General features: G+C 45.7%; 4 protein-coding genes across 4 annotated transcripts in view; all 4 read left to right on the top strand.

The window, feature by feature from the left end:
- The first annotated feature begins 1,075 nt into the window (after positions 1-1,075).
- Positions 1,076-9,994, top strand: LOC136612653 (peptidyl-prolyl cis-trans isomerase-like). The gene is made up of 5 exons (XM_066593150.1): positions 1,076-1,234; positions 3,895-3,925; positions 8,322-8,410; positions 8,741-8,913; positions 9,660-9,994. The coding sequence occupies exons 1-5, from the start codon at positions 1,166-1,168 to the stop codon at positions 9,790-9,792; spliced, it is 495 nt and encodes a 164-aa protein (XP_066449247.1). The 5' UTR covers positions 1,076-1,165; the 3' UTR covers positions 9,793-9,994.
- A 26,189-nt stretch (positions 9,995-36,183) lies between these two features.
- LOC136610819 (peptidyl-prolyl cis-trans isomerase-like) lies at positions 36,184-72,497 on the top strand. The gene is made up of 5 exons (XM_066590015.1): positions 36,184-36,307; positions 57,987-58,017; positions 61,713-61,801; positions 65,292-65,464; positions 71,699-72,497. The coding sequence occupies exons 1-5, from the start codon at positions 36,239-36,241 to the stop codon at positions 71,847-71,849; spliced, it is 513 nt and encodes a 170-aa protein (XP_066446112.1). The 5' UTR covers positions 36,184-36,238; the 3' UTR covers positions 71,850-72,497.
- Positions 72,498-104,234: 31,737 nt separating this feature from the next.
- Positions 104,235-111,087, top strand: PGAM2 (phosphoglycerate mutase 2). The gene is made up of 3 exons (XM_066593149.1): positions 104,235-104,805; positions 108,005-108,185; positions 110,856-111,087. Exons 1-3 carry the CDS (start codon positions 104,395-104,397, stop codon positions 111,023-111,025), a joined length of 762 nt encoding a protein of 253 aa, XP_066449246.1. The 5' UTR covers positions 104,235-104,394; the 3' UTR covers positions 111,026-111,087.
- Positions 111,088-131,655: 20,568 nt separating this feature from the next.
- The window catches only part of LOC136610817 (melanin-concentrating hormone receptor 1-like), a 14,783-nt gene continuing 2,259 nt past the window's right edge, over positions 131,656-144,179 (top strand). Inside the window, exons 1-2 of the mRNA XM_066590014.1 lie at positions 131,656-132,014; positions 140,149-140,700. Of these exons, the coding sequence (XP_066446111.1) occupies positions 131,656-132,014; positions 140,149-140,700 (911 nt within the window). The remainder of the gene's footprint in view (positions 132,015-140,148; positions 140,701-144,179) is intronic.

Raw genomic sequence — 144,179 nt, 5'->3', positions numbered from 1 at the left:
TGCAGATGGCAAAGACCGTGCATACAGTGCACATTACGGTCGGCCCTTTTTACACCAGCCGGAAAAGATAGTTCTGGAACGATCTTCTGGCTGGAACACGGGCCAGTCCCATAGACTCCTGTGGGAGCTGCCGAATAAGGCACATTACACTTCGATGTCAGGCCCCCTACACGTGGCACAGCCGGATCTCTGCCCGCGCGTACCTGTCACTTTTCTCCTGTGCTGCGGACGGTCCGCACGGCTCGCCGCCACACATGCGCAATGCAGATTTCTTTTTTGCAACTCCTGCTTTTCCTGCATCATCGCCTGGTGATGACGTGAAATCCGCAACCTTTCCCCAATGTTATTGCACAAGGGCCGCGGATCGGACAACTTCAATGGAAGCCGTCCACACAGATTCCGTGAAAGAAATGGAGCGCGCTGCGATTCTTCCTCAGCTTGTGGAAACCGCAAGTGTGCAGAAAGAATAGATTTCCCCTAGCATGCTATGGGCGCTATCTATAGCGGATGCCCGTCGCGGATTCCGCAGCAAATATCCAGCCGTGGGCAGAGCCCTAAATGTGGGCGCAATTTTCCCTTTTTTTTTTACCATTGAACAATACGTGTTTTTTTACGAGCCGCGCAGCGAAGCCCTTATACTGCGAAACGCATCGCACTCAACACACGGGCTATGGCATCGCCCGTGTGAACGCATCCTTATAGAAGGGGGGTGTAAACCCTTGCCATGCGCTTCACCTGCCCTACAGATGTCTCCTCACAGCTCCAGCCCTCCTTGCTGACACATCCTGGCATCCCAGCCCATAACACCATTATTCCTCCTGCCTCGCCCAGTCAGCCCCACGTCCAATCCATCCCCGCCCTGCGTCACAGCCGCGGCCACCCCGACTACCGCGCCTATCCAGACCACGCCCCTTTTTTTTACCTCACAAGCTTCCCGCCTACTAACACACTGCTCTCTTCTCATTGGTTGGTAGATCTTTGATTTCGCGCTGCTAGATGCTCTGACCAATGGCAGGTAGGCGTTCCGGGAAGAGGGGGCGGAGCTAGCGCTACATATAATAGCCTCAGCGCCACCCTCAGTAGCTTCTTTTCGGTTGTTCTCTCGCACCGAAAGGCGTTGTACCTGCACCAGTCTCACAAGCGAGCCGCTTCTCTAGCCTGCATCATGTGTCAGCCAAAGGTTTACTTTGACATCAATGTGGACAACAACCCTCTTGGTCGCCTTGTTATGGAGGTAATAAAGCTTTTGTTGTTTTATTATATATGTTTATCTTCGCTGTTCATGCTAAGGGCGGGTCACGTGATGCGCCACTTTCGTTGGCGGTGTACATGCCTGTGCATGTATCTGGCCGCACGAGTGCCGAGCTGGTCCTCCACCGCACCCTATCGTAGTCATGGCGGCTCTGGCTCTTCCCGTTCACTAGCGGCTGTGATGCCGGTAGAAGGCTGCAGGGAGAGGGGCTGCGCGCGGCTTAAGCCTAGGTCGCCCCGCCCTCTCCAGGTAACAGTGGGCGTGGTCTGGGAAAGGAATCCATTTTGGGCTGCGTGTGTGTAAAATGTCGTCTGCCCCCGCTGTAGCGCAGTAGGCGCGGGAAGGAGGGTGGCGCCATTTTCCTTGTCTTGTCAGACGGCTGCAGTGAAGATGCGCCATGTTCTGTGCCTCTCTGCAGGAGCTGGCAGGCTCCTCCATCACTGTTTCCTGCCCTGGCAGCCTTATACCTGCAGCCATCTTACATTCAGGGCGGCTTTAGTAGATTTTTCTCAGTTTCTGTGGAAAACCTGAGGAGAAATTACTTCATACCGTATATTATTTCACACATAACCACAAATAAGGGTGTCTTTAAGGTCTGGGCTGCTGTGTGGTGACCGCAGCCGGCCGTGAGGTGATGCCGGCATCACTGGTGACCTTGAGCGCACGCTGCTCTGGAGCACAAGTGATGGATGGCATGCGGCAGGGTGCTGCGGTGTACAGGAGGTGTTGGACTGGGGGATCCTAAGGAGCGGTCACTGCCCGGCCTCTTATAAGGAGATGTATCCCCTTAATGCAGTGTGCTGTAAATGGCTGCCGGGCGATGTCTATGGGCAGACATAACGCTGCGTTCACCTTACACTGCGGGGGTCATTCTCACCGGCGCCAATAGATTGTTGGTGCCATTGGGTTCGTTTGCAGCTGCTTATTCTCAGCATTCCCCATTGCCTGAAGAGCGCCCGCAGCGTGTGCCACCTCACCGCTAGTGTGCCTCCGCCCGCTGACATCCCTGGGGCACGGGGAGCTAGCGTGTTCAGATACGCCCAGTGGGGACCCAGCCGTACGGCGTAATTCTTGCAGTGGGATCCTGCCAGATCTCCGTGGCGAATCTTGAAGCTGCCTGTATTCCGCTGCAGCCGTCTCTACCCATAGATGGCCGCAGCGGAGACGGCACTATGATTGACCTGCGGCCGCTGATCCCGGGGTCGGCCAGCCATGTGGACCAGGTTTCTCAGAAATCTCGTCCTCACAGGGCGGTGAATCCATCGCAATGAAGTCGTGCAGGTTCATTGGCCGCAGCATGTCCACTTTTTTCTGTTTGTCCACGCTGTCCTCTATGGGAGCGCCGGCCACAACGGAAAAGCATGCGGCTGGGTGCTGCTCCATAACCCACGGCCGTGGGCTTTGAAGCAGCACTTTCCCAGTGGAAAGCTCACGTTTTTGCTGCGGCCAAACTGAGATTTCCGCCCGGAATACGCTGTGTGGGAACCAGCTTGTGTCTTCACTAACCTTTCCCTCATGATGGTTTTCCAGGACGTGAAAGAATCTGAATACTCGCCTATCATGGCGGTTCTCTGTCCGGCGCTGCAGGCAACCCAGATGAAGGGGCTGGCTGTGGTGTAACTACATGACGGCGGGCTCAGCGGCTGTGGAGGTGCCACCGCTGAGGGCCCTCTTGCACTGAGCCATTAGCCTCCATAACTTTTGCATTGTTTTTTGACCGCTAATTGCTCAGTGTTATCAGCCGGCGTCGTATAGTTCCTACTCACAAACCTAAATCGTTACACTTGTTGGCCGGACGAGGAGCCGCTGTCATAGGAGAGTGTTCAGCTGTCTTATTTTTAACCTGGGAAGCCCCCTTCTTGGTGCTCTTTACAACAGACCCTGAAGGGGATTCCATTTCAGCACTGATGCCCTCCGCGGTGGTAATTAGTAGTTGATCGTCAGGAGTCCTAGGCTTGGGATCTCTGCCAATCGCCCGATGTCTGCCCCGCAGGAAGTGCTGTACAAGTATGGCTCCCCTGATGTCTGTGACTGAGCCTTCTATAGCGCTCCAATGCAGACCGCAGCCATCTGTCCTGCTGGCATCCTGAGCCGCAGGCTACACATTATGGCTGCTTCCTGTTAGAATGGCTATCCCTGAGGCTGTTAGTAACATGTATGTAAGGCTGGGAAGTCACATGTTAAGCTGCCGCTGCATGCACTGAAGGGGATGCGCCTGCATTACTGACATCCCCAACTGCGGAGCCACACTGTTACATTGTATGTGGGATCTGGATCATGTTACACTGTATGTTGTATCCTGGGTGTGAACAGCCACATGTAATCCTCTGCGTACACTCGGCATGTACGTGATGCTAGATACTTCCTCTATTGTGTTCTGGAAGCTTCTTCCCCTTTCTAGCGGCTACCATGTAACATCTATATCCCGTACTGCGGCCTTCCTGTAATCTGTCATGGGTCTGTCTAAGCTGGTAGACCCGGGCATCTTAAATGACAGTGACCTACAGCCTGAGGCACTTGCCACATGCCAGCCTAAATAAACAGAGCGTGTCCTGATTCCTGCGGCTTAGCTGGGTCTTACTCGCCGGCTGTCCGCCCTCCTGGAACGTGTTGTAATGAAGTCTTCTCTGCTTTCTTTACAGCTGAGAGATGATGTCGTCCCAAAGACAGCAGGTAAGAGTCCTAGAACGTCTTATTGGGGCCAGGAAGCTGCTGTACACAGGACCCTTAACGGGGTTCTGACCTGGTGATCGGTGGGGGTCCGGTGGTTGCTGAGGGGTCCCGCTGCGCTTTATTGGGACGGCCAAAATGGTTTAGGCCCTCAAACTGTTTTTAAGGAACTTACAGAAACATAATGGAGTGACTGCACCTCCCTTTGCTTCTGACTGCACTGCTGATCTTGTGATCGGTGGGGGTCCCTGTGGTCAGACCCCATTAGTCTTTGGATGGGGGCTAACTATGTTAAACTTTTAAGCTGTCCTTTCCCAAGACTAGGTCAATAGCAGGAGATGTCTGCAGCCAACGTGTGGCCTTTTGCCCCCTCTACTGTAAAGGGTGAAATTGGCACCAGAACCCAACTTGCTGCAGTCCTGGAAGTCATCTGTTCCCGGCGGATGACGTCTGAACGGGGTTTTGGGACTACATTATAACTTCTTGTCCTAAGGATAGGTCATCAGTAGTGGGTGGTAGAACCTCCAGTCAGGTGGCTAGGTGACAATGACACTTGGGTGGGCTCCACTAGTATGGAATGGGCAGCAACTCTTTGAACATATTGGAATGTAAAGTATCATTTTCATCAGATGCCAACAACCGTAAGTCAATTACTTTGGCCAACAGTCTTAGCTCCACTCATACTTGGATGAGCATATAATGGTGGTAGAAAAAAAGCCAGATGCACATTTGTCAGACAGTACCTAATAGGCTCTGAATTTACAAGACGTCTTATAAAATGGCCACAGACTGCAACAATCTGCTGTTCAGGTCCATAACTCCAAGTATAGGAGTGACTTGTGCAAGGAATATGCAGTCTATTGCCTCTGCCGGCTCCCCGGGGCAGATACAACAGCAGTGTCTCCTCCGGATCTCCTGCATGTAGTATTACATGAGGCCTGCAGGCACTGGGGAGCATACTGACTGTAGTCTGACTGCATTCAGCATCATGGCCACTTGGATATCTGTGTATGCCCCTGTTATATCACACCACAGCCCAATGCTTTATCCTGGCCTCATAAGGCAGCCTGGGACAAGTAACTGCAGGCCCAGAATAACCTCAGTGCACTCCCAACACTTACAGGGCACTTCATCAGTCATCCGTGTGTTGGACTAGTATAAATATACTTCTGTACAGTTCCTGCAGTGCTCCTTTAGGGGGCGTGAGCTTCTTGGAAGAGCTCCTATAACAGTGGCAGGCTTATGGCCTTGGATGACTGGGGTAGGGGTGCTGTTGGCTCCTGTGGTGTTGGTATCATTGACTGACTATCATTTTTTCACTTTCTGAGTGGTGGGACAAGTGCTATTGATGGCATATCTTGGCATTCAGCATTCACTGATATTGTAGTGATCAGACAATGAGGCTGCACACAAATGGATATTTGCTGCAGAATCATCATGTGTGCAGGGGGCCTAATACTGAACTGGAGTTTACAAAAAATGGCAAATTAAGGCAAATGTCTTTAACTTGGATTCTCTCTGGCTCTGTTACAACTTTGTCCTGGGATTGGGGGGGGGGAGGGGGGTCTGTGCTCTCCTGTGCCGGGTCAGGTTTTGAGCTGTCCAAGATGGCCGCAGTCTGCAACTAATCCCTACAGTGCGTTGGTGATCGGCCGCCAATTATACCTACTGATTGGCCAGCAGTGATCGTGATATCTGTGCTGGCCATTCAGCGGTACACGGTGTTAGGTAATTAAGATGTATAGGACTAGTAAAGAAGCAGAGCATCAGGACCCACTGGAGCTCATGGATATTGTATTCCACACCCCAATGGTCAGCATGTCTGTCAAGCATGAGTTCTGATGTGGCAGTAACTTTGCATTATGACAACACAGCGCTGCCCAACAATGACGCCCCACAATCATGATCACTTACATGATACCAGGCCAGTAAGAGCATTTTATTGCCAAGTTTGCCCCAGCATACACCCCTGAGAAACATCTGTGTAGAAGAGTCCCACATACACTTCAAAAGGAGGCTTATATTGCCCATACCTGCCCAGTAGAGGGCGCAGTATGGCATTAACATGTACAAGCTGTGTGAGAATACATTGGGGCTTATGAAGGGAAGGACACCAGAATGCCGCCGTCCTGGGAGGAAGCATTGTATGGGAATTGTTGCCCCCACTACTGGACCAGTTACCACCTGTACCCCAATAATTACACCAGTGTTGCCCCTATTCCAGAACCTGCAGCATGTGGCACTGTTAGAAACAGTAAAGCCACTGCTTGGGCAGATTGTCAGAAGGGGGAGCGCAGGAAACTATGCAGGGACCCAGTATAAGCACAAGAGGGATATCCTTATAGCACAATACATGGTCATAGCTGTACCTGTAGCCTGGTTTGGGGTCTCTATAATGGGTATATGAGAGTGGATGACTTGTCTGATCAAGTCGTCAAGCCATAGTGCCATGTAGAAAACACGGCTGTGGTATAAACTGGCTGCACATCATACCACTATAACATGTAGGCATTACACAGGGCTATCTGTGCCAACCAGAGGGGCACCTCTCTTGAATTCCAGGAGGATGTGATCAAGGCCCTAATATTTGGAGACCGGGAAGGGGGGCCCAGTACATCTGGAAGCGAGGCCATACATAGTGGGACTAGGAAAGTATCCTGGTAAATTCCCTCCGCTTCTAAGAAGGGGAAAGACCCAAAAAGTGCAGACTGTTACAAACTTAAAGATAACGAAGGGCACAATTATCACTGAGGCGCACCCCACCACAACTGCGTGTGCAGAACAGACTCCTTCAAAATATGCCAAACATCCCTGGCACTTTAACCAGGGATCTAAAGGGCTAACAAACTTCCTAAATATTATAAAAACAAAGTGTACAGTTCTTAAAATGGGGTGACTTCATGTAGGCCTCTTAAAGCCACATTCTTTAAAAAAAAAAACAACTTAACTTGCTAGTTATCATTCTGATGTCTCTGCAGGGGTAGAAGCTACCAGCAGGGAGACATGAGGCGCCCCCCCCCCCCCCCCCCCTTCCATGGCCAGAAAGTAACCCTCGTCCACTTGTGATCCTGCTACAATCCCTTTAAAAGATGCCCTGTTCCAGCAGTGGCTGCATGTCCAGCTGTCAGATGACAAACTGCTGTCATACACAACCAGGAGCTGTCAGTTTGATGTAAGCATCAGCAGCTGAAACCCTGGCAGTGAACTGCACATGTGCTGACGGTCCTGCCAGGGACACGCATGGTACACTGCCAGGTTCAGCTGCTTACACAACCCACCAGCCTGTGACAAAAGCAAAGCTCGTGTTGTTGTAGCTGGATGCCTGACCATCGTGGGGATCGGTAGAATTGGGGTACTCTTTAATTATAGATTCTAGTTAAAAAAACAAAACTTAATTGCTATATCCAACTGTAGGGTCTTTGATACTCCCTTAATGTCTATATAGGAAAACTGCAGCTCTTGTAGTAATACAAGTTGTACAGAAGTGATCATGTCGGGACTCGGGTGCCACCTCTGCACACTATCTAGACTGCAGGCCCACCCTCCACCTCATGGGGGCACTCGAAAAGGGTTTTTGGTGTAAAGATTACAAAGTCTGTACCACAGGCTGACAATGCTGCCTGCCTGGGTGAGGTATGGTGGGCATCTCAGCTAGAGACAGATGGGTATTGAGCCTCTGACGAACCAGGAGATGATGGCACTGCTGGAGTGGAACTTGGATTTAGGATTGACTTTTTAATATAATTTGTTTTAGGATTTATTAAGCACCAGTGTGGCATTGCTGAATCGCCTGCCTGTCTTCCCACACGTCTTACATGTCTGCTTCTCTGCTACTGACTTGGAGTCTGTCAGTGAAATGCCATATCCATGTTCTAATCCAGCCGCACTCGGGTCTCCTGGTTTGGCTGCCGTATCACTTTCCATTCATGTACTCGGCTGCTTTATAACTGCAGGCATAAACTCTCACACGGCCCTTTATCCTCTGCTGGGATGCAGGAATTCCTCTATCATACATGCAATCCAGGATTTACCAGATTAACAGGAATTCTATCCAATCCCTGCTGTTGCAGCAGGGCCCTGGCTGTCGGTCACTGCCGGCTCCTGCTGCAGTTGTCACAGGCTCAGCTTCTGAACACATCTACATGCTGAAAATATACAGCACTTAAAGTGTAGATGTACATCATGGGGTAGGAAGGGTCCATGACTAAGGTGGAATTACCCCTACAGTGTGATCATTAATGGCCCTAAAAGGCCTGCCAGGTACACTGTAAATGGGCTTCCCATTAATGCTATCCCAAGGTGCCACTGAAGGTCACTCCATCCCTCAGACGTTGGCTAGCTTCGTGATGCCTGATCAGATTCATGGTTTCATCTGTAATCTGCATTTCTCTTCCTTCAGAAAACTTCAAACAGTTGTGCACTGGGGAAAAAGGATTTGGCTACAAGGGATCCTGCTTCCATAGGATCATTCCAAACTTTATGTGCCAGGTATGTAATGTATCTCCACTGTACTCGGGTTTAGTGTTCCTAACATCTAGTCTTGCTATCCAGGGATGATAGTTTATTAAACCTCCAGTCTTCAAACTACTTAAACCATGTCATAGTCAAGTGACGAATGTCTTGTGTTAACATGTTTTTCCAATAAAAAAGATTTGCGATTATCACATAGAGCTGTAAAGGATTCTTATTGGCCGTGCCCAGACTGCTCCTTTTTGTCCCATTATAGTCAGACAAGGTGGCACAGTCCTTAGTATCCGGTGAGGGTGATGCACTGCTGTGTGAAGCCACTTAAGTTATTTTCAACTTTCACATCTGTAGGGAGGAGACTTCACTAACCACAATGGAACTGGTGGAAAGTCCATCTATGGAGCCAAGTTTGCCGATGAGAACTTCACTCTGAAGCACACTGGACCTGGTATCCTGTCCATGGCAAATGCTGGACCAAACACAAATGGTTCCCAGTTCTTTATCTGCACTGCTAAAACTGAGTGGTAAGCTATTGCATAACTTATTTTCTTGTGAATATACTTCAGATGTTACTGGAAGTATGTATCTGTTCTAGATGCTCACTAGTTCTTGCCTCACATGGGATCTTGAAGACATTGCTTTAGACACTCCACAGCACTAAATTCACACACCTTGGTCCAGAAGTGTCATTTCCCCCCCCCCCCCCCATTTGAAGAGGTGGAACTGCACCCACTTACTGTAGCGCAATAACTGACATGCTGCAGATCCAAAATCTCTTATGTAGGTCAACTTCTGCAGTGGACTTTCTTCAAGTGTGTGGAGAAGAGACTGAGTATTTCATCCATTCCTGTTGCTACTGTAAATGCCATAAGCCTTTCCATACTGAGGGTCTGCAGCAAATCTGCCCATTATGAAGATGCTTTAAAAGTGGCAATGCACTGTAGGTAGCCTGGGTCATGTCTGCTAATGAGTTACCAGTGACTCGTACTGACCATATCTAGTCAATGGCACCAGGCAATGGGTGGTCTTTATGGCAACACTTAATTTCAAAGCCAGCTGGACCATACATAGAAGTACTAGCAACTATCAGATGAGGATACAAGCCAACATTCCAGGTGACAAGTCTTGGTCAGTCAAAAAGATCATTGACATATTAACCAAACATTAATGTATTGCCTTGTTAACACTAAACATCTGTGTAAAAATGAGCAAGGCAAGTGTCCAGCAGCAGCATCCCACACCACTGAACTGTAACATGTTTCTTATTCAGGCTCGATGGAAAGCATGTTGTGTTCGGCAAAGTCATCGAAGGCTTGGATATTGTAAAGAAAATGGAGGCATGTGGCCAGAACAGTGGGAAGACCACCAAGAAAGTCACCATTGCGGACTGTGGACTGCTTTAAGGAATTCCTCTTCACTTGTCTTAACATTACAAGCATTCCTTACACCCTTTACCTTCAGATTCATTCGGTTATAAAAACGAGGCTTTGTGGACTGCCGGGGTGTATTACACACTGTAACATTCAATTTTTTTTTTGTTCATTTTTTCCATAAGTTCTGTGGTCTGCAGGACACAATCAGATTAAATAAAAAAACAAATCATGAGTGCAATGTGTGAGACTCCTAATGGTGCTCCGTGACTTCTTTCCTCAGCCATATCCTAGCTGGTGAGAGCTTACAAAATGCACCCCTGAAAACTAAGGGCACAAGACAGTTCTGTTCCCCTTTCTTTACTACTCCCCCTCCCAAAAAAAGAATAGATTAGCACATGCCCAGACAGTTCCTCCTCCACTTATGTTGACTTGAGTCACCTCACTACTATCACGAGGTGTTGCCTGCAGCCCAATGGCTAGCACTGGCACATCCATACATGCCATAGCAAAAGTTTGCTGTCTTCAGCACAGGCTGAAGAGCGTGGAGCAGATGCCAGGACAAAGGCTGTTACCTGAGCTGCAGCTGGGGTATTTGCTGTGAGGCCCCTCCAGCAGTGACTGCTCTGCAGGGTTCTGACTATAAACCTCCCACAATGGCCTGACATCCTGTAGTGTGACCTGACCTGTTTGCAGCCCAGCAACAGCTCGATTGGCACCGGTCTCTTCAGTTGGACAGGAGCTGATTACTTAGATTCTGGTCACTCAAAGTGAGCTGTACTATGCTTTTAGGCAATAGTATCTAAATGTCTTCATCCTGCATGCTCTTACTGCCTTCATTACAGACTTGGGACAGTTGTGACTGGGGCATGATGAGAGGTGCAGTCTTTGTACTCACCAGAGGCCATACTAAATGTAAACTGCAGGGGTGCAGGTCTGAAAGTACTGGAGTTCAGGCTGCCAAGTTTTAGATAAATGCTTAGAATAATGGCAACAAGGGGAAATCTTCAGTTTGCCAGAAGGGGCAGTATTTCAATGTGGACCCTCCACAAAGACACTACTGTATCCACAGTTGCAGCAAAGTGGAGATTTCCAAAATATCTAATCATGAGCTGCAGAGACTGACATGGGGTGCAGAACTCAATTCTGTAGCTTGTCAACTTTCTGATGCAGAATTCACTTCCTTAATGGGATAAGTGCTGCACAAATGGGTGATGGAGCCTTGCTGATCACTGAAATGGCGTTCAGCGCTCACCTGAGTTCTATCGTCCTTCGGCTGCCATTGTTGCCTGTAGGCTCCAACATTTGAAAACCATAGACCTGTATGTGTCAGTCTTCAGAAGATGACAAGCACGAGGCACAGTACTTGGATGAGTGTGGAAACAGCTTTTGTTCAGTGATCAGTAGAGGGCTTCACACGCTGACTTCACTGACAACAAACTTTGGGGGGTGATTTTTATATATATATATATATTTGAAGCCATAACTTTTTTAAAATTCAACATAGCCATATTGTGTTCTTGTGTGCGATCCATTTCTAACAAAAGTCACTGACCTTCACATGAAGAAAAAAAGTGCAAGAGACAATGCAAGTGTGTGTAAGAGCTCTTAGGACTTTTTTGCATGGCAAACTAGTTTTTATTGGTACCATTTTGGGTACCTGTATTGTAAAACTTTATTTGTCTTTTGGACGGCAGGGAGAAAAAACAAATTCCACTTTCCTTGGCTGGATAGAGGGGCTGCACTGTAAAATATGGATATTTGCAGATGATACAAAATTATACTAGAGAATTAATGCCAAGGAAGACAATGTATGACTGAAAGGACCTGGATCTAAGTTTGGGGCTTGGGTAGAAAAATGGCAAATAAGGTTCAATATTGATGTAAGGTTATGCACATGAGAATGGGAAACGGATGTCACCAATATACACTAAATGGGGTACTGCTAGGGAAAAGTGAGATGGAAAAAGACCTGGGGGTACTAGTGCACTGTAGATTTAACTGGAGCAATCAATGCCAGTCAGCTGCTGCAAAAGCTAATAGTCTTGGGGTTCATTAAAAGGGCATAGGGGCGAGAACATTATCCTTCCATTATATAAGGCACTTGTCAGGCCTCACATGGAATACTGCGTACAGCTCTGGACACCGGTGCTCATGAAGGATGTTACAGTGCTTAAGGGGGTTCAAAGAAGGGCAACTAAACTAATAAACAGAATGAGAGGACTGGAATACCCAAAAAGGCTATCAAAAATGGGATTTACCCCGAAAAAGGCGGCTAAGGGGCAATCAAATAACTATGAATAAATACATGAGGGGACAATACAAGGATCTCTCCCATGATCTGTTCATAACCAGGACTGCGACGGTAGCAAGAGGGCATCCTCTACGTCTAGAAGAAAGCAGGTTTTATCACCAACACAGAAGGGGGTTCTTTACTGTAAGAGCAGTGAGACTGTGGAACTCTCTGACTGAGGACGTGGTGATGGCAAAATCCATAGAGGAGTTTAAGAGGACTTGACATCTTTCTAGAGCAGAAGGATATTGCAGGATATAGACATTAGGTGGCCAGCAGGGTTGTTGATCCGGGTGTTATGTCACAGAACAGGAAATATAAAAATCACTGAAAATGGCCATATACTTACTGACTCGGGATGGCAACCGTGCACCACCTCAGCATACAGGTAGCAAACTGCCAAATAAGAGGGCTGATTACACCTGTGAGGGACACCAATGAAACAGCCACTCACACAACCTCCTATATAGAGGGAGGTGTCTGCTTGGTGTATACTCCCACACAGAGTAGATGTAGGAGTTAGGTAGAACTCAAATGTTGATTCAGGGATTATTGTGACCGTCATTATGGAGCCTGGAAGGAATTTTTTCCTCCAATGAGCTAAACTGGCATCTGCCGCCTTTGGAGGTTTTTTTTTTTTTTTGGCCTTCCTCTGGATCAACAAGAGGGGGAGGGAGAAAGAGGCTGAACTAGATGGACATTGTCTTAATTCAGCCTAACATACTATGTTCCTCAGTTCGCATTTCCTGTCCATAAGACGGATTGGAGGAGGTAGCTGCTGGCTCTGCTCTCAAGGATTCCTCCAGATCTCTAAAGGTGGTGGACTGCAAGGCCTCGCTCCCAAACTCTATAGCATGAGGGGTTACCTGTCTCCAGTGTAAGTCCCAACCGGAAGCCACTGGGTAAGCCTGGAATCCTCCCCCTGTCTCCTGCAGCAGATGCTGGGCTCCCCCGTCTCTGGAGGGAAGTCCCTTTCTCTACCTAATGGGATTCTTCTGCAGTTGTGGGAGAACCTTCAGTGTGGTGGGGTATTCCCTGAGTTGTTGCCCCTGCCCCTTGTGCTTTCATCATCAGATGGGGTTCAGGTACTTCTCTGGGCAGTGCCTAGTATTATCACTGATGGGACCTAGAAGAAGAAATGAGCAATTTCTGAGAGGATCTCCAGACAGTCCAACAAGTAGAATGTCCCTGCATAAGGCTAATTTCACACATGCAGCGCGATATTGGTCCCTGAAACTTGACCTGATGTCACGCTCGTGGATGCTCGATGTGCCTGCGGATACGAGGCTTTTTCTGTCAAAAAAAGTGAAATGGATTTTTTGATCCTATTAAAAACAATGGGTAAGACGGTTTGGGGGAACACCCAAAGATAGGACATGCCGCAATTTTTTTCCCGCACAGCAATACAATGCGGGCAAATACTGCTCATGTATCCCAACCAATTCAGAAGAATGGGGTTCATATTCGTGCAATATTTGTGCGTCTCGCATCGCACAAATCTCACACAATTTACTCGCCCATGTGAAAGCCTAAGGGCTCATGTCCACGGGCAAAATAAGAATTAAAATCCGCAGCGGATTTTAACTCTTCTTCTGCTCGCGGATCCGCACCCCATAGGGATGCATTGACCACCCGCGGGGTAGATAAATACCCGCGGATCGTCAATAAAAGAGATTTTTAAAAAAATGGAGCATGAAAAAATCCGGACCATGCTCCATTTTCATGCGGGTCTCCCGCGGGGACGGCTCCCGCAGGCTTCTATTGAAGCCTATGGAAGCCGTCCGGATCCGCGGGAGACCAAAAATAGGAATTTAAAAGAATTACTCACCCGGAGCGGGCGCTGAAGGTCTTCTCTTCCTCACGGCCGGATATTTCTTGCTTCGGCTCGGCCGTGAGGAACAGCTGACCTTCTCCGCCCGCTACGGATAGGTAAATGCTTTTAAATTGCTATTTTCAGCGCTCATGTCCGCGGGGCAGGAGGGACCCGCTGCAGATGCTACATGTAGAATCTGCAGCGGATCTGATTTTCCCCGTGGACATGAGGCCTAAGTGATTGAATTCCGCCTTTGCCCTAACCTTTCATGGAGATGGCTCTATGTGCACTCCATAACCAAACCGAGGATCTCTAGGGTCTTTGCTTGGGGTCTATGGCCTCTGGATCTGCTTACAGCCTTTGCTGGCTTTTCTTATAGCAAAATAACTTTTATAGCTGTTTTGGCTCTAGCCTATAGACTGATAGCCTTTTCATGGCTTTGACTATAGCATAATAGCTTAACCTATAACCTTATGGCTTTGTCTATAGCTTGATAGTCTTTATGGTTTTACCTATGGCCTTTGATGGCTCTTCCTTTAGCCTGCTGGCCTTTATGGCACTGTCCATAGCCTGTATGGCTTTGCCTATAGCCTTATGGGTTTACCTGTGACCTAATAGCCTTTATGGCTTTGCTTATAGCCATACGGCTCTGCGTGTAGACCGATAGTTTTTATCGCCTTACCTATAACCATATGGCCTGCCCATAGACTTTGTGGCTCTAACCTATAACCTTAAGGCTTTGCCTAATAGCAATTACAGCCTTGTCTTTAACTTTTATGGGTCTACCTATAGCCTGTAGGCCTTTATGGCCCTAACCTATAGCCTTATGGCTTTGCCTATAGCCTGCTGGCCTTTATGGCACTGTCCATAGCCTGTATGGCTTTGCCTATAGCCTTATGGGTTTACCTGTGACCTAATAGCCTTTATGGCTTTGCTTATAGCCATATGCCTCTGCCTGTAGCCCGATAGTTTTTATCGCCTTATCTATAACCATATGGCCTGCCCATAGACTTTGTGGCTCTAACCTATAACCTTAAGGCTTTGCCTAATAGCAATTACAGCCTTGTCTTTAACTTTTATGGGTCCACCTATAGCCTGTAGGCCTTTATGGCCCTAACCTATAGCCTTATGGCTTTGCCTATAGCCTGATGGCCTTTATGGCCCTAACCTATAGCCTTATGGCTTTGCCTATAGCCTGATGGCCTTTATGGCTGTGCTTATAACCTTACAGCTCTGCCTGTAGCTTTTATGGCTTTGCCTATAGCCTTATGGCTCTGACTGTAGCCTGATAGCCTTTTTTTTATTAAAATGTATTTTATTAACCAAGTTGCAAAAAAAGTGCAATATAATATATTGCAGAAAAAGTGATTGCACATAATTTCGTCTTGGTGTATGATAAAATGTAATTAAAAAGTCGTTTTAAGTAACATAGTTACAATAAACAGTTAAACAATTATACTTGGCTACCATGCAAGGAAGGAAAAAGGGGAAGAAAATGGTAAAGAAAGTGAGGGGAAAGGAGAAAAAGGAAAAAGATGGGGGGGGGGGGGGGGGTAGGGTAAAAAAAAACACAGAAGTAAGAAAATAAGAGGGAAGAGGTGAGAAGAGACTTCATTCGAATTTGTCAGTTTGTAGTGTGGAATCCGAGTTGAGCCATGGCCCCCATATTTTTGGAAATCTATCAGGACAATCTCTACGTTGGTATATTATTTTTTAATAGGAAGTTACAATATTAATCAACCTCATTGAGCTTCAAACGGAAGGCGCCTCCATAGCCATCCACCTCACAGCAATTGCCTTTTCGGCCAGGAACAGAACCTCTTTAAGGAATAATTGTATATAGCATGGCCGTAGTTCTTCTAATAAGCTAGGTATCACAACCTTGGGATGTAAATCAAAAGGGAGAGGTAGTAGCAGAGATAAAAAGGTAAAGACATCGCAGCAGAAGTCTAATATATGAACACTCCCAAATTATTGCCAAAATCTGGGCGTTCGGCTGGTTACATCAACGGCAAGCTGACAGGGATCCTGCCCATTTTATGTAGTCGGACAGGGGAAAGATATGATTGGTGTATAATAGATAACTGAAATAACTTATTAGTAGCTGGGGGTACAGTTAAATGTGAATCCATTACATCTAGCCAATCTTCTGATGACAACATAGGAATGTGAAATTTCCATTATCATATATAGATAACTAGGTATGGCCAATTTTGGCTGATAATAGGTTCATGTAACGTACTGATATTAATACCCTAGGTAGCGAACCTATGGCATGTGTGCCAGAGGGGGCACGCAGAGCGCTCAGTGTTGGCACGCGTGCCGATGGCTTTTCACCTAAATAGTGATTACCTGCCGGGTTGCTGCAGTTCCCTGGCTGGTAATCACACAGTGGCGCTGACCTGGGGGCACACTCTGACGTCTGTGTGTGCACCGGGAAACCTCCTCCCCTGACCTCTCCTACTCAGTTCCACAGGAGAAGAGAGGAAGCGTTCAGGGCTCACACACTTCCAATAGTATGTGCTCCCCGCAGCAGCACTGAGAAGAGGAGGAGGTAAGTGTATGGGTTTGAGAGGGTGGGGAGTGCAGTTACTACTGGGGCTACTGTTGGGTTGGGTTGGATTGATATTGCTACTAAGTGGGTTGATATTACTACTGGGGTCACTGTGGGGTTAATAATATTACTGGGGCTACTGTAGGATTAATATTACTACTGGGGCTACTATGGGGTTAATATTACTACTGGGGCTACTGTGAGGTTAATATTATTACTGGGGCCACTATAGGGGACACTATTACTACTGAGATCTCTGTAGGGGACATTATTACTACTGAGACCACTGTATGGGACATTATTACTACTGAGACCACTGTAGGGTCACTATTGCTACTGAGGTCAATACAGGGGACATTTTTACTACTGGGGTTCCTGTGGCGATCACTATTACTACTGGGGCCACAGTGGGGGTCACTACTACTAGTGAGACCACTGTATTGGGCACTATTAGTACTAGGGGCCAATATGGGGGACACTATTACTAGTGAAGCCACTCTGCATGTGGCAGCATACCTCAAGCTCACTTAGTGTATGTTTACAAGAGGCGGAAATGCTGCAGAATGTCCGCAGTGGAAATCTCCATGGTAAATTGTGCAGCATTTCTGCATCCAAAAAAACAGTCAAAATCTGCGCCATTGGTGCGGATTTTGACTAGAAACCAGCCGCATATCCGCAGCTGATTTCATACTATGTGGCCCTCACCTCACAGAGAGAGCGCTGCGGAGTATGACATCAGCTGTGGGTAAGCAACTGATTTCCAGTCAAAATCAATGGTGCTCCAGCTAGGAAAAAAACCCACAGCTCTTTCCTCCCTGTCTATTTTGAAGCAGCCCTGTCCTTTTTATAATGACGGGGGTAAAATCATACGTTGTGATAAGCTCCTCCCCCTGATGTGTTGGCACACAACTAAATAAAGTGGGGGTGGGGGGGTGGGAAGGAGAGGAAAGACAAGGGAAGGAAGGGAGAGGGGAGATAGGAGGGGATAGGAAATAGGATATACGACCTTGCTCACATGTCACACTAAATTCGTTAAGGCTCCAGTAGACCAGATTCAAGCCACGATTTGAAGGGATCCGAAGCTCTCATGGCTATCCAGGGACTCAATAGCTCATAGTCGCCAATCCGTTACTGGTCATCCCCAGACCCTTCTTCTTCGTACGTCATGAGCGTATCCAATTTCTCTGTCCATAGGATCCTTGATGGAGGGAAGTTAGAACGCCACAAACCAGGTACAGACATCCTTGCCACCAATATAACGAGGCGCAGTAAACCTGCCTTAATATTGGCAATTGACCCTGGCAGCATTAGGACGAGGGCCATCTCAGCTGTTATGGACACCGCTGACCTGGTCATAGCATTATACAACAATTCAAGATTTCTGACAGCGGGACAGTCCCACCAGATTTTGAAATTCTGCTCCTGTAGTCTCCCAAATTTAGTGCTCTTATGACATAAAATGAAGGTCATCTGTCACTCCGTTCTGGAGCAATTCCTGCCCAACTCCTGCTCCCACCCACCCGAGTAACTAGGAAGTGAGTCTCCCGTCTCACCAGGGAGCAACTTTTTGTATGTTCCCGAGATCCCATGCTTGACGGGGGACGACATCATACATAGGCCCTCAAATGGTGATTAGTAATTTTAGTTGAGATGTCAGGAAATCAAGCACTTAAGGCAGGGCGAATTTGAAAGTATCTAAATAGTTGGAGTTGAGGTGTCTAAGTTTTTGCATAATTTAATAAAAGACATAAGTATATTTTTTTCATATATATCACTTAATGTGTCTATTCCAAGCACGGCCCAGTACCTATAGCCTTGCATTAGCTGTAGGGAGGATAAAGTGGGGTAATTCCACAATGGGAGATTTGATATTGTATCTGTAAAGTGCTGAATAGCGTTAGTTCTTCAAATAGACAAAGCTAGTCTATGCAACAGTAATAAAGTGGAAGATTTAGTCAATTCTGGGCACTACAAAAAGCTAAGTAAGGGTGCATTCCCATGAACGTATATCGGCTCGGTTTTCCTGCCGAGCCGATATACGTCGTCCTCATGTGCAGTGGGGGGAGGATGGAAGATCCAGGAGCAGGAACTGAGCTCCTGCCCCCTCTCTGCCTCCTCTCCGCCCCTCTGCACTATTTGCAATGAAATAAGGGGGGGGGGGGTAAGTTCCAAGAATTAGCCCCGCCCCCGTCCCGCCTCTTCCCATTGCAAATAGTGCAGAGGGGCGGGAGCTCAGTTCCTGCTCCTGGCTCTTCCATTCCCCCCCCCCCCCTGCAGATGAGGATGGCGTATATCGGCTCCGCGTGAAAACCGAGCCGATATACGTTCATGTGAATGCAGCCTAAGACTTTTGCCTGCAACCAGTCCAGCTAAATAATGACCTGCTATAGGTAATTTCTCACCGATTGACCAATGTTGCATATTGCGTAGCTCAACTGCTAGATATTAAAGCTGGAAGTCCAAAAATGCCAATCCAGCCCGGTCCTTAGATCTTTGCAGACTAGATCATTCCAATTTAGACTGTGATAAGCCCAAAATAAATGTAGTAATAAAAGAATTTAATGATTGAAAGAAATTTAGTAGGACCTTTACTGGCATATGTTGTTGGGTATATAACCATTTAGGTTGTATTATCATTTTAATCAAATGTATACGGACTGCTACTGAGAGAGGTAATGTAGATCATAATTTAAGTTTCATTCTTCCAGAAGAGTGAAGAGTCACTTTCAGGAGAGAAGAGCTACATTGAAACTCATTAAGGAAGATGATGATTACCTTGACATAGCAGAAGTCAATCTCTTTAAAATGTTGAAGGAAATGAAATTTTCAGTGTATCTGCAAGAGCAGAGGAATGGAAGCATGTGACTCAAAGAAGCAGGAGGATCAGGAGTTGGTACCAGATTCTCATGCAGGTACATCAAGAAATGACTTTGCCCACAAAGAACAGTATAGTAAGCATTTAGAATACTCTTGGATGGAGAAAAAGAAATGGTGTTGTGAAAAGGAAAGTGGTGGTTGTAGGGGGTTTCCTATGAAGAGATACAGAAGCAGCTGTCCGCAGACCTGACATAACCTCATGAGCAGTGGCGTAACTATAGAGGATGCGGTTGCACCCAGGCCCAGTAAATGGTACAATTGTATCTTTTCTCCACTGCAAAAATGGGTGGAGACCTGTCATTGTGCTGTGGGAGGTGTAGGGTACACCCCCAGCTGCTGATTGGCTGTCCTCCATTCTCAGCTATATGTGTGTCTGTCCTGCTGGCCCCCGTGCCATGCGCCTGCAGAGGACACTGACAGTGGCCGGCAGACGGAAGCACAGCTGGAAGGGGCTTGCTTCACTGCCGGCATCCCTGCAATGGTCCACTACCAACTGTGGGACAGCGGCCAGCAGCCAGGACCAAAGTGTAGTGGAGGATAGTGAGGGAGTGGCGGTGCGCGCGTGTGGCACTGCAGGGAGAGGAGAAGGTAGAGCGCTGCAGACACTCACAGTTGACTACACACGGCCGGAGATGGGAGGCCGCGTGGTACTGGAACGACCAGCAAAGGCCGCCCAACAATAACAGCCCTGGAGGAGGAAGCAGGGGGGAGCAGAGCCACGGCAAAAATTACAGCGCAGGACCGGAGAGTGCTCCCATGCCTTCAATGACAGGAGCGCTGCAGGGAGCATAGAGGTGAGGCCAAGCGCTGGGTTGAGCCAGGAGGACTTGTGTGTGATGGGCTCTCATGTGCGCTGCTGAAGACTGCTGCTGTCACTCTCACCATCACTGCTGTCGTCTACTGCGAACTGGCCCCGCGGTGAGTGTTCCCTGCTACTGCTGTCGCCACAACGCCTCACTGTCCTCCCTGCCACAGTACGAGACAATCGGCAGCTAGGGGCCGGTCAGGGGTGTTCTTTCCTTCTAAGGGCTGTCAAACTGCTAGCTTTCGGTGTCGACAAGATACACCAGTATCCCGGGAGCCTTAGGGGACCCAGAAGGCCTCTTCTCTCCATATAGGAGCCCAGTACTATGAATAAAGCATTAAAGTTGGGGGCCCTGTTACAGATTTTGCATTGGGGCCCAGAAGCTTCAAGTTACGCCTCTGCTCATGAGAGGTGTGCTATCTTCCAGGTGCACAAATCAAAGATCAAGACTCTTCAGTCCTACAGACCACTACCCATTCTTACTAATACATGTAGGGACAAATGACACAGCAAAAAAAGACCTTGCAACTCGGAAAGAAGGTGAAGGAACTAGGAGCACAGGTGGTCTTCTCATCCATCGTCCCAGTGGATGGCCATGGAATAAGGAGATGGAACAGGATTCTAAAGGTGAACAACTGGCTACGTCAATGGTGCTATCAGCAAAGATTTGAATTTCTAGACCATGGAGTGAATTACCTATATGATGGACTCCTTGCTAGAGATAAGTTGTACCTTACAAAGACAGGTAAGCATGTATTTGGTGGGTGCCTTGCTTCATTCATCAGGAGAGCTAGAACAATATGGAAAGGGAAGTAAAAGGCCAGGTAAAAATATACAGCTAATGAATACATTTGAGACCCTAGCTGTTAGAAGGAAAAGAAAGAACAAAGATAAAAAATTCAGAAGAAAATAGGGGAGCAAGAAACACCGATCACAAACTAAAATGTTTCTACACAAATGCACAGAGCATGGGAAGCAAACAAGAACAATTGGAGCTCCTAAAACAGGAAGAAACATATGATGTCATAGGCATCACGGAAATTTGTGGATGATACACCTGATTCGCATACAGGGCTTGAAGGATATAACTTATTTATAAGAAATAGACTTAAAGGGGTTGTCCCGCGGCAGCAAGTGGGTCTATACACTTCTGTATGGCCATATTAATGCACTTTGTAATATACATTGTGCATTAATTATGAGCCATACAGAAGTTATTCACTTACCTGCTCCGTTGCTAGCGTCCTCGTCTCCATGGTGCCGACTAATTTTCGGCCTCTGATGGCCAAATTAGCCGCGCTTGCGCAGTCCGGGTCTTCTGCTTTCTTCTATGGAGCCTCTCGTGCAGGATGCCGGCTCCGTGTAGCTCCGCCCCGTCACGTGACGATTCCAGCCAATCAGGAGGCTGGAATCGGCAATGGACCGCACAGAAGAGCTGCGGTCCACGGAGGAAGAGGATCCCGGCGGCCATCTTCACCGGTAAGTATAGAAGTCACCGGAGCGCGGGGATTAAGGTAAGCGCTCCGGTAAGCTTTCTTTACGTCCCTGCATCGGGGTTGTCTCGCGCCGAACGGGGGGGGGGGGGGGGGTTGAAAAAAAAAACAACCCGTTTCGGCGCGGGACAACCCCTTTAATTAAAGAGGAGGTGTTGCATTGAATGTTAGGAAACCATACATCGCAGAGATTCAAGCTTCAGAGCATGGTACTTCTGTAGAAACTGTTTGGGTAAGAATACAAGGAGAGACCAACAGAAAGGACACCATTGTAAGCATTTACTATAGGCTACCTGGACAACAGAAGATATGGATGAACTCTTTCTACATCAGATGGCCAAGCTCTTAAAAAAGCACAACATAGTGATCATGGGAGATGTTAACAGAATGGTATTTAACAAGAAAAATTGCAAAGTACTGCATCTGGCAAAAAAAGGAAGGCTGAGAGGAGACTTAATAGCTGTCTACAAATATCTGAGGGGCTGTCACACTGCAGAGAGATCAGCCCTATTCTCATTCGTACAAGGAAAGACTAGAAGCAATGGGATGAAACTGAAAGGGAGGAGACACAGATTAGATGTTAGAAAAAACTTTCTGAGAGTGAGGGTGACCAATGAGTGGAACAGGTTGCCATAGGAGGTGGTGAGTTCTTCTTCAATGGAAGTCTTCAAACAAAGGCTGGACAAATATCTGTCTGGGATGATTTAGTGAATCCTGCATTGAGCAGGGGGTTAGACCGATGACCCTGGAGGTCACTTCCAACTCAGAAAGAGAATTACATCATCAGCATAATGCCCCACTACACTGTCCTGTCCCTCCCACCCGATACCCGTGACAAACAGGTGAACAATGTAGCCATGTAGCCAGAGCTTCTGCAGCTATAGGAAATAGAGCCGGGGATAAAGGGCATCTTTAACGAGTGCCATGCGATAAGAGAAAATTAGTTCAAGGGATACCATTTACTATGATGTTAGCTGTTGGGGATTTATAAATAATTTTAATCCATTTTAAGAATTGGGGCCCAAATCCAAAACAGTGTAGACAGGCTTCTAGGAAATTCCATTCCAATGAATCAAAGGCCTTCATTGTGTCTAATGATGCCAAAGCCCAAGGCACATCATGCGATCTGCCAAGTTGAATGGTTGTTTGAACTTTACGAATATTTATGGTGGTGGATTTACCAGGCCTAAAGTCTGTTTGATCGGTGTAGATATAGAAAAGATAACTTAGTTCAATCTAGTAGCTAAGATTTTTGTTCGGATTTTGTTTTTGACATTGAGTAATGAAATTGGATGATATGAATCACATTGTATAGGTTCTTTACCGGGCTTTAATGGCATTATGATGGTAGCATCATAAAAAGAGGACGGGAAGGAGTTCTCCATATGGGCCTGTCGCAATGTGTCTTGCAATATTGGGGAAAGTTGCTCTGTGTATTTTTGGTATACCTCTATAGGAAGGCTATCAGGCGCTGGGCATTTAACACCATGTCTGACCTGTTGACCTCCTCAAGCTCAATAGGGGCGTCCAGTTCAGTAGACAGAGTTGGAAATTTAAGATCTTCTAGATAAGCAAGAATATCCGATATCAATTTGTTGCTTGGAGAATTATACAGATAAGCATAGTATTCTCTGAAATGGGTAGAGATGAGCGAGCATACTTGCTAAGGGCAATCGCTCGAGCGAGCGTTGCCCTTAGCGAGTACCTGCCCGCTCGAGAGAAAAGGTTCGACTGCCGACGCGGGTGACAGGTGAGTTGCGGCAGTGAGCAGGGGGGAGCGGGGGTGGGGAGAGAGAGATCTCCCCTCCGTTCCTCCCCACTCTCCCCCGCCGCTCCCTGCCCGCCGCCAGCAGCTGAACCTTTTCTCTCAAGTGGGCAGGTACTCGCTAAGGGCAATGCTCGCTCGAGCAATTGCCCTTAGCGAGTATGCTTGCTCATCACTAGTAGTGATAGATTGTGCCTCTGTAAGTTCCCTTCCATAAGAATCTTTTATTTTAAGGACAGAGTGATTGATTGTTTTGTTTAATTAAGTTAGCTTATAAATGACTAGATTGGTTGCCTATTTCAAAATAATATTGTCTAGTAAAAAAAAAGCTTGCATTTAGTCTTGATGCACAGCTAATGCTTATAAAGTCGGAAAAAGTCCTAACCAATTTGTTTTATTAGTACAGATTGTTTAGCTGACAATCATCCCGTGTAAATATAGCTAAAGACACCCTCTAAGATAGGCCTTGAGGGTATCCCATTTCAAGGCAGAATGGGTGGTATCATCATGGGGCTGCATTCATACGAACGTATATCGGCTCGGTTTTCACGCCGAGCCGATATACATCGCTCTCCTCTGCAGGGGGGGGGGGAGGATGGAAGAGCCAGTAGCAGGAACTGAGCTCCCGCCCCCTCTCTGCCTCCTCTCCGCCCCTCTGCACTATTTGCAATGAAAGGAGACGGGACGGGGCGGGGCTAAGTTTTGAGAATTAGCCCCGCCCCCGTCCCGCCTCTCCCCATTGCAAATAGTGCAGAGGGGCGGAGAGGAGGCAGAGAGGGGGCGGGAGCTCAGTTCCTGCTACTGGCTCTTCCATCCCCCCCCCCCTGCAGAGGAGAGCGACGTATATCGGCTCGGCGTGAAAACCGAGCCGATATATACGTTCGTGTGAATGCAGCCTGAATCTGAAGAAAAGAAGCTAATTGGTTAGGTATACGGTCATTGGGGCCTATCAATTTCAACCAAAAGGTATGAAGTATCCAAGATGGAATTATGTTTTGGCTTAGAAATTTTAAACAGAGTATCAGTGGACTGTGATCAGACACACCTCAGAGACCATGAACAATAGAAGACAAACAATAGAAGACACGTAGATAGCAATAGCTGGGGAGCTAAATATATAGTGTTCTCGAAAGAGATCCTTGACTAGGGGAATTACAGGTATACCATCTGGATGGCACCATTCCAAAGGTCGATAGAGCCCACACAGTCAATTAGAACTTGTCATAGACCCTGAATGTGTCTGAAACTTATCTTTAGAAGGTTCTATAATTTGGTTAAAGTATCCCATGCATAAAACATACAAGATAATGTAGGGTTTGGTATAAATTTCTGCATATACAAACACAAATCTGCCTTTGGGGTCTCTACTGGTGTTAAAGGGGTTGTCCCGCGGCAGCAAGTGGGTCTATACACTTCTGTATGGCCATATTAATGCACTTTGTAATGTACATTGTGCATTAATTATGAGCCATACAGAAGTTATAAGAAGTTTTTCACTTACCTGCTCCGTTGCTAGCGTCCTCGTTTCCATGGAGCCGCCTAATTTTCGGCGTCTAATGGCCAAATTAGACGCGCTTGCGCAGTCCGGGTCTTCTTCTTTTCTCAATGGGGCCGCTCATGCAGGATGCCGGCTCCGTGTAGCTCCGCCCCGTCACGTGCCGATTCCAGCCAATCAGGAGGCTGGAATCGGCAATGGACCTCACAGAAGCCCTGCGGTCCACCGAGGGAGAAGATCCCGGCGGCCATCTTCAACCGGTAAGTAAGAAGTCACCGGAGCGCGGGGATTCAGGTAAGCGCTGTGCGGTTTTTTTTTTAAGTCCCTGCATCGGGGTTGTCTCGCGCCGAAGGGGGGGGGGGGGGGGGGTTGAAAAAAAAAAAAACCCGTTTCGGCGCGGGACAACCCCTTTAATAGGATGCTATTGAAATTAATGATGAATCAAGAGTGAAAAGAATGTGTAGAAGGAATGTCATGACCATTGAATCCATGTTTTTTTAAGGAGGTCTATTTTACCTAGAACTCAATGTGTCTCTTGTAAACCTATTCTGTGAAGTCTGGATCACCTGATATAGAACACCGCCGTCCTTTTCACAGGATATCCAGACCACGCACATTCCACAATAGACACTTTTCAAGACAAAGATCTGGCTGTTGGGTCCCATAGACGCATAGTGAGCGAGTATTGGTATCAAAACGACCAGGTTTTTTCATATACCGTTTCACAGTCTGAAAGGATAGCTGCCAGTTTCTCATTGACCATAATCTATGACAATGGATGTTTTCCTCCAGGAGCGAGCGACTGCTATATGCGCAGCTAGGAAACAATAGGATATCCATTTCTGAGTGTGTTTGGGGATATTAGGAATACGTTTGCCAAGTAAAGCTTCCCAGGATGATTTTTGTAACAAAATATTTGTAATGGAATTTATAAGCGTGTATATCTGAATCCAGAACCTGCGGAGCCTAGGGCAGTTCCACCAGATATGTAGAAAGCTACCCTCCACTCCCCTAAAACATAGGCTTGACATCCCTGGAAACATGCTGGAGATTCTTTTAGGAACAATATTAATAAAGAGTTTTGCAATCAATATTGCGATTTTATGCCACTCCGAAATTGGCAATTCCTCACCTAGTTCTCCTTCTCATCTTCTCATGTAAGGGAGTTTGTCCTTGGGTGTTATAACGTTGGAGTACAATTTGGCAAGTATTCCAAGGCCCCTGGCACTTGAGTTACAAATCTTTCGAAGATAGATAATTCAGCCAGTTTTCGTCTATTTTCAGTCTATTTGCTGTAGACGAAAAATCTCCGCGTTTGGAATGGAGTAAATAGCCTGAAAGAACTCAAATTGTCTGATGCCTAAACTATCCACAAAATCAATCATTCTGGTAAAATCTCTGGCTATCCACCATCCAAAGTCGGTTTTATTCATACCAGGGGGAAGGCAGGATTGCCAAATATTCTGGACATAGGGAGATGTTTAGATATCAGGCTATACCTGTTTGATAATCTATCCCAGAGCGCCAGGGAAGAGGACAGGACCGGGTTCAAGACTGCTTTTTTGTATTCCCTTCTTTGCCGAAATATATCTTCCAATGATTGGGGGGAAACCCCGATAGATACCCATGACAATAGAAAATGGAGGTTAATTGTGCTAGTTGAGCTGCATGGTAATATTTAATAATATTAGGGACCCCCAAACCTCCTGCGCTTCGAGGCGCATATAGGATAGACTGTTGAATGCACCTGGATTTGTTCAACCAGATAGGTCAACTGATTAGATTGTAAATGTTTCAAGTCTGCTGCTGGGATGAAAATGGGCACAGCTCGGAAAAGATATAGGATTTTTGGAAGCCATGTCATTTTAATAGAATGGATTCTGCCTAACCATGATAGATTGTAGGAGGCCCATGTATTTAACCCCTTAACGACTGGGCCATAGTGTTTTTACGTCCTGCAGCTGCAGGACGTGTATGGAGGGAGGTAGCGCCGCTATCTCCCTCCATACAGCGCGGGCGTCAGCTGTTTATTACAGCTGACACCCGCGGGCAATAGCCGCGCTCGGCCGTTCGGCTGATCACGGCTATTAACCCTTTAAATGCCGCTGTCAATTCTGACAGCGGCATTTAAATCCCCCGAACGCTGTTTGGGGGTCCCGCACGCCCCCCCCCCACGGTGAGATCGGGGGATCTGTGCAGGTGTCATGGCAGCCGGGGGCCTAATGAATGACCCCAGGGCTGCCTTAGCAGACTGCCTATCAAGCCATCCACACAGGGCCTGTAAAAAAGCAGTATGACATAATGCTATAGCATTACGTCATACAGCAGGAGCGATCAAAGCATCGCCTGTTAAAGTCCCCCAGGGGGACTTCAAAGTAAAGTAATAAAAAAGATCAATAAAGTTTTTTAAATTGTAAAAAAAAAAAAAAGTTATAAAAGTTTAAATCACCTCCCTTTTGCCATATCTATTATTAAAAAATCTAAATCATAAAATAAAAATATGTATTTGATATCGCCGCGTCCGTAAAAGTCCGATCAAAGTAGTGCATTATTTTTTCTGCACGGTGAACGTCGTCCGAAAAAAAAAAATAAAGAATGCCAGAAATGCATTTTTTTAGTTACCCTGTCTCCCAGAAAAAACGCAATAAAAAGCGATCAAAAAGTCGTATGTATTCCAAATTGATACTATCGGAAACTTCAGGACATCCCGCAAAAAATGAGCCCTTGTTCACCTACGTCGACGGAAAAATAAAAAAGTTATCGCGCGCACAAAATGACCGCAGAAAATAATTGAAAAAAATTTAATATCTTGTACTACAGCAAAAACAATACTATATAAGTTTGGTATCGTAGTAATCATACTGACCCATAGAATAAAAATATCAGGTCGTTTTTGTTGCAGTTTGTGCGTCGTAGAAACAGGACGCACTGAAAGATTGTGGAATGTCGTTTTTTTTCCATTTCTCTCCGCTAAGATGTTTTAAAAAGTTTTTCAGTACATTATATGGTACAATAAATAGTGCCATTGGAAAAATACAACTCGTCCCGCAAAAAACAAGCCCTCATACAGCGACGTCGATGGATAACTAAAGGAGCTACGATTTTTTAAAAGGGAGTAGGAAAAAACAAAAATGGAAAAAAGCAAAAAAGCCCGGTCACTAAGGGGTTAAAGGGGTTGTCCCGCGCCGAAACGGGTTTTTTTTTTTTTTTTTTTTAACCCCCCCCCCCCCCCCCCCCCCCGTTCGGCGCGAGACAACCCCGATGCAGGGGTTAAAAAAACAAACCGGAGAGTGCTTACCTGAATCCCGGCGGTCCGGCGTCTTCATACTCACCTGCTGAAGATGGCCGCCGGGGTCTGCTCCCTCCGTGGACCGCAGCTCTTCTGTGCGGTCCATTGCCGATTCCAGCCTCCTGATTGGCTGGAATCGGCACGTGACGGGGCGGAGCTACACGGAGACGGCATTCTGCACGAGCGGCCCCATTGAAGACAGCAGAAGACACGGACTGCGCAAGCGCGGCTAATTTGGCCATCGGAGGCCGAAAATTGATCGGCACCATGGAGACGAGGACGCCAGCAACGGAGCAGATAAGTATAAAACTTTTTATAACTTCTGTATGGCTCATAATTAATGCACAATGTACATTACAAAGTGCATTAATATGGCCATACAGAAGTGTATAGACCCACTTGCTGCCGCGGGACAACCCCTTTAATCAGGGGAGGATACTTGGCTCGGTATAATGTCTCAAAAGATTCAGTGAGACACTTGCCCAAATATCGAAGTTAAGTTTCAATAGCTTAAGTATGAGATGGAATAAGTTTAGGCTTAGAGCCAGAGATTTGGTATCATTATTACCTATAGCTTTTGATGGTTCTGCCTGTTAGCATTTATGGCTTTGCCTAAAGCATAATAGCCCTAATAGTTTTACGGCTCTACCTATAGCATAATAGGTCTTCATAACTTTAACTATAACTTCTCGGCTCTGCTGATAGCCTAATAGCCTGTGCGGCCTTTTGCCTTATGGCCTAAATATCTTTTATAACTTTACCTGTGGCTTTTATTGCTTTGGTGCTTTGCCTATAGCCTTTGTGGCCATTGTGGTTTTTGCCCTGTGGCTAAGCACCCCTTGTGGGTTTGGCTTTTTAACTTTTGTGGTCTTCCTATGGTCTATAGCCTTTGGGCTTTGTCTATGCCCTTTTTGTGTTTTAATTAGGGTCTCTGTGCTAGACCTAAGTCCTAATGGTGAGTATGCTTGGCTTAGGGCTTTTGGCCTCTGGGCCTTACCGTTATATGTTAACCTGTAGGCTTGCGGCTGAGCTTTGCCTATGGCCCTATGATCTGCCTTTGACTTATAGCCACTAGGCTCTGCCTATGACCTGTTTACGCATATCCTCTGTGTTGGGCTGCTGGCCAGTGACCTCCATTTTTGACAGGTGACATTCAGTGGAAAGACAATAGATGAAGCCTCTCTTTCCTCGCCATACACCTTCAATAAGGTATCTATGGTAAAGAATACCTTTGGAAATCTGAGGTAAGATTGGTCAGATGATTGTATATGAACAAGGTTACAAATAGATGGAGGTTACAATTTACCTCTGATGGGGAATTTATGTAAGAGTCTTTCTTCTTTCTTTTTCCATCTTCAGTTTTTCCTCCCCCATTCAAAAAATCGTAACTCGTTTATTTATCCATTGAGGTCGCTGTATGAGGGCTTGTTTTTTGCGGGACGAGTTGTATTTTTCAATGGTGCTATTTAAAGTACCATATAAGGTACTGAAAAACTTTTAAAAAATTCTAAGTGGGGTAAAATTTAAAAAAAACGACTTTGCGCCATCTTTCAGTTCCGTCTTGTTTCTGCGGCGCACAAACTGCGACAAAAGCGACATGATAACTTTATTCTATGTGTCGGTACGATTACTGCGATGCCAAACTTGTATAGGTTTTTTTATTGTACTTATCTTTTTTTTCAAAGACATTTAATTTTTTTCAATTATTTTCTGCGGTCATTTTGTGCGCGCAATAATTTATTATTTTTCTGTCGACGTAGTTGAGCAAGAGCTCATCTTTTGCGGGATGTCCTGTAGTTTCCGATAGTATCAATCTGGAATATATACGACTTTTTGATTGCTTTTTATTGCGTTTTTTCTGTGAGACAGGGTAACTAAAAAAGTGCATTTCTGGCGTTCTTTATTTTTTTTTCGGACGACGTTCACCGTACGTGAAAAATAATGCACTACTTTGATAGATCGGACTTTTACGGATGCGGGGATACCAAACATGTATTTTTATTTTATTATTTAGATTTTTTAATAATAGATATGCCAAAAGGGGGGTGATTTAAACTTTTATAACTTTTTTTTTTATAATTAAAAAAACTTTAGTTTTTTTTTTTAACTTTACTTTAAAGTTCCCCTGGGGGACTACAACCAGCGATGCTTTGATCACTCCTGCAGTATGACGTAATGCTATAGCCGATAGCGGCTATTGCCCATGGGTGTCAGCTGTAATAAACAGCTGACGCCCGAGCTGTATGAAGAGAGGTATCAAATTACTAAATATATATTTGGTTGCCAGTTTTCAACATCAAAAGGGAGTGCCGATACTTCAGGGCTACAAGTCAGTTTTGGAGTTTCACTGGTACTTTATTGGTGGATTCTCCAATCCAATGAGTTATTTTGGATCAGTAGAATCTCACATTAGGCTATCAACCCTCCCTAGTTATTAACCTACTTAATCTCTCACTGGAGCTGTCATGGGTATAAGGGAAACACAAGATTACTTTCCAGTAATCAGTTTTCCATGAGCCCATGACAGCACCACTAATTTACCCCCTATTTGAGTTAAAAATAAATGAATTCGTTTTATTAAAGTTTACGTATAAATGTAAATAAAAAGGAATAGGCCACAATTAGTCCATGGTTCTTGCTAAAGAACTAAGGCTGCATTCAGACGAACGTATATCGTCTCGGTTTTCACGCCGAGCCGATATACGTTGTCCTCGTGTGCAGGGGGGGAGGATGGAAGAGCCAGGAGCAGGAACTGAGCTTCCGCCCCCTCTCTGCCTCCTCTCCACCCCTCTGCACTATTTGCAATGGGGAGAGGCGGGCCGGGGTTACGTTCCGTGAATTAGCCCCGCCCCCCGCCTTCGTCTCTCCATTGCAAATAGTACAGAGGGGTGGAGAGGAGGCAGGAGCTCAGTTCCTGCTCCTGGCCCTTCCATCCTTCCCCCCCTGCACACGAGGACAACGTATATCGGCTCGGCGTGAAAACCGAGCCGATATACGTTCGTCTGAATGCACCCTAAGGAGGTGAAGGAGATAGGCTCATGGAAAACTAATTAGCCATTAATCTTATGTATTTTTTCATGGATGGAGCTTTGTGAGGGCTTGTTTTTTGTGTGAGCTGTAGTTCTTATTGGTACCATTTTGGGTAAATACATCTTTTTTGATCACTTTTATTGTGTTTTTTTGGGAGGCAAAATGAACAAAATAAGCATTTTGCCTCTGTTTTCATTTTTTTCTACATTTTTTGCCATACATTACAAATAGAGTATTCAATTTATTGTACAGACTGTTACGGAGAAGATGATACCATATATATATATATATATATATATATATATATATATATATATATATATATTGTTTTGTTTTATTCTTTCAATTTTATAAAAAGAAGGGAAAAAAGGTTTGTTTGTTTATGCTATTTTATGCTCTGATCCAACTTATAATTCTACTGTGATCCAGAGGAAGGCAAAAACCCCCATGAGGTGGATGCAAATTGCCACAATTGCCTATATCACAAGGAAAAATTCCTCCCTGATTCCTAATCCGGCAATCAATAAATCCCTAGATCACCGATCCATTTCCAGTAATCTAGTATCTATACTTTCAGCAGCAAAGTATGTATAAGAGCAGCACTCCGGGGGTTAAATAAAAGAATAAATCTTTATTGTGCCCACACAACGTTTCAACCCTCCATCCAAGGGTCTTTATCAAGTTCTATACTTTGTAATATTTTTTGCTTTCAACAAAGATATCCAGACCCCTCTTGTATACTGACATGCCAGCGTTCTTCAACTTCCATGGAATGCGGGAGCAGAAGACCCACCGGAGTGCCTCTGTTAGCGTTTCACCTTACCTTGGCTTGTGAGGTTGCTAACTAGACCCTAGAGAACTGGTAACGTGTCACGGTCCAATGAATCACAACACCAATTTGTTTGAGCTGATAGTAGGGTTTGTGTTTGGTGCAGACCCCATGAAACTGTGGACCCCAGTTGTCAACGAGGCACTGTGCAGGCTGGTGATGGTTCCATACTGGTTGGGGTGTGTTCTTATGGCATGGGTGGATTCTACCAATCTACCTAAACATGTCATTGACCGGTGGCATCTATGTTTCACTGTGTGGTGATCATCTTCAGCTCTTCATGTACTTCATTTACCCCTACAATGATAGAATATTCCAGCAAGATAATGTATTGTACCATCGGGTCCAAGTTGTCCAGAATTGGTTTGAGGAACATTCTGGAGAAATCCTGTGAATAATGTGGCCTGCACTTTTGCCTGACATGAGCCCAATTGAAAATGGTCTGTTCACATCCAAGATCCTACACCTCCAAATACTCCAGAGCTTTGGGTGGCTATGCAGACGGATGGCTCAGGAAGGATCCCTTCAGACATCTTTCACCCACTTGTAGAATCGGTGCCACATTGAGTTGCTATACTTTGCCAGGCTAGATGGGTCCTATACAAAGCCCCTTTCTCATGACTTTAGGCATGTTAGTGTATAATGACTCAACCATCACAGCATTTTGTGGCGCTGTAGTCTCATTGCTCTTAAAGAAGCCCTGTCTGTGACCATGGTGAAGCATTATTTGTAGACAATGCCCCCTTATTGTGGTTACAGGCCTAGGTATAAAAAGATTAGAGGGGTCTATATACATTGCTTTCATATATATGTACATTCTCATTGCATCTGATTTGGGAGTGCAGCAAACTTTGGATAGTTTCGCACTCAGGGATAAGTTTAACTTCGTGACTGTAAATCACATTGTAAGATTTTCCACATATCGTCTTGAAGACTCTTGGGTTGGAGTGTTTAAACAAGTCAACCAGATTCTTCATACTTGTTTGGTATACCCCTCTTAAAGGTAATGTATTGTCACAGAATTATCTATTTAAAGTATGTCACATTTTTAAAGGATTTTCCCACAATTTCCAAGTCTCTACAGTATCTACATGAAAAAAATTACCCCTCAGCCTCAATAGTCTGACTAATTATCATTACAGGCAGGATTACAAAGAAAGGTAACATGTTTATACAGATAACACTAGATCCACCATTCAAAATAAGGGATGGTCACAGATCACCTCTATTCATGCCCTGTACAGGTCAAAGAGTGTACCATAGAAGTCAATGGGTCCTCCCAAGATTACAGGTTTTCCTATGCCATATAGCTAATGTAAAACAAATCTCTGAATTAGATCAGCTCAGACAAAAGGGCCGCTCCCATAATTGTACAGGAAATGTAAAAAAATATCTACCAATAGGAAAAATCTTTCAGCATCTTATTCCACTTAGCGATACAAAATCTAGCTCATACATCAGCTTTAACTCTTTCCAATCCAATTTGTATCCTGGTTTTCCTAGTGGGCTTACTCTTTTTCCGCCGTTATACAACGACTCTATCTGCTGGCTAAAGCCAGTACTGCATGAGGTGACACGTTGGATAGGCTCCAACAGCAGAAAGGCTGGCAATATACAGTAAGAGAACCCCGACGGACGTCTTCCAACACCGGAGCTGTACGGCCTTAAATCATAATGTCTTCAGAGGTCAGACAGTGGATTGGAAAGGGTTAAGGTGCCATGTCCCCCCACTGCCCTTCCCAAAGGTGGTTTGGACAGCGCTGTTAACAAAGCCTATTGCCATAGGGCAGTTTGTTAAGCCATTGCTGAATTTACCAGCATGCCTGATGAACAAAGTAAAGACAAGTTATGTAAGGCTGACTATTGTAAGTAGCGTTAAGTCCACATTAAAGGGGTATTTCTGTCTCAGCAAGTTACCTAGAAGATAGCCAATAACTTGCTAATCAGTGGGGGTCCAACCATTGGGTCCTCAGTAATTCTGAGATGTCATTCCCCATGCGTTCAAATGTTTTGGCAGCAGTGGCTGCCACCATTCCATTCACTTGGGACTGCCAGAGATAGCGGCACAGAGGGGGTTTGTTACTATGGGGGCAGAAAGGGGTAATATTTTGTGGTAGAATGTAATTATTACTGCATGAGGGTACTATTACTGTGTAGGGGGGCACTGAGAGGAGAATTAAGGACAGTGACGTACATAGAAGAGATTGAACCCTGCCTTCCTGATTTTCTAACAAAACATTTCCTCTTTGGAGGATGGACCTGCATACGCTATTCTAGCAAAGGTAACTGGACACCTGAGCAAGAATCAAAAGTAGTATTTATTTCCATGATAGTACCTAATGAGGTCTCCTTTGGTCCAATGACATCAAATACTCTCCGTGGCATGCTTTCTACTAACATCTGGTATTTCCCTCCATTCATCCTGCAAAAATCTGCGAGTTCTCTTAAAGAAGATGCATTGGCCCATATATAGTCATGCAAGGAACGTTGTCATTGGACAGATGACCAATAAAAAAAACCTTCTATGGAGTGACGAATCACGCTACTCTATCTTCACATCAGACAGACATGCATGGGGAATGCGTTTTCCTGAGTGTGTTGTGCCAACAGTCAAGTATGGCAGGATTATGGTCTGGAGATGTGTTACCATGAACATGAAGGTGTACCTTGACGCTCTAGAGAATAATATGCCGCCGACAATGTGGCAATACTTTGGAAATGGTCAGCAATACTGTCACACATCCAATGCTGTTTTATGTAGTTTTGAGGATATGGATGTTTCATAATTGGACCGGCTGCACTGAGTCCCGACCTGAACCTTACTGAACATCTTTGGTACAAACTGGAGCGTCGTCTCAGGAAATATGAACAGCGCCAGACATTTGCAGGATGGATGAAAGGAAATACCTGCTGAAGTGTATGAAACGTTAGTAGAAAGTATGCCACAGAGTGTATTCAATGTCATTAGGGTCCAACGAGGTCTCACTAATTATTAACATATGGCAATAAATACTACTTTTGATTCTTGCTCAGGCATCCAATTACTTTTGCTAGGATAGTGTATGTTCTCTCTACCCAACAGCAAAAAGGATGATGCAATCAGACCTTCGGTCCCCTGTCTCTAAGGGCCCCACAGCAGTTGCATGGTCTACCTCTGGTATGTGCATCCTTGATTAGAAGTCAAGACAGAATGAGGAGCATGTGCTGGAAGAAGTCTTCACGGAGAGCGCCACTTGTTCCTAACGTTGGCACGAAGAGCCGACTTGCAGTGGAAGAAAGGGCGTCCTGTGAGGAGTAGAGTGGCTGCACAGAGGCAGCATAGGAAACGGCGATCATCTGCATCCTGGTATGACGGTGCATCAGTGTCGGGTCACACCAGGAAAGCACAGCAACAGGTGAGCACTAATAGTCTATGAGGTTAGGGAATAGAAGTTTTTATGAGTCGATTGGGTTTCTGACACTTGCTTTTGCATGCTTTGTCCTATTTATAGTGACGGCTCATTTCTAGTTTAGATGACAGATTTATTAGCGGTGGATGGAGAACAGATGATAGGACTTGTTTAAGGAAACACATAATCTTGGATTACGGGTATCGAAAATGGTAGGAAAGAAAAATCGCCATCTCCCCCCTCCCATCCAGGAAGGATTAGGTTTATATATATAGCGAGAGAGATGCACAAATACCTTGGCAGACATTGGAAGGTAGGTGATCATACCCAAATCCACGTAGAAGCGGCCAACACGAATAAAGTATGTCACAGGAATATGTAAAAAATTGAGGTCTACTAGAGTCAAAGGTTCCATCCATTAAAAAATGTTATTCTCTCCATTATGAACACCGTAGGTTGGCAATGTGTAATAAAAGAGGGATAGAGATTTCAATCAGGGATTGCCCCTTGAAAAGATGGACACTTGGGGGCTATTTGGAGCCTGAACAATACTAGTTTAGTTGTCAGATGTTCCTGATGTTACTGAAATAGCTTTGTGTGCGCTCACCCCCCACTATAATCACACAGCATTTGGTGCTACCCACGATATATCCAACCGGATTAGACGGGGAATATACTGGGCTGGTATCAAATATTCCTGGGTTCCAGAGGGAAGGGGAGGGGGGTATTACGTGTTATTTGTGTGTGATTGACAAAGCAGGCAGTAGTATGTCTATGTATATAAGGCAGCAGACGCAGAGACCCCAATTCAGCATCTAAGAGGCTTCACAAGGTGCCAGACCTCATTATGGCGAATAAACGGGTATTCTTTGACATAACAGCAGATGGGATCACCCTGGGCCAAGTGGTGATGGAGGTATGATGTGTTTACGGAGTGGGGCTATTGGGCATGGGGAAGTTTAGGTATTAGAATACATGGTTGCTACTTGATATACACAAACATATGATATATATATACACACAGTATATGTTTGTAGGTTAATGTTCTGTTCTATTCACTCATTCCTGGTTCTGCATGCTTGGATATGCACCTTCTTTATACAAAATCATGATATTCTTGGTCTAAAGTGAGGGAAAATGACCATTCTGCAGCAGCATATACAGTATGCCTTACTGACAGCACACAACATGCATTCCTCATCAGCTTATCTGCGTGCCTTGCATAGCCGTGGCACTTCTTTAAGGATTACACTACTTGAGTGCTTTTGAGGACTCATTAATTATACTGCAATGTTTTCAATCATTACCAGGTTAAATCTACACCGGGCAGTAGTTGGTAACCCATGTACCTAAAATTAGTTGCGGGCTAACTACATATACAGTATACACCGAACAGCCAGAACATTGAAACCTCTGAGAGGTTAAGTGAGTAGCAATGATACCTGTCAACAGATGGGATATATTACACAGCAAATGAACAGTCAGTAGTTGAAGTCAAGGTACTGCAAGCAGGAGAATTGGGCACGTGTAAGGGTCTGAGCGACTAGGACAATGACCAAATTGTGATGGCTGGGTGGGAGCATCTCCTAAATGGCAGGTCTTGTGGGGTGTTCCCGGTATGCAGTAGGTAGTACCTTCCTGGTGACAGGGTCATGAGCACCTAAGAGGCTCATTGATGTTCTAGGAAGGCTAACCCAAGTGGTCCAACCATGCAGAAGAGCGATCGGAGCACAAATTGCTGAAAAAGTTAACGCTGGCTATGATAGAAAGGTGTCCAAAAAAATGTGCATTATAGCTGCGGGGCTATGTAGCCACAGGCCAGTCAGAGTGCCCATGTTAACCAGCTGTTCACCACCGAAAGACCTCAAAGTGGGCACATGAGCATTAGAACTGGACTATGGAGCAATGGAAGAAGGAGACCTGGTTTGATGAATCACATTTTCTTTTACAACACATGGACAGCTGGGTGTCATTTACCTGGGTAAGAGATGGCACAAGGATGCATTATGGGAAGACAAGCCGGCAGGGTAATGTGATGCTCTGGTGATGTTCTACTAAGAAACCTTGGGTCCTGGCATTCACGTGGATGTGTCATGTACCACCTACCTAACCACTGTACAAACCAAGAACACCCCTTCATGGCAACTGTACTCCCTAATGGCAGTGCCCTCTTTCAGCAGGATAATGCCCCCTACCACACTTGAAGAACAGTTCAGGAATAGTTTGAGGAACATGACTAAGAGATCAAGGTGAGGATTTGGCCTCAGAATTCCCAGATCTCAATCCAATTGAGCATTTGTGAGATGTACTAGAAAGACAAGTCTGATCCATGGCCACTGCATTTCATAACTTACAAGACTTCAGAGGACTTGTGGAGTCCATGCCTTGAGAAGTCAGAGCTGTTTTGGTGTCACCTTTGGGGTCTGTTCAATATTAGGCAGGTGGTCTTAGTGGTATGGCTTACTAGTGTATTTATCCTGGGAGTAACTAACAAGCAAAGGCTATATATTGTGGATATAGACCATCTGTAGCTTTCAATATTGCTATTATTGCATAGAGTATTTAACCATTTCCAGGTTTTCCTATAACTGCTGCTGCTTTGGTTAGACCCTGCTCACATCACGTTAAAGGGGTTGGAATAAGATCACAAGTTATCCCGTATCCACAGGATAGAGGATCACTTACTGATCGGTGGGGGTCTCAAACCTCCACTAATATAGGGAATGGGGGTCCCATGACCTGTTAAAATGAATGGAGCACCAACCACGCATGCTCGGCCAGTGCTCTATTTATTTTGACGTCACTGTGGGGGGAAAAGCTATCCCGTCAGTGACAGGCAGAGGGGGACATGGGACTCTGGTTCTTGAGATCGGTGGTGTCTCAACTGTTAGACCCTCACCAATCAGCAAGTTATCCCCTAAATGGTATAAAGCCTTTACATCTTATGTTTAGCATATATGTTGAGAATATCCGCATATACACATCCATAAGGCTACATTCATCCATTGGAGGGCAAAAGAGTGGTTCTTTTGGCCTGTGTGTGGCCAGTTTTCAACAGTATACCTTTTACTGTATAGAAAAGGATCGTTAATTACACTTTTCTATGCTATAAGAAAATATACTTTTTTATATGGAAATCTGTGGGTGATGTATGTCACTTTTTACACAGGGCAGTGTTCCCAATATATATGTTTGATGGAAGGGTTTAACTTAATGTGAACAGGGCCTTAGTCCTACACTTCTGTTCACGTAAAAAAGGGTGATTCACATGTAAACTAAATTTTCTACAATTTTATGGATTCCAACATGTGACAAAAAGTTATGTGAGAAACATCCCAGGACTGGAGGTGTCACATACCTTGCCTAACCTGGAGCTCCTTTCACTCAGGCCTCATAAACTGTGACATAGTCCCCTTAATAATAATAATAATAATAATAATCTTTATTTGTATAGCGCCAACTTATTCCGCAGCACTTAAATTCTGTCTCAATGGTGTTCGCTGACCTCGGGCCCCACAACGTGCCTAAAGGTCTATCTATATGCTATTCCCACTTCTGGTCCTAGGAGCTGTCACATGACTTACCACTATGGTGCCTCCACCTGTTATCCAATATCTCAGGCTAGACAGATCGATCATGCTCATTGTCCAAGGATCTCAGAGTCTGGCCACAGCTTTCCAGTAAAAGCTTTACTGTTTGCATAGGAAGGACTTATGGCGATTCCATCATAAGTAACAGGGAATAACTGGCATAGCTACATGGACACTGTTAATTTATGATGCAGCTGTCCAGAGCCGAACCTGACCGTCCATCCTTCTGTGTCACACGACTCATTCTGAAAACATCCCATGGTGGAATGCATAAGCAGTACAGGCAACAACAATTGGCCGAAAAAGCTCATAGAAGCGGCTTGTTTGGTACTGATTATCTACACAATCTTTATGCTGGATGTGATTCGCAGTGCTGAGTCTCTATAATCTCGTTTAACATATAGAAACTGGAGTGGACAAATGCACCACCATAAATCTAGATCAGTGTTCCCCAACTCCAGTCCTCAGGGACCGCCAACAGGTCATGTTTTTAGGATTTCCTCAGAATTGCACAGGTGATGTAATTATTGTCGGTGCCTCAGACATTTCCACGGGCGGTCTTACCATAGGATATCCTGAAAACATGACCTGTTGGTGGTCCCTGAGGACTGGAGTTGGGAACCCCTGATCTAGATTGATGAGCAGTGATGAGCAAACTTTTAAAAAGTTTAGTTTGGCCAGTTCGCTGAACTTTTGGAAATAGTTCAGTCATGTCTGAGTTAGTTTGAACTGAACCAGAAATTCACCAAATCCACTAAAACTGGTGTATGGCACTACCTAAGAGCCATAAAAGCCATGTATAGCACTTTGAGAGGCTTTTATGTCTCTTAGGCAGTGTTATACACCAGCATTCGGGACTAGTGTTGAGAACAAATCATTAGAACCTTGTTTCAGGTAGAACTTTACTAACAGCTCGTTTTGGAATCATGCAAAACCAAATTTAGCAAAGTTTGACCCGAAATAGGGTTCTAGTGCTTCAGTTCACTCAAGACTATTGATGAGCATGCATGCCCACTGCTGAACCACTATGTACATACAGATAGCCGAAGCTAGGTACCACTCTTCAATAAGGTTACATTCTCGTCCTATGTGCATTGTAATCACTAGACTGTGGAGGTCACTATGTGCCAGCAGAACCAGTAAGGTCTATTCCTGAGTCTACTGAGGTTACTGAGTTCAACACATGTCATTGCTTGTTCCACTGCACCGTTTAGTCCAGTATAATCTGTGTCTAATGTAACAGATGACATACCACAAGGGAAATCCCACTATTAGGATCAGATTACACTGTAGCCACTCATCCTAATCTGTGTCCAAGATTTGCCAATACTGCGACAGCATACCAGACCAACACAGTAATAAATGTTACCTCTTGCTTGCACTTTTTTTTCCCCAAATGGCTACTGAGATATGAGTTAGCTCCAATTGGATAATGTGTTATTAAAATAGTTCCGCAAAGAAGTTAGAGACAGACATCAGCTGATGTCTAAATGTACCTTCCAAAGGTTACTCTACTGGCAAAAATGCTGAAGTGAACACACCTAAAGTGAAGGTTGTTTTTTTTGCCTTCCTCTGGATCAACATTTATTTACTGAACTAGACGAACTTACGTCTTTTGTTCAGTCTGACGTGGTATGTTATTACTTTTGTTTTTGGTTACATCTTGGTTATTTTCAGCAAACTTGATTTATTTCCCATATCATTATTGGGAATGTGAACTTCTCGTTCAAATCAGTGTTTAAATGCTACGAGAAGTCAATGATGATTTTTATGCCGGCTAAAACTGACCGATGAACGAGAAGCGTATGATGCTCGCTCGTCTTTCAGTCATTGTTTTGTGATTAAAATGGAACGATTGTCATTCATTTTCGTTCGTTTGAACTATTTTTGGAACAATAATTGTTCCGTTTATATGCAACTTAACGGATCTTTCACAGAGATGGAATTTTTTTGCAGTTGCAGAATTTGTTAAATAATGCTGATTTTGTGGCTTTTTAACTGTGGAACGTTTCGTGGAATTTCTTGTTTTTTTCTCACAGATTTTTAATTGCAAAATCACATCTCTTGTATGTTAGAAATCTGAAACAATTCAGCAAGACACCATTAATTCCACAGCGGTAACTTTTTACACAGAGGAAAAAAAGACACAAGGATTTAAGTTAAAGAAGCAAGGATTTCAAATGATGCGAATTTCAAGAACCCCCAGGATAATATGGGGCTGCTGCACATTTGTCCATGTGGACAAATTCTCTCTTTCTGAAGCGCCTCTTGAGGCTTCATTCACAGGAGTGTATATTGGCCGCGCTTTCATGCCCGGCTGATATATGCTGCCCATCTGATGCATTGGTTTCCAATGCATCAGTGTAGATGGGCGTATTCCCACAGCGTAAAAGCGCCCCAAGATAGAGCACAGGAGCGCATTTTGTCCAGGCGCTTTTACGTCTGCCGGGAACGATAGTTCAGGAACTATCATCCTGGTCGGAATACAGCGGCGGATCAATAGACTCCTATGGGGCCTACAGTAGCTGCTGGAGAAGGGAGTTGGGAAGGAGTTTAGCAGTGTGTCTGCTAAGCTCCCACCCCCTTCCTTCCTTCACTCGGCCCCTTGCCAGCTGTTTGCAATGGGAGGGGGCCAGATGGGACGGGAGCTAGTTGCTAAGCTCCCGCCCCGTCCCACCGTCTCCTATTGCTGGGAGCCAACAAGGGGCAAAGAGGGGGCGGGAGCTTAGCACACTATCCCCCGTCTCTTCCCTTGCCAAGAGCCGGCAAAAGGGGATAAAGAGGGAGGCAGTTTAGCAGAGCTAAACTGTTTCCACCCAACAGACGGCAATCTGGGCTCGGGCTATATGCACGTCCCGGGCAGTCTGAACGGGCAAACAAATGGCATATTAGTGTGCCCGTTCACGCAATTTTCGGTTGCTATGTGGCTGTGACACAGCCCACCAAAAAAAAACTACACTCGTGTGAAAGAGCCCTAAGGCTCACATTTAGAAAAAATTTGTTTCCATGACTGTCCCATGTATCTGAATGGAGCTGGTAAAAAACTAGGTGCATATTGCAGAAATAACCAAATTCAGATTAGTGGAACTGATTTTCAAGTCACAGGAAATTCTGCAACAAATTTGAATTACCTTAAAGCCTCATTCACATATTGCAGATTTTGCATCAGTTTTGTAAGCCAAAACCAAGACTGGATCCTAAGCCCAGAAAAAGTACAATGTGCAGATTTATAATACTTCTCTTATTTGCATCCGCTCCTAATTTATGAATGAAGACTAAAATAACTTCAACTACCCTGTTTCTCTGAAAATAACCCCTATCCTGACTTTTTGAGATTTTCGGGGAAGCTTGATAACCCTAGGTGCATTACATAAGAAAAAAAAGGAATACATTAGTAGTCTTGATCTAGGTCCCGCCAGTTGCTCTTCGGAGCTCCAACGTGCTTCTTGCAGTCCTCTTTTGCCCACAGAAGATCACTTCCTGGTTATGGGATTCATAAATCCCACCTCCAGGAAGCAATTGCTCTGATTAGTTCTCGAACGATGCTCAGCTAATCAATGCAGCGCTCGATGAACCAATGCGATGGCTGTAATTGGTTCATTGAGCTCTGCATTGATGGCTGAGCAGCGATCGAGGAACCAATTACAGCCATCGTGTTGTGGAGGCGGAATTTATGAATTGGCCAATTGATGCTGTGGCTCAGCACATCGGAGCTCCAGAGAGCAACAGGTGGGACCTGGACTGAGCCTTCTAGGTTAGTATAATAAGACATCTCCCGAAAATAGGACCTATTGCCTCTTTTGGGGCAAAAAGTATTATAAGATAGGGTCTTATTTTCTGGGAAACACGGTAATAGTACCTCACTACAGAAAAGACTGTTTGTAGTGAGAAACCACTGCACAATCACACAATTCTGTTCACCATTAGCAAATACTACTAGCAGTAAAGCAAGACTAATTGCACCCAGACAGATACAGGCAACAAAAAATCAATTTCAGCTCCGGCGCAGAAAAGGACCAAGCTGAGGGAAGCATTCACATGGGTAAACCATGTGATTAAGTACTTTAGACACAATGGCTGCTAATGCCTACTGTTTACAAGCTGAATTCATGGGCAGCAGGGGGGCTTGAATTGGGGTGTTGTGGTAGGAAATCAGGGAGCTAGGGTTTTCTATGCAACTATCCACAAGTTTATGGCATTTTAGAGATTATACCAGAAAGTGGCCAATTTTTTAAAGATATATTACAAAGTGGTGAATTTTTACTTGTGTCAACTTGCCTGAAAGTGAACTTGCACTTTAAGGACAAATTCTAAGGGTTATTTACTACTGCAACGTCTAGAAGTACAACTTCATAAACAACGATGTACCTGCAAGAGAGTAGTCATTCCAGTAATCACAGCTACAGGGCTCATATACAAAGTACACATATGTATATGATAGTACAAATTACACACACTATGGTAGTATAAATATCTACAAGTCTGACATATATACAGTATGAAGAGAATGGGATTTCAGATCACAGATCCCAGTCCCAAAAAATGAAATTAGGAAAGCCTCTATGTTCATACAGATGTAGTAGATGTCAGCTAACTCATTATGATAACTACAAAGTATTAGAATGCTGTAAATTGAGTTATTACAGTATGCCAGTCGTATTAAAAGCTATGGACACCTTTGCTGATTTTTTTTTTGTAAATCTTTATTTTTACTTAAAAATAATATTACCATGTTTCCCCAAAAATAAGACCCTGTTCTATATTAATTTTTGTCCAAAAAGAGGCACTGGGTCTTATTTTTGGTTTATGTCTTATTATACTTAGCTAGCAGGCTCAATCCACATCCCTCCTGCTGCTCTCCAGAGCTCCAGCAGGCTTCCTGCAGTCCTCACCCGCCCACAGAAGATTGCTTCCTTGTCACGGGAATCATAAATCCCACCTTCATTGCAATGGTTCTGATTAGTTCTCGAGCACTGCTCAGCAAATAAATGCAGTGCTCGTTGAACCAATGCAATGACTGCAATTGGTTCATCCAACACTGTATCAATTGGCTGAGCAGCACTTGGGAACCAATCACAGCCATCGCGTTGTGAGGCAAGATTTTTCAATTGGCTGAGCTGTGGCATTGATTGGCCAATTCAGAAATCCCACCTCCACAACGCGTTGGCTGTGATTGGTTCTCAAATGCTGTTCAGCCAATCAATGCAGCGCTGGATGAACCAATCACAGCCATCGCTTTTGTTCATTGAGTACTGCATTGATTGGCTGAGCAGCGTTCGAGAACCAACCAGAGCCATCACTTCCTGGAGACGGGATTTATGAATCCCATAACCAGGAAGCAAGTTTTCTGTGAGGAATCGAGGACTGCAGGAAGCCTGCCAAAGTCCCGGAGAGCAGCGGGAGGGACATGGACCGAGCCTGCCAGGTAATGTATTGCTTTTTTTAATATAATGCGGTTAAGGCTTATTTTTGGGGTAGGGCTTATTTTTCAAGCCTCCCCAAAAAATCAGGGTTGGGCTTATTTTCGGCATAGGTCTATTTTCGGGGACACAGGGTATTAGGCATGTTTAAGCCTTTACTTTATGTGCTCTAAAATGCTCTAATACGCTGTACTGTTGGAGGACTAAGATTTTTACAGAATCCATCAGTCAGACAGACTGACGGGAAACTGAAACTTGGCTCGTTCATGTATTGCATGGCTTAAACAGCGCTGGTTCAGTCCCTTTCATTTGCTTATACAGTGAATGTGAAAGACGGAACAATTCTGAATGATTCTCATTTGAACGAGTCAACGATATATCTGCCTGTCTAAACAGGCTGCATGAGAGCGAACGAGCTAACGATGACGTCACTGACTCCTTCAAACGATAATCGGCTCATCTGAAGGGAACCTAACTGTCTGTGGTTACAAGTGCTGACGCTGGCTTCCTACTGTGCTGGATTATCTGGACCCATTCTGCCACATAATTCATTTCCTCTCACTTCTGTCATCACTGATGGATGCCGGCTAAGGGGGAAAGAAGCAACTAGAGCAGTGAGAGGAAATTAACTATATGTCAGAATGGAGTAGAGTCATCCAGCGCAGTAAGGAGCTAGCGTCAGAGCTTGTAACCACAAACAGTTAGTTAGCAGCCGGCACTTTGTAGTTAGGTACAGTAAATCCTGATTAATTAGCTACCGTAAATAATATGTGTCACAACATCTCCTCCCTCCCCTCTGCTGTAACTAGAATTTAATACATCTCTCTCTGGTCCAGCTGCTATAAACATTATGTTACACATCTCCCCCCCCCCTTCCGTCATTCATTTCAGTCTCCCGTCAGTCTGCCTCACTGATGGATTCTTCAAATATCTCGGTCCTCCAGCAGTCAGTGTATTGGAGCACACTGCAGCATAGAAAGTAGACAGTTACAAATGTTTACTAACAACCAATTGCAAAAAATATTTTTATGTGAAAATACACAATTTACGAGAAAAAAAGACAACAATAAGGGTGGTCATAGCCTTTAATGATTGCCACAGCTGTAACTACCTTATCTAATAATAGTTGCGGTGTCTGGTACAATGATCCATAGCAGTAGAACTTAATACAAAGTCGAAAGTGTAATGAAGATGACACCAACGCTCTAATTCCTATAATGCTTCAGAAGACAAATAAATGCCATCCTTCCAGCTCAACTTAACTTTATCGTCGATGTCCCCGTGGCTGGTTAAGCCTTTGATATAATGGAAATGTATTCTTTTCAAAGGATCAAAGGCATGTCCCTATGAGCTGTATGACACCACCGAAGTTACTCATCGCTAATAAACTGTAAGCTCCGGGGAACAAGGATCTGATCCCCTTCTCTTTTATCTAAATATGCCCTTTCTGCTTTTATAGACTATATTATAAGTAGCAATTGGACTACTCTATGTGTCCTATACACACAAAGGACAATGATGGGACTGTGTACCTTCTATACTGGATCTGTCTCATCCCTCCTCCCCCCCCCCCCCGGCGCATTTTATAGATGAGCTCCCAAGTTTTGTATGCTGTCATATGTGACTCCATAAAGACAAAAATAGTATAGCAATAAAGAACTAATAAAGGATATAGAAGTATAGATCATATCTATTGTTGGGGTATGCTCAATATGGGTATAAAATGGGACATGTAATGATATAGGAGCAGATGTAGGCTGATTAAAGGAAGAGACAAAGGAATTACGTCCCAAATCTGACTAATCCTCCGCCAGCCGTATTGGAGCCGCTTTAAAATCCTACTATCCTCCGCATGCCTCGTTACAATCCTAGGATTAACGTGCTAGTAGATCAGGGGTTAAATAGTAGCTGCCCTATACAGCTGCATGCATTAAGGTTTGAGTCGCATATGTCTTTATGCTGTTTCTAGGATTGCGTGACTTTCCACCCACTCAAAGACATAGTAATAGGTCAACTGGCTCCCTATGGAACTGGTTTGTGAGCCCCACTGGGAGTGATGGAAGTGATGCTCTGTGTATGAGGGCTGCAGAAGAAACCAGAAGAATGAGAAATAATGATTGCATGACATATCTCTGCAGTGAGCTATTACTGCAGAAATTAGGCTGGAGAGACTGCAGCGTCTGCCGCCCCTGGGATGCTGCTGCTATGGCATGAACGCTGTCCGTGGGAGGGGCTATGACATCATTGTGTGTGGGAGCAGAACGCAGGACTGCAAGATGTGCGAACGTCTGACTCAGACAAAGCAAGACACCCAGAAGATGTCATCACCAGGGAGACAACGAGTCCCTTCATGGGCAGACCAGAATCATGGTCAGCAGGACGATTCAAGTGGAGCACATTAATCACTATGATAGGGGATTGTATTATCAGCAATTATCCAATGTAATATAATTAGAATTGCTCCATTTAGAACCAAGGGCAGCTCAAATTTATAAGCCCGTAAGGCTGCAATGAAATCACATCTTTCACCGCAGCCAGGAGTCATTGGCAGATTGCAGTTATCACATGTGATGCTACAGCGACGAAGGAGTCAGGATACGATGCAGCAGATGGAGTAACCAAAATGAATATTAAAAAAGTTCTGTCATTACAAAAAAAACATTCTATACTTACCCATTCCTCCCCCGTCAATCTTCTTACCGCATCTTCTCTCTGCCGATCTTCTCCTGTCTCCTGCAGTTCCCCCGGGTCACCTCACCTCCAGCCAGCCAATTCTTCTTCTTCCGGTGACAAAGCATCCATTCTCTGAAGTCTCCTTCCTGATGTCACTAGTGATGTAGCGTTCATAGCCTAGCAGGAAGTGCCCCGCTATTGCTGAGACTGCTCATGCACGTTGTCTCTCTGCTATAGTATATGAACTCTCGCGGTGAGACAGCGCGCATGTGTAGTCTCGGCAATAGAACGGCATTCCTACCTAGGCACTAGCGACGTAAGCTACACTGACCTGTCGAAGAAGAATGCAGAGAATGGACGCTCCATAACAAGAAGAAGAGGATCCGTCCGGATTGTGGTGAGGTGACCCGGGGGACTGAAGAAAATCAGCAAGGAGAAGATGTGGTTGGAAGACTGTCTGGGGAGCAATAGAATAAGAATAACAATACTTTGTGCACAATACGGAATAAGGCTGAAGGAACAGTATTAATAATATTGTACAGAGGTCAGTTCCGGTGAACAGAAGTACAGTTCTTGCAACATAACATCCAGTTTGTTTGTAAAGGGTTAACACTCTATTATTATCAATACGGTCTCTTGGAAACACAATGCTCAAGCTCTAGTACAGGAGTCTCTACTATGTAGGCTTGTGTCCCCGTATCCCTATCTCAGTCTGTAACCATAAGCAATAGAGGTTTAGTACATAGTCCAAGTACTTTAGCATGGCACCTCACTACACAACAGGCCTGTTGCTTACCTAATAACGTCCCTGTGCACACCTAGTGTGTGGTTTGAGGCCGGCCCCACTTACAGTTTTGTTGTATGGGAGTCATTACTACAACCAACTCAGGCTTGTCCAGAGTCATGAGTGCCACTGTACTGCGCTGTTCACGTTGTTTTTTTTGTCACGATCAACTGTCTCCCATCAGGTTGTCGCAATAACTTGGCTACTCCCTCCTTGCAGCAAGCAGCCTCCGGTTGCTCTGCACAGCATCTTCAGTATCTCTCCAAGTATCCCTTCTCACATTCCTTGTACTCCTCTGTGGCTTCTCTCTCATAGGTGGCAGCTCTCTTGTAAACTATTGCACCTCTCCTTGGTCAGCACCGGCAGCACCTCCAGCTTACTTTAATATACCCCTACGCGCTGTTATGTGGAGCAGCAAAAATTGTCCTTGATATAGCCTGGGATCTTGCCACTAGAAAAGCTCATTTCTGTTGTGCCAAATGTGGCGCTTATTTTAGCGCACCTAGCGGTTTTGGTGCGTATTATTATCCATCACTATAGCAACAGTTTGAAAGGACTTTCCAGGTCTGGACAAACAAAGATGGCCATACCTGCTTTGCTGACGGCCTGATGCACACTGTGCATTACTATGCATCATTAGTCTAAGACACTACACCTGCTTTGATTAACCCCTTAGTGGCCGGCCTATTTTCTACCTAATGACCAAACGATTTTTTTTCGTTTTTTCATTGCTGTTTTAAAGTACTTTTATATATATTTTTTGTCTACATAGCTATAATAGGGCTTGTTTTCTGGCGGAACAAGTTAGTTCAGTGCACAAACAAACCAGCCTGGTGAACAGTTGATCGGTGAGAATCCTGGGTGGCAGACTGCCACTGAACGGCTATTGATGGTCTATCCCGGGGATAGGCCATCAATATTTTAAAACTCAACAACCCCTTTAAAAAAAGAACTGATCGCAATACCGACATGTGCCATACACTACAATAAAAGGGGTTGTCCCACTTCTTACTATCCTCCAGCTCTGAGGAACAGCACTATTCATCATGACCTATCCTGAGGATAGCTCAGTCATCAGTAGTAAGAAGTCTGACAACTCTTCTAACTTAAAATGAATATAGGTTATTATTACCCTTCTCCTTCTGCCTCTTAAAAACAGTATTCCCATAGTAAACATGTATGGGTATCCACAGGGTATGTAAAAAAATGTCTGCAAGGTGAAGGTCCCACCAGTCCTACTTTTTATGGCATATACATACATAGGATATGCTATAAATGCCTGAAAAGGAGAGGATCTCTGGGATCCTCACCTGTTATGGAAAGGGATCCCTGACTCCTGTCTGCTAACAAAATAGCTGCAGTTCCAATAGTATTCATTACAGAGGTGGTCACTCTCATGTATGGTCCTCTCCATTGAAGTCCATGGATGTTGTAGAAAGAGCCAAGCAAGCAGTGACATGTGCCAATGCATCTATCTGACATTTATAGCATATCTTGTGGCTTTACCATACATGTTCAAGATAGGAATACCCCTTTAACCCGTCTTTCACCCAAAAACATATATATTGCCTAACTCCTTGCATTTGCATCTTCCGTACAAGACTGTTACGAAGAGTTGTCAAGTATTCAACGTCAATGTTACATCCAATAGGCAGGTTGGAAGTTACTTCCTCATGAAAATCGATCATGTCACGTGGATAACCATCTATTCATGAATCATGACCATCTATAACATGATGAAATTTTATTGAAAAAATAGTAATAATTAGAGATGAGTGAACATTGCCCTTAGCGAGTACCTGCCCGCTCGAGAGAAAAGGCTCGGGTGCTGGTGCGGGGGAGAGGTGAGTTGCGGCAGTCAGCAGGGGGGAGCGGGGGGGGGGGGGGGGGAGAGAAGGAGAGAGAGATCTCCCCTCCATTCCTCCCCGCTCTCCCCCCCAGCTCCCTGCCCGCCGCCGGCAGCCGAACCTTTTCACTTGAGCGGGCAGGGACTCGCTAAGGGCAATGCTCGCTCGAGCAATTGCCCTTTTGCCCTTAGCGAGTATGCTCGCTCATCACTAGTGATAATGCTAAGTGGCAAGATGAATGTGGTAAAGGCTACTAAATGTTGTGGCTATAGTCTAGCAAATGAGTATCATCAATTTACTGATTAGATTCATATCGGATAATGATGACTAACTGTAAGCACAACCCTATATCTAAACCCTTTGACAATCATAGAAGGCATCCCGGCTCTTTGAAGACCTACTTCATTCAAGTTCCTATGTATGATAGAGGCAAACTATGCGGCTGCTTTGAGGCCCATTGAGAGAGGGTGATGTTTGGTTCCACACTAGAGATGAGCGAACGTACTCGTCCGAGCTTGATACTCGGGCGAATATTAGCGTGTTCGGGATGCTCGGTACTCGTAACGAGCACCACGCGATGTTCTGGTTACTTTCAGTTTCCTCTCTGAGATGTTAGCGCGCTTTTCTGGCCAATTGAAAGACAGGGAAGGCATTACAACTTCCCCCTGTGACGTTCAAGCCCTATACCACCCCCCTGCTGTGAGTGGCTGGGGAGATCTGATGTCACCCGAGTATAAAAATCGGCCCCTCCCGCGGCTCGGCTCAGATGCCTTGTGAGTTAGCTGAGGGAAAGTGCTATCGTGCTGGAGCTGCTGTAGGGAGAGCGTTAGGAGTTAGTGTAGGCTTCAAGAACCCCAACGGTCCTTCTCAGGGCCACATCTAATAGTGTGCAGTACTGTGTTAGCACTGTATTTTTTAATTTTTTTTCAAAATTGGATCTGCAGAGCATTGCGCCCTGCAATAGGGACAGAAGTGGTGGTTAGGCAGGGAGAGTGTTAGCAGTAAGTGTAGGCTTCAAGAACCCCAACGGTCCTTTCTAGGGCCACATCTATCCGTGTGCAGTACTGTCCAGGCTGCTGTTAGCAGTGTTGCATATTTTTTTTTCTTCTCAAAACCGGCTGTGCAGACCATTGCACCCGGCATTAATACTACAGGGATAGAATTGTGTAGGCAGGGCCAGAAGACATACATTATTCATTGAATAAACGCAGTGTGGCTTTTCCTTTGAAAAACAAGGGAACAAATTGTATTTCGCCTGCCTCTGACAGTCCTCGGGGCTCTGGGTACGTGTGTGCTGCGTGCAGAACGTTAAAAAAAATCAGACGCAGCCAGCTACGTTTACTGCAGGCTTGCGCCAATTTTTTTCCTGCATGGGAAATCCCTGATCTGCTGTAGCGAATAACTTTGCATCACTGTAGTTCTCTGACACATTTGCAAGGCCACAACACAGTTATTAAACTTAGTAGTATTTATTGAATACACGCAGTGTGGCTTGTCCTTTGAAAAACAAGGGAAAAAATTCTATTTTGGCTGCAGGCTTGCGCCAATTTCTTTCCTGGCTTGGAAATCACTGGTAATACAGAGGGGTAGGGGTAGGCCTAGAGGACGTGGACGCAGCCGAGGACGCGTAGGCCCAAGTGAGGGTGTGGGCACAGGCCGAGCTCCTGATCCAGGTGTGTCGCAGCCGACTGCTGCGCGATTAGGAGAGAGGCACGTTTCTGGCGTCCCCACATTCATCGCCCAATTAATGGGTTCACGCAGGAGACCTTTATTAGAAAATGAGCAGTGTGAGCAGGTCCTGTCGTGGATGGCAGAAAGTGCTTCGAGCAAGCTATCATCCACCCAGAGTTCTGCGCCGTCCAGTGCTGCAAATCCGAATCCTCTGTCTGCTGCTCCTCCTTCCTCCCAGCCTCCTCACTCCACTACAATGACACATGCTCAGGAGCGGGAAGACTCCCAGGAACTGTTCTCGGGCCCCTACTCAGATTGGGCAGCAATGGTTCCTCTCCCACCAGAGGAGTTTATCGTCACTGATGCACAACCATTGGAAAGTTCCCGGGGTCCGGGGGATGAGGCTGGGGACTTCCGGCAACTGTCTCAAGACCTTTCAGTGGGTGAGGAGGACGATGACGATGAGACACAGTTGTCTTGCAGTGAGGTAGTAGTAAGGGCAGTAAGTCCGAGGGAGGAGCGCACAGAGGATTCGGAGGAAGAGCAGCAGGACGATGAGGTGACTGACCCCACCTGGTGTGCAACGCCTACTCAGGACAGGTCTTCAGAGGGGCAGGCAAGGGCAGCAGCAGGGCAGGTTGCAAGAGGCAGTGCGGTGGCCAGGGGTGGAGGCAGGGACAGACCGAATAATCCACCAACTGTTTCCCAAAGCGCACCCTCGCGCCATGCCACCCTGCAGAGGCTGAGGTGCTCTAAGGTCTGGCAGTTTTTCACACAGACGCCTGACGACCGACGAACAGTGGTGTGCAACCTTTGTCGCGCCAAGATCAGCCGGGGAGCCACCACCAACAGCCTCACCACCACCAGCATGCGCAGACATATGATGGCCAAGCACCCCACAAGGTGGGACGATGCCCGTTCACCGCCTCCGGTTTGCACCGCTGCCTCTCCCCCTGTGCCCCAACCTGCCACTGAGATCCAACCCCCCTCTCAGGACACAGGCTCTACCGTCTCCTGGCCTGCACCCACACCCTCACCTCCGCTGTCCTCGGCCCCATCCACCAATGTCTCGCACCGCACAGTCCAGCCGTCGCTAGCGCAAGTGTTGGAGCGCAAGCGCAAGTACGCCGCCACGCACCCGCACGCTCAATCGTTAACCGTCCACATAGCCAAATTTATCAGCCTTGAGATGCTGCCGTATAGGGTTGTGGAAACGGAGGCTTTCAAAGCTATGATAGCGGCGGCGGCCCCGCGCTACTCAGTTCCCAGTCGCCACTACTTTTCCCGATGTGCCGTCCCAGCCCTGCACGACCACGTCTCCCGCAACATTGTACGCACCCTCACCAATGCGGTTAGTGGCAAGGTCCACTTAACTACGGACACGTGGACAAGCACAGGCGGGCAGGGCCACTACATCTCCCTGACGGCACATTGGGTGAATTTAGTGGAGGCTGGGACAGAGTCAGAGCCTGGGACCGCTCACGTCCTACCCACCCCCAGAATTGCGGGCCCCAGCTCGGTGGTGGTATGTTCGGCGGTGTATGCTTCCTCCACTAAAGCACCCTCCTCCTCCTCCTCAACCTCTGTCTCGCAATCTAGATGTGTCAGCAGCAGCAGGACGTCGCCAGCAGTCGGTGTCGCGCGGCGTGGCAGCACAGCGGTGGGCAAGCGTCAGCAGGCCGTGCTGAAACTACTCAGCTTAGGAGATAGGAGGCACACGGCCCACGAACTGCTGCAGGGTCTGACAGAGCAGACCGACCGTTGGCTTGCGCCGCTGAGCCTCCAACCGGGCATGGTCGTGTGTGACAACGGCCGTAACCTGGTGGTGGCTCTGCAGCTCGGCAGCCCCACGCACGTGCCATGCCTGGCCCACGTCTTTAATTTGGTGGTTCAGCGCTTTCTGAAAAGCTACCCACGCTTGTCAGACCTGCTCGTAAAGGTGCGCCGGCTCTGCGCACATTTCCGCAAGTCCCACACGGACGCTGCCACCCTGCGCACCCTGCAACATCGGTTTAATCTGCCAGTGCACCGACTGCTGTGCGACGTGCCCACACGGTGGAACTCTACGCTCCACATGTTGGCTAGGCTCTATGAGCAGCGTAGAGCTATAGTGGAATACCAACTCCAACATGGGCGGCGCAGTGGGAGTCAGCCACCTCAATTCTTTTCAGAAGAGTGGGCCTGGTTGGCAGACATCTGCCAGGTCCTTCGAAACTTTGAGCAGTCTACCCAGGTGGTGAGCGGCGATGCTGCAATCATTAGCGTCACCATTCCTCTGCTATGCATCTTGAGAAGTTCCCTGCAAACCATAAAGGCAGCCGCTTTGCGCTCGGAAACAGAGCCGGGGGAAGACAGTATGTCGCTGGATAGTCAGAGCACCCTCCTGTCTATATCTCAGCGTGTTCAGGAGGAGGAGGAGGAGCATGAGGAGGATGAGGAGGAGGGGGAAGAGACAGCTTGGCCCACTGCTGACGGTACCCATGCTGCTTGCCTGTCATCATTTCAGCGTGTATGGCCTGAGGAGGAGGAGGAGGAGGAGGAGGATCCTGAAAGTGATCTTCCTAGTGCGGACAGCCATGTGTTGCGTACAGGTACCCTGGCACACATGGCTGACTTCATGTTAGGATGCCTTTCTCGTGACCCTCGCGTTATACGCATTCTGGCCACTACGGATTACTGGGTGTACACACTGCTCGACCCACGCTATAAGGAGAACCTTCCCAGTCTCATTCCCGAAGAGGAAAGGGGTTCGAGAGTGTTGCTATACCACAGGACCCTGGCGGACAAGCTGATGGTAAAATTCCCATCCGACAGCGCTAGTGGCAGAAGGCGCAGTTCCGAGGGCCAGGTAGCAGGGTAGGTGTGGAGATCGAGCAGCATGTACAGCCCAGGCAGTGCAACAGTCTTTAAGGGCCTGGACAGCTTTATGGCTCCCCAGCAAGACTGTGTCACCGCTCCCCAGTCAAGGCTGAGTCGGCGGGAGCACTGTAAAAGGATGGTGAGGGAGTACGTAGCCGATCGCACGACCGTCCTCCGTGACGCCTCTGCCACCTACAACTACTGGGTGTCGAAGCTGGACACGTGGCCTGAACTAGCGCTGTATGCCCTGGAGGTGCTTGCTTGTCCTGCGGCTAGCGTCTTGTCGGAGAGGGTGTTTAGTGCGGCTGGGGGAATCATCACAGATAAGCGTACCCGCCTGTCAACCGACAGTGCCGACAGGCTAACACTCATCAAGATGAACAAAGCCTGGATTTCCCCAGACTTCTCTTCTCCACCAGCGGACAGCAGCGATACCTAAGCAATACGTAGGCTGCACCCGCGGATGGAAGCATAGTTCTCTCTCACCATCCAAAACGGGGACATTTCTGCTTCATCAATCTGTGTATAATATTCCTCCTCCTCCTCCTGCTCCTCATCCTGAAACCTCACGTAATCACGCTGAACGGGCAATTTTTCTTAGGGCCACAAGGCTCACTCATATAATTTTTCTAAAAATTTTTTATACGTTTCAATGCTTTTAAAAGCGTTGGAACTTTAACTTGAACCAATTTTTCGTTAAACTGGGCTGCCTCCAGGCCTAGTTACCACTTAAGCCACATTAACCAAAGCGATTAATGGGTTTCACCTGCCATCTTGGTTGGGCATGGCCAATTTTTACTGAGGTACATTAGTACTGTTGGTACACCAATTTTTTTGGGCCCTCACCTACAGTGTAATCATAGCAATTTCTATGTTCTTCGCCTGCACTCATGGTACAGAAAGGTGTGTGGGGTTGGCCTACACTTTAGCTACATAAATGTAACTTGGGCCTTGGCTATACTGCAGCTACTGAAATGGAACTAAGACTGCGCTCCCACTATACTGCTGCTTCGGAATTGTTCCTGGGGCCTGTGTAGGCTGCTACTATTACTTAAATGGAACTTAGACTATGCTCCTCCTATACTGCTGCTTCGGAATTGTTACTGGGGCCTGTCTTGAGTGCTACTATTACTGAAATGGAACTAATAATGTTACGAATTCTGGGCTCTGCCTATACCGCTGCTAATGGTATGTCTCTGGGGTGTGGAAACAGAGGCTTCCCAAAGACATGATGGCAGCGAGGCCATTTCCCACCAACGCGGTTACTGTTAAGGTGCATATAACCACGGACACGTGGAGAGGACACGTAGTGCCTCAAAAACATCCCCCTCCTCCTCCAACAATGAAAACATTCTTGGCAAATGCCTTTGCATTGGTTCGTCTGGTGGCAGTCCAAGAATTTCACCTTTACCGACACAACAAGAGAGCCCCCCCACCATCCCCCCGCCACGGCCCACTTAATCCTGGCCACATTCCGAAAACCAACAAAATAAAACCGCGCTACTAGGTCCGCAGTCACCACCACATTACCACCAACGCGGTTACTGTTAAGGTGCATATAATCACGGACACGTGGAGAGGACACGTAGTGCCTCAAAAACATCCCCCGCCACGGCCAACTTAATCCTGGCCACATTCCGAAAACCAACAAAATACAACCGCGCTACTAGGTCCGCAGTCACCACCACATTACCACCAACGCGGTTACTGTTAAGGTACATATTACCAGTCTGACTGGGGCATGCAGACACCTTGACAGAATGAATAGTGTGTGGCACATAGGTTCCCCATTGCTATGCCCACGTGTGCAGCTCCTGATGGCAGTGGCACAGGATTATATTTCTCATTGCTTCTGTACAGCATTGTGGGCTATCGCCCCACCACTTTTAAAGAGGGTCGCTGCCTAGCCGTGCCAACCCTCTGCAGTGTGTGCCTGCAGTTCCTCCTCATGGCAGACGCACTTATAAATAGACATGAGGGTGGTGTGGCATGAGGGCAGCTGAAGGCTGCGCAGGGACAGTTTGGTGTGCGCTGTGGACACTGCGTCGTGCAGGGGGGAGGGGGGTTGGGCAGCATGTAACCCAGGAGAAGTGGCAGCGGAGTGTCATGCAGGCAGTGATTGTGCTTTGTTGGAGGTAGTGTGGTGCTTAGCTAAGGTATGCCATGCTAATGAGGGCTTTTCAGAAGTAAAAGTTGTTGGGAGGGGGGGGGGGCCACTCTTGCCGGTATTGTGGCTTAATAGTGGGACCTGTGAACTTGAGATGCAGCCCAACATGTAGCCCCTCGCCTGCCCTATCCGTTTCTGTGTCGTTCCCATCACTTTCTTGAATTGCCTAGATTTTCACACATGAAAACCTTAGCGAGCATCGGCGAAATACAAAAATGCTCCGGTCGCCCATTGACTTCAATGGGGTTCGTTACTCGAAACGAACCCTCGAGCATCGCGATAAATTCGTCCCGAGTAATGAGCACCCGAGCATTTTGGTGCTCGCTCATCTCTATTCCACACCCTTTTCTACTGGATGGCTGGAACCAGTGTAGGACTCTCCAAAGGAAATTAAATGCTGGAAAACAAGGGAATTGGGAATTATTTTAACCCTTTCCAATCCATTTATTTTTTCTCACCCATTCTCCCCAGCTCCAAATAAATTGGAGCTGGGAGAATGGGTGAGAAAAAATACATTTTCCCTGCACCCTCCTGATCTGACAGAGTTCAGGAGGGTGCAGGGAGGGACCTGCTTACCTGACCGGCGTCTTGTGCATTCTCCTTCTGCCTCCCGGCTCGGCGATCATGTGACCGCTGGGGTCAGGTGACACCTGGCGGTCACATGATCGCCGGGTCGGGAGACAGTAGGAGAATGCACAAGACGCCGGTCAGGTAAGCAGGTCCTTGCACGGTGCAGGCTCCCGGCTCGGCGTTCATGTGACCGCCGGGGGTCAGGTAACACCGGCGGTCACATGATCGCCGGCCGGAATCTATGCATTGCATAGCGCTAATTGAGCGCTATGTAATGTGTAAAGGAGTGGGCAGAAAGGGTTAAAAACCCTTTCTGCCTTCTCCTCGGGGGTCCTCGATGACGACCAGTAAAGGAGTGCATCTGCACCCGATATGCCTGACGATCGGGTGCAGATCCACTCCTGCACTGCAGTGTCGGGCTTGCCCCGACATCGGAGCTGTGGAGGAAAATGATGATGTCGGGGCAGGCCCGACATTGGACTGGAAAGGGTTAAAGGAGTTTTCCCACTATGATATAGGGAATACATGTCAGGTGGTTGGGGCATCGACCCCTGGGGATTCTAAGATCTATGCACCCTGAATCCACCATGAGAATGGAGCGGAGGTGCACATGTGTGACTACTATTCCATTCACTTCTAAGACGGAGGAAGATTGCATCGATATCCCATAGAAGTTAATGGAGTGATGGTCACGCATGCCCACGACCACTCCATCCTCATAGAACGATAACACTGGACATCAAAAATGCACTTTCAAATTTTGTCCTTTCTTAAAATAGTTAAAGTACCCTAATTTTGGGTTGAGAAACACGAATATGACATTGGATTTTATTAGCTTTGGTTTTTAAGATTTACTGATCTCAAATCAAAATGCTAAAACTATGCCCTGAAGTTCTTTCTTTTCTCAAACTGTTGACCAGTGTAATTGTCCCATGTAAATGGCCATAGGTGTACAGAGAACATTGCATATATCTAATAAGTGTTGGACTAATCTGTCTTCTTATCTTTCCTTAGCTCCGATTTGATGTAGTGCCCAAGACTGCAGGTAAGTAGCACAGTCAGCACACTGAGATATGACTTGTTGCACTAACACATTTGTTGCATATCATGATATGGTCCATTTCTGGTACACGGTAATAAGGAAGTTGGAACAATATCTCTGCAGCGCCACCTATTGGATGGCAGCATTTCTTCAAATTAATGTACGACTCTTTAAACAAGTCTTTAAAACCATGATTGGGAATAGGAAGCCAAGCCAGAAAACCTTACACAGAGAGCCGTTTCGGGGTGTTTGCCCCTCATCAGAGTGCAGTAGGTTTCTGGCTTGGCTGGTGAGAGGTCTGTGATGTGGATCGGGAGGGGTGTCTCTCTTTAAGGGAAGCACCTAGAAGGTATGTGGAAACACCTAGGAGGTGAGTGGGTCGGGAGCGATAATGTCTCTCCCCAAGAAGAGAACCTAGAAGGGATGTGGAGACACCTAGGAGGTGAGTGACTTACAAGACTCCGGGTAATATATGCAAATATATGGTACATGGTATACACAGATGGACATACAACTTTTAGCTGAATTCACAATCAGACCAAGACCTGAGACATGTATGGTAATATTTACAAGTGTTTCTGAGAACCAGAAGTGATGGGTATAGAAAGGAAATATAGGAGCCATCTGTAAGAAGTTCTCAAAGTCAATTTTATTTAAAGGAAATCTGTTGGGTGAATTTAGCATATCCAATTATCATCAAATATGAGGCGCCAATAGCGGATAAATATATCTCTAACCTTTTCCTTGCCCAGTGCTTTCATTTGCGGATAATCCGATTTTGCATGCTTCCCATATGGTATGCTACTGACCATGAAGCTGTCAGATAGGTACTTCCACTGCCCAACTTGTCCGAGCGCTCTCTCCTTCTATATCTTCAACCACACCCTCTGTGTTGATTGGCAGCTCTAATTCAAAGGAGCTGGAGACGACATGCATGATTGGGTGACTGCATCAGCGTATGAGCGGTGACGTCTGTTCATCTCCCTATAGACTCCATGATGTCACGCACAACAAACCACACATATTCTACCATTGTTTTTTTACTTTTTTTTTATATTGTTGTGCCATGTTATAACGGTATCCCTTTCAATAAGATTACTGCATTCAAGAACTTCGTCAATCTCCATCGCTCCCATTGAAGTGAATGAAGCGCTTTCTTAAAAGATAAGATTGTATTATCATCACCACATTCCAAGACACATAATATTTATTATTTTTCGGCCTGTGTGAAGCCTTGTTGCTTTGGGACGAGTTGTAGTTTTCATTTATGCAATTTTGGGGTACATACAACTTTTTCAATCACATTGGATTGCATGTTTTGGAAGATAGATGAATGAAAAACAGCGAGTCTAGCAATGTTTTTTTTTTCTTACAGTGTTCACCATGCGGCATAAATGGCATTAACTTTAATTTTAACTTCATTCTTCGGGTCAATGGAATTACAACAATATCAAATTTATGCGTTTTTTTTACTTTCTACTAGTCTTGCAGAATATAAACCCTCTTTTTAACTCCATACACAATAGGGCATACATGTGTGCCCTCCAGCACTGAGGGAGTGTATAGAGCAGGCCCAGGAGCCAAGCCCGCTTTATACCCAGTAGGTGAATGCTGTGTCACACTGCTGAGACTTGACGACCATTTAACCTATTAATTGCAGCATCTAAGCTGGAGCGACCCTCCCTTAACCACTCAATTGGCCTTCCCGCAACCCAATCAAAATGTTCCAATGGCTATAATAGCAGTCTAGTGAACAAAGCCTATGGGAAGCCTTAAAAGATAAAATAGAGGTGCAATACACTGCAATCCAAAATATTGTACTGCAATGTACAGGGGATCAAACTACTCCAAGTTCATTAAAAAACTGTAAAAATAAGTTGAATAAAAAGTTTTAAAATACTTAAAAAAAATTAATTATAAAACCCTTTTGCCTTATAAAATTGAAAATTTTATATGTATAATTGGAATTGCTGCATCCGCAAAATTCTGGATACTATTAAAGTATCACATTACTTGGGCTGGAGACTGAATAGTGTAAAAAGAAATTTACAAAATGCCCAAATTGTGCTTTTGGTCACACTGCCTTTAAAAAAAAATGGAATAAAAAGTGATCAAAAAGTCACATGCACCCCCTAATGATATGCATAGGAACTGCAGCTTGCCCCGCAAAAAAAACAAGTCCTCATACAGCCCCATCAATGAAAAAATATGAAAGGTTTAAGACCCGGAATATGGCGACAAAGAGCTATTTTGTTTAAAAAAATATGTTTTCTTCATTTTTGAAATGTAGTAAAATATAAAAAAAACTAGATAAATTTGGTATCACCGTAATTGCACTAACACAGAATCATATTAAGAAGTTGCTTTTACTGCACCATGAACACCATGAAAACAAAAGAACTATGGCGCAACTGCATTTTTAAGTACATTTTATGGTACATTAAATGGTTCCATTATGTCAACAACATTAAAAAAAGTTATAACTCTTGGAAGGCAGGGACATTATAATTACAGCAAATAAGGTTAAAGATAACTCAGGAGAGAAGGGATCAAAAATAACTCTATTTACATCACTTAATAGCCTAATTCTGGCTATTTTTTACCCTTACAGTGTTCGCTATGCGGGATAAATAATGTAATACTGATATAGTATTGTTGATTGCAAATACTGCGATACCCATTAACTTTCAATTTTTCCAGAAAATTGAGTTTTTTGAAGGGGGGGGTAAATGTGTTTTTGTATTGTTTTTTACTCTGGATTTCTTTTATTATATTTTACATCTTACACATATTTTTTGTCTCTCAAAGAGACTTGAAGATGTGATTGTTTGATCGCTAGTATAGTACACTGCACTACTTATGTTGTACAGTGTAGTATGCATTTGACAGCTTCTTTTTTAGGCCCTTCTGGAGGCAGGGTCTAATAAGTTGGCATGCATGTCAGACCCGGAGGCCTTGATCAAGTCTATGGTTGCTATGCAACTGAACACAGGGACCTCTTCTCCTATCAACAGCTTACATGCCACGGTCACTGTTGACCACAGCATATAAGGGGTTAAACAGCTTGGACAATAGGTTACTCAGTTCCTGGCCATTAGAGCAGGAGCTCGGCTGTGAGCAGACAGCCACATTCTTACTCTTCCCAGGACAAGATATCTGTACTGGCCTTAGACTGGGCCACCATGATATAGGCCCCTTGTCCAGGGCAGTGATTTCGCCAGCCGACATTTCCCATAGCATTGCTATGGAAAGCGCTGACACTTGTCCACGAGCGGAGAATCATTGCTAATCTTTCCTAACCTAAACCCTTATGGCCATTTCAATAATTCAGCCGATTTAGAATTTGTTTTCCGTTGCTTATTACCGCTAACCGGTTGTGATCACTTGCATCAGTCCCTGTCCTTGCAGTCCTATATTGTACGAACACACTAGGACCAGTGTCGTAGGAAGCCAACTATCCTATCAGTATGTTGTTGGAGTGTGGGAGGAAACCAGAGGTCACCCGTACAAACACGGGGGAGCATACAAACTCCATGCAGTAGTATCCTTGGACCCAGGACCCCACTACTGCAAGGAAACAGTGCTAACCATAGAATGTTGACATGTTGCAATATGCGGTCATTCCTGCATGTTTTCCCTTGAAGACTAAGTTTATTCTAACCCTTCAACGGACTATTTGCTTTCTTTTCTGCTTGCAGACAATTTCCTTAAACTCTGTACAGGTGAGGCCGGCTATGGATACAAGGGCTGCACTTTCCACCGCATCATCCCTAACTTCATGTGCCAGGTAGTTAACTGTGGCTTCATTCTCCTTATCTGTTGTAGATACTTTTCCATTTCCCGATTCATCTTCAGGCTTCCTACAGACAGATTTTTTTTGTGACGTATTTTGAGTTATGTGGTTTTTTTTTTTCTTTAAACACACTTTTTTTTAGGTTTTCTTTCTTCTATTGAGAAGTCTATGGGAAAACGTCTAAAAAAAGACGCCAGTCCTAGAGCATGCTGTGTTTGAGGAAAAAAAAAACTGCATAGCCCCAAAAAAGTGAAGTGGGAAAAAAGTCACAAAAAAAGAACAATGCATGTAGTGTGTTTCATATTTCCTGTACTGACCTACAACTCACATCTGTCTGTGGCATTTCCTTAAATGCCAGTTAAAATGCTGCTAAAAATGCAGCATTTTGACGCAAACCGCTCTGTGTGAAACCATCTTTATATAGTTTCTGGTTTTAAAGGGAACTTGTCACCTCTGGTGAAGTCCGCACGCTAACTCATTTCAGGAGTCTGATGGATGGAGTACATGTGCGCAAGAATCTCAAAAGAGTCCAATTTTCATACCACATGTGCACTTCACCGGCGGACAGCGTAGAAATGGGGAGAGGGTGAGTATAAAAAATACATCCCCCAGCTCCCCGAACACTACCATAACCTAGTTAATGTTGCTGTTTGGAGGTGATAAGTTCCCTTTAAGCAAGGGCATGCCAAGAGGAGGTCAGCACTGGGAAACAAATCAAAATGGTATTTCCCTTCTTGTACTAATTTGTGATCTACGAGTCAATTTGTGACCTCATGAGTCACTTTTCCCTTGCAGACACACGCACATCAGCTAAAATATTAAAAACATTGGCTAATAGTACATGGGTCTTCCTCATGCAGCTAAAACAGCTGTGACCCATCAGGTCATGGACCCTACAAGACCTTTGAAGGAGTCCTGTGGGATCTGGCAGCAAGACGTTAGCAACAGTTCCTTTAAGTCCTGTAAGTTGTGAGGAGCAGCCGCCATGGATCAGACTTGTTCTTCCAGCACATCTCACAGATACTTGATCGGATTGAAATCTGGGAAATTTGGAGACCAAGTCATCACCATGATCTTTGTCATGCTCCTCAGACAACTTTTGAAAAATTTTTGTAGTGTGACAGGGGGGCATTATCCTGCCGAAAGAGGACACTGCCATTAGGGAATACCGCTGCCATGAAGGGGGTACCTGGTCTGTACAATGTTTAAAGGCAATCTGTTAGCTACTTTTATCCTATAAACTAAATTACAATGGTCGGACTACTTATGACGCCACTCAATGCATTCAGTGGCACCCTTCAGCGCCACTACTGCCAGGGCAACAATAGGGAAGTTAAAGGGGTTCTGTCATTACAATCTGTATTTTTTTTCTCCAGTAAATCCGCCCTGCCGGTACAGGCTGTGGTAAATAACACATACAAAACGTTTTTTTCAGTAGTTGTACTTACCTAGGCTCCATTTTTCACCTCCATGGTCTGTTTACATGTTCAGCCCCTCCTGCTAGGTCATCTCCCAGCACCCCTTGCTGTGCTGACCACTTCCGCCCTCACAAAGCTACTTCCGCCCATCCAGTGCAGTGATTGGAGCTGTGCAGCCCTGCCTGCAGTCCACCAAAATCTGATAGTGTTTCTCCCTGCCTCTGTCCCTGAACACCCAACACTTCCCAAGGGCTTCCAGATCTTCCTTACAATCTTTGGCTGATTTTACATAAGTGAGCACTATTTCAGTCCAAGTAACTCAGACCAACTTTTCACAAGGCAAATATGCAAGTGCATATATACATATATACAAACACACAGACATATACTCACACACACATAGATATATGTATGTATATGCTTGTATATACACAAGCAGAGAGATGGGTAGCCGCAGAGACGCAGATAGAGATACACACACTAGATATTTATAAAACACATATATATATATATATATATATGAGTACACATACATACATATATGCTGTCCTTGTCTGCAGGGGGGGAGAATGGAAGAGCCAGGAGCAGGAACTGAGCTGCCGCCCCCTCACCACTATTTGCAATGGGAGGGGAGGAGCGGGGGCGGAGCTAAGCGGCGAGACTTAGCTCCGCCCCCATCTCACCCCCTCCTATTGCAAATAGTGCAGAGGGGCAGAGAGGAGGCAGAGAGGGGGCGGGAGCTCAGTTCCTGCTCCTGGCTCTTCCATCCTCCCCCCCTGCAGACAAGGATCTGCCCTGCTGATGCTCTGCTCTCCGTCCCCTGTTGTCATGCTCCCCTGCGGTGCTGTAGCCTCCGCTATTGGTCCACTGCTCCAGCTGTGTCGTTCCCCCGCTGTGAGCCTCCGCTGTTGTACCGCTGCTCTGCCTTCTCCCCTGATGCTCTGGCGCTGAAGGACCCCCACTCTGAAGCTCCTGTGTCGCAGGAGCCTTTGCTGCTGGCCCGCTGTTCTGCCTTGTCCCTTGATGCTCCTCTGCGCTGCCGCTGCTGTGCCTTCTCCCCTGTGCCTTCCGGTACCCCCCTAGCAATGCGCCCAGCCAATGAGGAAGTGGGGGCGTCACCTGGCTGTCAAGCAGCCCAACAGTGGTGTACACCCACTACTTCCCTGTCTGGGCAATGAACGCTACGTCACTAGTGACGTATGCGTACATTGACCTGCAGGAAGCAGAATGTAGCGCAATGTACGTTACATCACCGGATCCAGCTAAATCGGGTAGCTGCAGGTCACGTGACACAAGCTGCTAGACGATTCAGGAGAAGATTTGGGAGGAGAAGAGGAGAGGTAAGGTTGCCTGGGGAGCAATAGGTAAGTATATAATTTTTTGTTTTTAATGACAGAACCCCTTTAAGCATAACACTTACATCCCTAGACTCAGGGTGTCAGCTACTTTTGGCCCATAAGCTTAGCTTATAGGGCTAAAAGTAGATGACAGACTCCCTTTAAATTGGTGGTACATGTCATAGTGACATCCTCATGTTAGCCATTGCAATTTGACCTTTTGTCAAATTTGCTCATATCCTTACACTTGCCTATTTTTCCTGCTTCCGACATCTCAACTTCAAGAACTGACTGATCACTTGCTGCCTAATATATCCACCCCTCACAGGTTCCGTTGTCATCATATCAATGTTATTCACATCACATCCCAGTGGTTTTAATGTTACAGTTGATCAGTGTATATGCACTTGCACCCAGGCCCTGGTGCACCCAAAGGTCTGCCATATAGGAAGACATCAGTATTATAAATTGGACATAGTAGGGACTCAGTTACAGACTTTGCAATGGGGCACAGGACTTATGCCTCAGTACATAAGCTATAATTTGTAATACATTGTAGGTGAAAATGTGTTCCACAGCGTTCTGGTCTTGGGACACTGGACACATTCCCTTTAATTAAAAAATCATGCCTTTAATTAAAAACTCTTTCATCTTTCCCTCTACTCTTGTCTATAAGCAACCAGCTATTCTTACACTCTCATCTTTGTTATCTTTTGCCCCTCACTCCAGGGTGGTGATTTCACCAATCACAATGGCACAGGGGGTAAGTCTATATATGGTGGTAAGTTTGAAGATGAGAACTTCATCTTAAAGCACAGCGCTCCAGGGACGCTCTCTATGGCAAATGCTGGGCCCAACAGCAATGGCTCTCAGTTCTTCATCTCGACCATCAAGGCTGACTGGTAAGAAGAAAAGTCTAAAACAACATAAACATTGTTGTATAAAGTGCAAGTGATGTACAGTACTGTGCAAAAGTTTTAGGCAAGTGTGGAAAACATGAAAGTGTTAATAGTTAATTTTTGTCAACAAAATTCAAAGTAAATGAAAAAAAAGAGAAAAAAGAAATCTAAATCAAATTAATATTTGGTTGACCACCCTTTGCCTTTAAAAGAGCATCATTTCTTCTAGGCACACAGTCAGGGATTTTGTAAGTATATAGTCAGGTATATGATTAACCAATCATACCAAACAGGTAATAATGATCATCATTTTCACATAAAATACAGGCATTAACTGAAAAAGAAACTACTGTGTAGGAAGTTTAATACTAGGTGTAGAACAGCCATACTCTGCTACAAAGGTGAGGTTATGGAAGACAGTTTCATGTCCCAGGTCATATACCATGATAAGACTGAGCACAGCAACACGACACAAGTTAATTATACTGCATCAGCAAGGTCTCTCTCAGGCAAAGATTTCAAAGCAAACTAGGGTTCCAAGACGTGCTGTTCAAGATCTTTCGAAGAAGCGCAAAGAGACGGTTGAGGACCGTAGATGCAGTGGTCTCCAAGGAAACTTCGTGCAGCAGATGAAAGACACATCATGCTTAATTCCCTTCGAAATCGGAAGATGTCCAGCAGTGCCATCAGCTCAGAACTGCCAGAAACCAGTGGGACCCAGGTACTGTTCACAGAAGTCTGGCCAGAGGTGGTCTTTATAGAAGAACTGTGGCCAAAAAGCCATAGCTTCAACATAGAAGCAAGGCCAAGCAACTCAATTATGCACAAAAGCATAGCAACTGGGGTGCAGAAACATGGCAGCAGGTGCTCTGGACTGAGGAGTCAGAATGTGAACTATTTGGCTGTAACAGAAGACAGTTTGTTTACCAAAGTGCTGACAGTGGTACAATGAGTGTCTGCAGGCAACAGGCAAGCATTGTGGAGAGTGGTGGAGGTTCCTTGCAAGTTTGGGCCTTCAGCAAATGGAGTTGGGGATTTGGTTAGGATTAATGGTGTTTTCAATGCTGAGACATACATGCAGATACTTATCCGTCATGTAATATCATCAGAGAGGCATCTGATTGTCTCCAAACTTATTCTCCAGCTGGACAACAACCCCAAACATACAGCCAATGTTATTAACAACTCTCTTCAGTGTAAATAAGAACAAGGAGTCCTGGAAGTGATGATATAGTAACATAGTATGCTAGGCTGAAAAAATACAAATGCCCATCCAGTTCAGCTTGTTCCACCCCCTACCCCACCTCCCCGTGTTGATCCAAAAGAAGGCAAAAAACTCCAATGAGGCAGAGGCCAATTTTCCCCATTTTTGGGGAAAAAATTATTTCCTGACTTCATAATGGCAGTCAGAATAATCCCTGGATCAACACTCTTCAGAGAAAAGTTCCTTCCTGACTCCAAGTTCGTCAGTCAGAAGATCCCCGAATCAACAACCTCTCTGGTTATTTATCTATATCCTGTAATGTCGTATTGCTCTAAGAAAACATCTAGTCTCCTCTTAAACGCCTCCATTGATTTTGCCATCACCACGTCCTCAGGCAGACAGTTCCACAGTCTCACTGCTCTTACTGTAAAGAACCTCCTTCAGTGTTGATGATGAAACCTGCTTTCTTCTAGACGTAGAGGATGCCCTCTTGTTACTGTCACAATCCTGGGTATAAACAGATCGTGGGAGAGATCCTTGTATTGTCGCCTCATGTATTTATACATAGTTATTTGGTCGCCCGTTAACCGTCTTTTTTCCAGGGTGAATAATTCCAATTTGGATAGCCTCTCTGGGTTTTCCAGTCCCTTCATTCCATGTATTAGTTTAGTTGCCCTTCTTTGAACTCCTTCAAGCACTGCATCATCTTTCCTGAGCACCGGTGACTAGAACTGTACACAGTATTCCATTTGGGCCTGACAAGTGCCTTATATAGTGGGAGGATAATGTTCTCATCCTTCGCCCCTATACCTCTTTTAATGCACCCCAAGACTTTATTTGCCTGTGCAGCAGCTAACTGGCATTGAATGCTCCAGTTAAGTCTACAGTCAACTAGTACCCCCAGGTCTTTTTCCATATCACTTTTCCTTAGCAGTACCCCATTTAGTGTATATTGGTGACATCCGTTACTCCTGCCCATGTGTACAATCTTACATTTAGCGATGTTGAATCCATTTGCCATTTTTCTGCCCAAGCCCCCAGCTTATCCAGGTCCTTTTGTAGCTGCACATTGTCCTCTGTTGTATAAATCATCTTGTATAATTTTGTATCATCTGCAAATATTGATATTTTGTTGTGCAGCCCCTCTATCAGGTCATTGATAAATATATTGAACAGTATGGTGCCCAATACTGAACCCTGTGGCACCCCGCTAACGATGGTGGCCCAATCAGAGTACGAACCATTTATTACCACCCTCTGCTTTCTATCTCTGAGACAGTTCTTTACCCATATGCACATGTTTTCACCCAGACCGAGCTGTCTCATTTATATATCAGCCTATTATGTGTCACGGTGTCAAATGCTTAAGAGAAATCCAGATATACAAGATTAATAGACTCTCCCAGGTCCAGCCTAGAACTTACTTCATTGTGGAAGCTGATCAAATTGGTCTGACATGATTGTCCCCTCATGAACCCATGCTGATGAGGAGTTATGCCCTTGTTGTCCTTGAGGTATTCTAGGATGGCGTGTCTCAAAAACCCCTTGAATATTTTTCCAATTATTGAAGTGAGACTTACTGGCCTCTAGTTACCAGGCTTTCTTCTTGACCCCTTTTTGTACATTGGAACTACAATGGCAATCTGCCAACCCAGCGGTACAACTCCGGTCTCAATAGAGTCCAAAATATAAGAAATAGCGGACTGTCTATTATGTCACATAATTCCCTAAGCATGTATTCCATCTGGGCCCGGCGATTTGACAATTTTAATCTTTTTCAGCCGGCTCTGCACCTCCTCCTGCGTTAGGCAGGTGATATTTAGTGGGGGTTTAATTTGATCCTCTTGCATCTCGCGTGACATTTCTTTTTCTCTTGTAAATATATTTGAGAAAAAATGAATTAATAAATTTGCCTATTCCCCATTATCTTCTATAGTTTCTCCTGCATTATTTGTTAAAGGGCTAGTGTTTTCAGCGCAAATCTTTTTACTGTTTATGTAACTGAAAACTAGTTTAGGGTTATTTTGCTCTATTTGGCAATCAGTTTCTGCCTCTTCCTTGGCAGTTTTTATTTTTTTCCTACATTTTTTTCTGCTTTGTTTTTAGCTCTTCCTCACTGCCTTCTTGTTTTAGTAATTTAAATGCTTTGGGTTTTTTTCACTTATTGCCCCCTTACAGTCTTGTTGAGCCACATTGGTTTCCTTCAATTCATTGCTCTTATTTTTGTAGGGTATGACCTGCTCACATGAAGTAATTAGGATGTTTTTAAACTTCTTCCATTTGTCGCCTGTACTGTTATTTTTGAGGATATTGTCCCATTAAATGTTGCCGAGAGTTATTCTGAGCTGATCAAAGTTGGCTTTACTAAGGCTTATTTTTTTTTGTCGCTCCCTGATAAGGCTTCCTATTGAATGACAAGTGGAAATTAATTATGTTGTGGTCACTATTTCCAAAGTGTCCCTTAACCTGCACCCCCGTGAGTCTGTCCAGAGTGGCCCTTCCTCTAGTTGGCTCCCGTACAAGTTGGGTAAGGTAGTTATCTTTAATTGTTCTCAAGAACTTATCACTCTTGTGAGATTCATAGGTTTTCTCTCCCCATATTATATCCAGATAATTAAAGTCCCCTATAATAATTGTACATCTGCTCAACACACTAAAGCGCTACGCCTCTGTACGGACTCAAGATTGTGTCCATTTAAAACTACAAACGCACTATAGTGTTGCATAGGCCAATTGCACCTCTTCAGGCTAAGATGGAAGGACTCCTGTCCCTTACTAATCAGGGATGTGGTGAACCCCTGTCTAAAAGCGGGGTGCTCATCCCAATAAGGTCGGCCCCACTGTCTTCATCTGGGATATAGAGTGATGCACTAAACACACAGGATACGACACTGTCCAAAAACACTGAACACAGAACAGGACTGCACATAGAGCGCATGTCTGGCCCCCTGCACAGACATAAAACACGTCACTGTTCACACCAACACACATGGTTATGCATACAATATATAACAGGAACCCCACCCAGAGCTCACAAGCATACAGATGGAAAACCATAGTCAGTCCAAGTGTCCTTACACCAGGGGAATAGAGAGTCAGCCACCGTGCTGACATAGGGAACAGTGTCAGGCATCACCCATCTAACACACACATAGGACATCAGACGTCTGGGGGCCACACCTGCCCAGGGATAGGGAGAAACCTGCGGGCCGCCTGCACCTGTGTGGTCCCCGTACCACACACTACACAATGCACGCACCCCAGAATGCAAGGAGGGGAGGGACAGCAGGTGTCCAGACCATCTTCAGGGGAGGAGAGAGAGATACTACAGACAAGCATGCACCATACCAGCTCTGAGTGGGCTCAACACAGGGTACAGCAGTAAAGCACTAAAATGACCAGCAATCTCTCCCAAGAGTTTGCTGGTATTCATCTGCAGCACACAAAGGGGAATGGCAGGTGGAGAACACCACAGCCAGCCAGCTCAATTATCCCTTACCTGTAAAGGTGTGCACAAGGAAACCTGTAGAACCACAGGTCCCAGACGCACAACCTTAACAATAATTACTTCATTGCGTTTGACACCTCTTCTTGACTAATTTGTAAATGATTAAGGAAATCCAGTTTAGGGATGTAGAATTTCTTTGATAGTTCTGGGAATGTTAGAAAGCGCCCATCCTCCCAAAGTTGATTAATATGTGTTAGGTCTGATCGCTTCTATTTGGAAAGACAAAGATTCTCAATGGCGGTTCAAGTATGGTCATTTCAGCCTTATGCAGCAGGAAGGAAATTAATTTTAGTTTTTTGGTCACCAAGTTCCAAACATTTGCAGCTGCAAGAAGGGTGGTTGAGGTAAGGGGTGATTTACAGTTAAAATATAGTTGGGCTAATTGGTGTTTTATGGAGCGGTTCTTTAGCCTATACTTCTCAATGGATGCCCATTCTTTCAGGATCATTCAGCCACGAAAATCTAAGTTGATCCAAGATGGTCGCCCTGTAGTATTGAATAATAGAGGGGGACCCGAGGTCACTGTGTTTCCGATGAATGTATAGAATGTCTCTTCTAACCCTGGGTTTCCTGTTCACCCAAATGAAGGCCAAAAGTGTGGATTGGATATCCTTAAGAAAAGAGATTGAGAGGGGAATGGGGAACATTTTGACACCTTTTCCTTTTGTCTTAGTAATAAGTTTTCAGTTTCTTCTGTTACTTTTGGTGGCCTATAGAAAACCCTTATCAGGATTTTATTAGTTTTCCCTCTCTATATTTCTACCCATAGAGATTTCATGTGTTCATCTCCTGCACCTATATCTTCTTGTAGCTTCGACATTAAGTAAGATTTAACATACAGACATACCCCTCCTCTGGTCCCTTGTAAAGAGCTTGTAACCCAGTAAATTCACCGCTCAATCTCACTTTTCTTCAAGCCATGTTTCCATTATTCCTACTATATCATGGTTTTCTTAAGACATTCTCACTTCAAGCTCACCCACTTTACTGATCAGACTTCTTGCATTTGTTGGCCTACAATTTATATGGTTGTGGTTATTGTTTATATTTATTATGCTAGTTATGGTCCTATTTACTGTGACCCCACAAAGCCCGAATCTCAACATCATGGAGTCTGTTTGGGATTACATAAAGAGTCAGAAGGATTGGAGCAAGCCTACATCCACAGACGATCTGTCATTAGTTCACTAACATGTTTGGAACAACCTCCCTGCCGAGTTCCTTCAAGAACTATGTACAAGTGTACCTAGAAGAACTGATGCTGTTTTGAAGGCAAGGGACGATCACACCAAATATTGATTTGATTTTGATTTCTGTTTTCTTCATTCACTTTTTATTTGGTTAATTGAGAAAAATAAACTATTAACACTTCTATTTCTGAAAGCATATTTACTTTGTAGCATTTTTTTCCACAACTGCCTAAAACATATACACAGTACTGTACATTGTATTCCTCGTATCTTGTACCAATTCTTCACCCATTTCTCTTGTCCACCCTAATCCGCTGTTCTTTTCTTCTCCGCAGGCTGAATGGCAAACATGTTGTGTTTGGCACTGTAGTTGAAGGGATGGAGGTCATTAAGAAGATGGAAAGTTATGGCTCCAATAGTGGAAAGACCAGCAAGAAGATTGTTATTGCTGATTGCGGGATTCTAGAAGAGGCGCCCACTGCTTAACATCCATCTACCCCTACTATGGCATACATGACATTACTGCATACAACACATAAAAGAGCTGACCATAATGCTTTCCAAGAGCACATACACTCTTTCTAGTGTAGCTAGGACTCATCAACTCATTATACTGACCACTGTGGTATTACCATTATCAATGACACTGCCCCGTACTGCTTCGAGCCATAGCAGCCTTAATAAAGTGCAGCTGATCATGCAGTAGTACTATTACTTTGCTTATTAATGTCTCTGTTAGACTCTGTTCACATCTGCATTACTGGCTCCATCGCAAGTTCATTGAGATATTACTGCATGCAATGCTATTTTTACTAGCCCCAAGACAGAACCCAGTGGACACCATCGGTCAATGAGATTCGTCGATCTCTGCTGGTCACCATTGTGCAATTGATCCGGTGTGGTTTCAGGTTATGATGGAAACCTTGACACAGATGTGAACAGAACAATAGTGTCTTGGCCATATTTGCATTCTGGACTTACATGCATGATGCCAAAGAAGAGTCCTAGCCTTCTGACTCCCACCCTCTCGCTGTACGAGGAGCAATACCTTGCAAGTGTACTGTTTACGACTAGAAGACCCACCTCAGGGTTCTTTCTTATTTAATGTTCCTTTGATGTTTAAAATTATGAATAAATTGCTGAAATAATGATATAATCAGAATGCTCATTTCTTAATAAAGGTGTGGGATATACAGAGTGGGTTACTGGGTCAAACCTCAAAAGGAATTTCACATTTGCTCTAGAATGCCTAGTAAATTAGTCGAGAGCCATAGACCTCCATTCTCTTCAAGCTGTCATTAGCATAGAGGAAAACCATGCAGCTAATTTGGGTCCCAGCAATGTTTGGCCCCAGCCCCTTTTGTGCTGGGTGGCTGGAACCAACGCAGGACCCCTCTCCCAAAGGAACAGTTTTTCTCAAAAACAAGGGGTTTGAGGAATGTTTTAAGGGTCATGTAAAGGTAGCAGAAGGGAAAAGAAATACCAGACCCTTCTGTCTTTGGTGCTAAGACCCAGCACCTTTATAAGGGGCCCATTTTGATTTTTGCTATGGGGTCCCCCAAACAGTTTGGTATGCAAACCCTATACATAGTAAAACAGGGTAAAATCTATTTAAGGATACAAGCAAAATGATAGGATTAGCTAGCCCGCCCTTCTCTATTTTCAGTTTACATAATATTTCCCTCTAGGTCACCCTATTCTCGGTCTGATTCTTGACATGGTCATCACAAAAGGATAAGACACAAAGCTGACACTTAAGGGAAGGGATTTAATTGGAAGTGAAACTTTCAGCTCCAACACTGATTACGACATCTAGCTCCACTGCACTGACAGCTCTGGCCATACGATCAGCTGATTGGTGCGGATCCCGAGCAATGGATAGGTCAGCAATGGTTATGTCCGGAAAACCCTTTACAGAGTGAGGCCACTATCCTGGTTGGTTAACATCCCCTTTGCTATTAAGTGGGGAGAACTTGTGCAGAACTTACCTTTCCAGAGGTATAACATTGTTAACAAGGAAAAAGGAATGGAAGTAGAAACAAACACCAGATTCTACGGATCAACGTGTCACAACCAGCAACATATGTTGTCAGAAAATGTAATGAGTTTATTGACTTCTAGAGAAAAAGGACCCTCCATGTAGTATAGTCAGCAGTGTTGATAGCATAACGGTGCAGCCTCACTCTATCATCACTCTTCTTTTCTTCATACTCACCCTCATTCACCTGTATGAACTCTCTCAGTGCTGTTCAACTGTCAAGTAAGCAGTCCCCACCAGGGGCGTAACTACAGAGGATGCAGGGGATGCAGTTGCACCCGGGCCCAAGAGCCTTAGGGGGCCCATAAGGCCTCTCTTCTCCGTATGGGGAGCCCAGTACTATGAATAAAGCATTATAGTTGGGGGCCCCTTTCCAGGTTTTGCATTGGGGCCCAGGAGCTTCAAGTTACGCCTCTGGTCCTCACCACTCACTGTCAATGGGGGACATCAGACTTAATTGACTGTCCATTGACAGTGAGTGATGGGGACCGCCCACTTGACAGAATCACAGCGCCAGGTGGTGGATCTAAAAAGTGCTCATATAGGAAAACAGGACTCAGAGGGACTGTGATTGCAGAGCTATGCAGCCAGTCCTGCTGACTTTACTACATGACTGGTCCTCTTTAAATGATCACTTATTATTCAACAAACTTGGGCCTATGTGATAGCCAGTGTGATAACTAGCAAAACTCCAAATCACTTCATTTAACTAAAATTATGTTTTATGCTTAAAAAAGGCACTCTAAAGTGCTGGCCACTAGGGGTCTCCCTTCCTTCTAACTTGCAGTCCATTGCCTACTGTCATGTGAAACAGACTACAGGAAGTGGAGGTGGGGTGTTGTCTCATTCTGCTCATAGAAGTATATGAAGAGGAGAGGGGTAGGTACAAGCAAAGAGACTCATACTGGGATGTGGCTACTGCTAATACCCTGTTTCGCTGAAAATAAGATATACCCTGAAAATAAGACATAGCATAATTTTCCAGGATTTTTGCGGATGCAAAATGATTTTTAAGGATTTTTGAAGTTGCTTAAAATATAAGCCCTACTCCAAAATTAAGTGCTGCTTACAGTTAATGAAAAAAGTCAATTTAAATAGTGTCCAGGCAGCTATATATGTAAAAAAGTTAAATCTTTTTGAGCAAAAATTAATATAAGACACTGTCTTTTTTTCGGGGAAACACAGTAGTAGGTGTTTACTGTGTCAGAGCTACAGGAATCACATCTCTACTGCTCAGCACTGCTGTATAATGTCCTTCTTGTTGCTCCTTTTGAGCGTGTGCTATAGACAGCTAGAGAGAAGTCCTGCTTCCTCATGTGTGCTGTGCATGGGGTCTTCATAGCAGATTGTCTACACCCACCAGCTCAGCGAAGACTGAGAGAGACTAGATGGGGGAAAGTGAAAATACAGGATACAAGTCATATAGTGGCCAGTTATAGTGTTACTCCTCACACGCATACACAGCAGCTTATTCTAAAAAGTCATCTAAAATGACAGGTACACTTTAAGAATTTCCAATAATCCATCTCCTATTGGCCTACTTACCAATGTGGTGCTGCCTATCAGATGCCGAGTGACAAAAGTCGCACTGCTCAACTGAAACATTAGTTCATCCCCAACTTTTTGACTGAAATAGCATTTCAAATCTAATTCCTGTTCATATGTAACATAAATGCTGGGGATGCTATGGACAATCCACGGCATTTTTTACTAAGAGCCATACAGATGAGATTTTAAAGGAAGTTTGTCACTTAAATTTGGCCTATGAACCCGATCTACTGTTATGTTACAAGGAACCAGGCGTTTCTTTATCTGCCAAAGTGTCTCCTATGAGAAGATATTGGGTAGAGATGAGCGAGCACCAAAATGCTCGGGTGCTCGTTACTCGGGACGAAATTTTCGCGATACTCGAGGGTTCATTTCGAATAACGAACCCCATTGAAGTCAATGGGCGACCCGAGCATTTTTGTATATCGCCGATGCTCGCTAAGGTTTCCACTTGTGAAAATCTGGGCAATTCAAGAAAGTGATGGGAACGACACAGAAACGGATAGGGCAGGCGAGGGGCTACATGTTGGACTGCATCTCAAGTTCCCAGGTCCCACTATTAAGCCACAATAGTGGCAAGAGTGGGCCCTCCCCCCCTCCCAACAATTTTTACTTCTGAAAAGCCCTCATTAGCAATGCATACCTTAGCTAAGCACCACACTACCTCCAACAAAGCACAATCACTGCCTGCATGACACTCCGCTGCCACTTCTCCTGGGTTACATGCTGCCCAACACCCCCCCCCCCGCCCGCACGACCCAGTGTCCACAGCGCACACCAAAGTGTCCCTGCGCAGCCTTCAGCTGCCCTCATGCCACACCACCCTCATGTCTATTTATAAGCGCGTCTGCCATGAGGAGGAACCGCAGGCACACACTGCAGAGGGTTGGCACAGCCAGGCAGCGACCCTCTTTAAAAGGGGCGGGGTGATAGCCCATAATGCTGTACAGAAGCAATGAGAAATCCAATCCTGTGCCACCTCCATCAGGAGCTGCACACGTGGGCATAGCAATGGGGAACCCATGTGCCACACACTATTCATTCTGTCAAGGTGTCTGCATGCCCCAGTCAGACCGCGGTTTTTTATAAATAGTCACAGGCAGGTACAACTCCACAATGAGAATTCCGTATGCACCCACAGCATGGGTGGCTCCCTGGAACCCACCGGCTATACATAAATAAATCCCATTGCAGTGCCCATCACAGCTGAGGTAACGTCAGGTTTAATACAGGTGGTCTTCGGCCCACACTGCATGCCCCAGTCAGACTGGGGTTCTTTAGAAGTGGACACATGCAGTTACAACTCCGTGTGGACCGACAGCATGGGTGGCTCCCTGGAACCCACCGGCGGTACATAAATGTATCCCATTGCAGTGCCCTGGACAGCAGAGCTAACGTCAGATTAAATGCAGGTGGGCCTCGGCCCACATTGCATGCCCCAACCTAACCGGGGTTTTTAATTCATAGACACAGGCAGGTACAACTCCCTATTGTGAAGTCCCTGTGGACCCACAGCATGGGTGGCTCCCTGGAACCCACCGGCGGTACATAAATATATCCCATTGCATTGCCCATCACAGCTGAGGTAACGTCATGTTTAATGCAGGTGGGCTTCGGCCCACACTGCATGCTCCAGTCAGACTGGTGTTCTTTACAAGTGGACACATGCAGTTACAACTCCCTGTGGACCCACAGCATGGGTGGGTGCCAGGAAGCCACCGGCGGTACATAAATATATCCCATTGCATTGCCCATCACAGCTGATGTAACGTCAGCTTTAATGCAGGTGGGCAAAAAATTAATTGGATTACACTGTAGGCGAGGGCCCCAAAAAATTGGTGTACCAACAGTACTAATGTACCTCAGAAAAATTGCCCATGCCCAACCAAGTGGGCAGGTGAAACCCATTAATCGCTTTGGTTAATGTGGCTTAATTTGTAACTAGGCCTGGAGGCAGCCCAGTTAAAATAAAAATTGGTTGAGGTGCAAGTTTCAATGCTTTAATGAGCATTGAAATGTATAAAAATTGTTTACAAAAATTATATGACTGAGCCTTGTGGGCCTAAGAAAAATTGCCCGTTCGGCGTGATTACGTGAGGTTTCAGGAGGAGGAGCAGGAGGAGGAGGAATATTATACACAGATTGATGAAGCGAAAAGGTCCCCGTTTTTGATGGTGATAGAGAACGATGCTTCCATCCGCGGGTGCAGCCTACGTATTGTTTAGGTATCGCTGCTGTCCGCTGGTGGAGAAGAAAAGTCTGGGGAAATCCAGGCTTTGTTCATCTTGATGAGTGTAAGCCTGTCGGCACTGTCGGTTGACAGGCGGGTACGCTTATCCGTGATGATTCCCCCAGCCGCACTAAACACCCTCTCTGACAAGACGCTAGCCGCAGGACAAGCAAGCACCTCCAGGGCATACAGCGCAAGTTCAGGCCACGTGTCCAGCTACGACACCCAGTAGTTGTAGGGGGCAGAGGCGTCACAGAGGACGGTCGTGCGATCGGCTACGTACTCCCTCACCATCCTTTTACAGTGCTCCCGTCGACTCAGCCTTGACTGGGGAGCGGTGACACAGTCTTGCTGGGGAGCCATAAAGCTGTCAAAGGCCTTGGAGAATGTTCCCCTGCCTGCGCTGTACATGCTGCCTGATCGCCGCGCCTTCCCTGCTACCTGGCCCTCGGAACTGCGCCTTCGGCCACTAGCGCTGTCGGATGGGAATTTTACCATCAGCTTGTCCGCCAGAGTCCTGTGGTATAGCATCACTCTCGAACCCCTTTCCTCTTTGGGTATGAGAGTGGAAAGGTTCTCCTTATACCGTGGGTCGAGCAGTGTGTACACCCAGTAATCCGTAGTGGCCAGAATGCGTGTAACGCGAGGGTCATGAGAAAGGCATCCTAACATGAAGTCAGCCATGTGTGCCAGGGTACCTGTACGCAACACATGGCTGTCCTCACTAGGAAGATCACTTTCAGGATCCTCCTCCTCCTCCTCCTCAGGCCATACACGCTGAAAGGATGACAGGCAAGCAGCATGGGTACCCTCAGCAGTGGGCCAAGCTGTCTCTTCCCTCTCCTCCTCATGCTCCTCCACCTCCTCCTCCTCAACTCGCTGAGATATAGACAGGAGGGTGCTCTGACTATCCAGCGACATACTGTCTTCCCCCGCCTCCGTTTCCGAGTGCAAAGCGTCTGCCTTTATGCTTTGCAGGGAACTTCTCAAGTGGCATAGCAGAGGAATGGTGACGCTAATGATTGCAGCATCGCCGCTCACCATCTGGGTAGACTCCTCAAAGTTTCCAAGGACCTGGCAGATGTCTGCCAACCAGGCCCACTCTTCTGTAAAGAATTGAGGAGGCTGACTCCCACTGCGCCGCCCATGTTGGAGTTGGTATTCCACTATAGCTCTACGCTGCTCATAGAGCCTGACCCACATGTGGAGCGTAGAGTTCCACTGTGTGGCACGTCGCACAGCAGTCGGTGCACTGGCAAATTAAACCGATGTTGCAGGGTGCGCAGGGTGGCAGCGTCCGTGTTGGACTTGCGGAAATGTGCGCAGAGCTGGCGCACCTTTCCGAGCAGGTCTGACAAGCGTGGGTAGCTTTTCAGAAAGCGCTGAACCACCAAATTAAAGACGTGGGCCAGGCATGCTACGTGCGTGAGGCTGCCGAGCTGCAGAGCCGCCACCAGGTTACGGCCGTTGTCACACACGACCATGCCCGGTTGGAGGCTCAGCGGCGCAAGCCAGCGGTCGGTCTGCTCTGTCAGACCCTGCAGCAGTTCGTGGGCCGTGTGCCTCTTCTCTCCTAAGCTGAGTAGTTTCAGCACGTCCTGCTGACGCTTGCCCACCGCTGTGCTGCCACGCCACGCGACACCGACTGCTGGTGATGTGCTGCTGCTGACACATCTTGATTGCGAGACAGAGGTTGCACAGGAGGAGGAGAATGGTTTAGTGGAGGAATCATACACCGCCGCAGATACCACCACCGAGCTGGGGCCCGCAATTCTGGGGGTGGGTAGGACGTGAGCGGTCCCAGGCTCTGACTCTGTCCCAGCCTCCACTAAATTCACCCAATGTGCCGTCAGGGAGATATAGTGGCCCTGCCCGCCTGTGCTTGTCCACGTGTCCGTTGTTAAGTGGACCTTGGCAGTAACCGCGTTGGTGAGGGCGCGTACAATGTTGCGGGAGACGTGGTCGTGCAGGGCTGGGACGGCACATCGGGAAAAGTAGTGGCAACTGGGAACCGAGTAGTGCGGGGCCGCCGCTGCCATCATGCTTTTGAAAGCCTCCGTTTCCACAAGCCTAAACGGCAGCATCTCCAGGCTGATCAATTTGGCTATGTGCACGTTTAACGCTTGAGCGTGCAGGTGCGTGGCGGCGTACTTGCGCTTGCGCTCAAACACTTGCGCTAGCGACGGCTGGACGGTGCGCTGAGAGACATTGGTGGATGGGGCCGAGGACAGCGGAGGTGAGGGTGTGGGTGCAGGCCAGGAGACGGTATGGCCTGTGTCCTGAGAGGGGGGTTGGATCTCAGTGGCAGGTTGGGGCACAGGGGGAGAGGCAGTGGTGCAAACCGGAGGCGGTGAACGGCCTTCGTCCCACCTTGTGGGGTGCTTGGCCATCATCCCCGGCTGATCTTGGCGCGACAAAGGTTGCACACCACTGTTCGTCGGTCGTCTACAGTCTCAGTGAAAAACTGCCAGACCTTTGAGCACCTCGGCCTCTGCAGGGTGGCATGGCACGAGGGGGCGCTTTGGGAAACAGTTGGTGGATTATTCGGTCTGGCCCTGCCTCTAACCCTGGCCACCGCTCTGGCTCTTCCAACCTGCCCTGCTGCTGCACTTGCCTCCCCCTCTGAAGACCTGTCCTCAGTAGGCTTAGCAAACCAGGTGGGGTCAGTCACCTCATCGTCCTGCTGCTCTTCCTCCGAATCCTCTGTGCGCTCCTCCTTCGGACTTACTCCAATTACTACTACCTGAGTGATAGACAACTGTGTCTCATCGTCATCGTCCTCCTCACCCACTGAAAGCTCTTGAGACAGTTGCCGGAAGTCCCCAGCCTCATCCCCCGGACCCCGGGAACTTTCCAAAGGTTGCGCATCGGTCACGACAGACTCCTCCAGTGGGAAAGGATTCGGAACCATTGCTGCCCATTCTGGGCAGGGGCCCGAGAACAGTTCCTGGGAGTCTGCCTGCTCCTCAGAATGTGTCATTGTAATGGAGTGAGGAGGCTGGGAGGAAGGAGGAGCAGCAGCCAGAGGATTCAGAGTTGCAGCAGTGGACGGCGCAGAACTTTGGGTGGTCGATAGATTGCTGGATGCACTTTCTGCCATCCACGACAGGACCTGCTCACACTGCTCATTTTCTAATAAAGGTCTACCGCGTGGACCCATTAATTGTGAGATTAATCTTGGGGCGCCAGAAACGTGCATCTCTCCTAATCCCGCAGCAGTCGGCTGCGATACACCTGGATCAGGAGCTCGGCCTGTGCCCACACCCTGACTTGGGCCTCCGCGTCCTCGCCTGCATCCATGTCCTCTAGGCCTACCCCTACCCCTCAGCATGGTGTATTACCAGTAGTGCAGAAACAGAACGCTGTAATTAAATGTGCCACTTATTGGCCTCTGGTTGGAGGCTGACTTCGCTTACGGAACGCACAGCAGAGCCAGGAAAGAATTTTGCGCAAGCCTGCTGTAACACTTAGCTGGCTGCGTATTAATTAGGACTACTACCCCCAGCAGAGACGCAGTACACTCAGGACGGTCACAGGCAGCCCAAATAGATTTTTTTGTCCCAAATTTTTTTGGAAAAGCCCACTGCCTATATAGACAGTATATGTCTTTCACCTTTTTCACTGTCCCTGCCTCAGCACTACTGGCCCTATACTATGTAAAATTGCTGCAGACTGAGGACGCAATGCTCTGCACGGCCGATATACAAAAAAAAAAAAAAGTGCAACACTGCAAAAAGCAGCCTCCACACTACTGCACACGGTTAGATGTGGCCCTAAGAAGGACCGTTGGGGTTCTTGAAGCCTAAAATAACTCCTAACGCTCTCCCTATAGCAGCTCCGGCACCAACAGCACTTTCCCTGATCTCTGTCAGAATGCATCTGTGGCGAGCCGCGGGAGGGGCCGATTTATATACTCAGGTGACACCTGATCTCGCCAGCCACTCACTGCAGGGGGGTGGTATAGGGCTTGAACGTCACAGGGGGAAGTTGTAATGCCTTCCCTGTCTTTCTATTGGCCAGAAAAGCGCGCTAACGTCTCAGAGATGAAAGTGAAAGTAACTCGAACATCGCGTGGTGCTCGTTACGAGTAACGAGCATCTCGAACACGCTAATACTCGAACGAGTATCAAGCTCGGACGAGTACGTTCGCTCATCTCTAATATTGGGCGATAGCTTTCTCCCGCACTGTATGCTAATGAGCCCTGGACCGTCCGATTAACAATACGCTTCTGCTAGCAGTCCGCCTCTACCAGCCTTTTCAGCTAAAAACCATCCCCCTTCTTGTTGAGTGACGCCTCCAGCTCTTCCCACTGGAGAAGTCATGCACTGCACTTTGCATGCATCTGCGCCACACTGACGACGGCGCATGATGTTAATCTGGTTAGGAACGAGTCACAGCGCATGCGCCCAATTGCATAGTGTTTCACAGGTACATGTGAGGTATCCATGTGGACTCTGCAGTGTGAATTTACAAATCGGCAGTATGTGAAAGCGGCCTTACATGTGAATGTTGACACAGTGTATGCGTATTTGTGTGCACATGAACACGTCGCTTCTTTGCGCGCATGTCAGCATATATTTTGCTGGTTTTTGCATGCCAGACAAAAAATACACACCGCTGCTCCCAGCCATTGAAGTGGCTAATTAGTCTAATGAGTTCAAGATGTGTTTTCCTGCACAATTACACAGTGAATCACGCATCTCCTAGCATTTTCCATTTATTAGCGCATTCCCCACTGACTTCTATGGGGACTTTTTGGTGTGCAAATGTGCGTATTTTTTTCGCGTGACTGAAATGCACAGTAAAATTATGCGCATGTGAAAGAACTCATTGAAGTTAATGGGTTCTTTTCTCTGCGCATGCAAATCTTGCTCACACAAATACGCCAGCGTACATTCGGCCTAAGCGCTACTTCAGATGGACTTATTTGCGCATGTATTTGCACACGCAAAATTTGTATGCGAAATACGCAGATAATAGAAGCCATTGATTTTAATGGGTTCATTAACATTTCCTTTTGTTGCGTGTATTTCGCATTGCGTATTTCTTGCATGAGCCAAAAAATAGGATCTGCTCTACTTTTATCCATTGTCCAATGGATAAAAACGATCATTTAAAAGTTTTAAGAAGTTGTAGTTTAATTTCTCCTCACCGATGGAATCGGTGAAGGGAGATGAAACTTCTTACCGGAGGCCTCCACATTTGAACCCCGACGCAATCATCCTCCATGGACATTCCCCGGCTTCTGCACATGTACCCCCCGGCAAAAGGATGGACACATGCGCAGGAGCGGGGGAGGGTCTCGGGAAATCTCCTTGCTCCTGTTTGCCGAAGGTAGCCGAGAGCCTGGTGCAGTAAGCGGAGGCCTTGTTGAGCGGTCCCCGGTCACATGATTCCCCTTATCAAATGGCATAAAGAGATAGCGATCTACCTTAGGCCGGTCTCACACAAGCGAATAGGAATTGCGGATTCAGCATGCATTTGATCCGTGGTAATGCACGGATCAATCAAATCCATTGGATTACACAATTCTGCTCACATTAGCGGATCGGAATTACGTAATCCACTTGCAGAAAACAGAATGCAGCAGGTTATATTTTACCGCGGATATACGTGACATAGAGGCCATTGTGCTTTATTGTTGCGGATATACCTGCAGCCCATTGGCAACTACATTATGTACAGGCTGCGGGTACCCGCGTCATCGCTAAGCGACAGCCTGGGAAATATAAACAAACAAAAAAAAGTGTACTGCGCATGACCGCCTGTGTGAGTACGCTGATATGTGCAGTACATTACGTGGCCGTACGCAGGGCCACGACCGGGCTCACAGCTGGGATCCGCTGCGGGCCTCTGCAAGTGGATTCCACATACGACCGTGTGAGCCCAGCGTTATTCAGACCGCTACCTGTAATACGCAATTTACAAGAAGCCCCGGGAACGTTCGCCTTCCTGCAGTTCCAGGAGCAGCTTGTTGAGCGTCTTCTGTGTGAGACCGCGACCCCTCAACAAGCTTACGAGTCTGAGGAGGGGCGAAGGTTCACAAAGCGATTCTTTTTAGGTAGTTAATTTTTTTTTTTCAATAGGGCCTAGAATTTACTCTGAAATCCAATGGCTGTTCCCTCCATTATAAATCTAGCCATATGTCCTATAAGCAGATTGCAGCTACAATGGGGGTATTGCTGAACGCAGTGCTATAAAATTTGGGGTGCGTCTCCCCAGTTTTTCCTGTTAAAACCAAGGAAACTGTCATGAAAGTGACATTTATTTTTTTTAAAAATCTATTTCATTTACTTTTCACATGCTTTTTAATAATTTTTGCAAAAAGCTGTGGGGTCAGAACACTCAGCACACACCTGAATAAATGAGCTAAGGGGTCTAGATTTTGAAATGGGATCACTTGTGGGGGTGTTCTATCGTTTTGACACCTTGATGGCTCTACAAGTGAGCCAATGGGGCCTGGAATTTATTCAGTTGTGCCCTGAAAGCAAAAGGGTGTTCCCTCCATTATAGGCCTAGCCATGTGTCCTGTAAGCAGATTGGGGCTACAATGGGTATTTTTCTGAACATGGGACAAACAGGGGGATCCATTTTGGGGTGCACTATGGAAAATAAAAATGTCTTTAAAATTACAAAAACAATTTTTTTTTTCTCCGATAAATTGCAGTAACTCCTGAAAAAAAACTGTGGGGTTAAAATGCTCATGACCCCCCTCAGTGAATACATTAAAGGGGTTGTCCCGTGAAAGCAAGTGGGGTTATACACTTCTGTATGGCCATATTAATGCACTTTGTAATGTACATTGTGCATTAATTATGAGCCATACAGAAGTTATTCACTTTCCTGTTCCGTTGCTGGCGTCCCCGTCTCCATGGTGCCGTCTAATCTTCAGCGTCTAATCGCCCGATTAGACGCGCTTGCGCAGTCCGGTCTTCTCCTTTGCTGAATGGGGCCGCTCGTGCCGGAGAGCAGCTCCTCGTAGCTCCACCCCGTCACGTGTGCCGATTCCAGCCAATCAGGAGGCTGGAATCGGCAAAGGACCGCACAGAAGCCCTGCGGTCCACCGAGGGTGAAGATCACGGCGGCCATCTTCACAAGGTAAGTATGAAGACGCCGGACCGCGGGGATTCGGGTAAGTACTATCTGTTTTTTTTTTATTATCCCTGCATCGGGTTTGTCTCGCGCCGAACAGGGGGGGCTATTGAAAAAAAAAAAAACCCGTTTCGGCGCGGGACAACCCCTTTAAGGGGTGTATTTTTTAAATGGGGTCATTCTTGGCGGTATCTATCATTCTGACACCTATGAGCCTTTGTAATCTCAGCTTGTGTGGAAAAGCAAAGTGTTCCTCAAAATTTTAATAATTAAAGGGGTTGTCCCGCGCCGAAACGGGTTTTTTTTTTTTCAATAGCCCCCCCGTTCGGCGCGAGACAAACCCGATGCAGGGATAAAAAAAACAAAACGGGTAGTACTTACCCGAATCTCCGCGCTCCGGTGACTTCTTACTTACCTTGCGAAGATGGCCGCCGGGATCTTCACCCACGGTGGACCGCAGGTCTTCTGTGCGTTCCATTGCCGATTCCAGCCTCCTGACTGGCTGGAATCGGCACACGTGACGGGGCGGAGCTACGAGGAGCAGCTCTCCAGCACGAGCGCCCCATTCAACACAGAGAAGACCGGACTGCGCAAGCGCGTCTAATCAGGAGATTAGATGCTGAAAATTAGACGGCACCATGGAGACGGGGACGCCAGCAACGGAACAGGTAAGTGAATAACTTCTGTATGGCTCATAATTAATGCACAATGTACATTACAAAGTGCATTAATATGGCCATACAGAAGTGTATACCCCAACTTGCTTTCGCGGGACAACCCCTTTAATGTTAAATTTGTACATCTCCTAAATGGTTAAAAAAGCTAAAGTTTTTCCAATGTGCGTCCAGAATAGAGTAAGCAGATGGAAATATATATCTTATCAAAAATGTGTACAGTATGTTTGCACATATTTGAGATATTACAGTTGAAAATGTAGATTTCAATAGGAACTGGAAAAACAGGAGGGGGAGGGAGTTGCGTCCAACGCATTTTACAGCAACCAAGGGTTTTCATCGTTTCTGCGTATTTTTTGGGGGATACGAAGCAGTGGCCTGTGTAAATGGCTGAAAATACGCAAATAAAGATCGTGACTCGATCGCGGTAATTCTTCATTTATATGATAATATGGTGTGTACGGGCGAACACACAAACGCACACGGTCGTGTGAAGGAGGCCTACGAGTCCTATTATTCAGTGTTTCGTGCAGCTGGGTACAATAAACACTAGAGGGAGTTCTTGGCACATTAATCATTCAATCAGCCACATGACCTTCTACCTTGTATACAAGTACACGGCTAATCCCAGAGAGCGCCAGACGGCACGTCTACCCAGCCAGTAGGAGCTCATACAGTAATGTGTGTGGCTACAATAACCTTTAGGGCTTAAACAGACACAAACATATGCGCAAATACGCTTGCTGCTACGGAGTGTATTTGCGCCAGAACAAGTTATAAGTCTTTTTTACTTTTCAAACCTGGCGTTATTGCGAGTGCAGGAGAAAAAAAAGCATAAAGATAGGGCATATCTGTTCTCACTCATCAGAGCAAAATCCATGGCTTCGCTTCGTCATGTTTTGCGGCTGTGATTTTCACGTGTGCAAAAACCTCTACAAATACATTCGTCTATTTAAGCCTTTATGGACAAAATGAGACCTATCTTCCTGCAGTTTTTTTCAAACTCCTGCACTATGGCGCAAAGTTTCGAACGGCCTGAGAATGAAAAAAAAAACATTCATATGCAACTACGCTTCGTAGCGGCGAACGTAGTTGCGCATACGGTCATGAGAAACCGCCCATAATGTGCCAAAATTTGTGATGTTTTAGGCTATAAAATTGTTGTAAAGCCTTTAATAAATCCCCCGCATTGGCAGTCTACTTAATACTTTGCTGCGTCTCCTTTAGGCTAGTTTCACACGAGCGCTAATCTCGCACGAGTTTTCTGCGTTGCGAGATGCACAAAACGCACGCGAATATGAACTCTATTCTTTGGAATGTGATGCTGCGGAGAAAAAAATTGTTCTATTTTTTTACATTCATCGGAATCTATCGCCCATTGATTTCAATGGGACCCTAAATACATCGCATGGCTATCGCCTGCCGATGATGTGCATGCGAGGCTTCCCATTGAAATTAATGGAAAACATTTCCGATCCTCTATCGCATGCAAAACTCGCATAAGAGGAACGGAACTTAAGAGATGCGCTGCAAGGCGTTTTTATCTGAAATCTGGCTGTCTGGTACTTAACAACAGGACGTAATCTTTCTTCTTGAGCATTACTTGGGCTTAGAAGCTGAGCCTGCGGCATCTGCAGCGGGAGCTGGCTGTGACTGACAGCCGACCTCCCACTGTGCCAGTATGGATCGGATGTTGAATGTTGATTCCGGCATGTAAAGGGTTCAGAGAGGGAGCGAGTGATGACAGTGATGACATTGCGGAGTGCCGATGGGTTGCCATGGCAACTGGACGCCATTGCCTAGCATCTAGGTCAGCCCTGGCATATCATTGCTAGCAATAAAGATAATACAATGCAGTACAAATGTACTGCAATGTATTATAGCAATCTTTTGATCTCGGGTTCAAGTCCCGTTTTTTGCCCAGTGATCCCTCTTTTAAAAAAGCAAAAACCTACATATTTGGTATTGCCACATCTGTAATGAACTGTAAAATAAATTGAGCTATTTATCTTGCATGACAAAAAACATTAAAAAAGCCCTAAACGCTACAGCTCATCACGCAAAAAACAAGCCCTCATGGAACCCGTCAACTGAAAAAGAAAAAAGCAACAATACAAAAAATAATACTGTAATTTCTAAGGGATTTTATTGTGTAAATGTGAAAATAAAAACCGAAAAATAATTTTGGTACTATCGTAATCATAGCAATCCACAGAAAAATTGAATCACATCATCTATGCTGCATAATTAACGCTGTAAAAAAAACTAATCGCAGAATTGATGTGCATTTTCTCCCTCTCTTCGCAAAAAATGTAATAAAAGTCATATAATGCATCATATGTACCTAAAAAATGGTACCAATAAAAACTACAGCTTGTCACCCAAAAACCAAGCCCTCACATCACCATGTCGATGGAACAATAAAAAAGATATGGGTTTTGATAAAAATCCCCCTCCGAATTGTCTCATTCCTAAACCCAAAATAAGCCGCGTCATTAAAGGGGTTGTCCCGCGCCGAAACAGGTTTTTTTTTTTTTTAAACCCCCCCCCCGTTCGGCGCGAGACAACCCCGATGCAGGGGTTAAAAAAACCACCCGCACAGCGCTTACCTGAATCCCGGCGGTCCGGCGTCTTCATACTCACCTGCTGAAGATGGCCGCCGGGATCCTCTGTCTTCATGGACCGCAGGGCTTCTGTGCGGTCCATTGCCGATTCCAGCCTCCTGATTGGCTGGAATCGGCACGTGACGGGGCGGAGCTACACGGAGCTACACGGAGCCCCATAGAGAAGAGGAGAAGACCCGGACTGCGCAAGCGCGGCTAATTTGGCCATCGGAGGGCGAAAATTAGTCGGCACCATGGAGACGAGGACGCCAGCAACGGAGCAGGTAAGTATAAAACTTTTTATAACTTCTGTATGGCTCATAATTAATGCACAATGTACATTACAAAGTGCATTATTATGGCCATGCAGAAGTGTATAACCCCACTTGCTGCCTCGGGACAACCCCTTTAAGGCTAATTTCACACGGTAGAGCGCGATATTGGGTTGTGAAACTCGGCCCGATATTGTGCTTTGGAACGTAAAATTTCCCCACAGATGCAAGGCGCCTTTGTGTTAAAAATGCCTCGCTTCAGGGACAAAAAGGTAGAAAAGGGGGGAGCAAACCAGGTGTATAAATTACTGGGGTCCCGAGGCCTCAAGGAACTGAAGAGAAAAAGAAACTCCACTAGGAGGCGCTGCCAAGCAGATGGATCCACCGGATGGTGGTCAAATGTGGAGAAAATGGAGAAACAGAACTGGTAAATCGGCACTGCTCTACAATGAATTCTGACAGTTAGAGTTATCCAACTTCTCTTTTTATTAATTAAACAAAACCAGCAGATACACATTCCTGGGTAGGCCCCTTCATCAGTAAGCCTGGGTATGACAAAACTCTTGGGTCTTAGGGAGTACCCAAAAGCCTTGGTGTTGTGAGCATATCCAGGGAGCACCAGGAAACGTTTTATACCAGTTCTGCTTCTTCATTCGCTTCAGGGAAGGAGAGATCCTCCGGTGCGGCTGAAAGGCATGCTGGAGGATTGACAGGTGTTTCGCATTGTTATCAATGGGAAACCTTGTATCCCATTGCATTTTTGTGCATATCGCACACCTTGCAATGTTTTTCCGGCCCATTGAAAACAATGGGGGAGGCTTTCTGAGGGAACACCCAAAGAAATGCTCATTCATAGGACTTCATTCAAGAGAATCGGGTTCATATTCGTGCATCTTGCAACACAATCTCATGCAATTGTCTCGGCCATGTGAAAGTGGCCTAAGGAATTAGGAAACGTTAGTGAAAAATAAGGCCATGTGAATGGATAAACATATTTCCATTAGCTCTGTAATACAGTCCACAAAATAGGGACCAAATATATAGCTAAATACGCTTGTCTGAAAGTGGCCTAATGGTGCGAATGCAGCGTCCGAGGAGCAGGCCCTCAGCCAAGAAGACGGCGGGGTAGAGAGATAACCTTGTCACGGGTTTACCCTATCGTCTCCTCCCTACGAGTAGCCCAGAACTGACCTCGTTACTGCTGGGGGAGATCACGGGAACAGTAACCATGGTTACCTGTAGTCCAACTTGTCACTTGGGACGCCAATGTTCCGTCCTCTGCGGTGAATCCTTCCGATGTCAATTCCAGGAAATAAAGTAGTTCACGCACAAAGTACACTTTTCTGAACAGGAATCGGGAACCTACGGTTCCGCTCATTTACTTAAGTCTCTTTAGGCAAACAGTAATACAACAGTCTAAACTAGTAAACACTCTGTGAGAACAGTGCTGGATCAGGGAGGACTCTCGGGGCATTACTGAACCACAATCTCAGTTATCTGTCAGTCTGTCTCTCCCAATCACTCAGATTTCTCTCGCTTGCTAGCAGTTTCTTTGTCTATCTCCGGACTTATGCGGTTTCTTCGTGTTTCTTCCAGTCCGGGTACATTCGCTTCTTGTTAGAGATGAAGAGGAGTTTCTCTACAAGGCTAGGCCTGAAAAACAGCAAAGTGTATAACGTAGCTGTGGGGGACTGGGAGGCGGGGCTAGCTAGATGGAGAGGAAGGAAGCGACCAAGGGAAGGTGTTAGAGGGATAGGAAAGAGAAGAGAGGAAGAGGAGGAGTCAGTGCTCAGAAGGAGAAAGAAGAGTGGAGTCGCACCAGGAGAGGTCTGCAGCAAGTCTGAAGATGGAGCACCTAACGCAGCAAATTCGGGAAGCGGTGGCCAGCCAGGGTCCCCTGTGGCTCGTGAAGATGGCCGAAGAGTACCGGTCGGCGGCAACAGCGGCGGCGGCGTTACCGGAGGCGAGGCCGGAAGAGGAGCCAGCGGCGGAGTGCGGCGGCACGGAACCTCGTGGGAGGCCGCAAAGACGGAGGCAACCACCGGCAAGATTAAGCCCCAGCCCAGCGACGAAAAAAGGGGGCAGAAGCAGCCCAAGAGCAGCGGGAGCGAGCCGGAGTGGAGCGGCGCGGTCGCAGCGCCAGGCGGAGGCTTACAGGCCTGGGGAGCGTAGGAGTGGGGACGAGAGCGGAGCGGAAGGCGGAGGTCTACTCACCGGGAGAGGCGGAGTGGTGCCAAGGTCGGGTAAGTCCTGCGCGGGCAAGGGGAATCCCGTGGCGGTGCAGGAGATCATGGCGGAGGTGAGGGAGAGCGGGACACGTGTCTCCCTCAGCAGGCGGAGGGATCTGCGAGCCGGAAGTAGTACCGGCGGGAGGCCTGCACTTCGGAAGGAGGCCACAAGGGGCTACGGGAGCGAGTCCCTGTTCAGCCCGGAGGAGCGCAGCGGGGGGGAGGGAGAGCTTAGCGGGGGTAGCGAGAGGGAAGGGGGGGGGGGGTCGGATTTCAAAGAGAGGTGTCAGGAGGATAAATAGAAGGGAGAGTAGGGATAGTGGAGATAGTGCAGGCAGTATAGTTTTCATGAGAAGGGGGCTTGGGGCGTTGGCAACAGCCCCTCCGCCTGGAGAGGGGAGGGGGGGAGGGGCGGGGGCGCTTTATGCAGCAACAAGCAATAGTGGCATCAGGGGCAGCAGGTGGATGGCAGGGCGCCCGACACGAGCGGCACACAGGCGGGCGCTCACCGGGCAGCTCGTCAAGGGAGCGAGCTAGTTGGCGCGCTAGGGAGGAGCAAGCAGCAGGGCAAGGTAAGTATGGAGGGGTGGGGGGGCGCAGAAGCGAAAAAGGGGCGCAGCGGTTTAGGGCAGGCAGAAGAGCGCGGGTATCTACGAGCTCGTCAGCGTCTCCAGAGAATGAGGGTCGGAAAAGGAAGGCCCCTCTAATGGATACACAGAGAAGGGCAGGAGCGGCGGTTGTTTACGATAGGCGCAGCGGCCGGGAGCGGGACGCTCGGGCTTCACGCGATACTTCATCTCTCTCGCCGGCTTCTTCCGCAGATAATAGGTACGCTCCCCGCAGTAGCAGACACAATATGGCACCTTCGGCCGGTAGGGCATTCAGTGCGCAGAGCCAGAGAAGCCGTGGTGTCACCCATGATTTGGGCACGGAACGACACGCAGGCCAGAGGCGGGATCGTGTATCAACGCCACCCGGCCCGAGCTTCCTCTTGGCGGAACCAGGGAGGAACAAGGCGGGTGAGTCACACTACAAAAATGTTTGGGATGTATCGGTAACATCAGGTGATAAGTATAACGAAGATTTTATGGGTGCGCTTAAAGCGCTGGTAAATCGTTCTGGAATTGAGAAAGGTTTTGCTCACGCACCCGAGAGCTCGCAAGGGGCGAGTCGTAGGGGCGAAGAGTTGTGTGATGAAGAGTTTATGGGAGCGCTAAAAGCGCTGGTAAATCGTTATGAGGTTGGTAAAAGTTTGGCTCACGCACCCGAGAGCTCGCAAGGGGCGAGTCGTAGGGGCGAAGAGCTGGTTGGTGACGGCTTAAGGTTCGCAGATACACTTTTCTGCGGGGTAGCCCCGCTCGGGGTGGGCTTGACGGAAGAAGTAACGGAGAAAATTAAAAATGGTACATATGTTGACATATGGTCACTATTGTCGGTGGAACATATTGCGATCGACAAAGAACGGTTTTCGGAACGTGGGACCGACAAAAAAGCGAAAGTAGCCAAAACATTTGGTAATTGGCTACAGGCGTTTTTAATGTTGGCACACGTAGCTTGTCAACATAGCCCACAGAAGGGCCCTGAACTAATGGTGTATATGAACACCATTCATAGTGCTTATAAACTGCACGGAGGGTCGGCGTGGTGGAGGTACGACGAGGATTTTCGTTGTCGTATTTCCGGAATGAGGAACATAAGCTGGGCCACGAAGGCAACGGATGTGTGGATCCAGCTTATTCTTTCACAAAAACCGGTAAAACCGTTTTTTCAGGGGACCGCTGCAGGCGCCAGTGGACAGCAGGCACCTGCGGCATCAAAACCCTCCGGATCGTGCTGGGCCTTCAACGAAGGTCATTGCCGATTCTACGCATCGTGTAAGTTTCGGCATGAGTGCTCAGTGTGCGGAGGAGCACACTCCGCAGTACGGTGTTTTAGGCGACAGAGGACAGCAGTTACACCAGGGGTGCCCAGCGCAGGAGCGAACCCCAGTGAACGTCAGGTACCTGGAGCGGTGGCTCGTCCGGTACCACAGGACACAGGAGGCAAGATTAATTAGGTTAGGTTTTACGGAAGGTTTCCGGATACCGCACAACCCGACTTTTTCCCTTAGGCTCTGCGACAATCTAAAATCGGCTCGAGAAAACAAAGAGTTAGTGATGGAGAAGTTACTGAAAGAGGTAGAATTGGGTCGGATGGCAGGCCCATTTCGGGAGCCCCCATTCGGGAACTTGCGGGTTTCACCTTTGGGGCTGGTCCCGAAGAAGGAACCGGGCAAGTTCCGGCTTATCCATCATTTATCTTTTCCGGCGGGTGATTCGGTCAACGACGGGATTTCGAAAGAGCAAGCGGCAGTGTCGTATGCGTCTTTCGACCGGGCGGTGTATCTAGTCCGTCGGGCGGGAGCTGGCGCAATGTTAGCAAAGGCGGACATTGAATCAGCTTTCAGGTTGCTTCCGGTACACCCTGATTGTTTTCATCTGTTGGGGTGTAGATTGGAAGGGTGCTATTTCGTGGACATGTGTTTGCCAATGGGATGCTCTATTTCGTGCTATTATTTTGAGGTTTTCAGTTCATTTTTGGATTGGATACTTCGATTCGAGACGGGCATCCCTTCGGTATTACACTATCTGGACGATTTTTTGTTCGTAGGGCTCCCCGAGTCAGGCGTATGCGGTTTTCTATTGGCATCTTTTCAGAGGCTGATGGAAAGAGCAGGCGTTCCCCTGTCCGCGGAAAAGACAGTAGGGCCAGTGACAGCTTTGGAGTTCTTAGGTATCGAGATCGATACTAAGGATATGGTGTTTCGGCTACCAGAGGAAAAGATTGCGCGGCTGCGGCAGATGGTAGAGACCGTTGGTACATCACGGAAAGTTACACTGCATCAAATGCAAGTGCTGCTGGGCCTGCTAAATTTCGCGTGTCGGGTCATACCTATGGGACGCGCCTTTTCGAGGCGATTGTCTTTGGCGACGAAAGGGGCAAAGGAGCCTCATCATTTTGTCAGGGTGACAAAGGAAATGAAGGCGGACCTGCACATATGGAAGGTTTTTCTCGAAACTTTCAATGGGCAGGTAATATGCCAAAGGGAAGAAGTCGACAGTGAGGAGCTAGGACTGGTATCAGATGCAGCTGGAGCCTGTGGTTTTGGTGTGATTCTTGGTAACAGGTGGTGCAACGCCATGTGGCCGGAAGCCTGGGTCGAGAGAGGATGGACGAGAAACATAGCTCTGTTGGAAATTTTTCCCATCATGGTCGCCATTGAACTATGGGGCCCGGTGTTGGCTAATAGAAGTATATGTTTTTGGTCGGATAACCAGACGGTGGTGAGAGCGGTAAATAAACAGTCCTCAGCGTGCAAATTGGTGTTGGCGGCTTTACGCCATTTGATTTTGGATTGCCTACAGCATAACATAAAGTTCAAAGCGAGCCATGTACCAGGACATTTAAATAACAAAGCTGACGCTCTTTCTCGATTTCAGATGTCGAAATTCAGGGAGCTTCACCCGACGGCGGACGTCGAGGGGGTATGTTGCCCTGCTTTCTTATGGCAAATAATAGAAAGGAGCTCCTGAATCTGGTCCGTAAGTCGGTATCCGAAGCCACATGGCGGCGCTACAATGCGATTTGGAAGCAATGGTTTGAGGTCGCCGGGGGTGGTTTTCCGGATACGGAACAGGCTAGAGCGGTTACTTTAGACACATTGGCGAACCTGCGCGGGCGGGGAGCGTCGGCGGATGCGGCGAGAAAACACGTTTCGGCAATAGCATTTTTGTTACGCTTACACGGGAGTCGGGACGTGACAAAGGATTTTGTTTTTACGCAAATACTGAAAGGTTGGAAGAAAGAGAAGTTTTCTCGGGATGGGAGACGCCCGATCACTTTCGAGCTGCTTTGCGCAATGATGAAGATAATGGGATCAGTATGTGCGAACGCGGAAGAAACGGCGCTTTTTAGAACTACATTTTCCTTAGCCTTTTTTGCAGCGCTGCGGTTGGGCGAATTAGTATCGACGAGTAAAAATAATCCGGGAGGTCTGCAATTTTCGGATGTTTCGCTCGGGGACGACGATATTAAGATTTGCATAAGAAAATCGAAAACGGACATATACGGAGCGGGAGAATGGTTGCGGATTCGTGCGCTGGGGACAGAGTGGTGCCCAGTAAAGTTAGTTAGAGACGTTATGGCACGCCACAGTGGTGGCGGTCCGCTATTGGTGAACGCAACGGGATTTCCGGTAACAAGGTACCAGTTCACGGCGATAATGCGGTCATGCTTAAAAAACCTGGGTTTGGCGCCAAACGATTTTGGCTCTCATTCGTTTAGAATTGGGGTGGCCACGTCGGCGTTTTCCTGTGGGTTGCGAAGTGAGGAGGTAAAAAGGGTGGGTAGGTGGAAATCGGAGGCATACCGGTCCTATGTAAGGCCGGATTTGAGAGTACTGTGAAATGGTTATGAGTTTGATGTTGGGGACAGTCTTCCCCTGTTTTTTCTTTCTTGATTTGTTTTACAGGTTCAAATTGGACAGTGTGGGTGGTAGGACACTCCTACATATTTTGGGCCGAAAAGAGGGCCAGAGCAAGGCCGGTGGGTCCCCATTTGGGACAAAAAGACGTATGCGTGCAATGGCACGGCGTACGAGGTTTAAAATGGACCGGGCTGCTCCAAGAGGTGCTGCAAATCAGCAGGCGGTCACCCGATAAAGTGATCTTGGTAATCCACGCGGGTGGAAATGATCTGGGGAAAGTTAAAGTGGGAGAATTACTGACGTTGATGAAGGAGGATTTATACCGTTTTAAAAAATTCTTTAACGACGTTATTATAGTCTGGTCAGATATTGTGGCCAGAAGGTTCTGGAGGGACGCGAGGGATATGGAGGCTATAGAGAGAGCGAGGAGGAACGTTAATTTTAAGATGTCTAAATTTGTTCAGTCAATTGGGGGGGTGTCAGTTAGACATTGGGAGTTAGAAAAGAGAGAGATAGGCATGTTTAGGGGTGACGGTGTTCACCTTAGTGATATTGGCACCGACACGTTTTTGTCAGGACTGCAGGACGGGGTAGAGGAGGCGTTGTGGCTGGCATGTGGGGGGCGGAGTGCAGCATAGGGATATGCTGCATCCTTGGTGGCGGTAATTTTATTCCATGCCAGCAATGGATGGAAGGGCTGTACAGGCCCATCATGGGGCTTTCTTACGCCTGGTTGTTTTTACGTTAAAAGTTTTAAATTTTATAAAGCGGTTAAGCGGCATGGAAGATGGGTATAAAGTGGAGTAAAAGAGAAATTAAATAAAGCTGTGGCCTACCCACGTAAAACGCCAGCAGGTTGTTGTGTCCTTTATTTCATAGATAAAGGGGAGCTAAGAGGTAAATGGGTAGTCCTCCCAGTCTGAAAAACAGCAAAGTGTATAACGTAGCTGTGGGGGACTGGGAGGCGGGGCTAGCTAGATGGAGAGGAAGGAAGCGACCAAGGGAAGGTGTTAGAGGGATAGGAAAGAGAAGAGAGGAAGAGGAGGAGTCAGTGCTCAGAAGGAGAAAGAAGAGTGGAGTCGCCCACCCACCCGCCCTGTAAGGAAAGGGAGGTGTGATAGAGTTATTATGAGGAAGTTAAGTTGTTTAGGAAGTTGTCACAGCTTAGGGTTAGGCGGTAATTTTATTCCATGCCAGCAATGGATGGAAGGGCTGTACAGGCCCATCATGGGGCTTTCTTACGCCTGGTTGTTTTTACGTTAAAAGTTTTAAATTTTATAAAGCGGTTAAGCGGCATGGAAGATGGGTATAAAGTGGAGTAAAAGAGAAATTAAATAAAGCTGTGGCCTACCCACGTAAAACGCCAGCAGGTTGTTGTGTCCTTTATTTCATAGATAAAGGGGAGCTAAGAGGTAAATGGGTAGTCCTCCCAGTCCAGATGAGAACAACGGACCACCTCTTGGACTCTTCCATTTTCTAATCCTCCGGTTATCTCACTCAGTCCGACTGACTCCCACACCAACTTTCTTTCTTTCTCTCTGGCCCAGACAACAGCAACAGCCACAGCAGACCAGACAGCCAGACCGGGACCAACTAACACACATCACATGACCATACTTTTATACCACACCAGACAAAACTACCGTATATACCGGCGTATAAGACGACTTTTGAACCCCGAAAAATCTGCTCTGCAGTCGGGGGTCGTCTTATGCGCCGGTAATACAAAAAAAAAAAAAGTGTAAAAAAAAAAAATTTTATTACTCACCTCCCACGGCGTTCTGTCGCGCTCCGGCAGGATGTCGCTCGCTCCGGCAGGCTGTCGCTCGCTCCTCGTCCCCGCCGCAGCATAGCTTTCTGAATGCGGGGCTTGAAATCCCCGCTTCCAGAAAGCTAATACACACGCCGGCAACCATGACAGCATTGAATGGCTGTGATTGGCTAAAGCACACGTGGCTTCAGCCAATCACACTATTCAATGACATCATTGAATGGCTGTGATTGGCTGAAGGCGCACGTGTTAGCAATCACACCCATTCAATGATGTCATTGAATAGTGTGATTGGCTGAAGCCACGTGTGCTTTAGCCAATCACAGCCATTCAATGATGTCATGGCTGCCGGCGTGTGTATTAGCTTTCTGGAAGCGGGGATTTCAAGCCCCACATTCAGAAAGCTATGCTGCGCCGGGGACGAGGAGCGAGCGACATCCTGCCGGAGCGCGACAGAACGCCGTGGGAGGTGAGTAATAAAATTTTTTTTTTTTCTCCACTGAATACCGGCGTATAAGGTGACAGTTGGGGGGTCGTCTTATACGCCCCGTCGCCTTATACGCCGGTATATACGGTATACATTTTCCTGACATGACCCAGACATTAACCCATTCATGCCTGCAGCTATCCAATACACATAAACCTGATGCATTTCACAAACAAGACAGTGACACGAGACAGGCATAGAACATTCTGGAGGGGACCCCATTAACTCTGGGCCACTACACAAATACATGGCAAGATTTTTACTGCGTGGTCAAAAAGGCATCAGTTTTGCGATGCATTTATTGGCTGCACAGTTTTTTTTTTACCGACAAAAGACATTTACTTTCCATGTTGGTGCAGACAATAACTGCATCACAAGTGCATTTTTGTTGTCCAGTGTAATCGTTCCTTGTAAAAGGACCTTTAAGCTAAGGCCTCCTTCACACGGGCGACACGGCATCTCCGTGAGAAAGTTGCAGCGATATTGCATCGCTGGTCCATGCAATATCGCTGCGTCATCTCGTGGCAATACCGTGATTTTGTAGCGCTACAAAGTCGCGCAACTTTGTAGCACCACATGCGAGGATTTTTGGGGGCGGCTAAAGTATAAGCCTTTCCCCGAAAATAAGCTGTAGCTGAAGAAGAAAAAGAAAAAAATACACATACATCACCTTAGACGCGCTGTCAAGCCGGCTGCATCTTCTCCCTGGGTCCCGACACTGATCTTCTTCTTCTCTTCTGGCCGGGGATTCAAAAACTCCACCTCCTGGAAGCACTGCCTGTGATTGGCTAATGCTTAGCCAATCACAGCCAGCACTTGATGATCGGCTGTGATTGGTTCAATCACAGTCATTCATCGAGCACTGGCTGTGATTGGCTAAGCGTCAGCCAATCACAGCCAGCGCTTCCAGGAGACGCGGATTTTTGAATCCCCGACCAGAAGAGAAAAAGATGATCAGTGCCGGGACCCGGGGAGAAGATGCGGCCGGGCTGACAGTGCGTCTAAGGTCATGTATGTGTATTTTTTTTTTTGAAGTTAGGGCTTAGATCAGGGGCGTAACTAAAGGCTCAGGGGCCCTGATGCAAAACGTGAGCTGCGGCCCCCCCTCTATCTGTATCTGTACCCGTACCCATACCTAAACCATGCTGCACAGAGACATAACTTGAAGCTTCTGGGCCCCAATGCAAAACCTGTAATGGGGCCCCCAACTATAATGGTTTATTCATAGTACTGGGCTCCCTATATGGAGAAGTGAGGCCTTATGGGCCCACTAAGGCTCCTGGGCCCGGGTGCGACCCCATCCCCTGCACCCCCTATAGTTACGCCCCTGGCTTAGATTATAGCTTTGACAGTAGCATATGCTACTGTCAAAGTTGCATCGCATTGCATGAAAACCGCGTTTTCGTGCAATGCGATGCAACAGAGAGGAAGACTCCATAGGGAAACATGGGCTACAAAATCTCACGAGTCGTGGGCATATCGCTGGACCCACGTGGGTTTTGTATCGTTTTGTAGCATGCTACAAAACATCTCATGTGTGAAGGAATCCATAGGAGAGCATGGGCTTCTCATACATGCAATTTGTAGGATTGTAGCAACGCTACAAAATTACGCGACTTTGTCGCCCGTGTGAAGGAGGCCTAAAGATAACACTGGTCAACAAATCAAAAAAAAAATCAGTATCTGGTTTGGAAACAGGTTGACCCAACCAATTTTGGGGTGCTGAATTCAGTGGAAGAATCAGATTCTATCTATCACATCACTTTTCTGAGTTGACTATTACATAGATAATAAAACAGCATTGACAAATATTGCCTGGTTTTAAATAGAAGAAAAAAATCTTTTTTTTTCTGTATTTGGTTTGGAAACAGGTTGATTTACGGTAACTAATTTTGAGGTGCTGAATTCAGTGGAAGAATCAGATTCTATCTATCATGTCACATTTCTGAGATACACTGCACTATTACATATTGACAAATATTGTCTGGTTTAAAATACAAAAAAACAAATAACACTCAGAACTCAATAATGTTTTTCTGGTAATGTATTTGTGAATGAAACTCAAAAAATTCTGATATGCTGAGGTAAGAATAAGAGAAGTGCTTCATGCAGATTACAGCAAACACTAAACAGCAGTACAGATAGGCTCATGTCGGTAACCTTCCAGCTCAACTACATTGTTCTGCCATCTAGTGACCATTTTTAGAACTTCATCCAGCATCTATTACATTCAAATAAAGAGTTTAGCTTAGTCACTGGTTTAATTCTATATAAATAATTCACCAGAAAATGAGCACAAACACAAAAACCTTTTTTCAAAAAATGAAAAAATCTAAATGACATAAAAACCTTATGTAATACATCATTACTAAAGGTAAATTCGGATTCTACACCCAAAAATCCATAAGCATGCAAAAATGCTGTTGAGTAGTGTAATGGTCAAAGAACTCCCCAAGTAACATATGTTCACAGCCAAAGGGAGGGAACAAGGGTCAGGCAGGCACATATAGCAAAGTTTAGTCAAAAACACTTTTCTATGATCCCAAAAAGGATTTCGAAACGCATTCGTTCCGAATTGGCACAGCCGCTATGGCTTATGATTTCGGGGTAAGCGAGGATGGAATTAAGCGTTTAGGCAGGTGGAAGTCGGACCCATATAAGTCATATGTTAGGCTGGTGAAAGGTCTCTGCCCTCTCCTTTTTTGCTTTTGTCCAGCGCTGAGAGGGGTAACCAGGTCTCTGCCTCTCAGTTCACCTGTGGGGTTAATTAGGCGTTACTCCCCTATTTAGGGTGAGCTGATACACTTCCTGGTTGCCTTTGAATTGTTGTTTGTCACTCTCTGACAATCAGCCTCACTGGTCATGCCGTCTGTGTCAGCTCTGCCCGCCCGCTCTCTGGGTTCTGTTTTGTCTGGGTCCTGTCTGCCTCTATGCCCTGGGTCTATTTCTGACCTTCTGTTCTGTATGGGGCTTCCTGCAAATCTGTATCTGTTCTTATGTTTATTTTCTGTCAGTTTCATGTCAGTTTGTCTCTGCTCTGTCCTGCATCTGTCTGTGTGCCAGCCCTGTCTGGTTCCGTGCATTACCCCTTCAGGGATAGTCAGGCCCAAGGTTCCAGCGCGGGGTCACCTTTATCGAGGCAATCGCTTCGCTTATAGGTAGGGTCCTGCCATCTTCCCTGCAGCCAAGGGTCAGTCTCCCTTCCTGTGTTCTGAGTTCTGTCTATGCCTTCCTAGTTCTGTCGGTACTCCTGTATCAGGGTTGGCTCCGTATTCCTGTCTACACTCTGCCTGTATCTGAGGAGTCAGCTACCAACCACTCCAGGACTGTCTTCAGCCCTGGTGGGTTGGTCCAGTGGAACCACTAAAAGCACAACACACGTAACAGCTGGATTAGAAGGATGGAGCGTTATGAGAGACAGGCTTTTTGCAGGTTGAGGCTAGTAAGTAAAAGAGCTTTGCTTTTTCAAGTTTTTTTTATCGAAAGGACTGTTTTTAGTTGTTGGTGGTGGGTGCTTCTTATCAGTTATTTGTTTCAGCAGAGGAAATGTGGCAGATATGGATCGTCAGCCACTCCTATGTGCATTGTGCGGAGAGACGAGCAATGGCAAAACCAGTCGGGAAAAGACTGGGTCTAAAAGGCGCAGCAGTGCATTGGCCGGGGATCTGCAGAATGGCATGGTCCAAGCTGCTGCCTGAGGTGATACGAATCAGCAAGTGGGCTCAGCGCCAGGTGATCCTATTGGTGCCCGCAGGAGGAAATGTGCTGGGCTTCAAAAAAATGAGTGAACTGTTAGTCATGATGAAACAGAACCTTCTTCATTTCCACAAGTGTTCAGAAGATGGGGTGTTAGTCTGGTCCGACATCGTGGCGAGACGGGTGTGGAGAGGAACTAGAAGACCCGAAGCTATCAACCGAGTGCGGAAAGTGGTTAATGCAAAAATGTCCAAGTTCGTACAGTCGTTAGAGGAAAATAGCTATTCCCCCTGGGAGTTGGAAAGTATGGAGTGGTCGGCGCTGAAGGGGGATGGTGTTCACCTGACCAATATAGGCTTGGATGAAAAAATACGCTCATGTGAATGAACCCCTTGAAGTCAATAGGTTCTAATCACATTGTATTATGTGCGCAAAAACTGTGTGCGTAATACGTGGCGTATATATGCTCATGTGAATGAACCCTTATACTGGTTATAAGTTGTGTCTGATACCTGCTTATCTTTCACCCATGGAAATAACGTTCAAACTTAGGCCCCATTCACATCTATATAAAAGGCTTCATTCAGACACAGAACAAAATCTTGGTAAAATGCCAGACAGGATACTAGTCAGAATTAAAGTCAATGGGGTCCATTCAGCGCCACTCAGGTTTAGCATGTGCCGAATTTAGTGGTTCCGGTATGTTAGTTGTTTAGCTCCTAGGATGCTTCTCACGCAGATGGTCAAGTGATTTCAGTTCTGACCACCTGGGATTTACTTGGCTTTATCTTTTCTCAAATTAGTCAGTTTTTCAGTCAATCAATTCTGTGTGAGGGACCCTACCACACAAGCTCTTTAGAGGGGGACACAGAAACTCCTACCACAGTTACTGATGATGGTTAGAGGCTCCTGTCACAGTTATAATGTATGAGATGATAGTTCAGATGCCTAATTGTATACTTATGGTCTGTAGTTTGTTTTGGTGAATATATAGAGCAGTGAAAATTTTACTGTCCTCCCAGCAGGCAGAGATGGTACAGGCTCTAGAGCACACGTGTCAAATGCAAGGCCCACGAGCCAAATGCGGTTCGCCGCCTCACTTTATGTGGCCTGCGCAGCAATTTCTGGTCGGCTGCCTCACGGGCACAGCGCGACTGAAAATCGTGTGCAGGAGAGGCAGCTGTGACCAAATCATGGCTGCATCTCCCGTCCATCTGGCCAGTCAGATGAGTATACGCCGAGCCTGGGATACCGTCGGGCGGGGGGAGACAGCTCAGATCTGCTAAACTGCCTCCCCCCCTCTACGGATCTCTGCAAGGGGAGGAGACAGGGCGGGAGCCAGTGTGCTAAGCTCCTACCTCCTCTCTGCCCTTTGTTGACTGCCAGCAATGGGAGGAGGTGGGAGCTTAACACACTAGCTCCCACCCCCTCGCATTGCAAACAGCCAGCAAGGGGCGGAGAGGAGGAGGGAAGGTGTTTGGGAGTTTAACAGACGCTGCTAAACTCCCTCCCACCTCCCTTCTCCGGTAGCTCTCGTAGGAGTCTATGGGAGCCGCTGCTGTATTCCATCAGGGAAGATAGTCCCTGAACTATCTTTCCTGCCCGGCGTAAATACGGCCAGACAGAATGCACACCGTATGCGCTATCTTTGCCGGCCATTTTTACGGGAATGCATCAGATGGGCAGCATATATCGGCCGGCCAAGAAAACACTGCCGATATATGCTCGTGTGAAAGAGCTCCAACAGGCACTTCACCCATACAGCCTACAGCTCTAGTTCGGCGGTGGTGTAGAGTCTGTGACCGCTGACCTCTTCCCTGCTGTGTCTGTGTGTGCCGTTCTGTATGCCGTGTGGATGCCGAGGGAAGAGGCCTGCGGTTAAAGGCTCAGCAGCGGCTGGGTGAGTAGAATGCCTGTAGGAATGCTGACAAACCAGGGGTCAATTACTACTGAGGCTGATGTGAGGGTCACTGTTACTACTGGGGCCATTATGAGGGGTCACTGTTAGTACTGGGGTCACAATGGGGGTCACTATTACCATTAGGGCCACTGGGGAGGACCCTATTACTACTGGGCCACTATGGGGGCCACTCTTATTATTGGAGCCTCCCTGATTACTATGGTCACTTACTACTGGGGTCACTGTTACCACTGGTGCTACTATGGGGGTCATTGTTGTTACTGGGGCCACTATGGGGTCACTCTTATTACTGGAGTTACTTATTACTGGGGCCACTATTATGACTGAGGTCACTATGGGGGTCACTGTTACTACTGTGGTCACTATGGGGACCTTATAACTACTGCGGTCACTATTACTATACAATTACAATCGGTCCTTTGAAGGCACCTATAAGGCTGATGTGGCTCTCGGTGAAAATGAGTTTGCCGCCCCTGCTCTAGAGGTTCATGTGATGCTTTGCTGATGCATCATGAGATTGATAGTACGAAATAGAGAAAGAGAAAGCAGGGAGAAATCTCAGCATCAAGATGGTGGCTGATAAGCATCAGATAGGAGGCTGCACTGCATGGAAGTGACTGCAATATACATAACAGACCTCTAAAATGTGACAGGTCAGATAAGGGGTGCAGGGATGTAAAATATGTTTTTGCTGGAGTGACTCTTTAAAAAGGTTGTCTCATTAGGACAACCTGTAAATATCTAGTCCTGCTTTCAGCTGAGAAGTGGATGCAATTATATCTAGGCAATGCTCTGTGAGCTAAACAGCCTGGACTAGATACTAAGGGTGCCTTCACACTGCGAGAGCGAGTAAAAACACAGAATTATGAAACCAATGATTTTCAATGGTTTCCTGCACATTTGTCATGTTTTTACTCATGTGATGTTGTGAGAAAAAAAAATTGCGGGATGTCCTATCTTTCTGCGTGTTGCGTTTTTTGTAACTCCCATGTTTCCTTATGGAGCCTTCTTTTTATCGCATCACAAAGCATGAACTTGTGATTTTCGTGCGATGCGGTTTAACATTAAAAAGTCCTATTGACTAGAAAATCACGTGAAAAAAAACATGCAAGAAAATCTCAAGTGGCAGCGATATTTTGGCGAGAAAAAGCAGCGCTGACGCTCAAAGATTGCAGGAGAAAAGTTATGATTTTGCCGCATTTTCTTGCGGCGAGATCGCGATGGCCAGTGTGAAGGAACCCTGATAATTTGCTACAATCTGTCAGTCTGCAGTACTGGCTGTTTAGCTCACAGAGCATTGCCTAGATACAACTGTATCTACTTCTGGGCTGAAAGTAGCACTATGTATAGGTTTGCATCCCCTGAATGTAAACTAGCAGTGTCTTTGTTCACTGACACCTAATTTTCAGGTAGGTTTCATAAAAGGTTGTAACTTTTCGCATAGGCATTTCTGTGCAAAAAGTTGCAACTTTTCTCGTGGAGTTTTTGGGACTTTTCCAAACAGGCAGCGATCAGCATCAAACAGTTTAAACAATACTGACCCTCACTAAGACCCCAAAATAGAATAAAACACACTATCTCATCAGTCACCAAACTGAGCAAAACCTCAAGAACACAACAATGTTACAGTATAAGGTAACCCTTTCCCTACCAGACATTCTTGCAGCATAAAGGTAGAAGTGACCTTTAGATGATACCTCTGTAGTTGCCCTGTTAAAGGTCACTACCAGCTGTCACTGCAGGGCGAGACTATTTTAAGCCCCCTTTCCCCTTCTCCCATTGGACACCTGTTGCTGCCCAGTGATTGGACATCATGAGAAGTAACGCTGGGTATATAAGTCCTGATGACTTGTGTGAGACTGGGGGACATTTCAGGGACCAGGATATTCATCTGATTACTGCACGGCTTTGGTTCCCCATTTGTAAGCCACAGTGAGCATTCACAGGCCATTAGCCCTGACATAGTAGTCACAGCTCTAGTTACTATATACTTCTGGTAGCCACCATGCCTCACCGTTTAGTACTTGTACGTCATGGCGAAAGCTCATGGAACCAGGAGAATCGATTCTGTGGCTGGTTCGATGCTGACCTCAGCGAGAAAGGTACAGAGGAGGCTAAAAGAGGGGCTCAAGCCATTAAAGATGCAAAGATGGAGTTTGACATCTGCTTCACGTCTGTTCTGAAGAGGGCAGTGCATACCCTGTGGTATATCATGGATGGCACAGACCAGATGTGGCTGCCAGTACATAGGTCTTGGAGGCTGAATGAGCGTCATTATGGGGGTTTGATTGGACTCAATAAGGCAGAAACAGCGCAGAAGCATGGAGAGGAACAAGTCAAGATCTGGAGGAGGTCTTTCGACGTCCCTCCACCACCCATGGGAGAAGATCATCCATACTACAAGCTCATCAGCAAGGTAAGAAGCAATGGTGGCTTCCATTAACCTTCATTCATGAACAGCTTCTGAAGTCTTTGGTATATACAGTAAAGTGGACGGGTTGTCCTATAGCGAAAAATAAAATGGGGATCTTCTGCTCATGCTGGTTCATGCAATCACACTCCATTGTGCTGGCACTGGATTGACTAAAAGTTGTTGCCCTCCTCGATTCACTTCTTATCCCATATAGGAAAATAACAGCCTGATGGTAATTCTATTTTCAAGTTTGGTATTATTGTATAGGTAATGTATTATGCAGATTCATAAACCCATAGGGTGGTCAAGCATATTCGAAAGCTATTGGTCAAATGACCTATCTCCTCCAAGACCCCCATACACGAACACAATTGACTCTGAATGTAGAGAGCGGAGACAACGCTGGCAGAACAAAAGGATGGAGCACTCGAAATCCAACTGCCCTATCCTTAACTCCCTTGACATCTATACTCAGGAGGCTGCCATAAGGCCTCCTGTCCACTAGAAAAATACAATTTCCGCAGCGGATTCACCGCGGATGTGCTTTAAATATTTTTTTTTTTTGCATGCGGATATCCACACCCATAGATAACAAAGTGGCCCATCTGTGCGGAATCCACAGTAAATTGGAGCATGCTGCGTTTTTTTCCCCGCGCATGAAAAACGCAAATCGAATAAAATGCTATCTGCGGGTGCAAAATTCAATTTAATGGACCGCGGATGGCAATGATTCCCTATGGGCAAAATTGAATGCGGATTTCGCCTGTGGAAATCCACGCAGAATCCGCAATTCAATTTTGCTAGTGGACATGAGGCCTAGATATTAGATGAATGGCTGGTTCTGGTGAAATCACCAGGGTCCGCCAATATACATTTAGGGTTCCTTCACACTGCAGTTTTTGTTCATGCTATTTTTTTTTTTGAATCTTGCATCGCTGCCGCCCGCGATTTTCTTGCGCGACAGACAGTAGGAGTTTCTAATGTTAAAAATGCATCGTATGAACATCACAAGTTCGTGCGTTGCGATGCAATAAATCGGAGGCTCCATAGGGAAACATGGGCAAGATAAAAATCGCAAAATGCAGAAAGATGGAGCAGGAAGCAATTTTCAAATCTCGCAACATTAAGTGACAGAAAACATCGCAAATGGGAATGAAACCATTGAAAAGCATTGGATTCATAATTTCTGAGTTTTCTAACATTCTCGCATCACTCCAAAATTGAGCGATTTTTCTCGAAAGTGTGAAGGCACCCTTAAAGTGACTATCTGGGTCTGGACAAATAGAGATGGCTGCACCGCATCTCTGACTACCTGATGTACAATGTGCGTCACACGGCTAAATGTCTGACCATTGTCTATGTGTATAGCATCCCTTACTCTCCACCTCGCCATACCGTGCACATCTCCAGCCCCTTTACCTTCTGTATCACCCCATTACTTGTAGTCTGTAAGCTCGTTGGAGCAGGACCCTCACCCCTACTGTTACATTCAACTGATTACTATGTAACCGCGGTTCTGTAATGTTTGTACTTTTGTCTTTCTGTATCCCCTGTCTATGTAAGCTCTGCGGAATATGTTGGCGCTATACAAATAAAGATTATTATTAATATGCATTGGTAGTCTAAGGCGCTACATGGTGCTCTGACTGGTCAGTACTGCTCATGCGGACAGCACTAGCCAATTAAAGCAGGTGTAACATTGTAGACTAAGGCCGCATGCAAACGGGCGGGTCAGATTCTGCAGTGGATTCCGGCCCTGGCAGCAGTGGCGACCGCGTGTATCTGCTTTCTTTTTCTTCCTTCTGTATGCGGATGGTCCGCACGACTCGCTGTCACACATGCACAGTAAAGATTTTTTTAAAAACGTCTGCTTTTCCTGCGGAATTCGCGTCCTGTCCGCAATTTTGCGGGTGGGACAGCTTCCATTCACTTCAATGGAAGCCGACCGCAGGAAAATGGAGCAGAAACCACAATTGGTCTCCGCTCGTGGGCATGAAGAATCACTTTTGCATTGCCTGCTATGGGTGGTATTTGCTGCGGAATACGGAGGCGGTCGCCCGCTTCAGATTCCGCAATTCAAATCCGCCTGTGTGCATTCTCTCTAATACAGTGTTTACCAGGCAGTCTGAGAATCTGGTGCAGCCATCTTTGAGTGTCCGGACCGGAGGGTCACTTTAATGTATAGAGGCATCCTTATAGTAGCTACGTGGGCTGCCCCTGTGGTCTGTACACACGTGGGCTGAGTTGCAGAGCTTCCACCATTATTCCTCGTTCTTTATGAAGGGCCAACATATTCTGCAGAGCTTATAATAAAATTGAGGCCACATTTGTCCAGAAGTAGTTATATTACCCGGTGCCAGGCTTTTTCCCCATTCTGTTGCAGATCTGCTTACTTTTGCGGCTCCTCTGCGGTATTCCAAGATGTCTGTGGCGCTCCTGTGACTGCTCGATGCACACTGTGCATTGGTTGTCAGACACTGCATGCTGCCTTCGGATTGGCTAGTGCTGCTCACATGAGCTCACTGGCCAATCGGAGCATCATGTAGCGTATTAGACTACTGATGCACCGCCAGTGCTCAATGTGCAACTGTAGGGTAAGATTTGCTGTGATCATCTTGGAACACCGCAGAGGAGCCGCAGGAACAAGCAGGTCAGCAGCGGAATGGGGGGAAAGGGCAGTATAGCAGGTCCCAGGCCAAAATCCAGAGGGTCACCTTAATGCTGTGCCTTTAATATATAGCAAAGTGCATGATTACATTAGGGCTACTTTGATGTAATATTTTTGACTGAAGGGGTGCTTGGCTTAGAAATACAGAGACATACTAATGAAACCGAAACAATTCTGCAACAAATACTCCATAAAATCTGCAACAGCAATTCCGGTTTTCATTTTTTTTTTTGCAGTGGAATTGCTCCAGTGGATTTTATGGAGTACTTTTACACTTGTGAATCCACCCTTATAGCTCCAACTCTAGCAAACCAAATAATCCCAATGGTAAAATATCGTTATGTTTTGGAGTATAAAAGAAAATCCTAGAAGGAACCTTAAATAAGGGGAGAATATATAAACTTGCAGATGCTGCCCCTTATGGTGATGGGCGGTGATGCAGTCTCAGCCATGCTTCCACCTCTACTCCTGCATGAATTGTATATACTACCTACATTACAGGTAATTTCTTACATGTCATTCCTTGCTGTACAGGATCGGCGTTACGCAGACCTGACTGCAAGCGAGCTGCCTTCTTGTGAGAGTCTGAAGGACACTATTGCCCGTGCGCTGCCATACTGGAATGATGTCATCGCCCCACAGATCCTGGCCGGAAAAAGGGTTCTAATTGCAGCCCATGGGAACAGCTTGAGGGGTATTGTCAAACATCTGGACGGTAAGCAGTGTGATTCCTGTACTGATATATTATGCCGGCATGCGCGGTATAAGGCGACCCCCTCAAACTCTGCAAGGAATTTATCATGTGTGATGTTTTTAAAATTGACTATCTGGTCCAGGGACAAAAAATTGTCCCTGAACTGGAGGGTTACATTACCCGCTGTTGACCTTCTGTGCGGTTGTCCCTCTGATCCACAAGTTCTGGCCACCATTTACAGTAATCCAGTTTACTAATGACCTAATGCACATTGTGCGGTGCAGTGCTGACCATGTAAGATGTGCTGGCCAACCAGATGCCAGGTATAGTGCATTGGTAGTCCACACTGTGGGGATTACGTAGTCTGACGGCAGTCGTACGGGTGCAACACTGATGAACTCATATACCTACCATCCATGGCACGGTGGATGCTTAGTATTCTTGTATAGGGTGCCAGTCACACAGTGACATGTAGTGCGCCATGCAGACTTGCAGCCTGCTGATCACATCCACCCTATAGATCAGGTAAGCTCCTATGTATACCGCACACAGCACTGCCGCTCTGGCATTACTGTACTGCTGATATGTGTTAGCATTGTAGGTAACGCTATGCTGTATACCTATGTACTCTACCATATAGCAGTGCATACAGTCCGGCACTTAGGCTGCATTAGCTGCTCAGCTTAGAGTTTCCGTTTTTGGAGGAGAGGAACCGAAATAAAGCCAAAAAAAAAGATTCCATTTTTCCCCATTGATTCAATGGGGTTTAGAAAATGGAAAAGCAAACGGAACGGCTTCAGTTTATTTCTGTTAGGTTTTAATTTTTTTTTCTTAAGGAAATTTCTGCAGTCTGCAGTGTTATTTTCCCACCCAAAAAACGCAAACTTGATGGAATGGAAGCTTTCCGTTTCATTGAAAATGTTATTATGTTTCTCTTCTCCAAAAACAGACAGAGAGACGGAAACCCTGAACTGACACTAGCGCAGGTTTGAAAGCATCCCAAGGCTGGTCACCTCTTAAATGTCACTTGTGAGATTTGGCGTGGCTGCTTCCCCCCACCTGTCCCCTCTCATCATCTGACTGGTTCAGTTACTCTGACCTTTTCCAACTGGCCTTACAGTGGCATTTCCCAAAATGACCTTGCACCCTTCCTGCCGAGAGGTTATATATATATATATATATATATATATATATATATATATATATTAATATATATATATATATATACACACACGTACAATCTTATACCCTTATAGCAGCACTATACATGTTTAAATTCCTCCCACTGTCACCAATGCAATCACATCATATGGCCGTGTAGCTATTTCTCATGCTCAGACTTCAATCTCCACAAGTCCTTCTGCCTGACCTCTATATAACCCGTCATCTTCTCCCTCTCATTCCTATGGTCTCCCTGTTACTATTCTTGATGACACCAATTCTAGACGTCATGTATCATCATCTGCAGCTGCTTCTGCTCATTTTGTCCTCTCATAATGCCACCTTGTGGTGCAACGCGGTAGCACACTTGTACAATGCACAAGAAAAAAGTAGGTTCCTTTCTCACCTAGGGTTGTCGCCTTCGTCACTGCAAAATACCAGCGAAGATTAAAAAAGGGGGCATGGTTTAGGGGGAGTTGTTAGGTGTGTGGCAAATAACAGGACCCCCCCGCCCGTTAGTGCCCTCCTCTCCTCTGAACAGGCATCAACTCTGTCATCCAGCACTGTAAACCACTCTGAAGTTGCTCAAAGAAGATCCTTATGAATCTCCCCGCCATCTGCGTTCCTGCACACACTGTACACAGCACAAATAAGGCAGGGGGAGGAGTTTGGCAATGGCCATACTATTGTTTCAGCTGGTATCCCGCTCGGAGTACAAAGCAGAAGTATGCAGAAGATAGCGCTGCCGCTGTGTTCTGTATACCCTGCTCGGAGCGCTCAGCTGTGTTCTGTATACCCCGCTCAGAGCGCTCAGCTGTGTTCTGTATACCTCGCTTGGAGCGCTCAGCTGTATACCAGCTGAGCGCTCACTGAACACAGCAGGAATATGCAGAAAATAGCGCTGCAGCTGTCTTCTATATACCCCGCTCGGAGCGCTCAGCTGTATATAAGCTGAGCGCTCTGTGAACACAGCAGGAGTATGCAGAAGACAGCGCTCCAGCTGTGTTCTGCATACCCCACTCGGAGTGCTCAGCTAAGCGCTCCGAGAAGACAACAGCTGTATGCAGAAGATAGTGGTCCTGCTTGTCTGCTGCATACAGCGTGAGCCTTCATTTGCACACTTATGCAAAGTAAACGCTCAAAACTGTCACTCAAACTGCCGTTTGAGCGAATTTTGAGCGATCATCTTTCCGTGTAAATGCACAAAATGATTATCTCTCAAAAGATGCCTTTTGAGCATCTTTTGAGCGATAATCGTTGTGTCTAAATGGGCCGTTAGGAGCAACCATTGCATGCCCTAGTCCTGATAACACAATCCTCTATACTAATAGAGCACCCTAAATGGCTTGGCTGCCGAAGCCCCCTACAATCACACATAACATTAAGGGAAGCTGTCAACATCTAAATCCAAAATGCAGTATTACACCGTGCCCATTGGGCATCTTTGGTAATTGCAGTGGCCATCATCACAAACCCATACTCAACAGTGGCTTCATTGTGACTTATTTGCATTTCTTCTCCTTGATGCAGGAATGTCTGATGCAGCCATTATGGAGCTTAACCTTCCCACTGGAATCCCTATTGTGTATGAGCTAGATGACAATTTAAAGCCAACCAAGCCCATGTCCTTCTTGGGAGACGAGGAGACTGTGAAAAAGGCGATGGAAGCAGTGGCCGCCCAAGGCAAGGTCAAGAAATAAAGGGAAGATATTGCACTTAGAGAAAGTAAAGTGGACTATTAGAATAAATCCTTCTCCCGTGATCCTTGTACCTTTTTCTCATTATTATACAAATTCTCTCATTGTTATTCTACTGTTAATGCGTCCTTAAGTCCATTTTATGTTAACCTTCTACAGTCTTAATCTGATATTACAAAGTGGAAATGAGCTTCAACTCCTAAAGATCTACTGAATGGGTGTAAGCAATGCAGAAGGAACCCCAGCAGGAGCTGTGAGACCCCATAGAATTGGATATATCCTTCTTCTCTATTGCCACATCAACCTGTGCTGGGGCCAAGCAAACGAGAAAGGGGGAATAAGGCCCTACCACTCTTATCTCCCCCAAGGAATGGGATAGTGGAGGGGATAACAACCAGCATCAGAAATGTTGCTTCATCTTCTCCTATATGGACTTCCTGTCCTACATCCATGTATCTAGTCTATAGGTTAAATATATCACACTGTACAGTGCATATTTGGTCAACCATCCCCCTTAGGCTATATTCCCATCTGCCTCTGAGCTGCTGGAAAATCCCAGATGAAATAGCGCAGTATGCCTGAGAGCAAGACGGAAGCCGGACAGACTCTACTATAGTCAATGGATTCCGTCCTGTCCTATTCAGTTCTATAACAAGACAGGTCCGACTTTCCTTCTTTCTGTTCCTATCAGAAGATTGGAAAGCAAAATGATGGTGGGAACATAGCCTTAATGTAGAAGGTCAGCAGCACCACACAATATATACACACATCCAGTGTGGGAGTACTTGCCATGCACGCCAAATCCTGGACCCGGACACCAAGGATCCATAAACGCAAAGTCCGAACGAAGTAAAGGATAGGCAGCACCAGGGAATCCAAGAACCAAGCCGGCAGAGATCAGACGAACTCCATACTTTTATTGTAAAACATCTAACATGTTTACAGACGACGTTTCGACCATCAATCCGTGGTCTTTGTCAAAGACTATGGATTGATGGTCTAAACGTCATCTGGGAACATAGCCTTGATCTTGGACTTTAAAACTAGTGGACATTTCAGAAATGTAATGCTATCATTTATTCAGCCTCCACTGTTTCATCCCATAAATTGACCCACATGCTACTGCTCAAATGACGCATCCTATGTACATTCAGCCTCACGGAACATACAGTACTGTGCAAATGTTTTAGGCAGAGGTGGGAAAAATGCTGCAAAGCAAGAATGGTTTCAGAAATAGAAGAGTTAATAGTCTTTTGGTCAATTAACAAAATACAAAGAGATACCTAAATCAAGTCAATATTGGGTGTGACCAGCCTTTACCTTCAAAACAGCATAAATTCTTCTAGGTACACTTTCATAAAATTTTTGAAGGACTTCAGAAGGGTAGTTGTTCCAGACATCGTGGAGAACTGAGCACAGATCTTCTCAAATTCATGTGATCCCAGACAGACTGGATGATGCTGAGATCAGGGCTCTCTGGGGCCGTATCATCACTTCCAGGACTCCTTGTTCTTCTTTACGCTGAAGATGGTTCTTCTTACTGACATTGGTTTTATGTCTGGGTTTGTTATCCTGTTCAGATACTTTCTATTTTTGAAAAAATATTATTTTGCAGCATTTTTCCCACAACTGCCAAAACTTTTACACAGTACTGTATGTAATTATTATGCTTTTGAAACAAATACCATATAACATATTTCAAACTGAGGTGATCTTCACATCAATGTAAGTATTTATAAAATGTCTTACCAACTGTCTTGGCTTCATGGAAACATGGCGATTGTGTTCTTGTATCTGAATAAATGTACAACTAGCCCAATAGAGATCTGAAATTTGAGATTTTTTTTTGTACCACCATCAGGATTGCTAACTTGAATTTTTCCTTTTTCTGGAAAACTTATCCCAAAATCACAGACAGACGTCATTTTTTATTGACACATTGGAATGATAAAGATAAATGATATGTGTCTATAGGTCACATGATGATCAGCTCATTGCCAGCACTTACTGTGAGGTGTACAATTTAATATAAAAAAGTCCACACTTTGACTCCTTTGTGTGACCCTTGGTGGATGATTTTGGTGTCATTAGATTTGTGACATTCTCACCATTGCCGTAAAATCATAAAATTTGAGTTTGATACATTGAGTGACCGGTCAGGCCAGGATAAAGTTCCTATGTTAAGTCTAGCGGCGGTGTTGTGCTTTAGCTAACAGTGCTGCCAGGGAGAGTCAGAGCTCCTTCACACTGGCGAGGGCGATATTGGGCCGTGATATCGCCCTCGCCATCCATGTGAATACCCGTGGATGCGAGGTGTTTTCACATGGAAACAGCTGTGCATCCCTGCGGGCTGAAGGAATCCCCCGACACAGCTGTCACAACTGTGGCAGGGGATCGCGATGTTCCAACATTTTTTTCTTTCACTGGGGCCGCCGCCGCTGCTGCTGCGGTGTCGTGCCGTGCAGGAAGACATCGCATTAACCCATTTTATGTTCGTGTAGTGAACATCGCGTAAATCTAGTGATGACAATTACAATCATAATCATCTACCTCAAGTACCATCAGGCTCAAAAAAATAATGGGTGTATCGTTTTTGTTTTTTTTTTCTTCACAGATATTGCAAAAAAGTGCCCTATTTTTACAGACTGTCCAGGAATTTCTGGATGGTTGGTAATCCTAGCACCATTACCATGTACATGCTGTTATTTTTATCAGGCTCTATGTAAAGAGATGGTACAGGCCAACCTGACCATTTTTTGCCTGGATTATATAACTATTTACAAAGCCCATTGATTCAACGAGCACTTCGTTATTCTTATTGTAATTCCTCTGATGCTGCACGGTTCCCTGCGGGATACATCTGATTATTGGGGGTACTAGCAGCAGGTCTATTTGTGATCAGCAGGAAACATTTCTTAGAAATTAAGTGTGCATCAGTAACCATTATGTCTACTTATGTCGGGAGGGGTAACATCTCTCCTTAGGGAGAGCACCAAGAAGGTGAGTGAGGAGCCTTATAAGCCCATCCATGCCCCTTTGGGTAATATGCAAATAAGGAAGATGGAACAATACCTCTGCAGCGCCACCTATTGGATGGCAGCATTCTTTCAAATCAATGCTTGACCCTTTTATATATTCATTTTTAATTCCCAATCATTGCTCTACAGACATGTGTAAAGGGTCAAGCATTGATTTGGAGGAATGCTGCCATCCAATAGGTGGCGCTGAAGTGGTATTATTCCATCTTCCTTATTTGCCTACTTATGTAGCACATATAGTACTCAGTCACTACTGGCAGGCGTTTCAGCATTTTTTATGGTGGCTCATGACAGCCCTGCTCCATAAAAAGGGTTGTGCCAAGAGCACAACCCTTGTCTATATACTACTTTATGGTATATGAACATGAAAAAGTAGGGTCTTCAGCTCAGGGCCCACTCTGTGACCTAGAATGGAGAACCACTCCATAAGACCATCACTTGTTCTGACGAACCTTCTGCCCTTTTGGTATTACAGGACAGTCATTCATGTGAATGGCCATCCTGAAATACTGAATTTCCACTGCAGAGGAAATGTGTAGCTGGTAACGGCTTCTCCCAGCAAACTGAGCTGATTGCCAGGGGTGCCAAGAATGGGACCTAGGGGGATCAGCTATTACCTCAGCTCCTTCACATATTACCTTTAAAAGGAATCTGTCACCTCTATACAGCACCATAAACCAAAGTGACAGGGAGCCGGGTGATGTCTTTTTATACTGACCCACTCCCTGGTACCCGTGATGCCCCCCTCTGAAGACCGCACTCTTGTCATAGACTTGTATGGGAGAGTACACACATGAAAAGAATCACATTTTTTGTGTCACGATCTTCAGAGGGCGTCACCATGGGCACCAGGAAGTGGATGAGTATAAAATAACATCACCACGCTCCTTGCCACCTTCCATAACAGCACCATAACTTAGTTCAAGGCAGCAGAAATGCAGTCATAAGCTCTCACTCACGACCTGAAAGTTGTGGGTTCAATCCCTGCATGGTTCAGGTAGCCGGCTCAAGGTTGATTCATCTTTCCGAGGTCGGTAAAAAGAGTACCCTTGCTGGGGGGTAAAAGATAACTGGGGAAGGCAATGGCAAACTTTCCCCACAAAAGCAGTCTGCCAAGAAAACGTCACAATGTGACGTCATCCGAGGAGTCAGCCATGACTCGATGTTTGCACCAGGGGACTTTACCTTTACCTTAGAGAAGTGACAAGTTCCCTTTAAGCTTCATTACTTCAGCAGTGGCCTAGTAGAATACAGTGAGAGATCTCCATAAAGGTTTCATTCAGGTAAATGAAAACTTGGGTGCAATAGGAGCTCCATAAGTATAACGAACTGCTCTGTGTTCTAAACTTTTACAGTTAGGCTTAAAGTAGAGTAAAATTCTTACCAAATGTCACAGATTTAGAGGACAATTCAACTTTTTTTTTTTACAAAGTGTTTATGTGCTGAAGCTCCTGGTGATCAGCTGTAATCTGTGGGAAAACCTGGCAGTAAGTGTTCAATTTTTTTGCAGACCTACCACAGGGGAAATTAAGCATTACACAGTGCCTATTCATACCAATGGGATGTATAATGCAGGACAAGTCCTCCAAGAGCAACACTCTCTGTGCTAACTTTTCATGCTGACCAACTATTAACTCATAATTCCCTAATAGGGTAAATGAAAAACCGGAAAACTCCTTTAGGCAAACCCGTATTTATAGCAAGGCACTTGAGGGCACATGCCTAGGGCATCGAGAAGGAGAGGGGCAACACTTTATAGCTAAAACTAACAGTTTCTGTTTGTGTAACCAATACTCAATGGTCCACTCTGAAAGCAGTTCAGCAGCAGTACAAATCAGCATGAAGCTGTGAACTGATAACATCCAGAGCTGCTGTACAGAGGTCACATCATAGAAGATCTCATGACCTATGTACAAGTCTGCTTACTCTCCGGCTTCTTTGTTCTGCACTGTAGGGGTGATGAGGAGAAGCTCCGGGCATACAGGCATCCAGCCTTCAAAAAACAGGCGTGTATGCTGTTCAAGAGCAGAGCACACATTAAACTATAGTATGTGTCCAGTATGTGAATGTATAAGTGCAGTGTGTGTACGGTATATATGCATTTATTTCTGTGAGTGAGTCTGCATTAAAATACACATTTTTGTATGTGTAAATATGTGTGCATTGTGGGTAAAACTTATTAATGTCAAGCTTGTCAACTTCCCTGGAGTCCCAGGTGCCACGTTCCCTTTACAATAAGAATATTCACCTCCCCTGCAGCCCTCTTTACTCTGGGCACTGTTCCTGCACCGTAAGTCCTTTGCGGACTGTGGTGACATCAGGGAGTGAGGAGGACTGCAGGGACAGGGAGATGTAAAAATCAGCATATCTGATCTGGAGTCCCCTGTGGAAGGTAAACTGATCTGGGATCTAATAAGGGGTTGTTAGGTCTGAGGGTTTATATTTATGGGGTCTGGTATCAGTATTTGCTTAGAGAGTCAGTCTATATTTCATTAGGGGGTCTGGTCAAACATCATAGGCTATGAGACCCACTTGATCTGCTCCCTTTTCAGGACATTCCTGATGACTCTTCTCAAAAGTATGATTATGGGCTCATTCATACAGCATTATTTACTATGCTGTAGCCTTCCGTTTCAGAGTTCTCTCTGAATTGTTGGACCACCCAATGGAACTTTAAATTTTAATGAGTCAAATGGAGACTACAGCCTTTAATGAGTTATTTCTGGAGGACAAAACTGTGTCGTCGACTATGCTATTCTGTCTTACAAAAATAAATGAATGGAAACCATGTCAAATGGAGACACCTTCAGACTGATTAAAGTTAATGCTTCCATCCAGGGTTTTATCTGAATGCTGTTTTCGGAGATTCAGATGGAATCCTGGGGGACAAAAGCTGGGCACACCGTGAACCCAGCCTTATAAGGGGTGCATTCAGACTATGTGCCTAGGGTTGCACCACCTATAAATGCAGCCCTGCTTAGTGCATGGGTTGTCGATGTTAACTGGGAATCATTGTCAGTGCTTCTTCAGAAGAATCATAGCTGTATATGCTGCTTACTCTTCTGACAAGTTCAGAGCTGTTCAGCAACTCCTAAAACATGTTATCATATATGAAGCCACTCCTTTCAGAACGGACACTGGCAGAAGATAAATCAAGGAAACTTTTACTGCACTCCAAGTAAAGTATTTTCAGTTTATGATCCCTAGTAATAATTTGTTTCTGAGGGAAAACATGAACATACCTCCTGGTGTACAAATACAATACTGAAATACAACAGCACTGCTATAATCTTCCTCAATTACCTCTAACAGCTGGAGACATAATTATGTCAGCAAGATTTAAAGGCGCAAAATGACTACATATCTGCTAGAATCACTTATAAGAACCACAACTATATTCTACATGCACAGTTTCTGAATCAATCCATAAGCGAAATAAAGTGATTGGCTTAATGATCATACACATGTTCCTGGGTATTAATGTACCTTGCTGTTGCTTTGTACTATTATTTGTAGTCCGCACATCCCAGAACACAATATAGAGTCGGATTTGTATTGAAATTGTATTAGTGAGTAATAAGGCTACAGTACAAATATTGTCTCCACCAGAGAGTGGAGCCACCCACTTGAGACATATACCACCCACACATGCAAGACACAACTGTAACAAAACGTAGACTTCAACCGCACGGTGTGTTATTATCTACACAAGCTATATATTATCCTGCATTTACAGTAGTAAACAGCTATTCTTCCTCATATATTTTAATATATAACCGACGTCAAATGCTCTGATTATCTGCTTATCCAATAACAAAAATACATATACAGACTGAAGTTTATAGGGCCTCCTAACTTAGAGATGGTAATTATATAGTATAAATAACTTCTCAGTTGCTAAACAAACAGACTTTAAGTGGGGGTCCGAACTACTGAACTCCACTACCATTTATTTCAAAGGGAACTTGGCCTGCAGTACCAAGCCTGGCCACTGCAGTGGGAACAGAGCTGTCTGCTTGCTGCAGAAATTTGGCTCAGTACATGAGTTTGTAGGCCCAGAGCACAGCTGATCGATGGGGATTTCGGAAAATTAATCTACTAATTCTGTGGACTATCCTGAGGACAACCACCTGTCATCAACTATAAGAACCATAAACTAAGTTATGGTGCTTACGATTTAGGTGATGTGGAGTCCGAGGAGCCTCTCTTCATACTCACCCAGTCCTTCGTTCCTGTGATGTTCCCCAGCAAAGTGAGCACACGAACGCTAGCTTGACTCTTTTCAAAAGCCTGTACGTGTGCACTCCCATAGAGATGAATGGAAATGTGCGAGCGCACAGGCTTCTGAAAAGAGTCCAGTTGGTCTGTATGTGCTGGATCAGGCAGTTCTAGCATTTTCATTGTTCGGCTCTGAAGATGGGGTTGAACAACGGAAATCAGCTGGACCCCAGGGTGCAAATGTGAATGGGGCCATACATTGTAATTCACTACGGCATGGACTTCAAAGGAGAACACTGCTGTCCATGTGAAAACCAGGATTGCCATTAGTTCTAGACTAAGTAGCAATAAGCAACAAGAACCAAATGTATTTATCATTTCCCCCCTCCTGATGTGATTTACTTGGCCCAATGCCTTTATCTCCAATAGGTACTTGTTTTAAGGGAAAACTATAGCTGAGATTTGTTTTATGGTAATCTAAACTTCCCAGTTCACAGACAGCAAATTATAGCTTTGTTAGGACAGTACACACTGACAATTTGTAGCCTGTTGCTAGGGAGCAAGAGACAGAATTGTTAATTCTATATAGCAAATCTGAACAAAGGACATATTTTTCTTAAATCCATTAAAGAGGTATTCCCATCTCGGCCCATATCATGGCTCAGATGGTAATATCTCTCTGTGCGCCACTGCAAGGGGGAAGGACTTCATAGTACTGCCCCTGTTGCTGTGTGACGTGGCCCAGCTGCCGCCGCTAAGCTCTGCCCCAGAGATTTCATCACAGCTAAGCTGTGTCTCCAATGACATCACCGTGCTAATTCCCACCCCTGAAAAAGGCTGAGATTCGGACCGAACTTTCCAGGTGCCCCAGATAAATTGTGCAGTGCTATGCCATAGTGTGGGAAAGGCAGCAGGGACAGGAGAAGAGTGCCTCAGCAGAGGGGCTGTCTGCAATTTGTGTTGGAAGTGATAGCTTAAGGAGGAACAAAGCAAGCTTCTGCAATAGAAACAAGAACTCCTAAAAGGAAGAGAGTGGCTGCACCACTGGTGACTGCTGCATTGCCTGAGAGAGCTGGAGAAGCTGTGCAGCAGACTTCTTGGTGGACTGATGAAGCGTGTGACTGCTACAGGATTGCTGGATCAAAACCAGAAAAGGACTTTGGGGAGTGCGTCTATATTAGATCGTAAGTGAGGCCGGTCTCATTAAAGGTCAGACAGTGTGAACACTATCAAGACTTGTCAGTTAGCCAGCAGGCCTGCTGCATGATCAAATCATATTGGCCCATCTACCAATGTTCAGGTAACCAAGCTTTCAGATGGGTCCTAACGCTAATACCAGGTGGTCTACTCTTAACCTGCGAAAGATGGGTACTGAACATAGGTCATCAATAGTTGATCGGACGGAGCCTACCGCTCGGGATACCGGCTGATCAGCTGATTGGGCACCTGCTGACAGAGCTGGTATACACTGGGGTTGGAGTGGAAACCGCTGCTCTGACCCCTGTGCAGTGGCCAGCACTTGTAACTGCACTCACAACTCCCATTGACTTCAATGAGGATAAATCTTCAGTAGTACTTTCGAAGGAAAACCCCGTGAAGTCTCAGAAAACCCCCTTTAATTACAATGTAATACAATATTGTAAATTTAATTATCACAATGTGCTAGCTATGTTAATGATTGCTACAGCTGAACTGTCTCCCCCTTCTTACTTGAACTGGCCAATTACACAGCTCCAGATCTGCTCCTCAGGGTGCATTCACACAAGCGTGTGCATACATAGGTGCACACAAAACCGTGCACCCACATACGTGCACAAACACGCGTGAATGCAGGTCCGTGCAGCATTGCTTTCAATGGGGCCGCAGCTGCTGCCGGCGGCCCCATTGAAAGCAATGGTCTGCCTGCAACCCCTGCGGTAATTTTCAGAGAAAGGCTTGAAATATAAGCCCTTCCCTGAAAATCATTCCTATCTGGTGTAAAAAAAAAATACTCACCTCTCCACCACTGCCGGGGCTCAGGTGCATCTAGCAGTTTGGGTCCCCTCACTGTAATGAAGTTTTTTTCAGCAGGCAGGGATTTAAAATCCCTGCCTGCTGAAAGGGCTGCGTCTGATTGGCTGAGCGCTCAGCCAATCACAGGCAGCGAATTCAATAAAGCCTGTCAATAAATTCAATGAATGGCCGAGTGCTCCCTTTGATTGGCTGAGCGCTGTGACCAATCAAAGGGAGCCCTCGGTCATTCATTGAATTTATTGACAGGCTTTATTGAATTCGCTGCCTGTGATTGGCTGAGTGCTCAGCCAATCACATGCAGCCCTTTCAGCAGGCGGGAATTTTAAACCCCTGCCTGCTGAAAGAACTTCATGACAGTGACGGTACCCAAGCTGTTAAACGCGCCTGAGCCCCGGAGGAGAGGTGAGTATTTATTTTTTTTAAATTTTTAAACCAGATTAGAATGATTTTCAGGGAGGGTAGGGCTTATATTTTTTAAGCCCTTCCTTGAAAATCACCGCAGGGGTGCCGGCGTCCTATTCCTTTCAATGGGGCCGCTGGTAGCGGCAGCCCCATTAAAATCCCTGGGAGAGCTTTGCGATCCTCTGCCACTGCTGTCACAGCTGTGACAGGGGATTCGTTACTCCCCATGGGAAGTCCCCTTGTCACTGAACACTGTGACACGCACCACGGACCTATGGTGTACGCATGTCCTATGTTTTGCAGGTACATGCATTTGCACGCCTGTAAAACACGGACATGTGAACACACCATAGGGAACCAATGGTTCAAATAGACACGTGGTTTTGTGCGCACTTATGTACGGACACGCACATGCTCGTGTGAACGCACCCTCACAGAGGGAGCTTAGGAGCTCACTGCTTGCTGTTTATACATTGAACTGAATCATAACACAGTGTACAGAAGCTCCCTTTAGTGGTGGCAGCATTGTGTTATTTAGCATTACGTCTATCTATAAGGGGATATGGAAATCTGTATTGATAAAATGGAGCTCAGACCCTACAAAGATCTATTAAAAAAATTCGGCATTGGATGTTGAACCTAAAAATGATGTGGTGTTAAGAAGCGAACATTCACTTTATGTAATCTAAATGATCCATCAAACTTTTTTCAGTGTATGGACTGCATTAGTGGTTGCTAATCGCCAATCATAATGAATGAAAGAAAATAATGATTGTCTCATTACCTGGATATGAAAGACAGACGGGTAATTGTTCAAACTTAATTAAAATACAAAAGGCAAAAATAGCCTAAGAATAAAAGAGAACGGTACAATACTCATTGTCTGCAGTATGTGCTAGGATGAGATATACAGTTATGGAACAATGTACATGTATGAATGGTTTTACAGCCTTTAGTCTTCCCATATACCGATGCAATTACATAAAGATTATATATGTACTTTCATCTTACTAGAAAGCCTAGATGAACATTATAAACCAGAGGAAATACAATAAGTGTTCCTTATTCTTTATTACACTCCTACTATACAATGGTTTCCAACATGATTATCATAAGAAGAGTCTTGACAAATGGTTCCACTCCCTTTTCTATCTCTAAGAAACTTTGTGTATGGCCTGGTAAAAGAGACAGCTCTTACTACTGCTGTCTTCCAAGGAATGTAAAATGGTGAAGGAGCTTACCTGCTCCTTCACTGTAGAATTGAGCGTCCAAGCCTCTCCGACGGGTCCCAGCCGAAGCCCTGCCTACTTGTCACTAGGGGCTTCAAAAGTGACATCTGCTTGCCACCAGCCCAGATTATTCAGACGCTATTAGGGAGGATGGAGGTAAAGCCCCACACCCAGTGTGACATGGCCTGTGTGCGAGAAAGTAGGAGAGACCTGAGAAAAGAGCCTAGATGGCACCAACTTAGATGGAGTGACGCAGCAGAGAAGAACTTTTCTAAAAGTGTTGAAGGCCTTCTAGAAAAAAGCTGTAGGAATGACCGTATCCCCATGCTATGGAGTGTCCATCAAAAATGGAAGTGGGGCCATATGGTGAAAGACTCTGCAGGAATGCTCAGACATAAAGACCTTGTAAAGGTCTGCGCAGCTCTTTTACACGGGCCGAGAATCTTACGATTGTCATTTGCCCAAGGGAATGATCTGGTGACGTCATCACCAGCTCGTCCGCCTGTTTAGACTGCATGATTCTCGTTGAGAATTATGCAGTTCTTGTTCACCAATCGTTCAGTATTTCACATTCCTACGTGAAACACTGAACGATCAGTGCTTAAACCGCACGAAAAGTACCAAGCCAGAGCTGGTTTATATGCCCGCTGAAGCTGAACAATGAACGAGACCCGCATGATTCTTATTCGTCGGTCAGTTGTTGGCTCCGGCTTAAACTGTTTTGCTCGTTTGAACAATTTTCTGAACGATAATTGTACCATGTAAATGCAGTATTAGTCACAGCATGGACAAACGAGGACTCTCCTGTGAGTAAAGAAGGGAGTGATGGTGAGTCAAGTAGAGAGGAGTCAGATCTTCCGTGCTTTGAGAGATATTCCGGGGGGGCAGCGTGTATAAGTTGCCGAATACTCCGGGACACGACAGAGTTGTTATGGTCAATGGTTGGTGTGTGGATACCAACAAACGAGATTACGAGAGAATAAGCAAGCTGGAATTAGAAGCTGGTTTGAATACAGAGAACCCACTCAAGTGTACCTTGTTGCCACCAGCGAGAGACAAGCTACTATGAGGTAGTGACCGAATGATAAGTGCCCCCATGTGCAAGACTGGAAGCAAGTCAGAGTCCATGTGTGCAAGCAGAGGAGAACTGACAAGAGCTGAAGGAGAAAGCAGCTGAGAAGAAGGTTGGCTTAGTTGAATCAGAGAAAGTGTGCCAACACTAAGAAAGTCGTGGGGCCAAGGAGTTGAAGGAGCTTCGATCATTGATTCCTGCATTCTGGAGAGAATGGAGGCCTTCCTATGGAGAGAAAGAGTGTTATTCCATGTACTGTTGTGTGTGATTTGGAGTTACACCAGGCCACCTTACCACCAAAGAGACTGTGAGACACTCCCGCATGGGCATTGTGGCCGTTCCGACTAAGGACTACAACATCAGAGTCAGTGATGCCGAATAAAGATGCATCCTTTCGGGAGATCTATTCTGTGTACAGGACTGTTCTAGAGTAGCTGTTAGATGGGGATAAGCATTTAGTGAGTTAGTTATTTAGACGGTTTATTGTTTCGAAGTGTTAATATATGAGTATAAGGAAAGCATTGCATATTACAGTTCTCTTAGAAGGAGTGGGATTCGTTATAGATAGCTGCATTTTGTTCTGAACGAGTCTGATCTTTATGCCATAGTCAATCTATGTGCTTGAAGCTAGTATTGACAAAACAATCAGCCATATTGTGATTCCAGTTTAGTAAGTCTTTTTTGTTAATAATATTGTTTTGTAACATTATACTGTGCCCCCTATGGAGCGAACTGTAATTAATAGCTGTCTTTAGTAAAAGTTTGATATTTACTGCACTAAACTGTCTTCTTCTTTGCCTGTCATTGCTGCACCATCCTATACCATCTACCTGCACTTTATAGGAACCCCTGATCACAGTCCAGGGAAGCACAGTTGGGAAAAGGCAAGGATGAAGGAACTAAAGTCCCTCAACATACAATATTAATTGGTTTCGGGACAACCATTGTATGTTGAAACCATGACTCTATGGAAAAGTGTGAACTAGTTTTGACGCCACCCCACCTTCCCCCCACCCCTCCAAATGTCAACCAAAGGTAATAAGAAATGATTCAAGAAAATTAAGCATACAACTAATATAGATAGAGGAAATCTTACATCTACGGTATATAAAATTCTGAAAGACCTGCTGAAAGATGTAAAACACTTACTATGGTGAGCGCAGGAGCTTCCTCGAAGTGCTATACACCACACACAATGGAGCAGAAAAGTAAAATGAAGCCATCCTCATCTGCTGTATTGGAAGGGTGAAGGAAATAAGTAAAGAATGGAATATTGTAAGAAAGACAAAAGTGTAACGTCGCTGGCTGGACATTAAATGGCAGAACCTGACTTTACCTTTAGTAGTCCTCTTTCCTGGATATCAACGATGTCTTCCAGTATTAAGTTACCCCCAGGATGTGCAGTAGAGCTGAATTGTGTTACAACCAGACTGTTACAGTAATAATCACATATCAACACAATAAAAAAACATAGTAGAAAAATAGGTACTCACCATTAGATGACTGGGGCAAAAGGTAATAGTACCCAGATGATGAGTATGATGATGAAACTGACACTGGATATCAGAGCAGAAATGAAAACCAGAGAAATCCCATCTGTAAGGTTAGTGACACACAGCCGTATTTTCAGGCTGTGTGTTGTCCATTTAATTTCACAGATAGCACATTGCCCTGTGTATAGTCTGCGAGGCTAAATGCTTGGATGCTTTTCACATGGACCGATGGTCTGCATAAAAAACTAATGGCATATCCTATTCCAGAATGTTTCACGGATGAGAAATAGGACATGCAATGCCTGTGAATATGCATTGTCCATGTATATCAGGCATCAAATGAACAGGTATCTGTCTGCTGTCCAATGCAAACTGGCCTGATTGCTCCTTAGTGCAACTCATAGTTACAGTTATGTCCTAATAGTCTTACTTTAGTTCTTCCTATGTCTTTCTCTAACCTCTCCCTAACACTGACCTTAACACCAGACACCACTGTCCCCAAGTAGCCCTCAGTTATCTATACTCGTGACCATGTCTGCAACATAGTCCCTGAAAATAAGAGGGCACTAGGATGCAGAAAAGAAGCAAAGCAAGCAAATTAAATAATGGATCAAGGCTAAGAAGATACAAACAAGGAATGAGCAGACAAAAGGGGGGGGGGGGTAAAAACTAAATTGTACCAGACATAACCACAGAAACAAAGCCACACCAACAGGGACATGGCACTAGAACCAAACATTGACTACTGGTTTTAAAAGTATACTGTTACCACTATCATCAGCAACTACACTGCAGATGCCAGGGATATTTAAAGGGAGGCTATCCAAAGAGGAACTCCTCCCTAAGCAAGGTTGGTTGGGCACTTTGATCAGCAGATCCACTCTAATTGCGAGACTGTGGGAAGAGTACATAGTAACTGTACCAGCAAGTTAGAAATCAGGAGATGATGATCCAGCAGGAGATTTTCTGCTAGTTGTAACAAAAGGGAATGAAGAATAGAATATAATGGAATAATGAAGGAAGTAACAAGAGAAAGAGAAAATGTCCATTAGATGGTTAGCATTGGGAAATAGGGAGAAAAATAGGATAATGTGAGAAAGAGGGAGAGATGTTACGACGAAAAATATACAGGCCTGAAGAAGGGGGAAGGGACGCCCAGAACGTTGTTCAGTATGTTAGTGACCTGTGTTTATAGACTTTTGCACTCGTGAGTGATGTCTTGCTATATGGCTACTGGTAATGCAATAGACTTTTGATGAAACAATTTAAAGCTATTTTAGAAGTGTCAGTTTTGTGCATTGAATTTGGAACAGGAGTACGGCTTCTTGGGCTTAGTCACACGGGCGCATCGGTGCCCGTGTGACTGTGCTCTTACTGCAGGAAGAAGACGTCCGTACTTCAGGGCGGATGACCCCCCGCAGCGCAGAAGAAAGAACACATGACTGGCAATGAAGCCGGTCACATGTTCTTTCTTCCGGCGCTACAGAGAGACGTCCGTCCTGAAGTCCAGCCGTCTCCTTCCTGCAGTAACACGGGCGCCGATGCGCTCATGTGACTAAGCCCTCTCTCTGCAAGCAAAAAAATTATTTGTTTTCTCTCGCAGAGGCACAACACGTTTGACGGTTACAGTCACTTTAAGTGGTCCATATGTGTATTGTTACAGTCTTTAGAAGAGTCACATATCTTGATGGTTTCTCTAACAAGCGGTGGGCACATGACCCAGGTATGCTAGACTCACCGGCGTTCCCCCACTTTTTACCACCTTCAATAATAGACTGAGACCAAAATATTGTTGATGGATATTTTGGCCACTGCAGTCATTTTATTTTACAAAAATGACATTACAAATTTAACTCTTTGAATACGGAGAGGAGGCACTTGGAGACACAACCAAAAATTAGGGGTGCTTTTCCCATAAAACCAAACCTTGCCTCCAACCGTACACCCAGCTCAGAGAAAACTCCCTCCACCCAGTATAAAAAAACCCACCTCCATGGACCACCCCACCACCTGCCAACAGGCTGCCACGACATTATACACAAAACTTCAACATCCTTTGTCGCTTCCCTCTACCTTCCTAAAATCTCTATAATTTCCTCTTATCCATCCTTTCTCCTCTCTGTAGGGAGGGTGGGTGAGATTCTTCTTACCTTCTTGTCTAAAATGGCGCTCCCGCCTAAAATAGCCCTCTTATAACCCTTCCTATCTCCCTCCCCCTATCCCTACTCCAACCAATCCCATCTCATCCCTTCCATGTCACCACGCCACCTTCCAACTACTACCTAACACTTAGCCCCTTGTACACCTATTCCGCTCCCTAGTAACGCTGTCATGCAGGGCCTCCCCTTATGGGCCCCGATCCGGCCCCGTGCCTTCTCTTAGGCGCCCTGCACATGGGTAGAAATTCCACGGCGGGATTTCAAGCAGAATTTGCAGACGGCCGTGATTTGTCCATGCGAAATCTCATGCGGAAAACAAATCGCGGCATGCTCCATTTCTGTGTGGGGCTTGCAGAGCCCCGCACAAAAATGTCACTCCCCAGCCGCTGGCTCTGCTCTGGGTTAGCGCCGGCTGGGTGGCAGCCGGCACATCACAGAGCTGGAGCCGCGGGAGCAGGCGAATTCTCGCAGCGGGATCTGACCCAGCCGTCTGCAGGCGGCCTTAAAGGGCAAAACAGAAGTACAGTTGTGGTTAAACTTGTAAAGTCTGTATCAAGATCTGATCATCAGACCACATCCAAGATGAATGACGGCTCTTCCTCAAACCTTCTGCTATTACAGGTTGCCACACCTAACACTTTTCATAGGATGACCAGGCACTTGTACATGATGCCTTAGCTTCTCCTGGGGTCTCTGTGACTGTTAAATCACTACCCATTAACAGAATCCCCTCAACCAACCTCCGCTGCATGCACATACCATGCATACAATAACACCTGTGTAGACACCTATACATTCCCTTGCTTCCCCTACTCATAGCAAACTCTCCCCCAGTTTGAGTCTTCATTTGGTGTTACCCAACGATTCCTGGTGTTATCAACTAACAAAGGAATGGTGACACTACTGAGACAATGACTTACCAGCTCCTGGGGGGTTCCCAGACTTTAAAAGGGTACATGGCACTAACAGTACAATACACTATCAAGCATCACCATCATCATCACTTCGCATAACAATCCCAATAAGGGCAGGCTCACACAAGCTTAATTTCATTGCGTATTACATGCGCAATATACTCTACCGCATAATACGCAGTGATTTTCATTGATTCATTCACACTATATTCATTGCGTATAATATGTGCGTAAAAAAGAATGCAGCATGTTCTATTTTACTGCATATTATGCGCGATAGAGCCATATTGTTCTCAATGGGTGCGTAATAAACGCTGTACATACGCAATTACATTGTGTACGAGCGGCGGTTATGCACAATGTCACTAAACAACAGAGCAGGAAATGTAAAAAAAAAAGAAAATGGGAACACTGTGCATGGCAGCGTGTGTGAGATACGCCGTCATCCGCAGTCACAAATCGCTGCCGTACGCCGGCTCATATCGCGGTAAAACACTGCGTTATACAGTGTTGTAAGGCTGCAAGTATGTCTCTTGTAGTTCACTCCTCATACATGAAATGAAAGGTTATCAAGGGGAATGAGGAATGTGAGGGAATATAAGAGGAAATCATTGGACGAGGAAGTGAAGAAAATATCAGGAAAGTAATAAGTGGAGCTAAAATAGAATAGCGATGGATAATGAGAGAGAAACCATTGAGGAAGATGTCGGCAGGAAGGAATGAAAACGAAGACGGGAAGGCAAAAAGAAGAAGATGGAGAACGATGCATGAATAAGCTATGGGGCGATGGAAGGAAAAGGAAGGAACATTATGGCATAGAATTAGAAAACAGAAGAAAGTGGTAAAGTAAAAGAGAAGAGCCGAGCAAGAAGAGCAAGAGGAGGAAAACAGAAAATAGGATTGCAGTATAGCGAGAAGGTACTATTAGGCCGTATTAACTCGTCTAATGGCGATATGAACAGAAAATAACACAATGAGTTTATTTACATGAGAGCTTTTTTCTCCCAGACCGATGGCCCAATATAGAAAAATCACAGCATGTCCTATTTTTGGGCAATTGTGTTCAGGAATCACTCATTAGTTTCTATGGCAGCAAAAAAAATGAGAGTGTCATGCAAGTTTCATGTGAGTGTGATTTTTTTATTTTTACTATTGAAGCAACTTGTGATTGTCACACGCATGAAAATCTCACAAAACATATTGCATTTGCAGGAAAAAAGACCCACACTGCAGACTGTGCTGCGCATGCAAGTAGAAAATTGGTAGAGAATGCCTGTGCTGGAAAATGGCCATTACAAATATAGGTGTATACTAGTGAACTTGTCTGCTTTAAAATGATGATACCTGTCCTGCCATGCAAAGCACCAAGGACCCACACTGTATATTCAAGGAAAATAAGCAAAAACATTAGTAGAATAATATGGAAGGACAATAGAGGAAGACATTGGTAAGAGTTAGAGATGAGCGAGTATACTCGCTAAGGCAAACTACTCGAGCGAGCATTGCCCTTAGCGAGTACCTGCCCGCTCGTCTCTAAAGATTCGGCTGCCGGCGGGGGGGGGGGGGGGGGGGGGGGGCGGGGAGCAGCGGGGGAGAGCGGGGAGGAACGGAGGGAAGATCTCTCTCTCCCTCTCTCCCCCCTGCTCACTCCCGCAACTCACCGCTCACCCGTGCTGGCAGCCGCATCTTTAGTTAGCGAGTATGCTCGCTCATCTCTAATAAGAGTCCAAGAGGACAAGAGAGAAATAATGGTAAGACTGAAAGGAAGGATAACAGAATGGAGAGCAAGAGAGAGTGTTACGGCTGCTGGCCATGGCTAGATGCTTCCCTCACCTCATCCTCTTGTTGATCACGGCAATCAGTGGTTCCTCCGTCTTCTGGGTGGCAGATGCCTATCCCTCCTACCACTACTGCTGCCCATAGAGAGCGCGCACATGCTCGGCCTGCCTCTTAAAAGGCCAATGTGCTACCCAGCTTTTTACCCACAACCAATCAGGACTCTCTCTTGGTTATTTAAGGCACCCTCAACCACTGGATAGTGAATGAACAATATGTTCTGTTGAGTCTGCAAAGATACTATTTATTTCTGTCTGATTCTTGGTTCTGACCTGTACTTGTTCACCCAGTTTTCCCATATTCTCCTATTCTAACCACTGCTTGTTATTTGACCATGTTCTGCCTGACTATTACCTGCCCTGACCTTCTGCATGTCTCTCCATTTATGAAAAAACTCCACCAGTGCAGACCTTGGCCTTTGTATTGAGTACTTCTCTGACTGTCTCTATAGTACCATGCTACGGGTGCTTTTGACCTGTCAGTTTGCACTATACCAAGACTACTCTTGGGGTAATGGCCTGGGAGCTCCTGCAGATAAGACCAACTGGATGAAAGCCAGGGGACTCCTAGGTTTTGCCCTCAGGAGAAGCCCAAAGTCAAATTGGTCAGTGGCACAGTGGGTCCATAACCACTAAATGTCAGTGAGGACTAGAAAAAAAGAATGGAGGATATGTAATGGGTAAGATAGAAAATAAGCAAGGACGGAAAGACAATGTAGAATATGGATAGCAATGAGGAGAACAGAAGTGAAGAGATAAGCTGCAAAAGGAGATGGTTAAAAGTGAGAGAGACTGGAAAAGTCATAACAAACTAGAAAAGGTTCAATGAACCGCAGAAAAAGAGGAAGAATGTGGTAACAGAAAAAAGGTAACAAAAGAACCAAAGAACCCAAAAAAACAAAGAGAGGGCTTTAACAAAAAGAGCCGTAACAATGAGAGCACCGAGAAAGAGAATACACGAGAGTGCAATAATGAGACATACACGCTAATGAAGAGATGGAGGGATGACAGTATTTGAGAATGAAACAGAATGGATGACTGCAAGGAAAAACAGTGTTATAGACCGAGAAAGGCAGTATACCGGGGAGGAGGGGAGGGGGGCATCAAAAGTGATCGGAAGGAGAAAATGGACAAGTGCAACTAGAAAGCAGGGGGGAGGAGAGAGATATCACAATGCACAGAAACAGAATACAAGAGACCAGCTGTAGAAAGAGCAGGAAGGAGAGATGGATTTATTAAAAGAGGGAGGGAAGGAGACACTCAGGGGTAGATTAAAGTAGATTAGGATGTCTATTGCTTACCTAGTAACCTTCTCTTTCCTTTCTATTTTGCATGCACTTCCAATCAACAAGTCACAGGTAATTGGAGCAGGGATCTAGTCTGGGTGTCACATACGTACATGCAGGCACAGACACAGCTGTGGGGAGGTAAGCCACTGGCACAGAAATGTCTATGGATTTGTAAACTGCAAATTGCATTGACTGAGATAGCAGAATTGGGCGTATGGTGTTTGTATGACAAGGGCTGTGTTTTAAAATGTGATGCCATTTACAGCTGCTAATTTGATCTATAGAAGAACCTACCTTGTGCTTTGTATTCCCAGCAAGCTTATGTATAGAGGGATTGCGAGAGGCGTACTATATACAGTATATATCAGCATGTTTTTATGCTGCAGTGAGTGAATGGCATTTGTTAATGCAGTACGGCTGCAGTGACTGGAGTTTTACTATGTATGCGGAGCCTATATTTGGTAAAGAGTACTTGGCACAGCTTTCTATAGGGTGCACGTATAGGAGGTACATATGTATGTTATGCTTTGAGCAGTGAGTGAGCATAGGACTGGAATATATGAAGCCAGTGCTGGTGAAGACTCGTACAGGTGCTGGATCTCTGCGTGGGAGGAGGTGATTAACTACCTATATGTCCTTTATATTTCAGCTTCAGTCTACAATACTGGAGGAAAATGAGCAACGGTGACAAGGAGACAGATGAAAGTGAATCAATTCACCACTAGAATACGAGAGAGCGAGGAGTAGACGGAAGCGTGCGTGAGAATGAGGGGGTCTCTCTGTATGTATATATGTATCCTTACAACATTTAGGCCAAACTCAGCTCAACTAAGAGATTAGTAATCATAACAGTAAGATACCATCTCTTCAACTATTCCCATGGGATGGAAGATGACGATCTAAGAGATGTGAAGAAGCAGGGTAATCTCTAACATCTACTTCTTTACCCTGATACATACCCTTGTGACATCATGACACCATCTCTTCCTTGGATGCCAACAACTCAGCCCCCTGCCTCGGGTGTGCTGTCCCTACGTGGTCCTGGTTGGGGAGTGGTATATGGAATGATCTGTGGTTGTGGAGTCTTGTGCAATGGACTGGTCCTAGCCGTACTTCTCAGCTGCAGGCATACCTTGGTGTCTGACTTGTATGTGGTGAACCTGGCCTTGGCGGACCTCCTCTCTTTACTTGGGATGCCCCTACTCATCCATCAGCTGCTCCATGATAGAGGTTGGGTCTTTGGAGATATCCTATGTCGTGCTGTGACGGCCTTGGATCTGAACAACCAAATCACTGGTGTGGGTATTATTACTGCTCTCTGCGTTGACAGGTAATGTCTTGAAAGTTATGGGAGTTTCTCTTTTTGTTCCTTACTTACAAGTACCTGCAAGATCTTGTGTTGTATTTTTCATCTGTTCCTTGGACACTTGGTGGAAAATACCTATGGTGTTCTGGAAGCTAAATCTGTGTAGATATGCAATGATATGGTTGTGGGGTAAGTAATAATTCACTAACCTACTAAAAGTAACTGGACCCCTGAGCAAGAATCAAAAGTATTATTTATTTCCATATGTTAATACTTAGTGGGGCTCCTTTGGCCCGGATGACATCAGATACTCCCTGTGGCATACTTTCTACTAATGTTTTATACACTTCATCTAGTATTTCCCTCCATTCATCCTGCAAACTTATGGTGGGTTTTCATAAAGAAAATGGATGTTGTTCATATTTCCTGATGCGACATTCCAGTTCATCTCAAAGATCTTACAGTTTATCTCAAACGGTTCAGGCCAGTCCAATCGTGGAACATCCATATCCTCAAACCAAAGCTAAACAGCATTGGATGTGTGACAAGGCACGTTGTCTTGTTGGAAGTATTGCTGACCATTCCCAGAGTATAATCACATTGTCCGCAGCACATTATTGTCTACATCTCATTCATTTGTCTACAAGGCATTCCCTAAGTATCTTCCACACTGAGGTATGTCCATCTTATTTGAAGATTGAGTAGCGTGTTTCATCACTTCATAAAATGTTCTACCTTTGCTCAACTGCCCAATGATGATGCTCCTAGCACCACTGCATCTTCTTTGAGAGAACTTGCCAGATATTTGCAGGCTGAATGGATGGAAACACTAGCTGAAGTGTAGCAGGTGTTAATAGAAAGTATGCCACGGAAAGTATCCGATGTCATTAGTGCTAAAGGAGACCCAATAAGTATTAACATATGGAAAAAAATACTACTTTTAATTCTTGCTCAGGTATCCAATTACCTTTCGTAGGATAGTGTAGATAACTTGGAAGATATGCCACCCAAGAACCTGAGAAAACAGGGTAGCAAGCAAGATTGGACTGAAATGCATTGGGTCCATCAGAGGAAATGATTAAATGGGCCCACCCTCTGTGTATACAGGACATGTGAATGTCTACTTTTACCATCATCACAACATCTAGAACTTATCACCAATAAGGTTTAATAGGATGTCTGACTACTGTTTCCAAAGTTACCTCCAAATGAGATCATTTTCTGCTAGACTAATGGGGCCCTGTACTGCACCAGAACTTGGGCAGATCAGAAGATCCCCGCCGTTCCAGTCCGATCCTAGGGAGACCTCCTGTGAGAGTTACAATGGTGGCCATAATGGTTGTCATTGTAATTTACCCAGAAAGATATAATACTAAGACATGATTAAATATCATTTTAAACAATCTGACAGAAGTCGACTCAAGAAGGAAATATTTCTTTAAGCATGTATTTACATGGGCCATTTTTTATTGTGAGATGCACAGAAATCACAAGTGAAAAGAACCCATTATTTTTCTCTCGCAGAGATTCAGAAAGTTCGCAACAAGTCATATTTTTGGGTGATTCTGCTCAAGAATCGCCCATTATTTCCTATTGAACTCATAATAATCGCATTGCACTCACATGTAAGCGTGTTTTTTTTACCCGAGTACGATGTGTTTTCTTATATTTTACTATTGGAACATGCAATTTTTTTTCTTGCGTTTGAAAAACACACATGAAAACTGCATGTACAGCGATGCAATGCACTTTTCTCGCAAAAAGCATTGCAATTGCAGCAAAAAATTGCAGGTTTACAATTACGATATCGGTTTGATTTTCTTAGACCAATATTGCACTCGCCTGTGTACATACAGCCTAAAAACAACCTGGGTCAAAATGCTGTCCTGAATAGGAGGGGGTAGTTATTTTACCTGCTGCTGGACTTCTGTGCCAATGTCCTTCCAATCCGCAAGTTCTAGGTCTCATTTTCAGTTGTCACCACAATTGTCAAACTACTTAATCCCCATAGTACATTGGTTGTGTTAGACTACCAATGCACTATATCTGTTTCTAATTGGCTAGCACTGCTCATCTGATCAGTGCTGGCCAATCAGACAGCAGTACACAGTGAGCATTAGGCAGTTAGAAAAAGGGGGCGGATCGGAGGGACAACAGCAGAGAAGAACAACGGCAGAAATATACTCCACTCTCTGGTCCGGGGATAGAATTTTGTTCTGGGACAGGAGGATCGCTTTAACTAGCCATTTGCAGGCCAGACTATACGGCTTCAAGCATCTACAAAGCTTACATAAGCAAGGCACAGCCCGCTAGGGCTAAGGCTTTGTGTCATTATTAATCTGGACATTCCTGTGATGTTTGTCCAACAGCCTTAAAGCTGGAAACTATCGTCTTTTGGATATTGGAGAAATGTCAAGTCCTGACTGATGATACCAAAGGGACTCATGGCATTCTGTGCCAGGGGCTAAGATTGGGTGGCATAGAGCAGATACTGTATATTAATATGTTACTGGGATATATATAGCAGTGGCACATATATGAAATCAGTGCAAATTATAGCAGTCACAAAGAAACTCAAACTGAACATCATTTTAAGTTGTCTATTTTATGTTCTTCTTCCAAAGAATGGACCCCCAGAATAGATCTTCTGTGGGTAAAAGATAATTTAAGGGCTTTGCTTCCTATTGAGTCATGGTATAATTATCTGGAGATGTGTCGGGTTCATATACAGTACTTGGAAAAGAAGGAGGAGGCAATGCCCTTTATGTGGAGAGTGGCAGAAAACCTGCTCTGTTACAAGGTATTAAGAAAAAAGACAGTGATACTTTGAGTTGCCCTAGAAACTGGAAGAGAGAAGGAGGGGGGAGTCATTAATAACGGGGTGACCTACAAGACTGCATATAATAATGGAGTACAAAGTACGGCTAAAGACTATGCATGACACTTTAAAGGTGACAACTATGGGGGGTCGAGTCAGTGTCTTATAGGTAGAGTAAGTTAGTGGGTTTATTCTTGTTCCAGCTGTACAGATAAAACTAGTGTGTGCATAATATTAAGAGGTACTTGTATTAATAGTGATTTTGTGACTATGGTTTTTTGAATTAAAAGTGGCGTCAAATTTAACAGACATACACCCAATTCTCAAACTGCTCCATGCATGTAGATTTAGTGCATGCTCTCTGAAGTGTCGCACATGCAGAAAGAAAAGACCACCGGGTTCAGGAAAGTTTGAACTCTTCTGCTCCCCTATATGCCCTGTCATCAAAATACAGACATAAATTATGGGCAGTTTGGTGGCTGAATAGTTGGTACCGCTTCCCTGCAGCATTGGTATCTTGGGCTGAAAGTCAGTAGTTAGCATTGCTTCCTTGCAGCATTGGGATCTTGGGCTGTAGCTCAGTGGTTAGTACTGTTTCCTTGAAACATTGGGTTCTTGGGTTGTAGCTCAGTGGTTTTCACTGCTTCCTTGTAGCAATGGGGTCTTGGGTTGTAGCTTAGTTGTTATTACTGCTTCCTTGGAGCATTGGGATATTGGGTTGTACCTTAGTGATTAGCACTGCTTCCTTCCAGCATTAAGATATTGGGTGGTGGTAGCTCAGTGGCTAGAACTGCTTCCTTGCAGCATTGGGATCTTGGGTTGTAGCTCAGTTGTTAGCACTGCTTCCTTCCAGCATTGAGATATTGGGTTGTAGCTTAGTAGTTAGCACTGCTTCCTTGCAGCATTCCGATCTTGGGATGTAGCTCAGTGGTTAGCACTGCTTCCTTCCAGCTTTGGAATCTTCGGTTGTAGCTCAGTTGCTATCACTGCTTTCTTCCAGCATTGAGATAATGGGTTGTACCTTAGAGGTTAGCACTGCTTCTTTGCAGCATTGGGATCTTGGGTTATAGCTCAGTGGTTAGCACTGCTTCCTTCGAGCATTGGGTTCTTGGATTGTAGCTCAGTGGTTAGCACTGCTTCCTTGCAGCATTGGGGTCTTCGGTTGTAGCTCAATGGTTAGCACTGCTTCATTGCAGCATTGGGGTCATGGGTTGTAGCTTAGAGGTTAGCACTGCTTCCTTGCAGCATTGGGGTCTTCGGTTGTAGCTCAGTAGTTAGCACTGCTGCATTGCAGCATTGGGATCTTGAGTTGCAGCTCAGTTTTTATCACTGCTTCCTTGCAGCATTGAGATATTGAGTTGTAACTCAGTGGTTAGCACTGCTTCCTTACTGCATTGGGATCTTGGGTTGTAGCTTAGTGGTTATCACTGCTTCCTTGCAGCATTGGGGTCGTCGGTTGTAGCTCAGTTGTTAGCACTGCTGCATTGCATCACTGGGATCTTGGGTTGCAGCTCAGTTTTTATCACTGCTTCCTTCTAGCATTGAGATATTGGGTTGTAGCTTAGTCATTAGCACTGCTTTCTTGCAGCATTGGAATCTTGGGTTGTAGCTCAGTTGTTATCACTGCTTCCTTGCAGCATTGAGATAATGGGTTGTAGCTTAGCGGTTAGCACTGCTTCCCTACAGCATTGGGATCTTGGGTTTTAGGTCAGCTGTTATCATTGCTTTGGTGGCTGAATAGTTTGTGCCGCTTCCTTGCAGCATTGGTATCTTGGGCTGAAAGTCAGTACTTAGCATTGTTTCCTTGCAGCATTGGGATCTTGGGTTGTAGCTCAATGGTTAGCACTGCTTCCTTCCAGCATTAGGATCTGGATTGTAGCTTAGTGGTTAGCATTGCTTCCTTACAGTATTGGGGTGTTCGATTGTAGCTTAGTTGTTATCACTGCTCCCTTGCAGCATTGAGATAATGGGTTGTACCTTAGAGATTAGCACTGCTTCCTTCCAGCATTGGAATCTTGGATTGTAGCTCAGTGGTTAGCACGGTTTCCTTCCAGTATTGAGATCTTGGGTTGTAGCTTTGTGGTTAGCACTGCTTCCTTTCAGCATTGGGGTCTTCAGTTGTTGTTCAGTGGTTAGCACTGCTTCCATGGAGCATTGGGGTCTTGGGTTGTAGCTCAGTGGTTAGGACTGTTTCCTTGCAGCATTGAGATAATGGGTTGTAGCTTAGTGGTTAGCATTGCTTCCTTCCAGCATTTGGATCTTGCGTTGCAGTTTAGTGGTTAGCACTTCTTCCTTACAGCATTGGGGTCTTGAGTTGCAGCTCAGTGGTTAACACTGCTTCCTTGCAGCATTGGGATCTTGGGTTGTAGGTTGGTAGTTAGCACTGCTTCCTTGCAGCATTGTAGTCTTGGGTTGTAGGTTGGTGGTTAGCACTCCTTTCTTCCAGCATTAGGATCTGAGTTGTAGCTCAGTGGTTAGCACTGCTTCCTTCCAGCATTGGGATCTGGGTTGTAGCTCAGTGGTTAGCACTGCTTCCTTCCAGCATAGGGATCTTGGGTTGTAGCTCAGTGGTTAGCACTGCTTCCTTACAGCATTGGGATCTGGGTTGTAGCTCAGTGGTTAGTACTGCTTCCTTGAAGCATTGAGATATTTGGTTCTAGATTGGTGGTTAGCACTGCTTCCTAGGCAACATTAGGATCTTAGTTTTTAACCTGACCAAAGATATGATTTCTCCAGTTCCTACCAGACTCTAAAAAACATGGTGGTAGGATAATTGGCTTTCCACAAAAATATGTGTGAGATTAAAATGGCCATTTATCCTAATGAAAACAGAAAAGATAATTCCAAAGTTAAAAAAACGTCATACGCTCATAGGAAGAGTGTGTGACAAAAGGTGAATCCAATATGACAATGATAATCACAAAACGAAGACTTACTTCGGAGCAGGGGGGTATGATAGGCACAGAAGCCCCCTTCCTAATGATAGTGATGGTGAACCAAACAATAAATATTGGCATCACATTTCTGTGCACATAGGCACCTTCATCAAACCATAGACACATGGAAAATAACATACATATTTATATTAAGAAAAGTTATACCTGTTGTAAAAGCACAGGAGTGCTGGGAGAGCTGCCGGATGCTTGTGCGCCCAACAGTCGTTCCGTGTTAAAGGGCTCTTATAGGCTAATTCACACAACCATGCAAGGCCTCGTGCTACACAGTGAATGGAGTTAATGGAAGTACACAGACTTTCATTGATACATTCACATTAGCGAGTAAACACTGCGTGTAGATCTTTTTTGCAAGCTAAACATTCCCAGGTCCTTTAACCGTTCCTCATAGGACATGATTTACAGAAGTTTACGAACTGGGTACCAAGAGCAGGGTTGCCAACCGTCTAGAAATTCTTGGACGGTCCTTAAAATAGGGCACTTTCTGGGAGAAAAAATAGTTGCTTCTGTGATGTCATTTTGAGGCTGGTGGTACTTGAGAAGGTTATTATGATGGTAATTATCCTTTTAGAGCTCACAGTAAATGCTGGTAATGAGATCATATCAGTATCTGATCTAGAAACGTAACACTTAGAATCTTTATTATTCAGTATGGTTTCCCAATGTGTCCATAAAAAATGTCGTCTGTCTGTGACTTATGGATAAGTTGTCCAGAAAAAAAGGAAAATTCGGGTTGGCAACCTTGACCATGAGCAAGAGGGGGGATACAGGAGGATGGTTGAACTTTGTTATTGATATTACGAGATCTGGTATCACTGTGCACAAAGTGGATGTGTTGGCTGAGTTCTTATGGGATGTCGAGTAGGAATTTGTGACCGTAGACATTTATGGTGGCACTTGTTTGTAAGACAATTAAAATGACCCTCCTGTCCTGGACAAACAAAGATGACCACACCGCTTCTCTGACTACCTGATACACACTGAGCATTGGTATGCATTGGTAGTCTAAGACACTACATGCTGCCCTGACTGGCCAGTACTGCTCATGTGGGCAGCGCTAGCCGATCAAACAGAATGTAGGGTCTTTGACTGAAGATGTATACTAATACACGGTGTGCATCGGATAGTTAGAGAAGTGGTGCAGCCATTTTTGCTTGTCCTGGACTGGGGGGTCAATTTAAGTGGGCACCTGTGGCTGAGACACATCTATAGCATGGAGATGGCATGCACTGTGTGATGGCACCTTTTCTAGATTCAAGAGCTTTGGGACCAATAAGAAGTATTGCTGTGCTGACCACATGCCACATAGAGGTTGCTTGAAAATTTGTATATGGTGCTATATGACTTCCACCATTTTCTACATACCAAATTGTGTACCTCTAAATGTCAGAGAGTATGTGTAATTGTGTTTCTATATAACAATGCAAAACCTTGTTGTTCAAGTAGGGTCACCGATCCGGGCAGTCATTAAATCCAAAGGCTGGTGCGGGTATTTATTCCCTACCATCTATACTAATGGCTGGTAAAAAGTAATTGTTAGCCATGAGGCATGTTAACTCACTCTCCAGCTCCAGCATGGCCGCTGATGATGTAATCAGAGACTCTGAACTCTTCCCTGGCCTCTGTATTCCCTCATGTCATATACGCAGGGTGGGGTTAGAGTCTCTGATTACATCATTGATGGCCTGAGCTAGAGAGTGAGTAAAAGTACTTTATGCTGTGGTTGCTGCCCAGTTGGAGGCACAGGGGTGGGGAAAGCACAAAGAGGGGACACTATTATTATTGGCGCGACTAAAGGGGTCACTATTACTACTGGGGCCACCGAGGGTGTCCTTAGTACTACTGGGGCCACTAAACAGGCACTAATGCTATAGGGGCCACTAAAGAGGATATGATTACTATAGAGGCCACTGAGATGGGCTTTATTCCTTTAGGGGCCACTGAGATGGGTCTTTATTACTATAGAGGCTACCAAGAGGGGGCACTATTACCGTTACTACTGGGTCTACTGCAATAACAGAGGTAAAATCATAGATTGTGATAAGCCACGCCCCTAACCACATACCGTAACCACGCCTCCTTTAACCTTTGCCTGCATTTTTTGGTGACAAAAATGGCAACCCTATGTTCAACACATTCACACTTTAAGCCAATTTTCACAAGCATTCCTATCAATGTGTGTACAAATTAGAGGCATATGCGGACACTTCCTAGGGATAGGTGGGCACATCCTATTTGGCAGCACTTTGCCAATATTTCTGTTTGAATATAGATGTGTTATACATAATTATATTATACATGTGTTTTATGTGTTGTATGCAATTCTAATAGCAGAGCCCTAGTACTGCTGTTTAAGTGATGTACGCTTTCCCTTGTCTATTGCCAGATACGTAGCTGTGGTGCACTCTTCTACAATGGGCCAAAGACGGAGCGTGCGTTGTACGTGGATAGTAACAGGCTGCGTTTGGCTATGCTCACTCCTCCTCAGTACTCCTGCTCTCCTCTACTCTGGAGTGAGATGGGGCGATGGCGTGGCCCTGTGTGTATTTGATCTTCCTGGAGCACCGCCGTCCCTTTACTGGTACACCTTGATGCACAGTCTCCTAACTTTTCTACTGCCTTTGTCGGTCATAGTGGTACTGTACTCACTCACACTTCACCACCTTTCCTTGGTTATGAGAAGAGTCCAAAGGGCACCATCCCAACGTAGCCGGAGGGTCACCCGTATGGCTCTGGCTATTGTGGCTGCTTTCTTATTCTGCTGGGCTCCTTTCCATGCAGTGCAGCTTGTCAATCTGTTCTCCACTGGACCTCCTTCAAGTTCTGCTTTCTACCTCAATCAAGCTGCTATTTGCCTAGGTTACGCTCACAGCTGTGTCAGTCCTCTGCTGGTCATCTGCTGTACTGAGGGCTTCCGAGAACGCCTACCGCATGCACGGTGAGCACTTTTATTCGTCTACCTATTGTGGTGTCACTATGGGTAAGGGTACACGGTAAGACCTAACCAGGGCACAATGGGACAACAAAAACGCATGAAGAGGACCTGTCAGCTTTCTGTTTTAGTATAATACTGTACTTCATTCAATAATATCTCTGGAGCATCCTTTCCTTAAATTTGCATTGTGCCGTTTGGCTGTTACTCCTCCCAGAAATTTATGAATAAATTGACCCCTGGGTGTTAACCACTTCTGGGCTCCTCCCTACACGCTGACACTATTCAATCAGTTCTCAGTATTAGACTGAACAGGGGCACACCCCTTTTGACAAGGGTAATGGTAACCCTGTTCTCCTTTTTTTAAAATATATTTCTAGAAGGAATAATGGAGGAATGGAACGGTGCAGAGTTCTAAGAAAAAATGCTGCAATATTGTTATATCATGGGGGATACAAGTGTTATTTAATACTCTTGTATAAAAAAGACAACATAAGTGATATTTTTATTGGCTAACTAGAAAAAATTATCCTATAGAGGCCTCTATAGCAGGCCAGTTAACAAGAGTATTATGCTACCTCTATCGTACAAGAATATACAGGGTGATTAAAAAAGAATGCTGTTAAAGTAAAGCCGATTTACATACAACAGCCAGAATGACATGAATAGAAGAATTCTTTAAGTCGTTAAAGGGTTTTTTCAGGAAAAATACTATTGATGACCTACCCTCAGGGTAGGTCATCAATAGTTGATCAGCTGGGGTCTGACGCTTGGGACCCTGCCCCTGCTCACAGCACAGCAATTACACATAGGTCGGAGCGGAAGTCTCTGCTCTGACCTCTGTGAAGTGTCCGGCACTTGTAACTGCAGACACGGCTCCCATTGATTTCAATGAGAGATACAATTGCAGTTCTCCGAGCAACAGACCCCAGACGATCAACTGCTGGTAACTTATTTGGAGCATAGGTTATCAATAGTATTCTTCCTGAAAAACCCGGAATAGGATATAAATTGCTGATTGGTGGGGTCCATCACTGGGACTACCACCAATCCCGAGACCTCAGCCCTTGTGTGTTGAAGTGTACATGCCTGCGTTGCATTAACTTCAATGGGATCACTGGAGACAGCTTGAACTCCACTGCCCACACTATTGGAACATTCAGGGGCTGAAATCTCAGGATCGGTTGGGGTCCTAGAGGTCAAACTGCCAGCAATCATCAAGTTATCCTCTGTCCTTAGCCTATCCTATGGATAGGGGATAACTTTCTGCAATGGGGATCAAGTTTATTTTCAGGTAATTGTCCAAAAATAATTAATTTAAAGACATAATTCACTTTTACTTAGTTTATCCTAGCCTGACCTTTTACATTTTCCTCAGGGGCCATAAGGTCCCCCATTGTGTCCAAAGTATTATACTGCAAAAAAGTCTACATTAGATCCATATCATTAGTTGTCTTTAAAGTGTAACTAAACTTTCAAAAAGCTTTCGATGTGTCATAGATACATGTCAGAGATTTTGATTTGTGGGGGTCTGGGTGCTGAGACTCCCACTATTTACTAAAATGAAGTGCTGTGTCCAATCAGCTCTCCTTGAAGCGCTGTACAAGTGTGATGGAAAGTCTCTGTGTGCTTAGACCGCTTTTTGATCACAGCTGAAGGGGCACAACATTCAGCTGAGTGCTTCTACCCCTTCATTTTAGTGGTCTTGTATTTTAACCACTTTCAATAGAAAAACCGCACATGTGAAAAAGTAGATTTGTGACATCCTCACCACCGCAATAAAATCATGAAATTTGAGTTTGATACATTGAGTGACCCATCAGGCAAGGTCAAAGCTGCTGTTAAGTCTAGCGGTGCAGTTGTGCTTCAGCCAACAGAGCCGCTAGGGAGAGTCAAGCGATGCCAAGAAACGTTCATATCAAGTGCTTACCAGTTTAACTGTTGCCATGTCCCCAAGACGTGGAAGACCAAGCCGTGGACGGCCAACAGTTCAAGCCGAATCCTTGGCTCAACAGTTCTTAAAACATTTACAACCATCTCCCCAAACAGTTTAGGTTCGTGTAACGAACATCGGGTCCATCTAGTTAGGCCTCATGTCCACGGGTAAAATTGAATTGTGGGATCTGCAGTTCAATATGCCCATAGACATTCATTGGGCATCCACAGGTAATTAAATAAGAAAGAAGATGCGGCTGCAACGGAGAAGACCTGCACGGCAGCCGGATTTTTCTAGGCCTCATGGCTGTGGGCATGGGTGGAATCCATTGCAGGATTCCACACTTGGAAGCTGTGCATGCTCATGGACATGAGTCTTTAAACTAAATAACTGAATCATGGTTGCGTGTTTTTTTCTGCAAGATTTGTGTGCACAGAAACTACAGTAAAACATGCAGGCGCAAATACGGAAAACTCATTGCGCAAGTACGTGGAGACAAATACGCTTATGCCCGTGTGTTACCGGCCTAAAAAGACATTTCTATTACAGGGGTATATACTATGGTTTGTGTCTCACTGCTGTGAACTGTAAAAGAAAACAGTCCACGGCTTTACTATGTGTGACTGTTCTCAGTAAGAGAAACCAGGCAGTCTTGTAGATATGATATCTTTTAGGCCTTCTTCACACGGGCGCCAAAGTCGTGCGATTTTGTCGCGTTGCTACAATGCCACAAATCACATGTATGTGAAGCCCATGCTTTCCTATGGGTTACTTCACACATGTGATGTTTTGTAGCATGCAACAACCCAACACAAAAACCATGTGGGTCCGGCGATATGCCCGCGACTCGTGAGGTTTTGTAGCCCATGTTTCCCTATGGAGCCTTCCTCTCTGTTACAATTTTCGGGCGGTGCGATGCAACTTTGGCAGTAGGAAATCCTACTGTCAAAGCTAAATCTAAGCCCTAGCTGCAGAAAAAAATTTAAAAAACACATACATCACCTTAGAAGCACGCTCTGCCGCCGCCGCAGCTTCTCACCGGGTCCTGGGACTGCTTATCTTCTTCATCTTCTGGCTGGGGATTTAAAAATCCCCGCTTTCTGGAAGCGCTGGCTGCGATTGGCTGACACTTAGCCAATCACTGGCAGTGCTTGATGAATGGCTATGATTGAACCAATTACAGCCATTCATCGAGCACTGGCTATGATTGGCTAAGCGTCAGCCAATCACAGCCAGCGCTTCCAGGAGGCCGGACAGCGCAGGAGAGATGATGTATACTTTTAAAAAAAAAATTTCTTCAGCTATAGCTTATTTTTGGGGTAGGGCTTATATTTCAAGCCCCCAACCCCACTGAAAATCCTTGCATGTGATGCTACAGTCGCGCGACTTTGTAGCATCACACACGGCTCTGTAGCGCTACAAAATCGTGGTATTGCCGCGAGAAGGAGCAGCTATATCGCACGGACCAGCGATATCGCTGCGATTTTTTTCGGAGCGATGCCATGTCGCCCTGGTAAGGAGGCCTTAATGGCTAACAAAAATGCATAAT

The sequence above is a fragment of the Eleutherodactylus coqui genome, chromosome 2, assembly GCF_035609145.1.
Source record: "Eleutherodactylus coqui strain aEleCoq1 chromosome 2, aEleCoq1.hap1, whole genome shotgun sequence".
NCBI lineage: Eukaryota > Metazoa > Chordata > Amphibia > Anura > Eleutherodactylidae > Eleutherodactylus > Eleutherodactylus coqui.
The sequence above is the reverse complement of the archived record's forward strand: the minus strand, read 5'-3'. Positions and strand labels throughout refer to the sequence as shown.

Excerpts from the sequence above, each read along its gene's own strand:
- LOC136612653 (XM_066593150.1), top strand. The coding sequence starts at position 1,166 with ATGTGTCAGCCAAAGGTTTACTTTGACATCAATGTGGACAACAACCCT. Across the intron at positions 1,235-3,894 it reads TTGGTCGCCTTGTTATGGAG|CTGAGAGATGATGTCGTCCC; the intron begins GTAATAAAGCTT and ends CTTTCTTTACAG. Across the intron at positions 8,411-8,740 it reads TTCCAAACTTTATGTGCCAG|GGAGGAGACTTCACTAACCA; the intron begins GTATGTAATGTA and ends TCACATCTGTAG.
- LOC136610819 (XM_066590015.1), top strand. The coding sequence starts at position 36,239 with ATGGCGAATAAACGGGTATTCTTTGACATAACAGCAGATGGGATCACC. Across the intron at positions 36,308-57,986 it reads TGGGCCAAGTGGTGATGGAG|CTCCGATTTGATGTAGTGCC; the intron begins GTATGATGTGTT and ends ATCTTTCCTTAG. Across the intron at positions 58,018-61,712 it reads TGTAGTGCCCAAGACTGCAG|ACAATTTCCTTAAACTCTGT; the intron begins GTAAGTAGCACA and ends TTCTGCTTGCAG.
- PGAM2 (XM_066593149.1), top strand. The coding sequence starts at position 104,395 with ATGCCTCACCGTTTAGTACTTGTACGTCATGGCGAAAGCTCATGGAAC. Across the intron at positions 104,806-108,004 it reads ACTACAAGCTCATCAGCAAG|GATCGGCGTTACGCAGACCT; the intron begins GTAAGAAGCAAT and ends CTTGCTGTACAG. Across the intron at positions 108,186-110,855 it reads TATTGTCAAACATCTGGACG|GAATGTCTGATGCAGCCATT; the intron begins GTAAGCAGTGTG and ends TCCTTGATGCAG.